Source organism: Podarcis raffonei, chromosome 6, assembly GCF_027172205.1.
Source record: "Podarcis raffonei isolate rPodRaf1 chromosome 6, rPodRaf1.pri, whole genome shotgun sequence".
NCBI classification, from domain to species: Eukaryota; Metazoa; Chordata; class Lepidosauria; order Squamata; family Lacertidae; genus Podarcis; species Podarcis raffonei.
This window is the reverse complement of record NC_070607.1, coordinates 50969264-51110458: the sequence shown is the minus strand read 5'-3', so window position 1 is coordinate 51110458 and position 141195 is coordinate 50969264. Positions and strand designations below refer to the sequence as shown.

At 43.5% G+C, this 141195-nt stretch overlaps 8 protein-coding genes across 18 annotated transcripts; 3 read left to right on the top strand and 5 right to left on the bottom strand.

The window, feature by feature from the left end:
* Positions 1-4170: 4170 nt before the first annotated feature.
* On the bottom strand, positions 4171-8667 carry KCNA2 (potassium voltage-gated channel subfamily A member 2). 2 transcript variants are annotated; one of them, XM_053392791.1, is made up of 2 exons: positions 7929-8667; positions 4171-6671 (listed from the first exon to the last, which is right to left on the bottom strand). In XM_053392791.1, the coding sequence occupies exon 2, from the start codon at positions 6524-6526 to the stop codon at positions 5027-5029; it is 1500 nt and encodes a 499-aa protein (XP_053248766.1). In that variant the 5' UTR covers positions 6527-6671; positions 7929-8667; the 3' UTR covers positions 4171-5026. The 2 variants fall into 2 exon arrangements, with proteins under 2 accessions (XP_053248766.1, XP_053248767.1); XM_053392792.1 differs by having other exon boundaries at positions 8535-8667.
* A 24345-nt stretch (positions 8668-33012) lies between these two features.
* LOC128415924 (potassium voltage-gated channel subfamily A member 3-like) lies at positions 33013-57884 on the bottom strand. 5 transcript variants are annotated; one of them, XM_053392786.1, is made up of 6 exons: positions 55481-57884; positions 50855-50938; positions 50410-50480; positions 49750-49910; positions 37526-37607; positions 33013-35965 (listed from the first exon to the last, which is right to left on the bottom strand). In XM_053392786.1, the coding sequence occupies exon 1, from the start codon at positions 57465-57467 to the stop codon at positions 55629-55631; it is 1839 nt and encodes a 612-aa protein (XP_053248761.1). In that variant the 5' UTR covers positions 57468-57884; the 3' UTR covers positions 33013-35965; positions 37526-37607; positions 49750-49910; positions 50410-50480; positions 50855-50938; positions 55481-55628. The 5 variants fall into 5 exon arrangements, with proteins under 5 accessions (XP_053248761.1, XP_053248760.1, XP_053248762.1 ...); XM_053392785.1 differs by lacking the exon at positions 37526-37607; XM_053392787.1 differs by lacking the exon at positions 37526-37607 and having other exon boundaries at positions 50410-50475.
* Positions 57885-84059: 26175 nt separating this feature from the next.
* Positions 84060-92826, bottom strand: LOC128415914 (zona pellucida-binding protein 2-like). 3 transcript variants are annotated; one of them, XM_053392764.1, is made up of 10 exons: positions 92632-92826; positions 91548-91628; positions 90906-91019; positions 89782-89919; positions 88870-89082; positions 88311-88411; positions 87715-87889; positions 86699-86869; positions 85645-85723; positions 84060-84595 (listed from the first exon to the last, which is right to left on the bottom strand). In XM_053392764.1, exons 1-10 carry the CDS (start codon positions 92723-92725, stop codon positions 84088-84090), a joined length of 1674 nt encoding a protein of 557 aa, XP_053248739.1. In that variant the 5' UTR covers positions 92726-92826; the 3' UTR covers positions 84060-84087. The 3 variants fall into 3 exon arrangements, with proteins under 3 accessions (XP_053248739.1, XP_053248741.1, XP_053248740.1); XM_053392766.1 differs by lacking the exon at positions 85645-85723; XM_053392765.1 differs by lacking the exon at positions 89782-89919.
* A 110-nt stretch (positions 92827-92936) lies between these two features.
* SNAPC2 (small nuclear RNA activating complex polypeptide 2) lies at positions 92937-96968 on the top strand. 2 transcript variants are annotated; one of them, XM_053392772.1, is made up of 6 exons: positions 92939-93059; positions 93163-93343; positions 93725-93838; positions 93927-93995; positions 94221-94491; positions 95361-96968. In XM_053392772.1, exons 2-6 carry the CDS (start codon positions 93167-93169, stop codon positions 95720-95722), a joined length of 993 nt encoding a protein of 330 aa, XP_053248747.1. In that variant the 5' UTR covers positions 92939-93059; positions 93163-93166; the 3' UTR covers positions 95723-96968. The 2 variants fall into 2 exon arrangements, with proteins under 2 accessions (XP_053248748.1, XP_053248747.1); XM_053392773.1 differs by lacking the exon at positions 93927-93995 and having other exon boundaries at positions 92937-93059.
* Positions 96111-105028, bottom strand: PIF1 (PIF1 5'-to-3' DNA helicase). Its single transcript, XM_053392763.1, has 12 exons — positions 104294-105028; positions 103442-103568; positions 102944-103069; positions 102702-102855; positions 101941-102055; positions 101754-101860; positions 101143-101282; positions 100547-100653; positions 99334-99421; positions 98854-98999; positions 98138-98329; positions 96111-97354 (listed from the first exon to the last, which is right to left on the bottom strand). The coding sequence occupies exons 1-12, from the start codon at positions 104858-104860 to the stop codon at positions 97301-97303; spliced, it is 1923 nt and encodes a 640-aa protein (XP_053248738.1). The 5' UTR covers positions 104861-105028; the 3' UTR covers positions 96111-97300.
* A 129-nt stretch (positions 105029-105157) lies between these two features.
* Positions 105158-111659, top strand: CFAP144 (cilia and flagella associated protein 144). The gene is made up of 4 exons (XM_053392784.1): positions 105158-105409; positions 109128-109187; positions 110992-111095; positions 111352-111659. The coding sequence occupies exons 1-4, from the start codon at positions 105274-105276 to the stop codon at positions 111463-111465; spliced, it is 414 nt and encodes a 137-aa protein (XP_053248759.1). The 5' UTR covers positions 105158-105273; the 3' UTR covers positions 111466-111659.
* Positions 111660-112095: 436 nt separating this feature from the next.
* On the bottom strand, positions 112096-118788 carry EBNA1BP2 (EBNA1 binding protein 2). Its single transcript, XM_053392774.1, has 10 exons — positions 118672-118788; positions 118231-118438; positions 117361-117444; positions 116534-116700; positions 116209-116332; positions 115170-115259; positions 114859-114934; positions 113990-114083; positions 112979-113141; positions 112096-112324 (listed from the first exon to the last, which is right to left on the bottom strand). Exons 2-10 carry the CDS (start codon positions 118300-118302, stop codon positions 112274-112276), a joined length of 921 nt encoding a protein of 306 aa, XP_053248749.1. The 5' UTR covers positions 118303-118438; positions 118672-118788; the 3' UTR covers positions 112096-112273.
* Positions 118789-118894: 106 nt separating this feature from the next.
* CFAP57 (cilia and flagella associated protein 57) lies at positions 118895-140130 on the top strand. 3 transcript variants are annotated; one of them, XM_053392750.1, is made up of 22 exons: positions 118895-119267; positions 120767-120873; positions 122185-122471; positions 123471-123678; positions 125223-125375; positions 126147-126286; positions 126958-127123; positions 128115-128228; positions 129820-130032; positions 130610-130783; positions 131607-131768; positions 132456-132611; positions 132742-132835; positions 133636-133826; positions 135514-135687; positions 136391-136549; positions 136850-136993; positions 137106-137222; positions 137675-137809; positions 137886-138029; positions 138511-138643; positions 139772-140130. In XM_053392750.1, exons 1-22 carry the CDS (start codon positions 119111-119113, stop codon positions 139978-139980), a joined length of 3537 nt encoding a protein of 1178 aa, XP_053248725.1. In that variant the 5' UTR covers positions 118895-119110; the 3' UTR covers positions 139981-140130. The 3 variants fall into 3 exon arrangements, with proteins under 3 accessions (XP_053248725.1, XP_053248724.1, XP_053248726.1); XM_053392749.1 differs by having other exon boundaries at positions 120557-120873; XM_053392751.1 differs by lacking the exon at positions 129820-130032 and having other exon boundaries at positions 120557-120873.
* The last annotated feature ends 1065 nt before the right edge of the window (positions 140131-141195 follow it).

Here is a 141195-nt window from a genome sequence, read left to right as displayed (position 1 = left end):
GCAGATCCTGCCATCCTTATTCCAGCATTCATCATGACACTCCCGTTTTACCATCTGCTCCTTCCCACCTGCTGTGGTCTGCAGTTTCTGCTCTGCGCCATAACACTCTGCAAAGGTACGGGGCGTGAGATAGCTCTAGCACAGTGGTTGGGTCAAGCCAATTCATAGATTAGAGGGTTGGCATCCTGCCGCTGAGATACAGTTCAAGTTGCCTACACAGTATCCACGCAGCAGATACAACAGTCAAAACAATCATACATTCCATTTAAACCTGACCTTGGATGCAACAGAGCACTGCAGCTTTTAGTGTTTCTCCTGGTTATTCTTGGCTTCCTCTCTCCCTACCTCCGCAGCACATCTAAGGCTGCAATCCCAAACACACTTACTAATGAGTAAGCCCCACTGAACATACTTCAGAGACAACTGCAGCACATTGAGGCCATCCTTTCCTCGGTCTACGGAATCAATATTCCAGCATCTCACCATTAGGCAATAACTTAAATGAAAAACCAACTGCTTAGATTTCCTACTTCTGCTTTTTCCCCCAACATTCATTGATAGTGGTCAGTCACAGTTAAGGCCCAGAAGGTAGGTTGCTTTGATTTACATCAGCCTCGGGATCTCCTGATAATGGGTTTGAAAAGCTACAGCAAAGGACACACACTAACTGTCCGGGTCCAGATTCAGTGCCATAGATAGATAGATAGATAGATAGATGACAGATAGATAGATAGATGATAGATAGATAGATGATATAGATAGATAGATAGATAGATGATAGATAGATAGATAGATAGATGATATAGACTCCCAAGTGTGCAGCTATTCCCCCTAGAAGCTTGACCAACCATAGTGACTTTTGTAAAGTTCCTAGATTGGCACTCTTAAACTGAGCCACCAGAAAAAATGCCCAGGGTCATAGTCCAGGATAGTGCCAGATAAGGATCTAAAGCTTCAGGTTATTGCCACTGCAGATGGGATGGATCAGGCAGCAAGATGGTGAGCTATAAAGATGTGTCCAACATTTCAAACATGCTCTGCTATAGAGTTTTGTGCAATAAGGAGGTACATTTCAAGATAATGTTTCATGACCTTTTAGTCCCATTTAGAGTTTCATTCCTGGGTTTCCCCTCCCACCTCTTTCTCATAAACAAACTTTTTTTTTTAAGTACTGTACTTCATAAGAGGTGTAAGCTTTTATGCAACTGGCCTCAGATGAAGTCTCAGATTGCTCCTCTATCTGTATCTTAACATATGCATTGAATTTCACTTCTGGTGGCACCTGATCACCTTATCTACTGCCAATTTCTTTTGATGCAGAGACCAGGCAATTTAGGATGCCCCTTCAAGGTTACTTCCCATACAGGGATCACTCCTTTTTGATACGCTGCACCTTTTGGGGCAGGGGGCAGTCAATAGGTGAGCACACAGTTGGGACTGCAAATACAATCAACTTTATATTAGGGTGAGGGCATTAAAAAGTCAAAGTCTGCAATTCCGAGAGGCAGAATGGGAAATGCATGAAAACAAGTGTGGAGTTAGATAATGTGCAAACCCAAGTACAAGAGCAGCAATTGAAAATTCAGTGAAATAGTACTGGTCTGGATCCAACCTAAGATGCTAGGAAATAGCAGCAGTGAGTTCCCTCAGAAGTACTAGGCTTCATCCTCGCAATTCTATCTTGAACATACTCCTAGCATGAATAACCTCAACTACTATTGAAATCAGTAGGCTTAACTTTGCCTCCCTTACTCTCTGATGCCCCATGGATCCTACCCTATAATTACATGAGGACGGTACCCCATGGAAGTCCCTGAAGTAACCCCCTTCCTCATGATTTTTTTGCATAGACTGCAATGATTTACCCCTAATGTACAGAAGTATCCTGCATGGATCTTTAACCAAGAATATTTATGATTCCTTTACAGACAGAGTGGTGGAGAGGACAGAATATTTTTAGCAGTGGCTTAAGGCAATAGGAAGGATTATTCCATCCCTGCTCACTGCAATGGAAGATATTCCAAAATTAGCCTTTTAAATTCATAGCATAGTTGGAGAGCAAGCAATTAGAGATGTGATGCCAAGCTCTTCCTTTGTCAGCATTCTACAAGAATGGTCCAAGGCACTGTGACATAGGTGGCCCTAATCCTGCAATGCAAACTCCAGCACTGCTGATGTGTGAAATAATTAGTAAGCCCCTCAAATCATAAGCCGTTAGAAAACCCTGACAGCTTTCTTTTTTATACATCTTTTCAGCAGTGACTGCCAAGAAGGTTAGAGAAATTGCCTTTCTTTGGCAAGGGCAGTGCAGGGTTGGGGGAAGATCAAGAAATTGACCCACATTTTATCATGTGAATCTAATGTTTGGGGGGGGGTTCATATTCAAAAAGTGAGAGTCAGCTGTCCTGCAACAGGTGTAGAATCAAAACAAGGCCTGCATGTCGCTTATACTCTGTTTAAAGGGAGGGAGGGTGTTGTTGTGATATATTGCCCCTCTTGGCACAAGCATATGGGTTAGGGCCAATACACACAACCCAGGTGGTTCATTAAGAATGCAGGTTAAGTGGATTGTATAGAGTTTGGCACACGATCAATAAATTAGGTGATTGCTTCAGCATGTATCCCATTCAACCTATATCATTTTCAATGCTAAGCTGTTGAAAGTGAGTTGAGTGGGGTGCAATAAGCAACAGTGGATCTGCTTTACCTTGTTGCCAAATTCTGTACAGATCCAATCAGATCACATGCTCAACACGTTCTTTTGGTCTGGTGAATTTTTGGTCCTCACAAGGCATCCATCATCCATATCAATGCAAGATCGGGACCCATAAGCAAGCTGCCTGAGTAATACTTGCAGGATCCACATGATTGATCTGGTTGGGGATTTCAGTTTTGCTCCATTTGCTCCCTATGGCATGGGTGGGTATATATATAGGGGGCTTCTCACATAGTCTCCAAATCCTAAGCTTCTAAATATGATATAAGCACACACACACACACTGTGGATGTATCTGAGTGTGCTATTTCAAATAATCATACCGTGTTTAGCAGCTCAGGAAATAGGACACCCATGGTGGCCTCAGAACCAAATCCTGTTGGCTTAGAAGGGTCATCATCTTTTTTATTACTGATGAGAAGAAGGGGATATTGGCCTCACTCTTTTAAACACTGGTTCCAAAAGCCACTTTCCTAGGATGTTGATAGCAGAATGAGCCTTTACTGAAGGGCTATCCTTTCCCTTGAGAGCTGAAGCAGCCGCATCAATGGGACACTACCAAGCTAAAATGCCAGTCTATGAAGAGCAGTCCAACCAGGAGTCTTATTGCCTCCTTGACTCAAAAGAATGGATCTGATTCTGATGTGTGAGGTTGGCCAAATTCTGCTACCATATTGCCCATGGGCATTTCCCCAACAGATTAGCCCACTGGGAGTAGACTTGGATTGTATTTACTCTAAAGCTGAGGAATATTGACTCCACCACATGACAGCAACATCCCAAAGGAAGCCTTAACTTCCAAGCCATGCATTGCATGTATCCATCCACAGCCATCTCCTCAGCTGGGGCAACTCCGTCAAGACTCATTTCCATGGGCCAACTTTGCCCACACCTGAACAAATGACCTTGGGCTGGCATTATCGTATAAGCCCCATCACCACCAGAAGACGCAAGTCAACAAAGTTCAGACAAAGTCATTGGCACTCTATACTGTTGCATCTTAGCTGTGGATCTCAAACTATCTACACCTCCAAGCACTGTGAGCAATATTTGTTGTGGGTCTGAGGTTACATTTGCCTAACAGTGTCACCCAGCAATGTTTTAGTCACAAATAAGCCTGGCCATCTCTGGTCAGATGTACATCTCTGCATATGATACCACTATGAATAAATTACCAGTTCCTCCCTACATGTGGAAGACAGGTGTGTACTCTTCATATCACCTTTCCTGGGTTGCACCCTCATGCAAGCAAACACCTAGGGCATTTGCCTTGGTTATCAAATTTGCGGTCGGCCCACATCTGTCCCCAACACATTCCCTTTCTCCCCCTTTTATGTCCACAAATCTCCTTCAAGCCACTGGAGAATCTAGAAACACTATAAACAGGTATACTCTATAGTCTACTTAAGAAAATAGATATATTTTCGTGTATTAAATATTAAGATCCATGCAACAAATATCCATGCAGCTTTACTGTAATACTGGGTTAAATTTCACTGCAGTATAAATATATTCTAGGCCACAGCTTAGTTGCTCCAGCATTTGAAACAAGATGCTTTTCAGTCCTGAATATGTCGGTGACCCCCAAACCAGCAAAAAATAATAATACATGTGTTCTTTAAAAAAAGAAATGTCTCCAGGCTCTTGATGTATCTCTACCAAAGCAACAGAAAATGTCCTACTAAACAGTGCCTCCCGCGAGCCTCACACTGGCGTGCTGCAGTGGATGAATCCAATGCAGCATTTTTGGTTCAGAAGCATGACCCTGCATGGTATATTCTCCCTTTGGCATTTCTGATCTGGAAATCTGAACCTTAAAGTAATTTGGATGGATGTTCCATTAATTAAACTATGCATGACCTTTTGTATAATTCCTGAAGCTTGAAAGCTAGATGTATAGTTGCATACTATTTCCTTGGGATATATTTTTGCATGGGCTGAGTTCTATATTAAATTATATTTATGCTAGTTGGCATTTGTTTGTTACTGTTGTTTACATGGGGAGGTGGTTTGTTTTGTTTTTCTCCAATGACTTTCGTTTGATATTGTGACATAATTCTGCTTTAATTGTGCCATACAATTGGAAAACCAGAAGTCTGTGATGGGGAGGAGGGGTTGCATGAAAGCTTATTGAGCATCAAATGTTAAAAAGAGTCACTTACACGACTATTGCTTCCCATGCAGAACCAATACACGTTGTAGAACATTTTGTATTAACTACAATGCAAGGTATTATGCAACATCTGCAATTGTTCCACTCAAGTTTTAAATAAGTTATTAGGGTTGTTTTATTATTATTATTATTATTAGCTAGACATCAGTTAGCATTTTGGTTATATTAACATAGTTTGTGTTAGCTAGGGTGCAGTTGGCTGTTTTCAAGTTCTCCTCTCTAAAGTCCTCATTGCTATTATTCACACCTTCTTGTATCTCCATATAATCAGACTTACTAATAGTGGAGGCACTTCTGCTTTTCTTTAGGTCAGGGGAAGAAGGGATCTTTGGGCAGCTGGTGACTTGCAAGTATTGAGCTTGCTCCTCTCCCTCTGTCTCACGGTGATAGAAGTAGTTGAAATTGGACACTATAACCGGCACTGGTAAGGCAATTGTTAATACACCTGCAATGGCACACAAGGAACCAACTATTTTCCCACCTATGGTCGTGGGGACCATGTCTCCATAGCCAACTGTTGTCATGGAAACCACGGCCCACCAAAAAGCATCAGGGATGCTGGGAAACTGAGAATCGCTCTCGTCGGCCTCTGCAAAGTAGACAGCACTGGAGAAGAGAATGACACCAATGAAGAGGAAAAATATCAAGAGGCCCAGCTCCCTCATGCTGGCCTTCAGGGTCTGTCCGAGGATCTGCAATCCCTTGGAGTGCCTGGAGAGCTTGAAGATCCTGAAGACCCTCACCAGGCGGATCACTCGGAGGATGGCAAGAGACATTGCCTGCTGACCTTGTTGGCCATCTTCTGGTTTCTCAGCCAGTTCCGTTCCAAGTGTGATGAAGTAGGGGATGATGGCTACAATGTCAATGATGTTCATGATGTTGGTAAAAAAGCCAGCTTTGCTGGGGCAGGCGAAGAATCTCACCAAGAACTCAAAGGAGAACCAAATGATGCAGAGCGTCTCCACTATAAAGAAAGGGTCTGTGAAAGATGTTTGCTGCTGAGACCCCATAGTGCTATTGGAGTAAGAGCTTGGGTTGCTACTGCTGCCATGCATCTCATCATTCTCATCCCGGAACACAGGCAAAGTTTCCAGGCAGAAGCTTACAATTGAGATCAAAATGACCATGACAGAGACAATTGCTATAATCCTGGCTGGCCCAGAGCTTTCTGGATATTCAAACAGCAGCCACACTTGTCTCTGAAACTCATTCTCTGGTAAAGGCCGCTCTTCTTCCTTGATGTAACCTTCATCCTCCCGAAACATCTCCATAGCTTCCTCCCCAAGTTCATAAAACCTTATCTCTTCTGAGAAGATGTCTAAGGGGACATTAACAGGCCTCCTCAACCTGCCACCAGACTGGTAGTAGTACAAAATAGCATCAAAGCTGGGTCTGTTTCGGTCAAAGAAATACTCGTTCCGAAGGGGATCAAAATATCTCATTCTCTTTTTAGGGTCTCCTAACAAGGTCTCTGGAAACTGAGCAAGTGTCTTGAGCTGTGTTTCAAAGCGCAGTCCCGAGATGTTGATGACCACCCTCTCGCAACATTCATGGTCAGTTTCTGGGTTGTAGGTGTCCTGAGGATGACCAGGCAAAGCTGCTGCTTCATCTGTGGGATCTCCAGTGGCAACTGTCATATTTAGGCCTTTAAACTAAACTTTTCTGAATGTCTGGTGGTGGGATGAGGTTCAGGGGGACTCTAACACCTGCCAGAAGGGTCTGCGCGTGGGCTTGGAAGTGGCTCATGAAAACGTAGAGAGGATGTAAAGGAAGCCTGTCCAGCTGAAAGAGAGAAACAAATAGCACCATGAGCATTAGCCCCCTCTTTCTTCACAATGTATACAAAACATAAATGGGTTGCTTTTAATTTGCATCCTCAAGCGTAGTCTAAAAATACTCCCATCACCCCATGCTATGCCATTTAAGGAAGGGCTAAAAGAAACAAGAATAAATGAAGGGTGCTTTCTCCCTGGCAAACATATCACACAACATAAGTGGGGGTTCTTTCTCCCCCACAGCCAACAGTTTATTCAAAGAACTTCAAAGGCTGCCTAGAGTTTGCTCCTGCATTGAAGTGTTAAGATTTGCCCATGCGGCACCTGGGACTTGAGCATTCAACTCAAGGAATACCCTGGTGACTCAGAGGTAAACATTAAGCACTCTGTTTCATCAAACAGCATCGTGCACATTTAACATGCTGCATCCCTACCTTAATCTCTTTTGACTTTTGCAGTCCAGTCTCCCTCCCTTTCCTTCCTTCCTCCCACCCCTCCTTCTCCGCTGTTTTCTAGTGTGCAAGTGCTCTTTGCTAGCTTTCCCCTGCTGCATTTCTGTGCTGAGGCTCCTCTCTTAACAATTGCCTAAGGAATAAGAGCAAGCAAAAAACAAGGCACACGTTTACCTTGATGGAGGAGAGCTCAGTGTCTCTCACACTGACTCCCTGACCTTAGAGAGAAACACAGAGGTTTCCAAGATTCCCATAAGTTCCTCAGGCAATATGGTGAGTCAGAAAGAAAGAAAGAAAGAAAGAAAGAAAGAAAGAAAGAAAGAAAGAAAGAAAGAAATTTGCAATGAGGTTTGCAATGAGGTGGTGACTGGAAAGAATTTTTGGTAGTTCTTGTAGCCCTTTGCTCAGGACAGTGCCTGTCTGAATTGAAATCCTTCTGTATGATAGTGGAAAGATGCTATACTCAGCAAAAAACAAACAAACCCTGATGTCCCCAGTGTCCTCAAGAGGTGTGACGTTGCCTGGAAAACCAGCAGTAAGACAGTGCTGGATGGGCTTTAAAACAGCATCTGCAAAGAACACCAGGAGGGGGTTGTTTGTTTTTGTCCAAATGTAGCCCTTCCCTCACAGAGCTGTATTGCAAGCTCTAGCTATCTTGGATGAAACAAGGAGAGCAACTGTGGTGGCATAAAAACAGAGCTATATTTCTCTCACACAGAGACACAAACACACACTCTTTCACACACACAGAGAGAGAGAGAGAGAGAGAGAGAGCTGTATATTGCTGAGGGTAGAAGTGGTAGTCTACACACCATTCGGCACTTGTGTCGGTCTATGCAGCCTGGCTGGCGCAGGGTCCTCTGCAGTGTGGTCTCCCTCTTGATCTTCCTCCTCTCAGCAAGAGAAACAGTGCAACACGCTCTCTGCCACGCAGAGCTCATCCAGCTGCGGCCGGGTCCACATCAAAGAAGCTCTGGACTTCATTCCGCATGCAGGACATGTCCTGGAAAGGCTTGGCCCTCCTAAGCACCTGAAGAAGACCCCATGTGGGCTCGAGGTCTCAGCCAGAAGCCCCCGCTGAGATTTCCATGTCCTTAGCACAATGCAGCATTGCCAGCTGTCCAGCCTCTGGCTTGGTCTAAGTGGATGCCCACCTCACTGATAGCCACAGGAGACTATTCAGTTCTCTTTTCAGGATACTGCAATTTTTTTGTGGGTTTTTTGCCTTCTTGTTGCTAAGCCCAACCAAAGGATTTTTGCTCCCCAAGAGAGACTCCCTGGCATCCCATCCTCAGCAGTAGACAGCCGCCTTCCTTAACCACTCAGAGTCAGGATTCAAGAACTAAGGGAGGGGAGGCAAATGAAATACCACCTTTTAGTCTTAGTCCTTAAGACAGAGATTTTTGCATGCACCTGACCTGTTATCTTTCTTGATGCCCATCACCATCATCATCCCTTCAGGGTGTGCTTCAGATTCTCCATTCCCTGGATTTTCCCCTTGTCTCCTGTCTCCTAGCCTCCCTTCTCCTTGTGCATTAGAAAAATAGTACAACCCTGACAAAGCTTGCAGCCTTCAACTGCTATACTTAACCCCTTGTTTACCAAGGCAAAATCATAGACGGTTATCATATGCTCCATTCTCTTCCCCCCCTCCCTCCCTCCCTCTGCCTCCTCCTTCTCCTTTGAATTGCTAAGAGAATCCACCCCCCTTGGGAACGGAGGGTTTTTAAGGCAATATTTCTGAATGCCAAATGGGAGGCATCGTTTACAATCAACCTCATGTGCACAAAATGGAACAAAAGCAAAATCTAACCTTGGTTTTTATATTGTCTCTCCCTGCCTCCCTCCCTGCCTCCCTCCCTAATATCACACAAAGTCAAGGTGAATCATCAGCAAATAAGAGAGAGAGAGAAAAAATCTTCCAGCAGGTTAATTTTTATTTTGGCATCTTAATAGTGATGGAAATTTTCATTATACAAATGTTATAGTGTCGTCTGTGCTTATCATATTTTAAATTCCTCCTCCAGTCTAGGTGCTGTTCAATATTTCATGCATCTTTGATCCGCAATTCGTAGAAGGACATACATATGTTTGTTTGTTTGTGTGTGCATGTGTATTCTCATGCATATAGATTTGGCTAACGAAGATGTATTGGGGTCTTTGCAGTGCGTGAACCACATCAGGTAAATGCCTGCAGGGGTGCAGCGAATGGATGAAATCAATCACTGGACAGGCATGAGGCAGGCCACACACTACAGCAATGTTCAGCATAATCTCCAGAGGCAGTGAGGTGCACGCACCAAGGGAAAGGCTGTGTTTGATTTACCCTTTTCATTCAAAATATGAAGCATCCATTTTCACAGTTTGTGGTAAACCTCTATTTAACTGGGGTGTGGGGGGAGGTGAGCAGCGGCTTACAATTGGTTCTGCAGTTAGGCATGCAGCGAATACATAACAAGCTTTCTGTGCTGTGGCGCCCCTCCTTACCTGCGAACAGAGGAAGCTAATTTAAAGGAGACAGAGCTTAGGAGACAAAGAGAGAAATGGAGAGAGTGAGCTTTACAATCCCTGATAACAATTCATATTAGTAAAAAAGAAAAGCTTCGGTGACTTTTCTTTTCTTTTCTGAAGCAGTGACTAATTACCATTTTAAAAAAAAACTATGGACATTTGCTGCCACTACAACACATGTAATAGTTTTAGTGACCAATGAGCTTGGTAAAAGCGCAAAAATAATTGTTTCTCAGTCAGGAATTTTCCCTGGTCTGCAGTTTCTTTGCAGCAGGTCTGTATAACCTCCCTAATGGGTCCGTAGTACAATCAACAACTCACACATGTGTGTTTGTCAGACGATGGATGAGGTCGCTCCGAGCCTTACCTTTGAAGGTGTAGATTGCCCCTGTTGGAAAAGATGGCATCTGAGATGGTGGCTGAGAGGTAATATGATGAAAGCTCTGGTTGTAGTGAATGATGCATGATGGTTATACAATTAGAAGTCATCACTTCATCTGGCAGTCATTGAGTGATTAACATGAATGCATGAATGAGTCCTTAGGCCCAACTCCAGAATTCCCAACTCTACCTATTTATTAGGCACCTATTTTCTTGGGCAATAAGTACCAGTTTATTCCTGACAATGGCACACATCCTGAAAATACATCTGTTTGCCTGACAGAAAGCCAACGTTCTGGGTTTTATATCAAGACTAACAACTTGATATCAGGAGGGCTGTGGGACTCACGTCTTGTTTGAGGCCTTCTCAAGAGGCATCTGGTTGGTCAACAGTGTTTGACTAGAGAGGCCTTTGGCCTGACCCCGCAAGGCTCTCCTTATCTTTTATTAATTTTAGCAGTACACAGCAAATGAAAAAAAATCTGAAATAGTCCAAATACATGTTTCAGTTGCAGAAACAATACACCGTTTGAAATAAAGGAAGCAGTCTGGACTTATTTCCACACTTGGAGCATTTAAAGGGCATGAATCCTAGGAACTGTAATTTGCTAAGGGTGCTGGGAATTGTAGCTATGTGAGGGGTGAACTACAGTTCCCATGATTCTTTGGGGGAAGCCATGTGTGGGTGTGACCTTGATCTCAACCCTCTTATGAGGTTGAACAAGGATGCTTAAATTGCCTCCATTGACTGCTGGGAGGCTTGCAACATTTGTGGTCATTTATATTTAGCTATATGAGGTGACTTCACCTCTCAGTTTCATGTTTCAAGTGTCTCCCTATATCAAGGGAATCTTTTCAGCCAGAGGACCACATTCCCTTCTGGGGGTCACATGGGGCAAGAAGCAAATCTGGGCACAGCAACAAAAGTCAATTTTATCTTTGTACATATGGCAAGTGTGGTCTCTTTAAGAGACATCTCTGAACTGCAGTTGAAGCTCTGCTCCATTATCTGGGTGTGCTTCCCTCCATAGCTCAGTGGGAACCAGGTGGAGTCCTAGTCTTCCCTTTGTAGGAAGTCATCTGCTGAGTTGCTGAGCTTCTGCTTGCCAATAAATACAGCTATGGACCTTTTTTCCAATTCCTGCTTAAGATGGATTTCTCATCTGCATTTAGTTCATGAGATGATAAATTTACTATCAAATCCACCTTCTCCTTGAATACAAGGGAGTTGTATCAGCCTCTGCATCATCCTGACCATCTTAACACTGGGCGATGCTCCAAAAAAGTGTTGCTCCTATCTTTATTGCAGTCCTCTCTCTCTCTCTGAGATAGCTGAAGAATCTCCATATTTGTTGCTGCTCCCGGGGTCTGAAGAAAAACTATGAGATTCTTGGAATGTAACTACCTTTTCGGTAGGATCCTTTTGATTCAACCAGGGATATGCTTTCTCTATTTTTATCATCCCATTTATCGCATTTAAAACTTCTTAATCTTGACAGCTTTTAAGTCCTTTATGTATACATTCAATTCCTTTTGCGTACCTTCTCGCCATCGTGCTTTATCTTGTGATATGTTATTAGCCCTGTTTCACAATCCTGAACAGCTTTTATTTACCTTCTGTATTTCCATGTTAGAACGTTCAGATAGTAGTAATATTAAGTCCACAGAGCATTTGTTCAAAATAGATCCCCATTTTAAAAAATAAATCCATGTGCTGGTTAAATAAACCTGGAATTTTTTTTAAATCCTCAATCCTCTAGGGATCCTCAATGATTTACAGAATAGATTTAAAGATTTGGGAGAAATGTAGCATGTTTATATCTTTTAGCATCTGCTCTTTTTTCTTTAACTTTGCCAATCTGTATTATTTCCACAATTTGTTATGTTTTGCCCTGTGAGAATGATATTTGAGTGGAATATTCCATAAACCTGGGTAACTGCATTTATTGTGTCTAATTATTGTGTGTTTGCACAAATTGCACTTACTGCCAATGATCTATCAACAAAAAAGCAGCAACACAGGCAAAGGAATTCTGTTGGCCAGTAATGTACAGAAAGGGATACATTTTCTCGGGAGTGTGGTGTTATCACTCTTCCCAAAGACACTAGATTAAATGGATGAGATTGAAAACGACTAATTAGTTGAAACAGACTATCATCTGGCATTCGGTCTTCTGATAAGACTTCTGTAAGACCTGCTTGGCAGTGGAACAGTCTCCCTCGGGAAGTGGTGGATTCTCCTACCTTGGAGGTTTTTAAGGAGAGGTTGGATAGTAAGGTATGCTGAGATTCCTGCATTGCAGGGGGTTGGACTAGATTGCCTTTGGGGGTACCTTCCCACTCTACAATTCCATGATTGTATGATATATATTACACTCTGTTGCTTAATTGTAACAGTGTGTGTGTGTGTGTATTTATATATTATTAGCTTTCAACGAAGGACTGTTTTCATCTTTTAGATCTGATGTTGTTTATGCACTCTTGAAGATTCAGGCCTGTCCCAAGAACATCTGGAGCCAAGCCAGGTCAGCTGAATTGGTTGCCGGGAAATGGAGCCAGGGTATGATTGGGATGAAAACACTGCCTCTTTCCACATCCATCACTTTAACTAGAATAATAATTATTATTTTATTATTTGTACCTCGCCCATCTGACTGGCTTGCCCCAGCCACTCTGGGTGGCTTCCAGCAAATCTAAAAGCATGATAAAACATCAAACATTAAAAGGCTACCAATGTGGGGACTTTATTTCCTAAACCAAGTTCTTCTTCTTCTGTATCTGTTGTGATCTATATTTTACTCCAGATTTATCTTCTATAGATTTTGTTATCTGTTTTGAGAAGCTCCTTGGAGACAAAGGTGGAATATAAATGCAATAAATAAATAAATACCTCCTGAAACAGCCATCCAGATAGGAAAGGAACAACTAAAACAGAGTGCCAGTGATTCCCACCTCACAGACAGCCTCAGTAGAAAAAGTGTCACAGTTGATGGTCTTGAAAATACTATTTAGTCCAAGTAGATTTCTGGACTCCTCCAGTTCTCCACCCAGCATGGGTCAGGCTGACCAAAGTTGTTGTCAATCCAAGCAAGACCTGAGGACTGCCAAATTTCTGTTTTTATTTGATTGATTGATTGATTGATTGATTGACTGTTTGTACATTATGACATATGAACGCTCTGAATGAATTGTGCCTGGAAGCAAACTAGGAGCCAGTGCAGCTGCTGTGATGTTTTCCTCCTAATCCCTGATCCCAGTTAACAGCCTAACAACTATATTTTCATTCCACTGAAGTTTCTGGACAGTCTTCAAAGATAGTCCCAAGTTTAAGATATTACAGCAGTCTAGCCAGGAGGTTAGCACGGCATGGACCACTGTAGCCAGTCTCTCTGTGTTCAGAAGGGGTTGCAGTTGGCATGCCAGCTTCAGCTGGTAGAAAGAGAAGGGGTTCTGGGGAAAATAGCATCCAAGGTCCCCCTCCCTCCCTCTCCTCCAGGTCACTCATTTTCATCTTTCACTCTTCTCCTTGGCTCCTTCCTACTTGTTGCCTGGTAACTGGGTGGGAGAGAGAATTCCATTCCCTACCTAGCATCTGGTAGGCAGCAGGTAATGCAGCAGGGGGATTAACAGGCCCCTTTTACTTTCTTCTAAGAAAGCAAATAAGAGGAAACTCATCCCCACCCCAGGTTCATGGCTGTAACATGGGAAGAAAGGAGGGCACCCAAAAGTCTCTGTGGGAAAAAAGCTTTGGTGAAATCAACAGGAACCGATTCCTGTCTTACTATTTGCCCACTTCCATGTCAGTCTCCCCCTTTCTCCCCTGATTAAAATGTGTAGCAGAGGCAGGAGGAGCGAGGGGTGGACTAGTTGTACCTTCTCTCCATTTCTTTTTCCCCAAGCATAATAATAATAATTTTATACCCCACCCACCTGGCTGGGTTTCCCAGTTCTCAACATTTCAACATCCATTTGCAATATTTTTTTCAGTCCTCATGAAAATTTATCCACATTTTGGTGAGAATTTATTATAATAGATATATTTTTGCACCCAGTTTTGGCTAAAATTACATTTTTGTAAAGCATCTTTCCCTCGTGTAATGCGCTTTGTCTGAAATTTTCACTAATATATGCATTTAATAAATGCATATGTATTTCTGCAAGTAGATAAGTAGGTACCACTCCAGTGGGAAGGTAAACGGCGTTTCCATGCACTGCTCTTATTCGCCAGAAGCGGCTTAGTCATGCTGGCCACATGACCCGGAAGCTGTACGCTGGCTCCCTCGGCCAATAAAGCAAGATGAGCGCTGCAACCCTAGAGTCGGCCACGACTGGACCTAATGGTCAGGGGTCCCTTTACCTTATTTCTGTACACATTGCGTCACTAGGGAGAAGCATGAACTTTGAAGGGTGGGACTGTATTTCAGTTCACAAATTGTTTCAGAAAGGACAAATTTTGTCAGTTTGACTTTAAATGCAAACAGAATTAAATTTATCCCCTAGGCCTACCAACCACACACTCACCACCTTCATTTCCCAGAGTCCCAAGCAGGCTCAGAGGTATAGTGCTCTGAGAAACAAAGATGGAGGTCTGAGTGACTGGAGCTTCACTCTGTTCCCTACTCACTCTGGTTATTTTTAAAGGAAAGACATTACAGATGACTACTACTAACAAAGGCCAGCCATTTCCACCCCTACACCCTATGCAGGGGCCCAGACCTGTGGCCCATCACCCAGCCCAAGCAGTGCCACTGGATGAAAACAAAACTGTGTGCCAGGGAGACAACTTCTGCATTCAGTGGCAAAGGGATAAATGAGAACCGTCAAGTTGCAAATCTGATCCCTCAAGGAGAGTGGAGACCCATGTAGAAGAGCTTGGATACCTCCTTCCTAGATAGCCAAGCCAGCCACTGAGAAGCACATCCATCTTGCCTGCAACAAACTTCAGTTTATTGGCTCTTGTCCAATAAATTAACAACTCCAGGCATCAATTTAGCACTTCTGCTGCCTCACCAAATCCAATGAAAGGAGAGATTTTCAAGCAGAGAGATTGTTCAAAGGGGGGGTGGCAAGGAAGAACTGACGCTTTTTATTAGAAAAAGAAATTTAGCTTACGTCACTCAAAAATTATTCCATTGTAATTTACTATTTTTAAAATCCTGAACCACAGAAAGTCAAAAAAGGCAACACTTTAACTTGGAACCATACGCTGTAGCAACATTTATGCCCCCCCCCCCATTTATTTTGCCTTCTCAAACAAGGACCTTTAGGAGAGAGTTGTGGTCGAATGGCAAGTTGACTCAAATTTCTTATCCAAAAGGTCTAAGCTGCCGTTTCTGGGTTCAGCCCCTTAACACGTTTCAGCCCTTTAGAAATAACTTGCTTCTCAAACTCAGTTTCTGTGGGGACCAAGCTATGCATTACACAAGGTGTATTCATTTTCTATAGTCAAGCTGCACATGCTGAAATTCCCTCTTCTACACAACTATAACATTGTTTGTAAGAGTGTTGCCTGCCTTTTTTGCCCCCCCCCTACTGTTTCCCACCTTAGTATCTGCATGGTTTCACTTTTCAGCAGCTACAAGGTCATGGGAACACACCTGGATACAGGGCCGTTTCATCCATGAGGCAGACTTAGGCAGCTGCCTCAGGCAGCAGAATTCAAGGGGCATCTCTGTGGGTGTCCTCTCCACACACACACACACACACACACACTCACACACAGCCTCCGGAGAAGAAGCTGTGGCAGCTTCCAGTGAGATCTTGCAGTGGGCTAGAGTCCATTTCATCACATACATGAAGTGTAGGAATGGGGGAGAGAGGGAATTGGATTCAGTTTGCATTTAAATGTGAACCTACCTAATTCACACTTCCTGAACAATACAAGGACCTAAACAGAGCCATCCCTGAAAATTCACATTTTCCAAATTTTGTAATGCAGTTCTCCTGCTGAGTAATGAGCACAAAAATGCATATACTGGGCTAAAGCATCCATAAAAATGCATCTATTAGGGAAAAGAACAGACAATATGCATTTTTATTTTAAATGAAATTGCTTTGAAGAAAAGTGCATATTAGGCAAAATTGCATACAAACTTGTGAATATTCAAAAAGATCCACATTAAAATGCTGGTGAATTTTCATAAGGATTTATTTTAAAAATCACACTGATGTGGAAATGTGGAGAACTAAATTTAAGGTTGGGAATAATGAGAGAGAAACCAAAAGGGATAGATTTGTCCATCTCTAATGAAGTATTAACCCGAGTTTGGCAGATATATCTGTGCACACACAAGACTGTAGAGGGAAAGGGGGGGAATATTATAGGGAGTAAGGTTGAAGGGGGATAAAATGCCAAAAGTACAGACAATGACAATTACTGTAAAGCTTAAACGTATGTAAAAAATGTACAGTGATCTTTCACAAAGCAGTGTTGATAATAACACAAACATCCAGGGATAACCTATTATCTCAATTCGGGCCCCAGGTTAAACTATGGAACTTCTTGTGATTCAGTTGTAATTCAGCAGCTTCATGCTGGAGTCTCCCTTGGAAGTTTGTTCAAGAAAGGCCACGCTAACATCAGTAACAGGACATCCTGGGAAGCTGAAATGTTCTCCCACTGGTTTCTGACTATTGCACTTTCTAAAGTCTGATTTGTGGCTATTTATTCTTTTTGTGCCCAACCTGTTGTCGAACAAGAGCTCTGGATCAAAGTACAGATATTAGACGTGTCAAGAAACTGCCTGAATGAAACCATTCCAATTTCATGCAGCTTATTTTGGTACAATCACTGCCTGTACTCTACTGAAACTTTGCAAGGTGGCTGTTTCATATATACCAGCTCACAGTGCATGTTGGACTCAGCTGTTGGCTTCCTCTCCACCACCAGGATTTGTATGGGAGGGGGCAATCCATAGGGAATACTGATGCTCACAAAGCAACAAGCAACAGAGAATGCCCACATTGCAGAAGCAGCTCCAAGCAGCTTCCTCATGGTGACCTTATTGTGGAGAAGCCACCTTAACGTGCATCATTTTTTGAAGCTCCCAAGGGTCTTTTTCAAAGGGAGTCAATATATAATAACAATTTAAAAAGCAATTTCATGCAGGCCTGAATGAACTAAATAAAGAAGGAAATGTACTGTTGAATCCAAAGCAAGCTGGGCGTTACACATTTGTAGTATCCCTCATTTCTGCTTTATGAATGGTGACCGCCATTGCCACCAATTCACTGACACCTATTACTGTGAAGTCAGCATCACACATGACATTAACATGCCATAGTCACTATATTTCTCAGCCTGGTGCTCACCCCAAGAAAATATTAAAAAGTAATGGGAGGGGGAAATGGACCGGTGAAAAAATTAGCAAGATAAAATTACATATATCTCCTGCTTTATTTAATGTACTTAATAAACATGACTGTATAAATGATACACTCTTTCCATATGCATTCAGGAGCTGTTTTACTATGTAGGGTTGCATTTAAAACATCCACTGCACGGCTGTTTGTGTGACCTGGGTCTCAGATGCATTGTAAGGAGGAACAGGAGGTGCTCAGGACTAGTTATCTGACATACACACTTTTGCATTGTTAACATTCATTTGCCACTTCCAAGAACTGTTTATCCAAGAACTGTTTAAAAGGTCTGTTTATGAGCCACATTGGAGTTATACTTTTTTCTGTTCGTTTGTTTTCCTTTTTCTCAGCTCACATGAGTAGCTTACTGACATGAGAAGTGTCATTTATGATCCTGAAGGTAGCAGAGAAAGGGGCTAGCCTTAAAAAAAAAAATTTAAAAATGCAGTTGCCATGGGCTCAAACAGCTACAAGAACGAGCCTGGAGACATTGTATGCATAATTGGCTTAAAAGACTTTGCAAGGTACTGGCTTGTGTGCAATGCTGCCCTCTTCTGGAATCTGATGGCCTCTTCATATAAATCACTCCTCACCCTCAGTGAATCTCATTGTGCAATTTTCAATACACCGTTTGCATGGTTTGAGTCCCAAACCTTCATCTCTGGGATGGAAGCTCAAAGCTATTCCAAAAGCAACTATTATTAAGGTCTTCATCTCCACCAGATTTTGGGGTGGAAAGATTCTCATGGATACATATACATTGTTGTTCATCCACCAAAATGGGAACTATCCGTAATACAGATGTTTCCTACTGGATTCCACATTGCCAGCTTTTTTCTGACATGGCTTTTGTTCCATTAACTACTGTGTGACCAGCAGAAACCCCATTGGTACTGTATCGGCATGCTGGGGGAAAGCTTTGCCTGCTAATGTTTCCATTTTTTCAGCAGTGGTTTAAATGCACAGGAGCACCTGCACAGAAAATAGTTGGCAGCTGTTAAATCTGATTCCTGCTCATGGGCTTGCTTCAAGTGGCTGGCCATTTCTCATGCAATGTACTCCACATGCTTGCCCTCATAAGTCCAAATGCATAGGCATGGAAACAAACAGTGTAGCAGAGGTCTTGAGCAGTAGCCTGGATAAAACAATTCTGAGGATGTCAGGCAAGCAGGAGACCATACGATAAAGATATCACGAGGAGGCTACAAGTTTGGCCACCTCAGCATTTATTCTGCATTCTAAAAGCACTTATGAGCTCTTGGCACCAAAATATCTGAACAAAGCAATATATACAGTCTTGTATTCACACCCCAAGGTGCTTAGAGGAGACAAAGTGTTCCACTAAATCTCCTTTGTGGCTGAGGAGATAATAAGTGAGAGCATCTGGATAAGTTAACATTCCACTAGGGCCTGTGTCAAGAGAGTCCCAAGCCCTAGTCCAGCATCTTAAACCCAAAACACCACCAACTGAGACAATTGCATTTTTAAAAACAGCCATTTATGGCTCAACATAGTTTGCAGATTTTTGGTTGTACTATTCTATGGCAGGCTTATACTGTTGTTGTTTTACGTTTTATTTAAGTTTTTGTTTGATTTTTTCATGACCATTAACAAAACTAGCAGGTCAACAGTGTTTTGTTTTGCACACGTGCCTTTGCTGTTTATTTCTTTATTTAAATTTATATCCTGCTCGTCCTCCCAAAGCAAAACAATACAATTAAAAATAAAATGAATAGAAACATTTAAAAACACAAAGAACATCAAAAAACATTTTGGTTGTTTTTAAATTCCTCCTGGATGTTAATAATGAGGGAGACACCTGCCCAGACTGTCTCATGTCTGCCTGTCATGTTTTTATTAAAGGAATAGCCTCTATCAGGGCAAGGGGGAGAGATGGCGGTTCAGCTTCCAAAATTATATGTGTACGTGTTGTTTCCTATTCTCTCGCACTGGAATTTTTATTTTTTAAAAAATATTGTTTTAAACTGACCAGATGGTAACCCTACCTGGAGATTTGACATACTTGCTGATAAAGCAGAAGGTGAAACTAAGAGCTACTTAGAGGCATATGATGCTGCATAGCAGCAGGCTAAAGGGCAAAACTGAAATATACAGGTCATCAGACATCACCAGACCAGAGCTACAGGTTTTCTCCCAGTTTTTTCCCATGGGAAATCAACAAATCTTATTCTTCGCCCCCAAACAAACAAACAAAAACCCCAGTTTGTTCTGTTTCTTTATGATTTACCATGAAGCATAAGCACTCAATGATTGTTTTAAGTGAAAAGGTTATTTGTCAGAAATTATCTTCTCATGAGTTTAGATTGTGATGGTTTAGTGTTTTAAATGGCCAGTCCTAAAATATATTCTTGGCTAGCCCTGAGTAAGTACAGATGGAAGGAATACTCAGCAGAATCTAATGTGAAGTACTCTGAACTCATGGAAGCTCTGTATAAATGTTAAGTGCTATTACATTTTACGCTTGCAAATATAACAATCATCCCTCTGAATCCCTCTGAGATCTTATGATGATAGGTGGTATATAAATTATTATTATTATTATTATTATTATTATTATTATTACTGTATCTTTATGTGGAAATACACAAATTGTCTGAATTGAGAAGACCTGACTCCACTGTACTGAAATCCAAATGACTCCAAAATGAAATCTCCGGAGTGGATAGATCTTTTGTTATTTTCGTAACAAACCAGGGTAGGCCTGTTCATCCCGTGCATTGATGAACTATGGGCAATGTGGCTCAATACAGTCTTCTCCGAATAGTCCCACTTGACACTTATTTAGTACTTTCAAGTGTTCAAAGTACTTTGCATATGTTTTCCTTGTAATGCTTGCAACAACCATGTAGGGAATTACTATTATCCATTTCATCATGGATTTGAAGGAGAGAGAGAGAAGATTATCTAATATTAGGGAAGAAGCAAGATCTGAACTGGGGGTCTCGCTGATTCATAGCTCTACCACAATAACAAGAGCAACAGCAACTTATAATGCACCTGAAACTTTCTCAATGCTATTTTCTTAAAGTGAAAAGTCTTGCTTGTAATCAAATAGACATGATACAGAAGGGGGGAAAGAATAATAATCATAATAACAATTTATTATTTCTACCCCACCCATCTGGCTGGGTTTCCCCAGCCACTCTGCACAGCTTCCAACAAAAGATTTAAAATACGGTACATTAAAACATCAGTCATTAAAAACTTCCCTAAACAGGGCTGCCTTCAGATGTCTTCTAAATGTCATATAGTTGCTTATTTCTTTGACATTTGATGGGAGGGCATTCCACAGGGCGTTCACCACTACCGAGAAGGCCCTCTGCCTGGTTCCCTGTAACTTGGCTTCTCGCAGTGAGGGAACCACCAGAAGGCCCTTGACGCTGGACCTCAGTGTCTGGGCAGAACAATGGGGGTGGAGATGCTCCTTCAGGTATACTGAGCCAAGGCCATTTAGGGCTTTAAAGGTCAGCACCAACACTTTGAATTGTGCTCAGAAACGCAGAGGAAAGAGGAAAACAAGCACTAAAGCAGAGCTCTTTCTGGCAGAGAGGAAGACGCAGCTTCTTCTTCTGTGGCTGATGGATGGACTCAGCCTGATCCTCTCCTTGCCACAATCTATTTCCTGGGAGGAAAGGGGTTCATATTCCCACAGTGCAGAAAGTGTGATATTTTCATTCACAGGGGAGATTCAACAGAAGCAATTTTAGCTAACCACTTTTGCACAGCTGGAAAATGGTATATGCCTTATATCTGTTGCCTTATATCCAGTCAGATCAGACGGTTTGTCCATTCAGCCCAGTGCTGATGACTCTGATGGACAGGCAGAAGTCTCCCATAACACCTGCTTCCTGGACCTTTAAATTAGAGAAACCAGGGGTTCGATCTGGGACCTTGTGTGTTCACCACTGAGCTATGACTCTTCCCTGGTGTGGTATGAGGGTTTCTTTTTAAAAATATAACTCCAGGATTCAGATGATTAAGATGTGAAAGCCTGCCTTGCTAAATGCTTCTGTTTTTCACACATCCCTTATAGTTTTTATATATAAAATGTGTGCGGCTCCTGTCTATTTGAGCGTGCTGCAGATGGTCTTCAGCAAAGTGTCTCTTCCAATTTCTTTCCATCAGCCACATAAACAAATGATAAGAATAGCAAAACCCATCTATTTTTAGTCAGAGACAGCGAAGTCTTCTGTTATCAATATGAATACCAAACAGAACTAAGCCAGGAACCTAAGCGAGAATTAAATCAAATTCTCCTTCCAACGCAAGTGCAGTGTTTTATTAGACTATTCAGTTGTGACACTGAGTCCACCCATCCACAGTCAACACCTAGACAGCAGACTGAGCAGGCCCAAAAGCTGCATGGCCCTCCCACGATGGTGAGATGTGTTGTATTTCTATGTAAATTAGAGTGATTTATTTTTAAATTTGCATCTACAGTGGTACCTCGGGTTAAGAACTTAATTTGTTCCGGAGCTCCGTTCTTAACCTGAAACTGCTCCTAACTTGAGGTACCACTTTAGCTAATGGGGCCTCCCGCTGCCACTGGGCTGCCACCATGCGATTTCTGTTCTCATCCTGCAGCAAAGTTCTTAACCTGAGGTACTATTTCTGGGTTAGCGGTGTCTGTAACCTGAAGCGTATGTAACCTGAGGTACCACTGTATATATTAATGCAGACCTTATCCTCTTTTGAGTTTTTTGGGTGATGAGGCAGCAGCCACCCTGCTTGCCTCTATCTATGGATGCAGAGAGAGAGAGAGAGACCAGAGAACTTTGTGGATTGGGCCCAGTGTGAAGAAACAGCAGGGTTCCATCAGATTGAAAAGTAGCCCCAGTGGTATGTAGCAGCGGAGGAAGCCTCTTGGGCACCTGGGGTGGCATGCACCATAGGGGCAGGGTGGGGTGGGGTGGGGCGGGGCAAGCAGCACCCATAGGGATGGGACAGGGTGTGCAGTACCCATAGGGACAGGGGGCAGCATGGGGCCTCGGCCTCCCTACAGCTGGGGGGAGGCAGCGGGCATACAGCATGGAGCCTGCAGCCTCCTGAGGCATGTGGCTCTGGCACGCTGCAGGCCCCATGGTGAGTGCCGTCTGCCATTTTGTCACCCCCCCTCAGTGGGGACACTTGGGGTGGACTGCACCTACTGCACCCCCCCTTGCTACGCCCCTGGTGGAATGGTATGGAGTGCATTCCCTGCTGAAATATGAGAGGCCCCATCCAGATCAATGTTCTGCCAGCTTTTGCAGATCTGCCTGTTTACTCAGGCATTCCTTCAATTTCTCTATCTGAGTCTCCTGTTTTCAATTGCAGTATTGTTTTAATGGCACAGTTTTAGTGTGCCTGTTCAGCAAGGAGGCATTGCCATTGTACTCACTGGTGCAGAGTGCTGCCATTTTGTGCTAGCACCCATGTCATTTTTGCAAAAAGGGAGAGTGTGTGTGTGGGTTTTTTTAATTAGGGATATTTATTTATTTTTTTGGTTTCTGCAACTTATTTTTATACAGTGGAACCTCGGGTTGCGGACATAATCCGTGACGGAGGCACGTCCACAACCCGCAGCGTTAGTAACCTGCAGCGCTGCACATGCACATGCGTGTGATGCAATTTGGCACTTCTGCGCATGTGGTGAAACCCAGAAGTAACCCTTTCCAGTACTTCCGGGTTTCCTGCAGTACGTGACCTGAAAACACATAACTCAAGGTGTCTGTAACCCGAGGTACCACTGTACTTTGTAAACTGCATAGAAGGCTATTTTGGCATTAATTGGTATATAAATTTATAATTAAGTAACTAATTATATTAACAATATTTTAAAAGTTGTGGCAGTCATAGCAGTGAGGCGGCTGCTTTCCTGGGGGCAAAAACAATGGAGCTGGTCTGTAAAACATGAGATGGGGGGTTGCAGCTTTGGACTTCCATGTCCATTTGTTCATCACTGTCTGACTGTAGTCTGCACAACTACCTAAGGTTGGCTTTTTGACCACTGAGCCTGGAATTCCCTTGCTCCAACAGTCCACCCAATTCCTTCCTTTCACATCTTGAGGAAACAACATAAAAGTAACGCCTTTGAGACAGCTGGGTTTGCTAGAGTTTTTCAGGAAGTCTGGCACATAAACTTTTCTTTGATGTTCAGAGTCTACCACTAATTGTAATTAAAAATGGGGGAGAAATTAGATTCAGTTTGCATTCAAAGGCTAAATCACACTTTCTGAAAAAAGTGAAACACAGCCATCCTTCAAAATCTGCATTTCTCTGAATTTTGCAATGCTGTTCTCCAGCCAAGTCATATGTACAAACAAACAAAAAGCATATACTGGGGTAAAAGGTCCATAAAAATGCATTTATTATTGGGAAAAACACGCAAAAGTCTGTTACAATGGGCAAAATTGCTTTGTGAAAGTGTGTGGAAGAGGCAAAAATACAGAATTAATGTGTGTATTAGGAGAATTTTGCACTAAAATGCTGGTGAATTTTCAACAAGTACTTTAAAAATAAATTCACAAACCGGGGTGGAAATGCAGAGAAGTGGACTGAAGAGCAGGCAAATGAGAAACAGAGAGAAGCCAACATTGTCAGGTTTGCTCATCCATAATGGTGATGGGGCCTGAAAGGATTTTCTCCCAGTCTAGCGCTCCTGGGAATGAGACTCTCCTTCTCTGTTATGGTATGGCACCACGTAACTGGTCTCTGGCCTAAGCATTCTGCCCCACCTTCAGGGAAATCCTTGCTTGCCTGCTGTCACCTCTGGCAAAGCTCACCTTTTCTACTGCTTTTTCTAACATGGATGCCATAGCTAATTTATCAGGAGTCCTGTTTGGGCTGTGTGCATGTTCAAATCCTCTCCTGGCCTGCACTTCTGTTATTTTTTTTATATTCCATAGATGGCTTAGAATCCATTATTCCAGGGGTTGCTAAGTGTTCTCTAGAAGACCCTTTGAGGCACACAATGTCAACTGTACTTTCAGTATGATTTCCCATTGCATTTTCTTGTTTTGTTTGTTTACAGTTTCATCTCATCCCTTCCCCCCCCTTTTTTTTTGCTTTCTGTAGGAGATGTTCCAGTTGTCATGGTAACCTCTCTCTTCTCTCCCCCCGCCCAGATGTTTTCATACATTTCTTTGTGGTCTCTCTATATATAGCCATGTAGTTTCCCCCTAACCCTGCTCTGCAATGATAATAAGACCTGACTAGCAAGGAAACTGCCTTTACTTACTCTTAGCCAGCCACTTCCATTAGAAAGTAGAGCATCACAGGCTTTCCTATGTAGTTGATCACATGAATCTTCCCAAATTCTGTCCTTCTCACCAGGAACAGTTGACCTGGTGGGTCTTTAGTTTTTGTTTGATGGATCTGGAGAGCGATTTAGACAGTTTGTTGGCTTTTCATACATTGAAGAATGGGCTTATTGACCAGGTAGCCCATTGAGCTCAGTGATATGGATCATCTCAATGCTATTTGTGGTTGAATTGCTACAATGTTGACATTTCCCTGTGGGCAGGGCTTTTTTGCGGCCAGGACTTGGCAGAACTCAGTTTCGGCACATCCCAGATGGGCACCATTGCCCTTCTAAGAGAATGTGTGCAAGAGAATGTGTGTGGTAGTCACAATCAGCACGCTTAGGGAGTGATGATTGTGCTGATTATGACTACAAAATTGTGGATTCATTCTATCATGCACCAAGTTCCAAGTTCAAGTTTTATTACGGCAAAAGCCAGCGACACTAAACACCACAAGATCAAACAAAAAGAAATCAACAACCTACTATATCAAGCACCTACTATAATCCTTGATGGTGCCATGGCATCAGGAGACACAAGGTATACGAACAATTAAGACAAAAACCAATGCACACAACTGAGGCTGAAGCTGAGGCTGCGTGCAGGCATAACATTGTGGCATTGGCAGGGGTAATTTTTCTGCTCAGTAAAGAAGCACACTTCTTCTGTTCTAAGGAGAGCTCTTTTTAAAAAGGTCCAGCATTCTTGAATTTATGTGCAGCAGCTTCATCAATTGAGACTTCCTTGGGACCATGGGACACAGGTGGCACTGTGAGTTAAACCACAGAGTCTAGGGCTTGCCAATCAGAAGGTCGGCAGTTCGAATCCCTGTGACGGTGTGAGCTCCCGTTGCTTGGCCCCTGCTCCTGCCAACCTAGCAGTTCGAAAACAAGTCAAAGTGCAAGTAGATAAATAGGTGTCGCTCTAGCGGGAAGGTAAATGGCGTTTCCGTGCGCTACTCTGGTTTGCCAGAAGCGGCTTAGTCATGCTGGCCACATGACCCGGAAGCTGTACAGAGGCTCCCTCGGCCAATAAAGCGAGATGAGCGCCGCAACCCCAGAGTCGGTCACGACTGGACCTAATGGTCAGGGGTCCCTTTACCCTTTGCCTTTATGATGTCACTTCCCATTCCTCCCATTTCCAAAACAGTTTAGCAACTGTTTTGTATTAATTTGTTTTATTTGTAAGGTGAGGACGAACATGCTTAAATGTAAATATGCATGTGCTGGTTTTTTATTTTAAAAGTGCCATACAAAGTTATTTCTATCATCAACGTCAGGCACTCTGAGCGTACCTTGCTACGAAGTTCAGCTGGAACTCTGCACATCCTCCAGAACTAAGTATTTATTTTTCCTTTACTCCGAGATATGGATGTGAGGCAGCTGCAAAGGAATCAGAGAAAGCTGCAGGAGTTTAACCAAGCATCCTCCCATCAGGAGAAGCTGCTCTAGTGGTTCCAGTCAAATATCCTCTCCGTGGTAACTGCTATACAGCGAATTTCCCAGCAACAACAGAGGTGCATAATGAATCTCTGGATCATGTAAGAGCAAAAACCAAATTAAGTATCTGGAACCTTTGCCATATCTAATGCAAGTAGATGCCTTTATTCAATTATTAACTAACTAAAGGAAAGTAACAAACAAGCATCTACCAACAATCGTGTTAAGAATTAAGTCTAAATTTGAATTTTCTGGGAAATGTATCTCCTTTTTCCCATACCTCACTTTGAGACCTGATTGGCCAGAGACCTTTGTGACCTCTCTGCCACTCTCTGGTGGGGAAATCATATTATAATGCCTATCAGTAGTTTACTGCCTGTGTTCTTTGTCATTTAATGCCCCTTCCCTCCAGCCCTTCCCTTAATGACATCACCCTTTGTGTACAGTGAACACCAATAAATTCTCTTTCCTATAGCTAAGTATGTCCTCAGTCCCCATGTTGTTCAGTCCTCAAGTATCTCACTCACTGAACTGCTCCACACACCCCTTGCCTTAGCCTGCTCCAAACCAGTGGATACCTGTAGAAGCCAAACTTCCTCAGCTTTGCTAAACCCTTGCCTTTTCTTCCTGATTCTCATTTGGTAGGGGGTCATATTGGCTACACCTGCCTTAGAACATCACAGAGAACAACTGAGGCATATATACATATCAATTTCTGTATTTACACAAGGAATGGGTGCCTGACTGTGAGGCCCTCACTCTGCATACACATTTATACACCAACACCATCATTCTCATCACAGCAGCCCCTCCATCCTGTCTTGGGTCAATCCATTTAATGCATCACCTTTACTCCACTGTTTTTCCATGCTTCATACAACATGCTTTTCAGACCTAATGCAGAATCCACAAGCAGTCTTTGCACCTTGCTACAGCACCCATTACAAACACACCTGTGTCTAATAGCTCCTGGGAAGGTCAAAATTGCACACCTTGAATGATGAGTTCTGCATCTGCTGAGGAAAGAGGCCAGGGTTTGCAAGCATCACAATAGGTGCTTACAAGTCTATTGGCAATGCATTGTTTGCCCCGATTCAGCTCAGCTATGTAGGTGTTTGTGCTGTGATTAGCCTTGATAGTGCTGCAACCCTAAGCAGCTTCCCTGGTCAACAGGTTGCTTACAACATGACCATACAGGCCCACCAAGTGTCCTGGGAATATTCCCTGGTTCCCTATAGCCTTGTGAATCTGGAACATTCAATTATTCATCCAGTATCTCTGTTGTCAGTACATGCCAATTCTACCTGGTAAGGTTGTCACACAAAGCCTGATTTTTCACCGTTGTGGCTTTTCTTCTACACTGTTCCTAACACAGAAAATTTGGCAATAACATGCAAAATATGAAATATTTTTCATTGAGCTTTGTGTATGAAATTATTTGACAATTTGAAATTCTACTGCAAAACATTCAGAAAAAAAGAATTTCAATGTTTGTGTTTGTTTGTTTGTTTGTGTTTGTTTGTTTGTTTGTTTAAAAAACTATCACACAACCCAACATTGACTGAAACTGAAAACAATAACCATATAACTATGGAATCTACTGTAAAACTGTATGTACAATTTGTACAGTAGTACACCAGTTTGTTTTCATGTTACAGCGATGTCAAATACTATTTAATCCACAGTGCCAAAAATGAAGGTTGATGCAATAATGCACACCAGGAAATGGTTTGATTTTACATTGTGATTCACAATTCTGATGTTTCAAGAAGATTCTGCTAGTGTTTTCCCATGACCAATTATCCAATCAGTGACTGCTTTGTGAGCCTTCTTCATTAGCTGCACATCTTCAGAAGGCTATTGTTCAAGAGTAGATCATTTTTTTAAAAAATGTGCCATTAATATTAGATGACGAATGACACTTTGCAGTGTTTAAAAATATCTTACAATCATTTCCATAATAATAAAGAAACACAGTAAAACCTTCTGCATATGAGATATAACTCAAGAGGTAGAAGAACTATTATAAAATACCTTACAATGTGGAAAGCAATTGGTAATTTTCCATTTGGTTTATGTTCTCAGTGATGACTTGCTCTAGAAAAGGCTCCAAGACTTCTCCTTTCCAGGGTGCATTCCTTTTTAATGTAGGTGACATAACGAGGAAGTAAAATGACCCAAATTACAAATGGCTAGTTAGCTGGCGTTTAGAAGACCTGCACTTAAACCCTGAAAGCCCATAGTGCCTAACTACTCATTATGCATGGCTGCTGCTGGGTTCACTTCAAAGTTTAGCATGAACCTACCTAATCTGCAGTTCCTGAAACACTATTCGAAACAAAACACAGCTGTCCTTTGAAATTTGCACTTCTCTGAATGTTGGTATGCAGTCCTGCAAAATGTGCATACCAAGAGAAAAGTAAACTAGGGGATAGGGAAAACCCAAAAATGCATTTTGGTACATTATTTTCATTAACATATGGATTTGTGTGCATATGCTTTGGTTGGCTGGAGCACCGCATTGCAAAATTTGGAGATGTGTGGATTTCAGAGATGCCTTGCATTCCGGTTTGCATATTGATTCAGGAAGTCTGAATTCAGTAGGTTCTAATGAAAATACAAACCAAATGAATTTCTTCCCTCATCACAAATGCACCATACTATGAATCTAAAGCAGAGAGGGGAAGAGACGCAGGGCTGCTGTTTTCTCTGGCAGCAACATCTATTTCCAGACTCAGTTCTCTCTAAAATGGAAAAACCCAGCCTTCCTCATGCTCTCAGTCTATGATAGTTTGGCTAAATGGCTGTAGCATTATATATTTGACCTGAAGGGAGCTGGGATCAAGTATTGTACCTTTTATAGCACCATGGACCCATTGCTAAGTGGGGGCTCAGAGTCTGGTGAGAAGGAAATGCATCTCTTTTAAATGCATCTGGCTTAGTGGATCCAAAATCTTCAAATGTAGAGACAGGTGAGTCAAAGATGACTTTTATTCTGGTTTTGTCAAGGTCATTGCAAGCTGGAACTAATGCCCACAGTTCTAATAATGACTGCAAAAACTATCCTGGGGTTTGCAAGCCAATTATTAATCAATGACCTAAGAGACATCTTACCTTACACGTTAGCCCTGTTGGCTGGGTCTGATGGGAGTTGGAGGCCAACAACATCTGGAGAGCCACAGGCTCCCCATCCCTTGATGCAGAGTGATGCCTGATAAATGATGCTGCAGAAAGCTGAAAAGTAATAGATTGCTTACAGATATTTAGACCTGGTCATCATAAACAGCAAAAGAATTGGTAAATCTGCTTCCAGATTCTAGTACCTCAAAACGCAGATAGAAAACTTGGGAGAAGATGAGATCAGAATACTTTTGCTTGGCATCTAATTTCTTGTGTGCAGGGAATAGTTTTGGATGGAAGAGTTTCCAGTTGTGTGACACACAAACAAGAACACACACAGTCTATATTGATACAGTTTAGACAAAGGTTTGCCATTTCATCTGCTGCTTGTGGGGGAACAGAGCCTTAAATTGCTGGCCTCTTCCATGAAGGTCTCCATCTCTCACTGAATTTCACTGGGATTGGGCACCTGCCCTCCTGCAAATCCTATCCACAATATATGACAACATCCTTTTCAGAAGCAGCATCATTTTAGGATGGAATACTAAAAGAAACACAAAGAGGCATCCTTGCTAATAACTCTTTATGCAGCCAAACAAATAGATAGATTGATAATCTCATATTCAGTCCCCAGCATTTCAAGGTGGGGTTGAAAAAGACCGCTGGAAAGCAGTGATCAGCATAAGCCATCATGACCTAGATGGACCAAAGGTCTGATGTAGGTTAAGGCAGCTTCCTATGTTCCTTGGTTCAAAGGGCAGCATGGAAACTTCTATATGTGTACCTTCCAAGCCCAGCACCCCCTTCTTACTACAGCTTGCTGAAAAGCTGTTCCCGAAAGCTGGGGGGCCCTCAGAAGTGGCCTTGAACATAAGGAGCCTGCAGTTATACCAGAAAATCATGGGGTTTGGCTACTAGGCATGCCCTATGCTGTGGTTGCTTTAGTAGTTGGCTGCAGTGTCTTCTTTCTATGGGCATACGTGTAAACTGCAACGTATTGGTTGCAATGTATTCCTGCCTTGTATACAAGCATGTACTTCACTATCACACCACTTCTTCTCAGCTTTCAGAAACAGGCCTCTGACCCAGCACACAGCTCACACCCACAGATTTTCTCAGCTTCTCGAACGTGCCAGTCCCACCCAAGCAAGTCCACCCACCGACATTGTCACGAGGCCCTGCCTATTTTCAGCTTTTAGGCTCATTCTCTTTAAAAAGCCCCCCGGTCGGTTATGTTCTCTTGGGCAGTCCCTGTCTCCAAATGCCAGCGTTCTCCGAACTACACAGGTGGCATTGGTCTGTAGAGAACAGGACACTTATTTTGCCAGGGAAAACTTAGCAATTCAGGTAGGAGGAGGAAGAGAGAGAGTGAGTGAGACCTGAGAGGCCATTTGGATGAATATATTAAGAAGTCTGAAAAGACTGGCTGTTAAGCAAGTTGTTCAATTGTTATCGGACCCCGCAGTTATATATCTGCATGTTTTTATAAGATTTTTGACAGTGGGATCAAGGACACAAAGGTGCTTCAGCATGCTTAAATAATAGCAACCCCTTGCAATTACAACCCAGACCAGAAGATTAAAAAAAAAAATCCATGTATGTAAAGCAGGGGTGTGATCCTCCAGAATTTATTGGAATACAACTCCCATCAGTCCCAGTTAGCATGGCTAATGGTCAGGAGTGATAGTAGCTGCAGTTCAACATCTTCTGGAGGACACAAAGTTGGAGAAGTCCAGATGTTATTATCACCTTCATGTTCATTAATTACATTTACACCCCACCTTTCTTCCAATAAACTAAAGGCGATGTATATGGCTCTCTCCCTCCCCATTTTATCCTCACAGCATCTTGAGGCAGCTTAGGCTGAGAGACAGTAACAGGCACAAGGTCACCCAGTGAGCTGCATGGCTGAGTGTTCCTCCATAGTTTCTGTTCTTTTCATTGAGGCTGCAAAATACAGTACAACTTCCCAATGGACTGTGTCTTTAGGCCACTGCTCGCAAATCCACCAAGACAGAACACTTTGATTTAAGCAGATTTACTGCCATTAACTCAATGGGATTAGCCTGTAGTTGAATTTCTGAATTGCCTTTCGTGATACTCTTAACATCAGCCCCCATTCCCTGCTTTGTTTACCATCTAGGTTGATGAAGAGTTCTACAGAATTTAAAAACCTGCACACTGTCGTGTGACATTTTAGTTGGCCTCATTAAGATATTGCCCTTATTTTTCTTAAAATATACTGTGTTCTTTGTAGCCCGCTATGCCGTGCTTTGAAATTACCTGATAAAGATGGATGTACAGTCTGTGAAGCCTTAGCTCTAAGCAGAAAAGCTGATTATTTCCTGTTCTCCTGACGTACAATATGTCAAAATAGGGACAAAATAGTTCTTTATTGAAATCAGAATAGCCCCTAACCTGCCCTCCACAAAAACAGTGTGTTGTCTCTACAAAAGAAAAGTTTTCTGCTTGCTGTGCTGCTATAGACACTGCTCAGGTATAACTTTTGCTTCTAGAAGTGGTTGGCAAATGCAATCTACACTGAACCTCTGCAAAAAGAGCTGATATGGCAGGAGTAAAAACTGATGTAAAGCTTTTAAAGTAATGCAATGCGCAACTTCAGGAGACTCAGAATCAGATCCCATCTGTATCCAATGCCAGAGAAGACAAGATGCTTCCTAACAGCATTTCAAGGGCACCTTGGGGAGTGCAATAGTATCTTGGTTAACACAAAAAAGGTTGGATTATACAGCACGATCCTATGCATGTTTACTCAAAATTAGATCCCATTGAGTTCCATTGCAACATGGTGTAAGAGAAGAAAGACTTAACACATGTTGTGATCATGTAAAGCATGAAGTGGGAGAAATAAGATTCCACATGATGACTCTCCCTTCATGTATCTGCTCAACATAAGAACCAGTGTTGTGTCATGGTTAGGGCACTCGACTAGGACTAGGCAGACCTGGGTCAGAAACCTACTCAGCTATGAAGCTCACTGGGTGACCTTGGACTAGTGTCTCCTACCTCCTATTATGATGATCAAATGGAGGTGAGGGAGGGGGAGCATGTAGTTCTTGGAGGAAGGACATGATAAAAAGGAATGCATAAATAATCTGTGCATAGTACACTTCCCCACTGTGGACGGACGTGTGGATCCAGAATTGGCATCCATAGTCACTTATGGACTCACTGTTAAGACCGTGTTCATGGAAGACAATCTTGTTCGGCTATGAGTGAAAGAAGAAAGGAGGAGGAGGAGGAGGAGGAGGAGGAGGAGGAGGAGGAGAATACACATCTAGGCTCTGTAAGCATGATCAATGGATTTGCTCCTGATCACTCATGCTATTTGCATGTGCATAGATATTTTGCTGAACGTGCACAGGGAAGATGGCAGAGCCATGAGCTGTGAACTTGTCCTCCTTCTATTCATTTTTATTTTAAATGGCTTTAATATCCACACAGATCAACTATGCACCTGGAATAACCAACTACAAACTTGAGAAAACACAGCTCGGCAGTTTTCTTCATTGCATATTGACTTTGCATAAGGCCTTTAATAAAAAGGGCAGAGCAAATGTTCAGGTCAATGCAAGAAATGGGAAAAGGCATAGAAAATGAACACCCTCAAGTCATCCCCATGACCAAAAGTAGAATTTCATAGTAGCTGGTATTTCAACAAGCACTGGAAATGTTTTCTGCAAGAACTTATCCGATTAACAATTTTCTGATTTTTATCTGCACAGTGAAACACATCAGACAATCTACAGAGTACACATTTCACATTTCTTGATGCATTGATGTTTATTAACAGTGTTGATTCTCTTATATTTAGGACATGGTTAAAAAGCTTAGTACAGAATCCATCAAGCTCAATGGAAGTTTTGCACTGACTACAAAGATGCCGTCTGTCATTTAACTACCACTTCTTATGCTGCAATTCAAATATTGGTGGTTTAGGAGAACAAATACCAATTTCAAAAGTCAAATACCAATTTCAAATCCTTCAGCTGGCATTAAACTTTGGCAAAGAAATTCAAAGCTACGCATTTTAATTCTGAATATCTAACCTTGGAACTAGCTTTAGCATATTCCAAAAGGAACATTGTTTACCTGAGCCCGTGTAGCATTTCATCCTCTTGTTCCTAGGGGACCCTTCCAGATATTTTGCACGAAGAATACACAATTGGGCTGCCCATCAACTGGAGGAATCTAGATTATTATTTTCAGTGAACACATTTTCCTAGAAAATAACTTTTCCCTGCATTCAGATGGCAGTATTGAGCTGTTGAGAAAATGCAATGCAGGCACAACCATGTGCTGGAGGAGTGGAAACCCTTGCCAGGTCTAAAAACACATGCAAAAGTGCCCCATTATTGAGTCTTTATTTGGGAAAATGATAGAACTAAAGTCTTTTTAGCTCTGGTGTTTATTTAATCACCATATTCATCTTGGCACTTCCAAAACCTGCTGTGCTTTAAATTTCTAGCATATCACTAATGGCAAAATGAATTGTGCTGCAGTTTTAGAAGTCATAACCTTCAAAGAGAGAGCATAGGGCTGAGGATCTTTGAGATCTGTCTACTAAAAAACAAATTTGTTGTGGCAGGAGGGCTAATTCTGAGACTGTTCACTCCTTTGGGAATCATTTCATTTTCTCTAACTAGGCACTGGTTGTCAACAATTTTTTGACAAAGTTCCTCCTTTCTTCTTTCTCTTTCCTTAAATTTGCCATATTCAGGTCAGGGGGCACTGGGTGGGGGGGTCTGTTTGCCTAAGAAATGCTGAACCTGTCATTTGCTACTAATGATGCTTCAGCGATTTGTGTCACTCTCCTGTCAAAACATAATAAAATGTTAATATAAAAACATATGGGCTTAGGTGTCGTGTGTTAATGTTGTGAGCACCTGCCAGGTGCCACCTCTGACGTCCCATTGGAGAGATTTCCCCTCCCACTGCCAAGCACTACTGTGCTCATCTCTCTTAATATGTGCAGATTTTGGCTTTCCTTTCCTGCAGCAAGGCAACTCTAACCCTCCCAGTACAAAAGGGCAAGAACAAACCCAAACTGGAACTAGGTGGGCAACAGCTACGAGATTATCCTTGTGCAAACAAAACATCTTCTGGAAAGGTCCACCGATAGAAGGTTATCACTGGAACAAAGAAATACACTTTGTTTCACTACTGCTGCATGCTAAGGTACCCATTTTGGTCCCTTCAGAGCAGCTGGGGTGTGAAACGCATGCCTGTTGCACTCCCTGTTGCTTCAGTTCATAATTTAACATTGCTGGCTACACATTAATAACTAGCTGTTAGGGCTGGGCGATATCTGGTTTTCTACATCAATACATCACCAGCTAAACATAGCCATATACCGATATACTGATATAATGTCTGAAATAAGGATGGAGTTATGTAGAGGCATTTGCTGGCTTCAAGCTTCTTCCCACGTTGTGATTTTTGCATCGCGCATGCACACACATTGTGATTCATGATATATTGCCAGGTCAAAATTATGAAACCAATATCATGATATGGACTTCAAACCAGTTTTAGACGATCTATCGATATTAACTCCCAGCCCTACTAGCTGTAAAAGACTGGAACCCTATATAAACAATTCTCTATTGCTCCCCTCAGCTGTAATGCACTACGCCCTACTTGTTTTCAAGCGAGCTTGCACTAGAGCAGAGCTCAGCTGACCATAATAATATGTGCTCATTGACAACACTTGGTAATTGCCCATGGAGCTCACTATCATGACCACAACCAGTAAGACTCTGTATGACCCTCAAAGCGGCTCTAGAGACTTGTGCTATGCTTTAACCAGATGCTCTTAATCCTTCCCAACTTGGTGATAAGCCTGTGGTTGTTAAGCAATCTGTCCATATCTCTTTTATTATACCTTTATACATGAATATTAATGAAATACAGGCTGCAGTCCAATACACATTTACTGGAAATCCCAGTGAATTCAATGGGACTAACTTCTGAGTAAACATGCAAAGAATTGCACTTACAATTTAAGAGGAGATATGTATTTCTTTGCTAACAAACACATATGCCTTTCAGTATCCTTCTTTAAATAAATGCTTCAAAACAAGGCACAAAATTTAAACTTAACAGTTCAGAAAATCCTTTGAGGATTCGTTTAAATCAGCATCACTTCTCCTCGTACACAAAGGCTAAAATAAGTAGGAAAGCTTTTTGTAACAAAGGTACCACTTTATAAATAACACTGAACGGGGGGGACGACTCATTTTAAAAAAACACAGAATGATGATTCATTTCTCATCACAGCCCAAAATAAAACTGTACAAAACAGATGAATATTTTACAATCAACACATTTGGAATGTTTATTAGCAGCTCATTTGAAGTTTTGTTCTTAGTCACTGAAGCTTGCATGAGATTTTATAAAGGCAGAAATAACATCCACATAATTGTGCCCCTTTCCCCCAGCTTTGATCTTTCTTTTAATATTGCGTTTGGTTTTATCTTACAACATGAAAGATGTTCATTTCTACATAATGCACTTGTCAGAAAACACAGAGAGATAGAACTTGTTATACAACTACAAGTTAAAATACTGAGACACAAGAGGGCAGACCATCCTTCTGTTCGGTGCACGATGCTATAGTATAATTAGTGACTTCTTCCTGGTGTCTGTGGTTCTTTTTAGTAAGTATTTAAGAGGTTGGTGGCATTCTGTTGCACTTATTGAGACATCTTCTGTTATCTGTTGAGCAGAATAAATGAAAGCATTCAGTGTACATTCAAAAGCACGGAATGGTGTCACATTTTTAAAGGCAAAATCAAATCCTTCTTGTACAGTATTTGCATTCCAGAAAATTTGCAATTTCATGCCCTAAAAATAAAAGTAAGAAGCAGGATATCTAAATTCAGCACTCCACATGACACCTGGCAAATTCTGAGTGTACCTTTGGTTTGTTATTTGGGGGAGAAGGGGAGGAATTTGTCCAAAGACCTCCTATGCCAGCAGAACTTGAGCTACACTGCCACCTTGAAAGGTACAGTGTCAGAACACGCCAGATTTTCAAGCAGAACGCTAGCAGCTGGCTGAGCTGTCCGCTGGTGAAAATATGCCAGTGTAACAGCCAAAATGGGGTACGGTTGTAGGCAATCCACAGCCACGCCCCGCACTGACAGCACAGCTGTATACCAGCCCTAGAGCAACAAAGAATTTCCCTCTGACTGTTTTCTCTGGCTCTTTTCAGAGAAACAGGTGCACTTTGCACAAAGCAGAATGCACAAAGTCGAACTTGAACATACTGAAAGTACTTGTCTGTTTAGAACCCCAACAGGAACCTCATCTTGGGACCCCAGACATGAACACCCAACTCCATTACAAGAAAGCACTCCACACAGGTAAGCTATGGAAGGGGGACACACGCCCTGAAATGGACAACTGTGTTTCCCATGCCTCCTCCTCCCACACCTTTTGCTATATGCGTCATGCCCAACTGTGTTGCTCTAACACTTTCCCCATCCCTAACAGTGGAGAGCAGGGTCTCCCACGCAGATAGGAGGCATGTGAGTTTTGCAGTACGCTTCTCCAAGTTTCTAGTGCTGTAATATGAAACCACCTGGGTGAGGGGGTTTTCTGGACAAGACCCAAGACAACGCTTGAAGGAAGATAGGCAGGTCATTTGGTGATGCTCACTCTGTCTTTAGGCCAGGAGGAAAGAGGATGGAGAGGAGAGGAGCAAAACAGAGCTGCATGAGAAAGCAGCGAGCTATATAGTTCCCATGGGAGGGACCCTTGGGAACCCAACTGCTGATAGAAACTGATTGTTGCTGTATGGATACTTCAGCTTTCATGTTCAGTAAGGGATGGTGCTGCCTAGTCACTCGTTGAGACAAAACAATGTGTTATATGACACAGCATGGTTGCCTGTGGAGTACATATTATTTACTTTTGCCTCACTGTTGTCTCAGGTGAGATGGTTTTCCAAGATTCTAGAATAGTACAAAAACTGGCTGAACTCAGATTAGTATGAGATGGGAAACTCAGTCAATTTCAGTTTCTCATTTTCTCCAATCTTAAGTTCAATCCTACATATTTCCACATCAGTTTCCCATTTTTTAAATTCTTCGTGAAAATTCATGTTTCACAGTGGGAATTTCACCAGACACATTTCTATGCAAATTTTCTTAATACTGTACACACATTTTTTATCAAAGCAACTTTCCCTAATACACATTTATATGTTATTTTCACTGATACATTCATTTTATGCACATTTTACTGCACTGTATGCATTTTCGTGCACATTACCTGTCTGAAAAACGACACTGCAAAAATCAGGAAAGTGCAAAGCAATGGATAGCTGTGTTTCATTTGCGTCTTGTTTCAGAAACTGTGGATTAGGGAGGTTCATCTTGAAATGCAAACTGAATCAGATTTTCACCCCATCCCTAGGTTAGTGAACACACAAGTAGTGATTCTTCTTTCAAACGACCTTCAACACTTGGGTGGTTGCCATTCACTGCATTTGGACCATCACTGTAAGAAGGAAGCTTGGTCCTCTCCTGGCTACTATCCATCCTACTCTAGGGAGGCCCATCTCACACTTTCAGAACTGCTAAAACAATTCATTTAGCGCAGCTGTTCTCAACCTGTGGGTCCCCAAATGTTGTTGGACTACAACTCCCATCATCCCTGAGCTCTGGCCTTGCTAGCTAGGGGTGATGGGTGTTGTAGTTCAACAACATCTGGGGACCCACAGGTTGAGAAAGGCTGATTTAGCCACTTAGGATCAAATCTTCATTTCAGGTACTAATAGACTCTCCTTTCATATAACACTACACCCCCCTCTTTCTGTTGCAACTGTTCTTTTTGAACAAGTTATGCAGTTGGGTGGGGCAGAGCCACAGAACAGTCCTGCCACCACTGGCATCGCTACAGTTTATATGGGTGTGGCCGGGACAGGACGGCAACAAGGCTGGGGCTGTGTGGACACACTGACAGGAATGCCAGATTAGCTCCTCCAGAATGTCTGCAAAGTTCCAACCTGACCACCACCCCTGCCCTGCCCCATCTGCAGCGATGTTGGGGAGGGCAGTTCCACCACACTGCACCATCACACCAGCCACTATCTTTGTTTTTTTTAAAAAAATGTACAAGTGGTAGTGGCAGGGAACTCAAAATGCACTTCTTTCCTTTCTTCCTTTGCAGCTGCCCAGCTTGAGTTCAAGCCAAACTGCAAAGGAAGATCCCTGCTAAAAGCAGGGATTGGCTGCAGGAGAAAGTTCCCAATTAGCAATTCCCTCCTGCAGCCAATCCCTTTGGGCTTGCTGTCAGCACCACTCACTAGCCAAATGGCACATTATTATTCTTGTTCCTTCTTCTTCCTCATAGAATCATAGAATCATAGAGTTGGAAGAGACCACAAGGGCCATCGAGTCCAACCCCCTGCCAAGCAGGAAACACCATCAGAGCACTCCTGACACCATCAGAGCACTCCTGACATCCTCTTCTTCTTTTAATGCACTTGGTTAGATTGTTGGGCTACAATCATATAGAGTAGGGTTCCAATATCTGCTCAACCCAAGGTAACCTTGGGCCAGTCACAATCTCTCTGCCTAACCTACCTCACAAGGTTGTTGTGAGGATAAAATGGGGAGGAATAGAACCATGTACACCACCTTGAGCTACTTGGTGGAAAGGTGAAGTAGAAGTAAATGCAATAAATATAAACAAATATAAACAACTACAGGCCCTGATCCAGAATATGTTTCTGATCTGAATCAGGAGCAAGTTTCAGACTGGGGCCCTGCAGCTGCTTTTCTCCAAAATAAACATGATCAGGTTAAGTACTTTAAGCACATATTGTACACCGGCTGAGACCCTACCTGCCCACAGACCGTCTCACCAGAGTGGTACATGCTCTGGTTATCTCCCGCTTGGATTACTGCAATGCACTTTACGTGGGGCTATCTTTGAAGGTGACTCAGAAACTACAACTAGTACAAAATGCGGCAGCTAGACTGGTGACTGGGAGTGGCCACCAAGACAATATAACACTAGTCCTAAAGGATCTTCACTGTTTCCCAATACAGTGGGACCTTGGTTCTCAAACGCCTTGGTACTCAAAGAACTTGGAACCCAAACACTGCAAACCTGGAAGTAAGTGTTCTGGTTTGCGAACTTTTTTGGAAGCAGAACGTGCTCCGTTTTGAGTGCCACACTTCCATGTTGAGTGTTACGCTGAGGTCTGTCTGTTTTTGCTATTTATTTTGCGTTTTTGTTTTTGTGGCTCTTTTTGTTTTGTTTTTGTGAGTGTTTGGAACCCAGTTCAGCTACTGATTGATTTAATGTGTGACTGCAGTATAATTGTTCATTGCTTTCTTGTTAGATAGTAGAATTCATGTTAAATTGCTGTTTTAGAGGTTGTTTTTAAAAGTCTGGAACGAATTAATCTATTTTGCATTACTTTCTATGGGAAAGTGCACATTGGTTTTGGAACGCTTTAGTTTTGGAACAGACTTCCGGAACGGATTAAGTTTGAGAACCAAGGTACCACTGTACATTTCTGAGCACAATTCAGTGTTGGTTCTGACTTTTAAAGCCCTAAATGGCCTCGGCCCAGTATACCTGAAGGAGCATCTCCACCCCTATTATTTAGTATGGACACTGAGGTCCACTTCCGAGGGCCTTCTGGCGGTTCCGTCACTGCGAGAAGTAAAGTTACAAGGAACCAGGCACAGGGTCTTCTTGGCAGTGGTGCCCTTCCCTGTGGAACCCCCTCCCATCAGATGTCAGTGAGATAAAGAATTACACAAGTTTTAGAAAACATCTGAAGGCAGCCCTGTTCAGTTTTTAATGTCTGACATTTTTTTTTATTATTTTGCTGGAAGCCACCCAGAGTGGCTAGGGAAACCCAGCCAGATGGGCAGGATATGAACAATAAAATTATTATTATTATTATTATTATTATTATTATTATTATTATTATTATTTACATTTTTTAAAAAAGTATGAATAACACCATGTGCACATGTAGACAATACTGAACTAGATGCACCACTGGTCTGACTGGATACAAAGCAGCCTTCTATGCCACATATGTCTAAGAACTAAATACTATTTTCTTCCCTAGAACACTGCACTTGCCACCTCCTCTTCATCTATCAATGTAGGCTATTTAAAACAAAAAAACCCTTAACCTTTTTTTTTACTTTTTTAAAGAAGTGCCAGACTGACAGTTCTAGGAGGTGAGGAAATGCACATGTGAGTACAAGATAAACAAGTCAGAAGGATGTGATGATGTCTCCTTCAACCCTAGTCCGATATTCTGGGATTATGATGAGAACTCCAAAGTTAGACTTCAGGTGCACAGAGATGATGACAGAAAGTGGAACTGATCGGGGGGGGGGGAGCAGAGACTTGTAGCCAACAAAATCATTGCGTAAAGTGAATTACTTCCACTTGCACAGCAGAATTTCCCCTCCCTCTCCAACACCAACACACACACACACCCTGCACACACAAAACCACACTGCTCCACCCTAAGATCTTGCTCTGGAGGGTAAGGAGAATCTCTAGAGCAGATGTGGGGGTGCAAAGTGCCTGAAAAGGGAGGGGAGGGGAGGTTCCATTGCACAAGAGAAAGTTTTTTCCACTCATGCAGTGACTTAGGCTGTGTACACATTACCAGCTAAAAACACAGCTAGGTTGTTCTTTTCCTCAATTTGGATTGAAGCTGGTTTGGAGGGAAGCACAGCTAAACACAGTATTTCATAAGAGACAACAGGACAGATACTGGATAAATATGGATTGTGGCTGAGGTTATGCGTAGACTGTTTCCCAAACCAGCACTGGGAGCAAACGGAATGCAGAGTAAACAGCAGTGCGTACCCAGCTGTCATTTTAAAATATTAAGTGGTTTATAAATGCTTTAAATAAATACTTGGATACAATGCAGAGAGATTCTTTTTGAAATGTGGGGTGGAGAAGCTCTCAAGGGAAGAGCTGTAAGTAAGTAGAATCTAAGTAGAAGAGGGGAAAGGACACAGCAAAGCAGGGGAAGGATCAAATGTGTGGCTGTCCATTTCTCCGCTACTACACACCAGTGTTCCTGGAACTACAGATGTCTGTAGGAGCCAAGAACCTGTCCAAGTGAAATACAGCTGGCCTTAATAAACTCTCAAGGCTCTTCAATTTTATTTTAAGAAGTACATAGGTTCTAAGCTGTAAAGTCAAGATGACAGCATGTTCCACAAGTGCCACAGCTGAAGTCTGCTTCCCTTCAAATTTCTAAGCGTTCTCCCCCAAAAGCTATTATCATACTATACACTGGGAGATTATGGTTCTGAGCTAAGTAGCATGTAAAAATGGTGTCATTACATATTCATAAGCATATTTTAGAGGGGTTAATTGTAAAGCCAGATGTTTCCATTTTTATTTAGAGATGACAGCAGAGGGCTAATAAAGATCAATTACCCATCTGTCCACAATTCCAAAACAGTCAACCATGTATTATTATTTTAAAAAAATAAAAAAGAGCTGAAAGCACCTTCAGGCTCTCCAGTTATCTGAATCAAGTATTTGCTATTAACAGTGAAATCAACAGGTTTTATTAATTCATGTAGAGCAAATTCAAATTTGAGCTTTCAGCCCAGTAATGGAACACTACTATTTTTGACTCTCCATTTTTGAACTTCCTCAGAACCTTACATTAGTTTTTTGGAAAGCAAAGCTGGATGGAGAAGCTGGTTTTGCGATTTCTATTAATTTCATCAATCAGACTGAAAGAGAACCTATTCCACCACTACTTTAAGATTGTGAAACTTGCTTATTTCAACAAAGTCTCTTTAACAAAATCCTTCCTCAAAAAAGATTATGAGATCCAACCAGGCTAGCAACAAACCAAATCTCAGATCAGGCAAGAAATCCTATCCAAAGTAACAGCAGGAATACAGTACAGAGCAACCTGTAACAGAACTCACTGCCACTGTCCCCAACATTCTGGTAGTTTTGGTGTTGAATGTCAAGTTGGTCTTTAATAAAACCATGCTGATTCATGGATGAATGGGCCACCCTGGGGTATATCACTGAGACCATGGTGAGGGAGGTGGGTGGGTCAGAACTGATGCAGCTCTACCTACCCAGGTACTCAGTTTGACATCAGCCCAGACTGGGAGCAGCAGGGAGGTGTTGCTGTACACAGGAGTTCACTTCCCCTGAGGGGAGGGGGATGGAAGGATCTGCAGGTTTGGGATACTGTTGGTGTACCACCCATCCTACTGTTCAGCAGCCTCCCTGACTGAACTTGTCTTGGGTGCAGTGTGGAACCAAGAATGAACTTGTCTTGGGTGTGGAACCCAGAATGGTGATTTTGGTTGACTTCAACATCCAAGCTGAGGAAACCTCAAGTCCAGTTTTTGGTGTTCATGGCCTCCATGGTAACTATGGGCCTGTCTCAGATGAACATCAATGCAACACAGAGAGCAGGGCATATCCTTGATTTTGTATTTGAGCCATGTGGAGAGCAGGGTGGTCTGGAAATAGATAACATGGATATCACCCCATTGTTATGGTCAGGCCACTTCCTGGTGAAGTTTCTGAGTAGCTGTGGTCAATGGTATAGAGATAGACCAGGTGAAGGCTGGAGCGTAAGTGGCGTTAATCTCTTTCCGTAGCCAAGCAAGCACATGTTCAGACTCATAATCAGGCCTACCACATGACTGTGGAGAGAGCGAAGAGATACTACTTCACTGCCTTCATTGCATCCGTTCTTACCTTCAGGAACATGTTCAGAAAGCAGCACTAATAATAGAAATAAAAATCCAAAATCTTCAGTTCTGCACTTCAATAGATCATTAGCATGATAATCAGAAGTTGAACAGAAAGTAGGAAGTACTTTCTGATTTTGCAATGTCAACCATACATTGGCTCAGCATAATGATGAAAAGCACAGCATTATACTTATTATATCTTGAGAAACGCAATTTAACTGCGAAATCAGCCATGTGCGATCATTTGGGGGAGGGGAATCAATGCAGTTCTCTGTACCTGATCCTCTACTATGGCTCTACAAATGTTGGACTCCAACTCTCTCATCAGCCCCAGCCAGCATAGCCAATGAATGAAAGGAGCTGTAATCCAACAACTGCAGAGTCACAGGTTCTCCACCCCAATCTACTGTTTCCTGATAGCATCTTCAGAAAATACATTTTCTATTACAGAGATTAGTCTTCATGTCAGTAAAGCAAGTCAGTGTGATGTGCAATGACCTCACAATAAGAAACCACCACAAGCATCAGCTTCCCGATAAATATATAATAGAAGGTGAAAAAGATACTTACAGCAACACATTTTAGGGTACACACTTTTCCTATCCCACTCTGAAGCAGGATAGCTCAAGTCCAAATCCACATAGCGTAAATAAAGATCATTAAGGGAACCTGGGCTAGCCACCATCTCCCAGTTTAACTTGGTGGGCAGTTATGTGTGATTTCATTTTCAATACAATTGACACCTGCAGAAGTTTTGGGGTGTGACATATTGCTTCATTTCCAATCAGTGCATGTCTCATAACTTCCTGTTGAAATCCTGTAACTGTTTATACCACAAATGGACGGGTGTTCCACTTTTCTTGCACGAGTGCCCCCCCAGACAGCAATAATGCAACAGCATTGGGGAAGTATCACAGAACAACTATTAAAGTGGAATGGTGTCCAGACACTACAGTATAAATGCACCACTAATGCACTATTATTGCATCAGGTCACTTCCAAACAACTTGTCTAATAAGCATTTGTTCTGATTTGTTTGTGGGGATATTACATGAAGTTGCATCAAGCAGGCATTGTTCTACACTTTCTGTGCATTTTCCCATCACTTTCCTTACTGCAAAAAAATCCTATCTTTTGTGGAAGCAGGTTTGTTTCACAAGAGCTCCAAATCTACATTAATTGTGCAGGCTGGGATATGACTGAATCCCACCCAAAAACATTGATAGTCTGGAAATGGTCCTCCCTAGCTACATGGGACAGACATGTTACTGAATGCACCCACAAGTAATCACAAGTTTACAGATGCACCTAGCACAGAAAGTCCACTTTAACAAAGAAACAAACTTTTCAGACTTAGGAAAGTGACTGGAAATACATTGAAAAATGTGGAATGAATGGCCAACAGGAAGACATATAAACACCCCTTAAACAAATCAGGATGAATGCTGATTGTCATATAACTACCATGCAAACAAACAGAATGACCAGATAATCTAACCTTCACACAAGCTTTGTAAAAGTAAATCAGGATGAATGCTCAATAAATAGGTAATATGGAGGAACCCTCAGAGAGATATGTCAATACTGGGTGTGTTTTAATTTCAATATAGTTTAGACATGAGTTTTGCTAGATAGTTAAGAGTCAGGACATGTAAATGTATGTATCTGTATGAAATTCGCATAAGCAAATGTATAGTGCAAATTTAGGTCTCCAAGTCATAGAATCATAGAATCATAGAATCAGTTACATCTTGGATCTTAGCCCCGGGGAGACAGCACACTTCCCGAGACATCTTGTCAGGCCCACAGATCACTGCTTCTGTTCCCCTCAGTAGGGAATCTCCTATCACCACTACACGCCTCCTCTTAGGTTTGGTCAGGGTTGTCCGTTCCAAGGTCGCCTGCACATTCCCTGAGGACTGACTTTGCTGCTCGCCTTCATATACCTGATCGACTGTAATGAGGGAGAGATCCTCAGATGGAGTCTGCTCTTCGTCTTCCATTCTAGGGGAGAGGACCTCAAAGCGATTGTGTATTTCTAAACAATCAGAGCGAACCCTGGGCCTCCTACTTCTTTGCGTCACGTTTCTCCATATATCTGGCTCCTGTGTTGGTGAACTAGCCTCCTTCTCAGGGGAGTCCCCTGTCTCCTCCTTGGTGGAGACGGTGTGCTCTGTTGCTTCCAAGAAGAGCTCCAGCTCTCTAATTCTTTGGAGCGTAGCTACACGTTCCTCCAGTTGCTGGACTTTGTCTTTTAAGAGGGCAATCAACATGCAATTGCTGCAGTGTGAAGTCAGTTCACACTGGTTCTAACATTGTGTTTTGCTGCATCCTCCACTGCCCTGTAAGCAATGTGGTCCTTAATAAATACAAATTGAAAAAGGAGGTCAAGAGATAGGAGATCTGGAGCCTTGTGGGACTCATGGTTAAGTTAGTCTCTGGCCCCTTCAGTGTCCCACAAGGATCCAGATCTCCTATCTCTTGACCTCCTTTTACAGCAGGGTTCAGTCAGGATCCCACCCAGGGCAGGTAGAAACAGGTCAGCAAAGAAGGGGGCAGATCTTGTAGGACTTTATGCATTTTGCTCTTATGGGTGAGAAGCATAGTTATATCGACTGGCAAGCTGAACACAAAAGCTTTCCACAGTTCAGTCTGTTACAAGACAAGTTACATTTACTTGAGCATGTATCTCGATTCATAAAACAAAGATGAAATGACAAAGACTAGAGGGGTATTTTCATGCATGAATGTTTGGCACTGTGTTACTACGGGGCTTACTGGAACCCAAAATCCAAGGATTGTGCATAAATGTCCATCACAGTAGGACTGGTAAAATTAGTGGCAAAGCAGCATTAAGCTCACAGAAGTCTAACCAAATAGTCACATAAGGGGTGTTTTTTTAAAGAGCCACAATCCATTGCACCGTTTCCCCTTTTGCTATCAGTATAACACTTTGTGCAGACCAAGTCTGTGCACATTTACTCAGAAGTAAGACCCACTGAAGTCGCAGGGGCCAACTCCCAAATACATGTGCACAGGATTACAGACAGAGAAAAGCAACAGTATTAGCCAGCTGGGGGTTTATACTTGAAATGGAAATGTTTTAACTTTTGCCTGAGGCAAAATCAGGATGCATATTCATCTCTCAAGACCGCCACTTCATTGCACCATGAAAGAAAAGGTGGAGCACCAGATGGAAATGTTTTAGGGTTGCTGGCAGCACAATGCTTTGGAAGAGGAACTGATTTGCAGTCACTTCTCATCCAATTCTGAAATCTAAACGTATTTTCACCACCGTGTGCAGCCTGCCAAACAGGAGCCATGCTTAAGGTACCTGTTTTAACCTCTTTTTTGCAATTTCAATTTAATAGCACTGGCAACAAGCTGGAGATGTGTGAAGCTGCCAGCAGGATGTATGGCGAAAGGTGAGCAAGATGACTCAAGGGATGAATCTGCACTGACGTTGTCCTCATATGATCCCAATGAAAACAAGCAGGTCACAATTTATTTGATTATCTAGTCATACAGACCTTGCAGATCTACCATTTTTTATTAAATATCTGCAGAGAGAAAAATACCAAAGGTCAAAAGAGCAAGAGGAAGAATCTGCAGATGTCTAAAGAGGGCCTCATGCTGATCCCCAAAGGAGTCATTAGCAGAAATCTTACAACTAGACACAGAGAGAAACGAGTTATGCTACACTTCATTATCTCTTTTCATATGTAATAACCTAGTCACATCTGAGTGCATTGGCTTCCAATCTATGAAGCCTTTACTATGAATATATGTAGATTTAACTACAGAGTCTGAACACTGGCGAGGGTGGGGAGTGACCAACTTGATAGCCTTAATGGTATAGGTAAGCATATTCAGGGTAGGTAATTCTGAATGGAATTTGCATATTATGTATCCAAAGCTCACCCTAGTCCATTGGATTTTGATTGGTATCAGTTGGCTGCACCCAGAGATGTGCAGGGAATTTAAAAGTATGTAGGTTACCACCTGTGACCTGGGTCTATGCCCATCCTGCCTAGTAGAAACTGCCTGGGGATATTAATACACCTTTCAGGGAGGGAAGGACGCCAGGTGGCCTGTAGTTGTCTGGCTCCTACTCAATAAAGGAAACCGAAATGCAAATTTCCCCAGCCACTTACTGCCTCATTTTTAACCTTCCCCTTTTGTAGAATAATGTCAAGTGAAGAATTAGTTTTCAATTTCATCTTTTTCGGGATACTATCAGATTTCTGGATTCTTTAGCTTGGACTAGGGCATTTGCAGCCTTGCTCAGCAAGCAATCTTTATCTACTGTTTGATACAGGTAACAGTAGCACTCTATTCATCCTGTGATATTTTTCTGCTATATTCATATTATTCAACACAGGATACTGGGCAACTACAATATCTGGTGCAGGGGTGGGGAATCTGTGGCCCTCCTGATGTTGTTGGACTCCAGCTCCCATCAGCACCAGCCAGCATAGCCAATATCAGGAATGATGGTTGTAGTAGTCTAACAATATGTGAAGGGACACAGACTTCCCACACCTGATATAGTGAGACCATCCTTGACTGGTTCTACTTGTTCTTCTCAACAAGGTCCCAGCAGGTGATTATGGGGATTTCCCTTATCACTTCCCTCTGGGGACACAAGACTGATCTTGACCCTTCCTGTTCATACACATATGTAAAGCCACTTGGCACCATCATGTGAAGACTTGGGTTGCTTCCAGATGACCCTAAACATTCATTCTGATTTGTTTGTAAGGTTGTTAAGACAGCATTGCATCAATCAAATGCATCAAGCTTTCCAGCAATTTCACCTGGCAAGAAGGTTGTGAACCTTTCTATGAGATGTTGACTTGGCACTCATCAACAATTAGCCATGCTTCTGTAACCTCAAACAAAGGCTCTGTAACGTTATCTATGATGGGCTGCCCCTTATGACTATGAAAAATTCAGCTAGAGCAGGATATACTAGCATAAAATGCAACATTGGGTTGTGTCAATGTCTCAGCACCTACAATGGCTTTCTATTGTTTTTCAGGTACCACTCAAATTGCAAGTTTTCTATAAAAAAATTCTAAACAGGCTAGACCAAACACACCCTAAGAACCACCACCCATTCCTTTTCTTCACCAGTTTCCAATATCAATTGCCTCTTGGTAGCACCATATATGCACTACACCAGACACATACACCAAATCTAGAGACTCCATCCATCTGGGGACTATAACACATGAGCATCTTTTGAAAGTTTTGTCAGAACCCTTAATCTGAGTTAATGGAAAGTTGCATAGTTCCTTGCATTGATAGAAAGCATCAGCAAGGACAACTGTGTAGCCTTCCCCAACATGGTACCTTCCACATATCCTTGATACCTAACAACTTCCATCAGTCCCAGCCAGCATGCCTAATAGTCAGGGGTCACAAGAGTTGTGGAGGTACAACATTTGTAGGGAACAAAGAGAGAGAAGCCTAACTGTCATTATCATCTTCAGAGTCCTTTAAGTGCCTCCTGAAATTAGGCCAGGTTTCGTAAACTGAAGGGCAGCACGTATCTTCAATAAATGAATAAATGAGCAAATGACCTCATTATGTCACCTAAACCAGTATGCACACAGCTTTTGCACTGCTCAGTATCAGACATAAAAAGCAGACCACAGTGACTCCTCCTGCGTAAGCTGTCATGGCACTCTGCATAGGAGACCTGCATGAAGAAGCCAGAGGAGATCTCAGGAGGAAAGTTTCAGTCTCAATGGAGAGGATAAATGCCTCCATTCAAGACAAAGTGTGTTTGCATTGCTGTGAATGTGAGGAGAGACAGCATTTTTCAGGGGAAAGTGGGGAGAGGCACATGCACAAAGGAAAATGAATGCTACAATAGTAGACCCATGGCAGAAAGTATTGTGAGCTGCTTAGCAGCTCATTGGGAAGGAGCAAAACAGAGGGGGAAACAAAATGAGATCTCAAACCAAAATCCAGAGAGATGTGAATATGATCTTTACCAGGCACAGCCTACATTTTATGTGTCTAGCCAGCAGACAGGGGAAAACAAAACCAGAACCCATAGCTACACTTTGACCACCATGCAAAGGTGTGCACAGAATAACTTATGAAGGGTCCTTTGAAGTCTCCTATGACATGCCACTTACTCCTCTCAAGCACCCCAATGTACAGGAAGGCTCCTAGTCATGTGGACCAAAGGAGCACTATGTGCATCCATAACCCAATGGAAAAGCACAGATGCAGCATGCCAAAGCCTTCAGAGTCACTACTAGCTACAGAATCCCAGGAGAAATGGTTGGGAAGAACCATAGACAAACCAAGACAGAGCAATGAGATATCCAGTTAATGTCATTTGCACAGACCAATCATTTTTCTCTCAGTTTCATTCATACTCCAGAACACTTCTCATTTTGCCAGGCCTACTTCATCCCATTCAGAAATATATTCATTTCGACAACTGCTGCATGTGTCAGTTAGTGTCCCATGCGACCTTGTGATCAGTTTGACCCACTGCCACCCCTGCATTCGCTCTCTCCATGCAACCCAGTTGGTAGGTTTTTCATCACAGAGAAAGTCAGGTAGAGGAGGCAACCCATTCGCCATCACTAGTACTTCTATTTCAAAGCTATAAGCAAGATGCTGATCCACAGTCCTACTGTGTTGTTGTAGCAAGGAACTCACTGTTCCCTTGCCTAGTTTGTGTGCCTCTCTTAGGAGACAACTGAGCAGAGCAAAAATTGGAGGGTGATGGTTCCCTACCTGCCAACCGTCATGAGAAAACAGACAAAGCTGAAACACAGCTTCACAACATCCCAGCTTTTATTAAACCATATCAGTGGCAGGTATAAGTTCTGACAGCAACACAGAAGAATCAAGGCTGTTGTCTTTGCGTTCTTGCAGGATTTCTGTATGCTTGAAAACTGCAAGAGAAAGAAGAGTAATAGATGCAGGTTTCCTTATCACTATTCATGCTGGCTACCCCTGTTTATATTATGGGCTATCACACCTGATGGAAAAGCTGTAGGCACCAAGACAGAAGCCCAACAAAGGCATATCTGCCTTCACCTGGTTACTGCTGCTGCTTGCTGCAGGTGCCGTTTGTGGTCTGCATGATACTAGGGATGGGAATCATCCTTGCCTCTCAGAATATGGAATGGCTGCCGTGTTGCCTACAGGGAGACAAGTATGGGACGGTAATGAATAACGGGGATCAGCAGCAACTGATAGGTCCAGTGACTAAGTGCCATTATGGGTAGGTGAGTGAGCAGAAGCAACAAAGGATGCTATCACTAGGTGCTATTTCACCCTGCATGCCTCACCTCAGCTTCCCACTCTCCCACTGGCAGGCCATTCTCCCACTCTATGTTTGGAAGCTTCTCCTGTAGGGGAAGACAATGCAGTCATTGCAAGAACACTCACCTGTCCATTGTAGGGACTGGAATGTTTGTCTGCAGTTTGCAGCTTCTTTTGTTCCATATGCTCTGGCTGTACTGGAGTGGAGAAAATACATCATGAGTGTTTTGCCAGCTGTAGCAATAGACAGAGATAAGTGCCTAGCATTCACTAGCAAAGGTGACTGTTATCCATTGCACTCATTGGCGCTTTGTGGAAGCTCACCAACATCTGGAATAAACAGAAGTTCCCTTTCTACACTGTGCATATTTATCCTGTGTCCCACAGCTGTCTGCTGTGAAGGGAAGCTTGGAAAGTTAGAAGTTTCCCAGGGATTGATGGGAGACACTCTTGAGGCCATGGGTGGCCATCACTTTTATTGGGAGGGTTGGAGAAGAAGGGTAGGCATCATATGATGAGACGTAATGCCCCCCTCCCTGGTGACCCTCAACAATCCCCTGACCTTGCCTACCTCTTGTGGGGTGCTTTTTCCTTGCAGCTGTGGTTTCAGGCTTAGAGTTGAAGTTTGCATCTGGAGTCCCAAGGCAGAGGAATTCTGAGAAGACAAGTGTTGCTCATCAGTCCTTCATATCTTCTTTGTTATCCTTGACTTTGGGGTGTGCGTTGTTTGTGAACAGTGCTCATTTCGTGCCATTCATTTCATTCATTAAGATCACTTATTTACTGCTTTTTGGCCCCAAAAGGAGCCCCTGGATTGACTTACAACAAAAACTATTAAGACACAGTGATATGTCCCCACCTGTTGGTCCCTAGTTTGCTAGACAGTGATGGAGATCCATGCTATAGTTTTGATACATGAGATCTGTGTTCAGTGGCTGGGGCAAAAGGCCAAACTGTGCATTATGTGGGAGGACCATGATTCGATCTGATTTTTGTTCTTACTGAAATGCAGCCATGTGGAGTGGGGAGCTGCAAATCTCTTTGCAGAAGCATAGGGAAGGATGGAATATTAAACTATTTTCCCCATACTCTTTTCCTAATCAAAATTGCCCCCTGGCCCTCTTCCCAGGGAAACAGTAACCTAGGAAAGGGGTTTATGGCTATAAAAATGGGGCACTAGTTTCAGTATCTTTTTGCCTTTGCCACTACTGTGATACCCTCTGTGCTGAGAATGCAGGATATATATTTAATAGTAAAATAAACATTAAACAAACAGGAAAATAACTTGAAAATATTGGTCTTTGTAATACAGTACTTTGCAGATATGCTACTAAAGAGGAAGAAACAGCCATTTAGGTGGCACTATTTTAAAAAGATCCCTCCTTTCATTTGGGAATAGGGCCATCATTGACAGTGATACTCTGTCACCATTGGGCTGACTTTTCGATGTCCACCAGAAACAATAGCTTGGAATTTCTCACCCTGATAATCATGAACAGTTTTTTTTAAAAAAAAAACGCAAACATGAAAAGGATCTCCTTTTGAAGTAAGAGCCTTCTCTATGCTTACAATATGTATGGCTTCTGTGTAATAGATCTTTCCTTTGGAATACATGGATTCATATGTGCTGGGTGCAAGTAAAAAAAAATTGAAGCAATGTCATCTTCTCAAAGTCCTCGTTCTCACCTTGTGGGTGAAGCAAAAACCCTGAACATAAAATGAGAATAATGCACATCATTTATTCCTAGAGCTGGGAGTTCCTATTCATCTTAATGGCCTAGATCCAAAGAACAATGCAATTAGTTCTGCCAATCATATCTCCCCATGCTGTGTGGCCTCTTTTGGAACCAAGGAGAAATTTCCAAAGTAGTTTGGGGCGCATGGGACTTGCAATGATATGTTGCACCATGGAGAGCTCCTGTTCACTGTTCCAGCCCTACCTTCCTCCATGATTTTCCATTTCTCCCTCACCTCATCCCTACTGACCAGGCACAGGCAAACTCGGCCCTCCAGATGATTTGGGACTACAATTCCCATCATCCCTGACTACTGGTCCTGTTAGCTAGGGATAATGGGAGTTGTAGTCCCAAAACATCCGAAGGGCTGAGTTTGCCTATGCCTACGTACTGACAATCAACAATCTATGGACACTGCACACTTTTAGTCCTTGGACAGTTTTGGATATTCTCCCCACCATCACCACCACCTTTGCAGCTTTTTCTCAAAAACAAAATTTGGGTTGTATCCAACATAGGATTCTGCTCGTGCAACAGAACATTCCCCCATCTCCATGCCCAGATGTGTTCTAGAGGTTCCTTCAGCCCTGCCCCAGAGATCTGGGAGGGGTGGGAAGTCTGTTGCACAAGCACAAATCCTTGCACTAATGGAATGATTGGACTGGATATCACCCACTTTACTTTTGTAAACCTTTGGGTTCCCCTAAGTGCCGTAATAGCTCCTGTGTTTTCATGGATGGTGCCATTTTGGCTACATAAAGCAATGGCACTCACGCCTAAACATCTGAAATAGAGGGAACGATATGGGGCGGGGAGAGAGAGAGAGAATGCTGCTCAGAGAAAATCTCACAGTCCCATTAGGCATGCCTAAGCCCTAGGATGCACCCAAAGTGACTCTCTGGATCCTGGCCAAAGAGTTCTTGCTTTGTGATAATATTCCACACACATCAAAATTAGGATTTAACCATTTCAACCAATAAGCAAAAGAAGAAAGCAATATTCCTATAGTGCTCCCCCTTCCCTCTTATCCTTTCTCTCCAGACAAACTTGCAAGCTGAAATTCACACAGACAACACTATTATGACCGATTTCGCTGGCACAGCTCTACACCCGACGCTAATTAGCCCAGTTCTCAGCTGGTGAAAATTACAAGGCTCAATTGCAGCTCCATATAGTGCCACAAATAACTGTGGGCTTGGCCAATAAATTTATCATAGTGTGCTGAATTTAGTGGCTGGAAATAAAAGTACACGGGAATGTTGAATGGGATCAAGTAAGATCGCCACACACAGATCATAGTTTCATACAAAAAGCATAAAATTGTATGCTAGTAGAGCTCTGAATCTCATAAAATGTACACACATACCACAAATAGAAGTATCCCCATTCAATTGCTACTATATTTGCTGAAAACAATTTTAAGAAAATTAAATTGGCTGAATGTCTGGTGTCTTTAGGCATTATCTACCACACATTTTGCTTTACCAAGGTTTAAGGTGGCTTGAAAGTCACTGAATCAGGACCTCACAGCTGGCATGATTAACTAACTTGCAGCTCTATAGATTCATTTTGAGAAGTGGAATCAAGTTACAGAAAGCAATGCACTAGTGGCTAATATTGCAACACATACTGAATTCCAATAGCTATATAGAGATATCCTGATATTTACTCTGGAAGTCACTTGGATTGAAATCAATAGAAATGCTTTGGAGCAGGTAGCTTTACTGCAATTCTAAAAATGCAGGAAACAAAACTCTTTCAGAAATTAAGCATTTTAAAAATAAAATAATAGGAAGTAAAATGAGACTTGATCTTAAAACTAAGGGGTTAGAAATGTCTGATTATTCAAAGATGGTATATTTTATACACCATAAGCAAGAATAACACTTCTTGCAGCAGCAAACAGCTCACCTGTGTCTGTCTGATATTCCACAGCCCCAGTTGTGTGTATACGAGTATACATTCCCCAGATGATTTGAATATTTCTCAGCCCAACACTTTTGGGTTCATCTGCATCTATTTCCCCAGATTTTCATCCTTCTGTAATAAATGCTTTTGGTCTTGTTCTTCAGTGCCATACGTGCTTTGAAAGTGGAGCTGCCATTTGTGTCAGGAGGGGTGTTTTGCATAAAACTAGGTCATGCGCCATGATTTAATGTATCATTTCATCAAAAGAAGCAGAGATGGTGTCATCTTTATAAATCTTCTATGCAGCTTTGTAGGTAGCATATATAGACTTAATTTCCATTTTCAATTATCAGGCACCAAATTGTAAGGGAGGGTTTGAAGCTTGCTTATATATGGAACAGATGTTATGATTCTTTTAGGATGTGCAGAACAACAAAAACTATTCCGTATCATCCTTTTTCCCCTTCTTCTATAGGTTCCAGAACTTTTAGAATTCTGCACATCTAAAAATGGTGCATATAGAATAATGCCTAGTTTCCACACCTAAATCTCTCTGGGATTAATGGTGTGTGTGTGTGTGTGTGTGTGTGTGTGTGTGATCAGAGCAGCGGCTTTTCTGCGGAATCACAGAAGTTCGAACCATCTGGAAGCGTTACTATGGAAACAGCAAAGGACTGGGGGAGGGAGGGAATGGATGCCATGACAACCTTTGGGAGTTTCCCAGGAAACCAAAGTTGCTATGGAAACTGCATCACTCAGGTCCAAATTAGTAACTTCCGCTGCAAGGCGTGTTTGCCACTTTAATCTTCTTGTGATAGATGCAACTGCTTATCTTAAATGCATTGGCAATGGATGGAAATGCCCCCTTTGTTTCTAAGGTTTGGATGGGTTTCAACTGAGGCTACAGTCACTGTGAAAAGCCCATCAGTGACTTACCAGAAGCCTAAAACTTCATGATATGCAGAAAGCCAAACACTCAGGATATGATCCAGTTAGACAATTGTTCAACCTTGTGATGTAGGAAGAAGTATTTTCCACTATACTGTGCAGGTGGAATTTTGAATTCAAGGAAGCAATTCTGTAGTTCTGTGGATCAAAGAAATCCAGACTTACAATGAAGACTTTCCCCTCGCTATATCAAAACAATTATACGTATGCCTAGGGCAGATTCAGACTGCACACAGGGCTTTAACCTGGCATTAACAAAAGCAAAACTGTACCCTCATATGACACACATTAGATGATGTGAGCATCATTTTGCAACGTGATGGCAGAGATGCTTTGTGAAATTTCAGTGCCTATATTTTCTACTCACTGCAACACACTTGCATCCGCGTTTCTTTCACTTTGTAACTTTCATTCCAACAAGTGCACACATTCAAAGAAAGGAAAATCAACAAATGAGCTGCTCTTTGCTAAATTTCCCAGCAAAACCCCAAAGCCCGGCAACAAACAGCGCAGAACAAAAACCTGTTTCTAGAAGAAGCAGCCCAGACTTCTTTGTATCCTCTTATCTGCTTTCTTAACATCTGCTTAGTTGTTTGGTTTTTTACCTTCTAAAAATGCCCATCTTCAGAAAGAAGGATCAGAAAAGTACATGTATTAAACAAGAGCACAAAGAATGACGATGGTGCATGTTCCTCACAATACTGATTACGGAGACCTTCTGTAATATTTTTATATATCCTTGAAAGGTGTCTTTTAAACATCCGTAAAGATCTTTTTAATATTCACACAGTTTGGATTGTTTGTGGCTGTACAGTTGCCTGTTTTGAAGGCAGCCTGTTTGAATGCACTGTTGCTGATGCCTCCCTCTTCTATCACCATGTACTCTGACTTGCTGAGAGTCGAATTGCTCCGAGCTTTCCTCAGCTCCTCAGTGGAGGAGAGATGCTGGCAGCTTCCTACATGCATATACTGGGCTTGTTCTTCACCTTCCGTTTCTCGGTGATAAAAGTAGTTAAAGTTGGAGACTATCACGGGCACAGGCAAGGCAATGGTCAGCACCCCAGCTATGGCACAGAGAGACCCTACTATTTTGCCCCCAATAGTGACTGGGTGCATGTCACCATAACCCACTGTAGTCATGGTCACTACAGCCCACCAAAAGGCATCAGGGATACTGCTGAAGCTGGACGTGGGATCATCAGCCTCTGCAAAGTAGACGGCACTGGAAAAGAGGATAACTCCAATGAAGAGGAAGAAAATGAGCAAGCCCAGCTCCCTCATGCTGGCCTTGAGGGTCTGCCCCAAGATCTGCAACCCCTTGGAGTGCCGAGAGAGCTTGAATATACGGAAGACTCTGACTAACCGGATGACCCTGAGAATGGCCAGAGACATCGCTTGTTGACCATTGCCCTGCCTCTCGGCCAGCTCAGTGCCCAAGGTGATGAAATAAGGAATAATAGCCACAATGTCAATTATGTTCATAATGTTCTTGGAGAAGGTGGGTTTGCTGGGACAAGCAAAGAAACGGACAAGCAGCTCAAAGGAGAACCAGATAATGCACAGAGTCTCCACCACAAAAAAAGGATCAGTGAAAGAGGACACCATGGAGGTTGCTGGAGAAGAGGAATTTGGGAAGATATCTGCCACGAAAGGTCCACCACTGGTCCCAAATGTCCCTGTGGTGCTGTCATAGTCACGGTCATCTCTGAACTCAGGCAAGGTTTCCAGGCAGAAAATGACAATGGAGATGAGGATAACTAAGACTGAGACAATCGCAATGCCCCGAGCTGGTCCAGAGCTCTCCGGGTACTCAAAGAGGAGCCACACCTGGCGCTGGAACTCCTTCTCGGGCAGAGGTCTCTGCTCTTCACGGATGAAACCTTCATCTTCTCGGAATTTCTCCATGGCCTCCTCGCCCAACTGGTAGAAGCGGATTTCTTCTGAGAAGATGTCAATGGGGACGTTGACAGGGCGCCGGATGCGGCCTCCGGACTGGTAGTAGTATAGGATGGCATCAAAGCTGGGTCGGTTGCGGTCAAAGAAATACTCATTGCGGAGGGGGTCAAAGTAGCGCATCCTCTTGCGGGGGTCCCCCAGCAGGGTCTCGGGGAACTGGGCGAGCGTCTTGAGCTGGGTCTCGAAGCGCAGACCAGAGATGTTGATCACCACCCGCTCGCAACACTCGTGCTCCCCGGCGTCCCCCCCACTGCCCACCTGGTGATGGCCAGGGGGAGGCAGGGTGTGGGCCATCGAGGGGTGGTCGTAGCGCTCTCCTCCCAGCAGGGCATGGGGGTGCTGGGTCTCCTCGAGCAGAGGGTCCTCTCCCCCCACCACGGTCATGCCCCCCTCCAGCTCCCCGTCGCCCACGTCCTCCTCGACGGCCTCCTCGTCGTCTTCCTGCCCTTCCCCGGGCCCCGAGAGCGCGCCTTCGGGGAAGAACTGCTCACTGTAGCCCAAGTTGTGGTGGCTGCTGCCCACGGCGACGACGCCCGCGACGACGACGCCAGCGCCGCCGCCGCTGCTGCCGCCCCTCGGGTGCCTGCCGGAGGACAGGGCGGCCGGCGAGCGCAGCAGGCTCAGGTGCTCGTCCATGGAGGTGGCGGCAGAGCCGAGGGGAGGCTGCCTCCCCGGCCGACCAAGCGACACCTCAGGCAGAGCGCCAGAGTGACCCTCCTGGCTGCACCCGCCGCTGCCGCTCTGAGGTGCCCGCCCGACGCGGCTCAAAATATCCGCCCCCAGCCCGGACGCCGCCTCTCGCCCTCCTCAGTCACTCGCTCCGCGCCGTCGCCGCCCACGCCGTCGCCCTCCCGCCAGAGCGCCGAGAAGGAGAGCGAGGGGAGCGGACGCTTCTGGAACGAGGGAGGGGTCTCCCCGCTTCCCCCACCTGTGAGAGCCCAAAGCTGCTGCTGCTACTGCTGCAGCAACAACAACAGCGAGAGAGAGAGAGACAGCGCGCACTCGGCTGCTGGACGCTGCCAGCGAGCAACACGTTACGCGCGGGGGGAAGTTTGCAAGAGCGCCTCGCCCTCCCCGCGGCTGCAAAGCCGCTGCGTCGCGCGCTTAACCTTGGAGTAAGTCTCCGTCAGCGCTACGAGGCTTACTTTCAAGAGGCAAGTTCCCGCGCATCGGCCTCCTCAGGAGCATTTCCCCCAAAAAACACACACGCGCGCACACGCCTGGGCTCTGAAATAACGTCAAGGTTTAGTGCTGGAAGATAGGGAATAATGGCTTTCTCGTAAAGTGAGGAGCAGGGGCTCAGGCGTGCGTTTGGCTGTGTTGTTGACGCCAGCCAGTTTGCTGCCCCGGGGTTGTTGTTGCAGCGGGGAACCCTGTGCTGCTCAGGATCCCGCCGGCCGCTGTGCAAGCTTGGTGAGAGATGCGGCTCCTCCTGGTGTAGGGTGCGTCTTCTGCAGTGATGCGAGGGGCTCACTTCCAGGGCCACGAGGAGCCGCGCTCTCTGGACCCCTTGCTCAAAGCACTCTGGGCTCACATCCACACCATGCATTTAAAGTACATGGCTTCCCCCAAACGAATCTGGGGGTGGCATTCCACCCCTTGCAGAGCTATAATTCCCATCGCCCTTGACAACTACACTTTGGGCGAAGCCATGTGGTGCAGAGGTGACCTGGTTCTCCTTGTACTGCTCGCCTTCACCTGGCAAATGCTTATCCATTCCCTTTGTCATTGTCCCCACAATAAGCAATGTCTGGTGTTGTTTGTGCAGTGGGGCTGGTCCTGTCTGCATGCTGCTATCCCAGATACATTTATTCATTTACATAAGAAGAGACCCTCTAGTTCAGACCAAAGGCCCACGTAGTCTAGCATCCTGTTCTCACAGCAACCAGCCAGATACCTGTTGGAAGCAAACAAGCAGGAGCTTACTGCAATAGCACTCTCCACACTTGGTATTTCTAGCAACTGGGATTCAGAGGCATACTGCTTCCAACAGTGGAAATAGAAGGTAACCAAAGTGACTAGTGGGAATGAGTGCCATGGTTTAACCAGATGTTGTGTGAAGCACCGTATTTTTCACTCTATAAGACGCACCAGATCACAAGACGCACCTAGTTTTTGGAGGAGGAAAACAAGAAAAAAAAATATTCTGAATCTCAGAAGCCAGAACAGCAAGAGGGATCGCTGCGCAGTGAAAGCAGCAATCCCTCTTGCTATTCTGGCTTCTGGGATAGCTGCGCAGCCTGCATTCGCTCCATAAGACGCACACACATTTCCCCTTACTTTTTAGGAGGGAAAAAGTGAGTCTTATAGAGCAAAAAATACGATACTTTATTTTGCCTAGCCTGAATCTTCCAACATTCAGCTTCATTTGATGGTCCCAGGTTCTAGTATGAGAGGGGGAGAAAGATTTCTCCTTTTCCACACGATGCATAACCTTGTACACCTCTGTCATAAGACCTCTTACCTTTTATTTAAACTAAAAAGCCAGAAATGTAACCTTTCCTCATAGACAAGTTGCTCCAGTCCCTGGATCATTTTAGTCGTCCTTTTCTGAAACTTTTCCAGAGCTACAATACCCATTTTGAGATACGGCAACCAAAGCTGTACACAGTATTCAGAGTGTGGTCACACCATAGATTTGTATGATATTGACAGTTCTATTTTAATTCCCTTTCCTAATGATCCCTGCTAACATGGAATCTGCTTTTTTCACAGCTGATCCTAAACCTCCTCTGCCTTGTGGGACATCTTTGAGAGAAGAAAAGGCTAAGGAGTAAACCCTACACAAATCTGGAGTGGAGGCCCTAAGATGGTTGGGTGGTGCCTTCTACATTTCCCTCCAGCAACTCCTTCAGCCAAGCTCGTGCCAAATGTATTGTTCTGCTTTCCTTTGGGCCAGAGAGACGTCTTGTTATCTGGGCAGCCCAGGACCTCCACACACACTGCCCAAGGGAGGTCGCTTGAGGGCTGCAAACACAGCAGTTTGAGTTCACGCCCTGAGGCACGTGTCATTGTCTCTTGAGATGTCAACAACAACAACAACACATGGGTCAGCATCTTCTTTGAGCTATCCACTATGGCCCCATAATTTTATTCCTGAGAATGAGACTCACTAGCATATATGTGAAATTAAGATATAATTAAGATATTCATCACTTTACACTTGCATACATCAAATTACATTTGCCATTTTAATTCCCATTCAGCCAATTTAGAGAGATCATTTTGGATCTCCTCACACTTCCTTTTTGTTCTGAACAATTCGCTATCATCACCAAATCTGGCTATCTCGCCACTCACCCCTAACAGTAAATCATTTATGACTGCTCTGTATTGTTGTTCTAGGTTTTTTTTATTCATATTTCAAAACTGAAATAAAAGGGTTTTTTAATTTTAAAAATCTAGAGCATTTATAAACTAATTAAAAAGCACAACCTCCAGTACCAATCCCCCAATACCACTTTCAACATCTCGGGTTATTAACCGGGTACATTCATGCCTTTCCTCTGTTCGTAGGGATGTAAATGTTGGCACTCCCTATGTAAATGGCCAGTACAGAACTTAAAATTAAGGTTTTAACCACTTGCTGCTGAACATTAGCTGTGCAGTCGAGCTGTCTGTGCTATTTAATATATAGATTCAAAGTGTATGCATTAATTCAGTTGTGTACACTATTATATTTTTCTTCTGAGAACTGCCCTGAGACCACCAGGTATAGGGCAGTATATAAATTCAATAAATAATAATAATAATTGGCTTGGAACATGTGAGGGAAGGGCAATAGCTCAGTGATAGGCTGCATGCTTTGCGTGCAAAAAGTCCAAGGTTCAATCTCTGGCAGATTACTTTCTGAAACCCTGGAGAGTTGAAGCCAGTGAGGGTAGACTGCACTGAGCATGTGGACTAATAGTCTGCATTGGTATACTGCAGCTTCTTATATTCCGCCTCATGCATACATGGAGCAGTAAGGTGCAGTTGGTCATGCAACCTGATGCAATACACATACATGTCATCATGTAACATGCACATTTAGTCATTTCAGTTGTACCAATGTACTCTTACACAAATAAATTGCTGCTACTACTACTGTTAACTGCTACTGTTACTAATACTACTACACCATAGGAACCAGCCCTTAGAACTAAGTGACTTTGGTGTTGTCCCGGCTTCTGCCAACCTAGCAGTTCAAAAGCACACCAGTGCAAGTAGATAAATAGGTACTGCTGCGGCGGGAAGGTAAACGGTGTTTCCGTGCGCTCTGGTTTCTGTCACAGTGTTGCATTGCGCCAGAAGCAGTTTAGTCATGCTGGCCACATGATCTGGAAAGCTGTCTGTGGACAAACGGCCGCTTCCTCAGCCTGAAGTGAGATGAGCGCTGCAACCCCATACAGTGGTACCTCGGGTTACAAATGCTTTGGCTTACAAACTCCACTAACCAGGAAGTGGCTGCTCCAGGTTAAGAACTTTGCCCCAGGATAAGAACGGAAATTGCGTGCCAGCGGCAGTGAGAGGCCCCATTAGCGAAAGCACGCCTCAGGTTAAGAACAGCTTCAGGTTAAGAATGGACCTCCAAAACAATTAAGTTCTTAACCCAAAATACCACTGTAGTCAGATTTGACTGGACTTAACCGTCCAGGGCTCCTTTAGCTTTACCTTTTTCTTCACTAGCTAATGTTATACAGTATAATTCATTTTTCCCATTTTTTGTGTGGTGAATTATTTCCCCAAGCAGTCATTCTACACCTTGTACCTTTTTCTCTCTCAATGTGCTTCACACATTTTTTTTTCCTGCATACAAAGATGCCAGGGGTGGCCACAGGAAGCTCAGTGGGTAACAAGGGAGGGGGCAAAGTTCATTTCTGTAAGTGCAAGTTTTGTCCCATGTATTAGACTTTTAAATGAAAAGGGAAAGAATCTAGTGGAGGCTGGTGAGGGCGTAAGACCAGAACAGCATGTGGATATTTATACATATTTATATAGCCAACAAATTTGTTTTCTGGGTATAGAAAAAATCAAGGGGACTCAAAATTATGGGAACGTGGAATCATGAGGCTTTATCACGGGATTCATTGCTACAAGCAGCAGAATAAGCAAGCGCTTAGCACACAGAGAATGCTTGGGCAAGATTTTTAAATAGAAAGTTGATGAACATGAACAAATGTCTAGCAATGAAGAACCCAGGGTCAAGACAGGTAATAATTTTAGGGAACCAAATTTGCTTAGCTATCTGGAACAGCAAGGTAAAGAATGGAATGAGGTTATTACCAAGGGGAAGACTAAAATATTTAGGAAACCAGTCAGAAGGAGACACCCCAATTTGAATGGTGACAGAAAAAGGAAATAAAAGACTATGGTTGGGTGGAGACAGACAGGAGGTACTAGAGGAAGAAGGAATTGCATAAGTGCAGGGGTGGGGAGGGGAGAAGACCTGGGATGAAGGAACTAATGAGAGAGAACCTAAGCAGGCACAGGAGAAAGGATAGATGAGAAGGACAAAACTTAGCAAGATGGGATGAGTAAGCTGGCAAAAATGGCCTTTATATGTGTTCATAATTGTGTATTTTTATGTTTCCTTTGTACAGTATTTCTGATTCTTTGGTCTGTTGTAGCTCTAGATTAATGAAACTTTCAACTATTTTGAACTTGTCTGATCTATCACTGCATGGGTCAGATGATCAGAAAACCACAATGGACTCCAGGTTCACAGTAGGATCTCTGCTGCAAAGTGTTGGGGTCACAATGTAAAATATCTCACAAAAAGTCCTACAGGGGGCAGGCAGTTAGTTGCCTGGGGGTTGCTTGTCCCCCCACCTCTTCTGATGCCACATATGAAGAAACTCCCAGGTGGACATGCCCTCAGTTGATAATCATCCCTTGGAGAGATGGTCCATCCATCTTAACAACAGTAGAAATCAGGTCCCAGTCAAGTCAGACCGGAAGGTAGAAGGCCCCATTTTTCTCGCCCCCCCCCATTAAGATGGAAGGCAATATGTGCTCACACAGTGGTTTCCTGGCTAATGCAAAGACGCAGCTTCATGCACTTAGTCACTGAATAAGAGGCTTAATCTCTTCCTTAATTTGTGTGTCCTAGTTTCTTATACTGAATATGAATATTGCATTATTGCGTTTTTTCAGTCTTGTTCCTGTTTCTCTCTATGCAGGAGTAGTCATTTTCTGGGCTAGTCAAATGGAAACTCTTTAAACTACAATCCTATAAACACTTACTTGGAAGTAAGTCCAGTTGAGCAAAGTCAGACATACACTCAAGTGTGGATGTATAGCAGGGATGCCCAACATGTCGATCGTGATCTACTGGTCGATCCCTGCAAGGTTTTGGTAGATTGCGGTCGATCGCTGACCCCCTTCCGGCCCCAGCCCCTCTCCCTGCGCCGGTGTGTTGAGCACACAAAAGCAACTATATACATTGTGTAGCAAAGCAGAATGAGCAAAATATAACTGTCAGTGTATTGTTGCTGGAGGCATAAATTACAAAATAAATAATTCCAAAGCACTATGAAAAATAGCTTTTCTGTATGCTCAATAATATAGACAATTTTAAAAACTAGATGTTTCCAACCTTTTATCTAGTCTAAGAGGGAGATCATCCTAAGGCTATAACAGTAACCATAATACTTTACCCCTGAACAATGAGATTTGTTGACTGAACAATATCAGCTTCTCCCCCCTCTCAAATTACACAGTGTTATTTAGCTAGATGACTCCATTGACATTGATGGGAGCAGCCTAGCTAAATCCCATTCATCTCTTTAGATATATAGAAAGTTACAACTCAGAGTACAAGGAGATCCATTTTAATATTCTAAAAGTATGATTACAGTATGGGATTATGCTGGGCAAACAATGTTAATTCATATTTCCACATAATGGAGATCATATTATAGGACTATTACAATAGCAACAAAGGATATGCAGTAAGTCTGCAGAGCTCCTGTTACATGTCATTATTTTATCATAAGATACAAGATCATGTTTGCAAAGCAAAGGGAATCTCTAATCCGCAGCTTTGCACTAGTTGAAAGGTTCGTACAGATGTGGAACACCTCACATAAAGCTGAAATACATTATGCTGAACTTGAAGCAATGGTCACACAAATCTTTTGAAATATTATTACAGTGCTGCTTGGACCACAATATCAGTGCACATTCAAAAAGGACATTGTTTGGGAATCATTCTTTTATGCCCAGATGAAAAGGTGACAGAATTCTTTTGTAAATGACAGGTAAGATGGGCAACAAATTCAGTAGATAAATTGTGTCATTATTTTCACTTTTTTTTTCCTGTGTAGTGGGTGTGAATCTACTCAGTTCTGGAGAAAGCTACAGCCACAAAGTAAGGGTCTAATTTTAAACAGACTGTGGGGAATCTCTCACAGGGGCAGGATAATTCTCCAGTGAAGCTTGCTTTAAACACTTTTGGAAATGCATTATTGCATGTATAGTTAAGGAAAGTATGTTATGAGTGGTACTCATATGTAAGGATGGCATATAAAAGGAAAGGAAAGGGAAAGGGGGAATTTTGCTTGTTCTTCTCATAGACTTTCCTATTGGGCATCGATTCCAGAGATGGGCTACCAGGAACTCATGAAATCTGAAACAGCAGCTGCAGGATTGCACATCAAGTTTCCTCTTTTGCTGCTGCTGCTTTGCAAGAGCAGTTGTATGCTTCAATTTCTTGTATAAAGCACCAACCTGCTATCATCGTTAGACAGGCATGCCTAACAGCAGATGATTCAGTGTGCCTTCAACATCTTTCATGTCATTATCAAGGACATTCAGATGGCACATGAGAATAGACTGTGGCTTTGAAATAAAATTATTCTCTTCTTAGTGAAAGGCAAGGAGAATACAGGCTTTGTCTCTTAGAACAATTTTATCCATTATTCAAAAATCTTTGCAACCTTTAATTTATTAGATCAATGAGCATCATAATAGAGATGTGTATCATCCAGTCTTGGTTTGCAGAAGCATGATGACAAAGCTCTAGAGAGCAACTGATTAAAAAGAATGTACTGGGGGGGTGTTTAAGACATTTTTAGTGATAATAAGAAGCAGAATTGCAGCCAAGAAATAATGCAATTCTGTCCTCAGTTTACACTAATTGAACAAGACAGAATTGTGATTGTCACTAAATCCCCTATGCCAGTGCAACTCCTAAGTTACATGGCATAGTAGTGACTGAGGATGGATTCAGTTTACATTTATGTTGATGTGCTAAGATTCAAACTAGAAATTGGAGAGATCAATTATGTTCTATGGAAGTGATGTTCTGGAACATCCCTTGAAAACTGAGAGGTTTCAGTCGTATATAAGATTTCACTATGAACAACTATCTGGTCATAGCAGGCTTTACATATTAGGGTATTATAGGTTTTGGGGATAGCCAGGGAAACCGATGATAGAAATAAATGTGTCCTGTCTCATACATTAAAAAAACTGAGTCTCATGGAATCAACAAGTTTTCTTAAAATATGGACAGAAACCATAAGAAGTGGTTTTAAAAGATTTGCCTCTGCAAAGAGAAACATAAACTCTAATTAGGCACAAGTAACAAAACAAAAAAAGAAAGCCAAAAACTTTATTGCCCAAATGACTCAAAAAGAATGAAAACGATCAAAATCAAGTCTACAGAGGTATCTCGGGTTAAGTACTTAATTCGTTCCAGAGGTCCGTACTTAACCTGAAACTGTTCTTAACCTGAAGCACCACTTTAGCTAATGGGGCCTCCTGCTGCTGCCGCGCCGCCAGAGCACGATTTCTGTTCTCATCCTGAAGCAAAGTTCTTAACCTGAAGCACTATTTCTGGGTTAGTGGAGTCTGTAACCTGAAGCATTTGTAACCTGAAGCGTATGTAACCCGAGGTACCACTGTATATCCATATATTAAAGGTAAAGGGTAAAGGGACCCCTGACCGTTAGGTCCAGCCACGGACGACACTGGGGTTGCAGCGCTCATCGCGCTTTATTGGCCAAGGGAGCATACATTAAAGAGCAGTAAATCCTAAGCAGGCCAAAGTGGGTTAATTTGTTGGCTAAATCTTTGTCGTTAATGAATCAATTGATCTAGTTGACAGTCTGCCCTAGCTTTTTATAACCTTCAGGGCTGCAAACAGTCAATTAATTCAGTGGATCACATTATTATTTGCAGATTTGGAATGTGAATTTTAATTGAATCTTAATCAGTGCTGCTTCATAAACGTGTTCCATGCAGCTGGTGTTGTAAACAATGTGGATAGTTTGTTTCAGGCTACACGTTGAAGATGATTTTCCAAATTGTAATTGATTTGCCTGTGTTATTTAGGAAAATTAAACTTATCATCTGTAACAAGACAGTATAGAGATTTTAACCCATTAACAAACCAATTGAAAGCATCACAACTAACAGGAAAGGTAATCCTATGGTCCTGCCACAATGGGAGAGGGTAGTATGTGAGGATAAATCGTCAGGTCTTGTATCACATCCATGGCTGAAGGTGATATGTGCTGGGGCCCATCACCAAGGATGACACCTCCCAGGGCTGCTGCTCTGCCTCAGGTTCTAAAGTAATTGGACCAGCCTTAGGCACTGTGCATTTTGGCTGGAGTGGGTGGAACAAGGGAGTCACATTTGCTGCTCCACCTCAGGCTGAAAAGTATATTGGACTGGTCCTGCCTTTCATTACCTCCTCACCTCCACAAAATTTCTAGCCTCTAGGGAGGCTATCCTGAACTTATACAATGGGTTGGGGGGGTGGGATGTAAACAATATAGGGTGGGGCACTGGGGATGCTGAAACAGAGGATCACTCAAAATCTGGTGGGATTCCACACAAGATTTGACAATTTTCCCTTCCCCATTCAAGCTTCCTGCCTGCCCCCATCCCAGAGTTGTATCCTCAGGGTAGCTGAAGCTAGATCATACTAGGGGGTAGGCAAAGATCTGTTGGTACATCTTAGGCATTCAGTTGACATACCTGCCTTGGTGAGCAGATGGTTTTTCAGTTTCAACAGGGGCTCACGGTTCTCTTCACCACATATCCAGACCATAATTCAACCCATTTTTATTGTGCCATACTGCCAGCTCACTTCTGGAAGCTTTGTAGCATGTGAAATACAGATGCATGTGATCTTCCCTCATGCTGGCCCTCAGTGCAGAAACCGAGTTTTCTCCCAGCACAGATAAAGCCATCGGTCAGTTGGGCCAAACAATCACTGATCCAAATTTCAAACCTTTGTACCCCGTACTATTCATTTTCCCATAGTCTTTTCAACAACCTCAGAGGGTATGATGATTGATGTCATTACTAAGAAGTGCCAGAAACATTCCCTCTCATCGCATTATCAGAAACTTATCACTTTCAAAGAAACCATCAGACTGAGGAAAATGTAATGGGGAAGGTCATAAATATTTATTTTGCCTAGGCAGGAAAGAGTTACACCTAGATTGTCAACCACAAATGTGGCCTTAATTGTAGAACTTAATTTCCAAGAGTCATGCATGCATTAACCAATTAAGGAAGGAAGAAGCAGGGAAACAGATCAAACTTCAGTAATGAATTTGGAACAATGACACAAACATTTTTATTTAACCATTTTCTCTGGGAATTAAAGCCATATTAGGAGGTCATACACAATCCAGACTATTCTTCCTTCCCCAGATCTTGCATTAGACCTCCTGTGCTGCTTTCCACAATCATTTGTTCAGTGTTTAATGTTTTGAGGCCACTCATTTCCTTCCTATGCCTGAGTTGTTATCAAAGACAGACATCCCCTATTTTATGTTTCTTCTTCTGGAAATCCTATTAGTCATATATCACCAAACATTGGATTGATTTGACACAGTGGTATATCTGAAAATAATGATGCTGTCTGTTTTAGTCCTCTTGTTCCCATTCTGCTTTCTGAAAACTGCATTGTTTCAAATTTTTACACTCATGATCTAAATATATCCTCTCTTTGTGCAGATGTGATGTGGCCCTGTCCCAGTATTGTATGCAGAGCAGAGTGTGAGATGCAGGCTGTGGCCATTCCTAAGCCTAGGAGACAAGCTGAGATGTTCATGTAATTGCATATCTGCTTTGGTTAAAAGCAGGTGCAGTAGGGAGAATTTGGTTTGGTACCATGGTATTGGGGGAAGAAGAGGTAACCCTGCCTGGTCTTTCTCCATACTGTTTTTTATTATTTAGATCATTCCTCTCTCCAAGAGACAGCTATCATACAAGTCCCTGTCTTTCTCCGCCACCATGGTTAATAGCAGCTTTGAGTGTGATTTAAACTGGGGACAAGACACTGGAGGCAGAGTGTTAAAATTTATATCCAAGCACCGCAGGCCCAGTTTAAATTGCCCATCCTCACACAAAAATGTTGGGAGATCTGATCATGGGTCAGAGGATCTCCCATATTAATTGTGTTGTGGTAAAGAATCCTTACTCCCACTTAAGTGTCTTCCACAGGAAGAAGAAAACTTCCTGGAGCTCGAGAGAGAGAAAACACATCAAATCCTCCCAGTTGACTTCACTCTTGTTTTCTTCTTGTAGCCATTGCCCCTGGGAATTGGCAGAGAAAAAGGAAATTCAGATTTATGTAGCTGGTATGGTGAAATATGTATGCAGATCAAAGACTATAAAGACTGAAATAATACAAAAACAGCACTCACAGCATATGGGAGAGGAAGTTGAGTGAAGAGATTAGCTGTTAGTCCTCTCCCCTCAAGTCTGGTGGCCTGTCCTCCTTTCAAAAAGCTAATAATAACAAAGGTAGTGACTGCCTACAAAATCCTGATGAGCATGATGCTTTCTCATTCCTTCATGTTGCATTTACCCAGGTCGCAGTTAGGTTTGCATCTGCATGGGAAGAGCATGACTTCTGCACTGAGATGAGATCCCTGTCTAGGGCAGTGTGCCTCTTTAAATGCCACACATTATTAAGACAGACAGATCCAGCCCCTAGCAGAGGCTCCACTGCCCAGCCAAATGCCAATATGTTCCAACCATACATCAGTTCTAAGTACTTTCTCTCTAACTGGGCATCAGCTTGTATGTATGAAAGAGCCTGAGCTGGATGTGTCAATTTTGAATATGGACAAGGTGCTTAATCAGCCGAGGAACCCAAATCTCCTTTGCCACAGCCAGGGGCACTGGGGCTTGGACTGGGCAGAGGTAACCTCCACACAGCCCTGCCAGCACCCAGCAGGCTTCTGCCAACCACTGCCTGCAGAGGGATGCCACCATCACTCTGCTGCTGCTGCTGACCTCCTGCTTTGAGTGGAAGTGCAGTGTGGGGGTTTGCATTGTTAACGGCCTGTAAAAAACAATGGGGGCATGACATAGCACAAAATGGCTGCCTCATCCAAAACAGCTGAAAAGGAGATTACACACACACACCACATCGGCCACACAACCAATGGGGGAAAGACCTGCTTCAGCCACTGCCATGCTACCTCTTTGCACCTCTCCTCTGTTCAGAATCAATGGGAGAGTGGTTATCCAATGAAACATGGGTCTAATGGAGAGACTGAGCCAGTGCAAACAGGAACTGAGTGAGGTGAGTAAACAGTCTCTTGTGGAATGTGGATAAAGATGGAGGTGGAATTCAGTTTAGTTTGCCTTTGAGCCTATGCAATTCACACTTTGGAAACAATGCACAAACCAAAACACAGCAGTCCTTCAAAATTCATAGTTCTCTGAATTTTTCAATGCCGTTCTCCTGTCAAGTAATCCATACAAAAAAAGGCATATTATATGGTAATGTGTGCACAGAAATGCATATATTAGTGAACATAACATTCCAAACTATATTGTGTAGGGCAAAACTGCATGCAAAAATATGTACATTAGAATAAATTCGTAACGCTGATTAAAAGAAAACAATTGCTGTCAAATATGGAAATATGGGGAATGAGTTTAAGTCTAGAAAAATGAGGGGGGAAGTTAAGTTTGTTGCTTTGTGTCCTTCTCTCACTGGATTTATTTAGCCTTCTCCCCTGATCCAACCTTCAAATTTGTCTTATTAATCGCCTTAACCTAACTGAACACATATAGGTCAATTGCATAGACAGGTAGTCACAACCATTCACCTGCAGCTATCACACCTGTCAAGTGTTCAGTTGCTTCAGCGGCTGCAGTTTCCATCTCTTTTGTTCTTGTCTCTTCTTTCAATTCCACCTGATGTTTTCAGCTTCAGGACTGAAAGAGAGGTGGAATGTTTTCTGGTCTATCAATGATGAGACATCATGAATAAACCAAGTATAGAACTCAGTGAAGAACTGTCTAAGAATGAAAGCATCACAAAGGGAAGACCAGTAACTTGCCAACTTTAAATTGAGGATAACACCTCCTTGGAGTATGTGTGTCCTACATATTTCTTAAAACAGCCGGAGAGTCATGTGACAACCTATAAACTTGCTCTTGTTCTGTTTTCTGTATGCCTTGCAGCAACTGAAATGTCAAAGGAGTCACTTACAGATATCTGCTGTTCAAAACAAAGAGGGCCATATCCCAAGATGGTATCTATTTGTGCCACTTCACTGAAATCAGCTGAGCGATGCTGATTCACACCAGCTCAAGAAATCATTCAGAAGACTCTCTGCCATGTTAAGTGACAAAAAAGAGATCCTTCCATAGCCACACAGAAGCACTGTGCCAAAAATTACTTACATCCCCTGCTTCATCCATTGTGCCAATCCATGTGCTCCAGTTCTACGGTGAGATAGAGAAGGCATACCAAGCCATAGCTTTCTGTATGAAGTCGTCATACCACTGTACACATTGTTGTGAGTCTCTGGAGTGGTATAGGACATGGTTCATGGGCCAGATCTGGCAGGGCACATCCTTTTGTTAGATTAACTACAATCAATATGTTGCCATGGAAATGAAATGTTTCACCAGCTACTTCTTGAAGTAGGATCATTTTAGGAATGTTCTGAGTAGGAAAAACTGAGAAGAGAAGGGGGCAGGTCTTCCTCTTTGTCATGCCTGACTCAGGTCTGAGCCAGGACAACTTCTCCTCCAATGAAGACCCCATGACACAAAATCTGAAGAGCCTATGGAGGCTCCTGACTCTAGCACTACACCAGCCACTTCTAGCATCTCCAGAGAAACAATGCCAGGCCCTTGACGAATCAAGGCAGGGCACTCCTTCCCAGCAAAGGGCACAGTAATCCAGATGCCTGTCTATACAGGACAGACAGATGTTTGAGTTGAAAATAAGTGAAGGGACAGAGAGCTGAGTTTAATATCTGTATGGATCACAGGTTTCTGGCAGTCTCCATAGAGATCTTGTGTAGGACCAGTGGACTTCAAGCCTATCTGTTCTGAATGTTTAAGCTGCATCTCTCCAACTCTGCTCAACTTGTACATTTGTAAACATTGTAAATGTAAATATTTTATCTCCGGTGACTTCCAAAAGAAAACCAAACCTGGGTTAGCAGCACCCCTAAAACTTCACACTACTCATTAAGTGGAGTTTTCCCAGGGTGAGGCTCATCCGTTGCACTCTGGGTGCACTGACCCCTGCAAGTTCCCCAAATACGGGAAACTTGACTGAGTAATTTATGATTAGAATAGTTTGCTGGCTCGACATTTCTACTGCACATCTTCAGCATCCCCTTTCAACTTGTCTAAAAGTTGTTTGGAGCCAATAATGGCCTCCTGTGAGTATTATGTTCTGTGATAGCAGATGCTGACATAAAAGCAAATCAGATTAGAAGAGATTTGTTCCTCAGAACCACACATTTGTAAGATGAATTAAAAATAATTCAGTTTATAGAGGAATCTTCTAGAGAAGGATTCTATCTTAAGCAGAAGTCCCATGATAGAAAGTGCTAGAACAACTCATAAAAACATTTGATGTTCATGGTATATAGTGAAGGAACTGGGTTCAGAAGTTTGCTCACTGCTGAAGTTTAATGGCACTTTAGCCCACAAGTATTTCACATCATTACAGTTAGTACAGAAACGCTGGCTGATTAGGAATAAGAATAACCTTTCTTTATTATTCCTAATCATCAAAGGACAGAAAGAACAATTAGGTTAATGCCATATTCATATGCAAGATTAAGTGGTTTTATTAAAAATGGATAGGCAGCTTATTCCTCTTTTGATCCCTCTGAATAGCAGACTGGGGGTCTGTCCAATAATTGTTTGGCTACAGAAATGGTCATAGTAACAAATAATTTCCCATGGAGCCTGGGAAAGTTCCTATAGGCTGGTGCTAAAGCCGGAGCACTTGAACTCAAAATTAGAATAATATGGATTCACATATTACTGTAGTGTAGCAAGTATTAAGAGAGAATGGTTTTTGAAGGAAAATTATAATGTATGTGTGTGTTGTGTGATGGGCTTGCTTTTATGTTTGTGTGTATGCTCGGAGCAGTTATTTCATTGTTTGCTATACTAATATAGCAGGTTTGGGGTACTAATAAAAATATTTAAAATACAACTATAAGACATAAAAAAGCAAAAAATATATATAACAGCATAAAAATTCCAGCAGCAGAGAGTAAAAGCAGTATAATGTTTTGGGTTCTCTTATTTTTTAGAAGTGGTAATGGTGCCTGAAATCTGCCAACCTAGCAGTTTGAAAGCACACCAAAAAGTGCAAGTAGATAAATAGGTACCGCTCCAGCAGGAAGGTAAACGACGTTTCCGTGCACTGCTCTGGTTTCGGTGTTCTGTTGCGCCAGAAGCGGCTTAGTCATGCTGGCCACATGACCCGGAAAAACTGTCTGCGGACAAACGCCGGCTCTCTCGGCCAGTAAAGCAAGATGAGCGCGCAAACCCCAGAGTCATCTGCAACTGGACTTAACTCTCAGGGGTCCTTTACCTTTACCTTTTTAAGAATATAAGAATAACTTGTTGGACCAATCCAGTGGTCCGTCCAGTCCAGCATTCTGTTTTCACAGTGGCCAACCAGATGCCAATCAGAAGCCCACAAGCAGGATCTGAGGATCTGAGGTACTCTCTCCTGCTGCAGTTTCCAGCAAGTTGTATTCAGAAGAATACTGCCCACAACAGTGGAATTAGAACATAGCAAGTGGGTTATCAGCATACTCATCCACTATCAGCAGCCTTGGATCAGAAAAGGTTAAGTTGAGAATGGAAAATGACTCCTCCATCGCTTGAGCATTCATATTGGTGTAAAAGCAGGTTTCTGAGCTCAACTTCCAATCTTGATATATGCCATTTAATTGTCTGATAGCTGGATAGGGACTTAGTGTACTCAGAACCATCCCTGTATTGATGTACCTTCAAACCATCACTAACCTCAGTTTCTTTGCTGATAGGTCTTATCTGTGGGGCTACAGTCAGAATTTCTGTCTCCACTATCCTGACCAGTGTATCAGTTATGGCATTCAAATCCAAAACTTCCTTTTCCAGTGTGTTAATTCTGCTAAAGATTCCCTTTGCTGTTTGTCTAGACAGGAGACATTGGTCGCGTAAAAGTTCCCATAGTGAATAAGTTTCAGTCTGTGTTGTGGCTGAGTCTATCACACCAAGATTGCTATTACACCTAGCTGAGGTTTCATTATATGGAAGAAGATGAGATTGCCTTGGAGCATATCTATCAGTGCCTAACATGTCCAGTTAGCTAAGCTTTCATTAGAGGAATATATAGCAAAACCTCTCACTTTGGTTAAGGCTTTTCCAGGCCCATTACTTGCACTCTCACAATGTAAAGGACCAGGCTTGTCCATGTTGTTGTTGTTGTTTAGTCGTTTAGTCGTGTCTGACTCTTCGTGACCCCGTGTACCAGAGTACGCCAGGCACTCCTGTCTTCCACTGCCTTCCGCAGTTTGGTCAAACTCATGCTGGTAGCTTCGAGAACTCTGTCCAACCATCTCGTCCTCTGTTGTCCCCTTCTTCTTGTGCCCTCCAACATCAGGGTCTTTTCCAGGGTGTCTTCTCTTCTCATGAGGTGGCCAAAGTATTGGAGCCTCAGCTTCAGGATCTGTCCTTTCAGTGAGCACTCAGGGCTGATTTCCTTAAGAATGGATAGGTTTGATCTTCTTGCAGTCCTCTTGAGTCTCCTCCAGCACCATAATTCAAAAGCATCAATTCTTCGGCGATCAGCCTTCTTGATGGTCCAGCTCTCACTTCCATACATCACTACTGGGAAAACCATGGCTTTAACTATATGGACCTTTGTTGGCAAGGTGATGTCTCTGCTTTTTAAGATGCTGTCTAGGTTTGTCATTGCTTTTACCTCTGCCTCCCTTGCCGAGTCACAATAGTCCAGCATAGATTTTTGGACTAAATTTGGAAATGGAGTTCTGAAGTACTGCTGGTCTGTGCTCTTGTAATAACCATGTTAAGAACTGTTAAATGTGCTGAGTATCCTTTGGTCGATATGGTCTTCTAAGTGTTTCTTATCAGTTAAAAACACTGAGCCAAAACAGCTGCTCTTCCAGCTCCTGTCCTCCAGTGAAAATATATGGCTTTTAAGCCCACATAGAAGTAAAACAGATAAAACAGATACGGTGGTACCTCTGGTTATGAACTTAATTCGTTCCAGAGGTCCGTTCTTAACCTGAAACCATTCTTAACCTGAGGTACCACTTTAGCTAAAGGGGCCTCCTGCCGCCACACAATTTCTGTTCTCATCCTGAGGTAAAGTTCTTAACCCGAGGTACTATTTCCGGGTTAGCAGAGTCTGTAACCCGAAGTGTTTGTAACCCAAGGTGTTTGTAACCCAAGGTACCACTGTATGTGCCTTGCCTACATGAAACAATTAGCATTAATTGCTGATCCAACTGACTTTAAACATTTAAAACTGTTCAAGAGAAAAACAAATTAAACTACAACAGACCACAGCACTCAAGGGCAAGCAGTCTTATTTGTCACCATCTTCACTCAGAAGTCAAAGTGTGAAATCACTTCTTTTGTTCAAAGCACACGAGCTGTCACCTGACTGGGGGGGGCAGGGAACCCAAGACAGACTAGCCTGCTCTGCTTTCTTTAAAAGCATCTTGCTCTGCGGAAACCAACAGAAGAAAGATAAGCTGGCTCTCATTTTCAGTGTGGCTAAGCCAGGATTTCACATTGTGAAAAGTATTGTATTTGACACTTGGTTTTGTGTGTGTGCATACAGTGGTATCTCAGGTTAAGTACTTAATTCGTTCCGGAGGTCCATACTTAACCTGAAACTGTTCTTAACCTGAAGCACCACTTTAGCTAATGGGGCCTCCTGCTGCTGCCACGCCGCCGGAGCACGATTTCTGTTCTCATCCTGAAGCGAAGTTCTTAACCTGAAGCACTATTTCTGGGTTAGTGGAGTCTGTAACCTGAAGTGTATGTAACCTGAAGCGTATGTAACCAGAGGTACCACTGTATTTTGTCAAACCCTGTTTACTGTTACCAGTGACACCCATGACACATCAACCCCTCAACATTTGAGAGGTAGCTTAGACTTGTGTACATATGAGGTGCCTGTCAAAATGAAATAGAATGGAAAGATAGCAGCGTGGCAGCAGAAACCATTACCTAAAGACCCCACTACCTTTTCCTGATGGACTTACCTCTGGGGCAGGCAAATTGTAGTGATCTGTAGGCACATTTAGAGATTTGTTGCTACTTCCCAGCTATCTGGGTTAGGCTTTTCTAAATGAGAATGAAATTCCTTTCCCATTGATGCTGTCCGTATTCCTGATGAAATTTATCAGCCATAGACTAAAAAAGATAGCAACATATTAGAAGGCTCAAACAGAAAAATAGTTGGTATATCCCGACTGAGAGTAGAACACCACCTGGTGGATAGATAATGTCATATCTAAGATCATTGCAATTACCTCCTATCTCATTTAATCCTTCCATTTGCTGTACAGTTTCTCTTTAAGGTACTGTTAATATCATTTGACAATAAACTAGCAGGATAAAAACTCCTGTGCAGGAGTAAGGAATGCTGGCATTTCTTGGCAAGAGCTTATTATCAACTAACTCTGCTCTAGCTCTTCTCTAGAATGTGGTTGCCAACTCTTTCTGGCAGGGCTCCTATGCCATTAATATATGCATAAAAAGCAGGAATTCAACAGGTAAAGCTTTTTTTAGCATGCAGGTGCAGTGATAGAGAGAGTGAAAAGTTGCCACATCCTTGCCCAAAGGTTGTGCTCATATTTTATTGTGTGTACTCTGAGGAAGGGGGTGGAAGGCAATAGCACCCCTCTTCTGTACACAGCAGATGGCACAGTGGTCTAAACCACTGAGCCTCTTGGGTTCACCAATCGGAAGGTCGGCGGTTCGAATCCCCACGACAGGGGGGATTGCTCTGTCCCATTGCTCTGTCCCAGCTTCTACCAACCTAGCAGTTCAAAAGCATACTAGTGCAAGTAAATAAATGGGTACCACTGTGGCAGGAAGGTAAACGGTGTTTCTGTGCACTCTGGTCACAGTGTCCAGTTGCGCCAAAAGTGGTTTAGCCATGCTGGCCACATGACCCGGGAAGCTGTCTGTGGACAAACGCTGGCTCCCTCAGCCTGAAAAGCGAGATGAGCACCGCACCCCATAGTCACCTTTGCCTGGTCTTAATTGTCCACGGGTCCTTGACCTTGACCTTATACACATAATCTGCACAAACCCCCTGGGTGGTATGCTGCTATTCCACTCATGTAGCAGACATCCATTTGCACAACAGAACAACCCTCTCTTCTTCTCTGCACCCCCTATTCACCCTTCCAAATCTACTCCAGAACACTGAGGGACCCTGCAGAGCAGATTTGAGCCCCACTACAGAAACATAACTCTGCTCACAGTGGCAGATAAAAACTTGTCTATGTACAAACTGTCCATATATAGGCTTGTCCACATCATGATCTGAAAAGCGCACTCTGCTGAGCTTACTTCTGTATGGGAGCTCTCCAGCTATGAGAAAAGTAAATGGGATGATGGACTGTAGGGAGTCAAGACATGGGCGAGGGAGGATGGTGGCCATGTGCTCTACTTCTTTTTTGAAAGACTTTTACTCCTTCAATTCTGTTTTAAAGAGCCACAAGAAGGACTCCTGAGAAGTCCTTGAAACTGCCCATCAACATTAGCACCTGAACAAGAGACTGAGCAGGCACACAGGTCACTTGGTCGCAGTCTTCCCCTCCATGTTGAGATTTCTGTTTCAATTACTGTAACTATCTAAGCTTGCATCTAAAGCTATACATAAACCTATGCAAATTTCACAGAAAAATCTGTCCTCTTTTTTGCATTTCCTCTTTTCCACTGATGCATACATGGCCACTCTATTCTTCATATATATATAAGCCTATTTTGCTTTTTAAAACCACACCCTTTGCCACCCTTATTTCTATATTGTGAAGGTCAGGTGGTGGTTCCTGATTAAACACACAGAACTGCAGCCACTACAGCCAGACCAGTCCAGACTGTCAGCTGCTGATTGAATGTGAACCTTCATCACTGCAGGTACGTTTAATAAAAAGTCCAGCTGACTGACTTGTTTCGCAGCTGATAAAGACATAGGAATTACCACAAAAAGAGTTGTTGACCCTGCTTGGAGCTGGTTGATTTTGAATGCCAAAGTTTGACCCACATTTGAGGATGACGCTACATGTTAACACAGGCTAGATCTCCCAAAGTTTTTATTTTCACTTAAAAGTAGTTGCAGGAGGAAAATACTGAGTGGACCAAAGCTCAGTGGCAGAGCACCTGTTTTGTCTTCAAAAAGTCTGAGATTTAATCTCTGGCATTTTCAGCCCTGGTAGGATTGGGAAAGATCCCTGTCTGAAACTCTGGAGAGCTTTTGCCCATCAGTATAAATACTACTGATCTAGATGAGCCAATGGTCTGCCATGGTGTAGGGCAGCTTCCTATGATGAGAGCAGGAGGGACTTAACCCTTTCCAGCAACACCATTTCCCATTATCTGAACGTCTCCCCTCACTCCTTAGGCTGCTATTTGCCTTGCAGGGAATCTACATAGGTTCAAAAGTGGCAAATAGCAACTGGGGGTGGGATTTAGATCAGGAAAATGGCACTGGGGGGAATGTTCACCTCTCTTCCCCCATTCCACTGCTCTCATGCAGTTCAGACCACCACCACCCCATACCCTGCAGCTGTTTTTTTAGCACTGCAAAACACTGAGAGAGCTTATCTCCTCCTACATAATGTGTGCAGTTTGACCCTAAGCAGGAAATGTGGATTGGACAACTGCTGATAAGTCAGGATTCTTTATCGCGTGGGTCATGTTAATAATAATAAATCTGGCCTCTAGCACGGTTTGCACTGATAGATCCTGAAGCTTAGAGACGTGAGATTCTAAAAATAACAAGTCTACTTCCAAGCCCTCCACCCCCTTCTTTCTGAGCCTTCCTTAACCTTGCACACCCTTGGTTAAGACAGAAATCTATTCTTGCCTCACCTCGGGCCTTGTGAAAAATAGCATTACTGTCATATGCATATAAATGGCTTTCTTTGCTGCTGTGTTTCATGCTGTAAAGTATTTGTTTTCACAACTGGCATCACTTTTAGCAACAAAAATGAGGCTATGAGCTTGCAACCATTGCATCACCCAGCAGCTACATTTTAAAGTCCCGCTGATTTCAGTGGAAGAGATTTGTAATGGAAGATATTTTAAGCACACGCTTACCATTCCTGTTGAATTAATGAGACTTTAAATGAGCATCCTATACACCATTTTGGGGGGCAGGGAAATGCTGCTGCTACACCTACACAAACAGTTGTGAAAGCCCACTCTCGCCCAGTTCAGGAGCAGCTGAGACAACACAAAGTCCTATCATAACCGACACTTCAACACGGTGATATAAGCTGGGTGGCTGGCAGGCTGGAGAGGGTTTCATGGTTTTCTGGTGTTTTTCCTGCCTTGCATAAGCAGAAGTGTTTTCTATTACCGCAAAACTGCCATTGAATTCAACCTAATATTAGACATGCATGGTCCAGCTCAATCTGATCCAGACTGTATTTTAACATAGTCATTACCAGAGGCCTTGGTCACTTCACATGCATATTTTTCCAGTGAGCTACTGTAACAATCCCAGCAACTCAGGTTTCTTTTGTGCCAACCTCGGTGCAACATGGGATCTGTCTTGCTGTGCTGAAATCAACAGCAACTTCTCCATGGAGCTTTCCTTTGGGGGACATCACTGATGATTCCACTCAGGCCCTCAATGAGCCACTCTCCAATACTGAGGATGCTGACCAGGTTGCCAGCTGGCCAGATAAAACAGCTTTGCTTGCTCATGTGCTTTCGACAGCCACTTGATCTGCAGAAATCAGCAGGGAAGGCTTTCATTGGGAGAAAGAAATCAATAGTACCTGCTGCTGTCTGCACATCAAACTGCTCTCAAAGGAGGGATGGGGAACCTGTGGCCCTGTGGATGTTGTTGGACTCCAACTTCCTTCAGCCCCAGCCATCATAGTTAACAGAAATGCCGAGGGCTGGTGGGAGTTGGGCCATAGGTGGCCCATCCCTGTTTTAGGGAGACAGCAGCCCATCAAAGAAGCTGGCAAACTTAAAAGATGACTCTTGGGGATCTGTGATTCCAATTATGAAATTGTCCTCTACTGAGACCTCTGCATCCCTGTTGTTGGCCAATGCCTGGGTCATCATCTATTACCAAAACTGAGAATTTTGTTTAACATCTAAGCACCGGCTTTGATCAGAACAACAAACAGTGGTGCAAAACACTACTGCTGCTTGATTGTCTGCCAGCAATGCACTCAGTTAACCTGCCTCCCTTCTTATCCTTGTTGACAAGATTAATATCAGGCATTTTGTCTGAAATGGAGCCTCAGTTCAGGCCCATTTATCCTCTTTCCCATTAGCAAGACATTCTGTGAGCTCTTTATCAGGAGCTGGCAGATGGGGGCTGTATTTATCATGGCTGCCCAGAAACTCAGTCAGCTTTGGGGGAAATAGCAGAGCCTGTCAGATTCAGCCTAACTACAGGTGTGCTCGGTTTCTTCTCCTAGAAAAGTAAAATGCACACACATGCAAAAAAAGAAAAGAAAATCCCATAGTGGTACTTGAGCCAACCAAGCACCCAAAGTCAAACATTTGGTGAGTAGGCTGAACAAATGATCAGTGGGAGCAAGCAACTGGCACTGAGCCTGACTTGGGGTGGGGTGTTAGGCTCTTCCCAATGCAGCAAGCATAGGGCTGGCAACGCCCCTTGCGCAGTGGTTCCCAAGCACCCAACATCCCACCCATCAACCATGTGATGTCATAATGACACCATGCAACTGACAGGTGAGTTGTCTCAAATTCCGTTCACCTGTCAAAGTTAACCTGTCCTGCTCGAATCCAAACAGTTCCCCCACCTCTTTGTAAGAGGGTAGGACAGTGGGCCTGAACCCCAGTTCTGCATATATATAACTTTGCTTACACTAAAGCACAGTACTCATCATCTTAATTTGCCCGGTAGTGTCTATACATATAAATTAACATGTGAATGTTATTTTTTAAAAATGTGTCTTGGTGCTGTGCCCCAAGTCCTTTAAGTAGCTACTAGCAATGCCCCTGGAGCCAGGCTCCCATCCCTGGAATGAAGAGGAGCCCAAGGTTGTGCATGCAGCAGAGTGAGATGGCAGAGTAGACTGTGTCGCATGAGTGCAGAATGTCCTCCAATTGCCCCTCTTCTGTCGGGGTAGCTGCCTTTTTCTGATCCCTTCTTTGGTGGAAATCCCATGGCCCTATCATCTCAATTTTTAGGAAGCAACTAACTGCATTCCCTCCCCACTTCTTACTTATTTAGGAATACAGCAGCTGATACCCAACATAGGCATCACATATCAAGCACCTACACAAGTTAGATAAATATATATATGCATACACCCCTGCGTTGTTATTATTTTTACACCCAATAACTTAACGATGATGCCAAAAATGATACCTTTTGAGACAAAGAAACTGGCATGAAATGTATTCTTTTAAAGGTACTTGCTGATTTCCCCACCCGCACCCCAAACTTTCCTCCCCTAAGCATGCATCTCTCTGTGTGTACATATAATTTATGGAGCTGAACGTGCAGCTGGCTTTTTTTCTGACTCACCAAGAGAGAGGTGGGGCAGGGAGCTGTATGCTATTCGGAATAGGATACAGCACAGCTCCTGCTTTGTCTCTGCCTGTGTCTACATGTGAAGAGCAGTAAGGAAACTGATAGGAATGAAACATGTTGTTGGAGGGGTAGACTACTCCTGCAAAGGGAGGCTCTGTTGATAAGCTTATGCTGCAAGGAAAGAGATGTGAGCTCCCTCCCTCTCTCTCTCTGTGTGTGTGTGTGTGTGTGTGTTATGCCAGTTATGCACACACACATGCACAGGAAACAGCTGTAAATAAATAAATGAATGGGTAAGAGTCTTGCATGGAGTCCAGAGTCTTCTCATGAAAAGGATTTAAGTCCTATTGTTGAAGCAATGTCTCCAGGGAGACAAACCTCCATTAATACTGCCTATGTACAACACATATGCACTGCTATCTCTGCAATGTCAATCTGCATTTTGCAGCGGAGAACAGGCACGGTCAGCCCCAACACTGTGGTTGTCCTGCGTATGAAGAGACAACAGAATTAACTTCATCCATTCCGTTCACAAAGGGCAATCTTCTGCAGTGAACTATGTACCAAACCAAGGTCAGACTTGAATGGTCACAGCCACAAGATGTCACTGTTGCCTTACCTGTGTGCATCCACTTGGGCTTGAAGCACAACTACCTGCTTGGTGGGCTTCATCCTATGCCACTCCAGGGCCATTTTGAAGTAGAATTTGGAACCAGATGGGCAGGCCCATTGGGACACCTTAGCACTCAAAAACAGCCGTCTTCCCAAGCTATAGTAAGCCTGAATTGGGCTTTATTCAAGCCACACAAAAGGAAAGAGCAGTTTACATTTGTCATGGATGTAACATTGAAAACAGCCTCTCTGAAGTGATTGCTCCCCAGCCAAGCCAACCATATCTTTCAGATGTACAGCTTATAAGTATTGAGACTGTCACATTGTGAGTTTCCCACACTGTCCATTGTGGCCACAAGACAAATCTTTTGCATCAGCCTTTAGAAAACAGAACTGACTTGTGTTAGCTTGATATTGATGGCATGGATTATTATTTTTAAACTTACTCCCTAATGGAAAGCACTAATGAGTCCTTGCTTTGAAACATTAATATGTTTTAAATTAATAATCTCTTACCGCAATGGATTGCACAATTGCTTTCATTTCATTTTCAAATGATCTAAGGCAGGGGTGGCAACCTGTGGGCCATTTATTACCGCCCCTCCCCCAGTAGTTTTTTTGCCTCCAAGATTCCCAACCCCAAATGACTTCCTCCAAGGAATTCTAGAAACTGTAGTTTACGCCTCACAGAGCTACAATTTGCAGCACCCTTGAACTACAGTTCCTAGGATTCTTTGGGGGGAGGGGAGAAATGTGCTTCAGATGATTGCTGCCATAAAAAATAAAAATTATTGTTGCCAACAAAAGGTCAAAGGGGCAGGAGACCTCCAAGGTGCCCTGAAGATAATTTCTGGGTTAAGACAGTGAGCCCCACAAAAAACTCTGGGGCACACTTTGGAGCAATCTGGTTATCAATGATACAAGTGTAAAAAGAGTACTCCTAAAACTCCAGTTCACGTGTACGTGTCTACCTTCAACGTGACTTTTCTCATTTGTAAGCACCCAATGGGGCTGTGTTGGGTAACGCCTTAACTGCCTGGAGTATGTGCACCATTAATGCCAAGTACCATTCAGTCGAGTAGCATTTCAGGTTGCTTGATGCATTCACCTGAAGATGTGTTCATGTCACTTGATGAGGAGTACACTATCTCTCCATCTTGAGGTTTGGCATTTTCTCTTGATTTGCTTTGCCGGTGCCTGAAATTGATTACCTCAGCTAAACCCACATACGCCGCAGTACATAATGTGCAAGGTTTTGAACTCCTTTGATCTGAGGTTATGTTTTACATCAACCAATATAAGACGGAACTGCTTTGTTTATGCTGAACAAATACAAAAACATAGGGATGAGCCCAGAGAGCATACCCAGATCATAGTGAAAACTACTAACAGGGGAGCTAGAATGATAACAGGTATTTGCTAAGGAATACAAGTGGGGAGGAGATACCTAGAGTTGGGGTTACAAGGCTCTGGAAATCAGGGCCCTCACAAAACATTGGAAAAACAGCAGCAATTTTCAGGCTTTGCTTTTGTTTTGTATTTTGCATTGCAACAGATTTCTTCTGCGTGTGACCTACAGAAAATGAATTGACTTGACATCTGCTTAATCAGATTGCATTAAGTAGATGTATTTGACTTTAAGCCAATTTACCCATTCCATGGGAGCTCTAAATATCTGAAAACTTATGGGCGCTCTGAGATGTTCTTATAAGAGGTAGAAACCCCACCACACAGTTGAACAGTTGTAAAAGTTAGAACCAAGAGTCGGTGTTTTGGAGCCTGAGGGATGCTGTTAAGGTAGCCCTGGAGCCTGCATGGCTGCTGTCCCTGTAGCCAGGCAATCCCCGATCCTAAATCTGTTATTTAACTATAGGAGGGAATGACAACGGAAAGGCTCTACAATATTTCAAAGAGCGCTCTTCCACATAGGAGCTCCCTCACCTATTAAGATGATCAGGAAAGCCCCCCTGCGCCCCGTGTATCCTATGCTCAACAGGACTGCCGTGGAATGGAGCAGGGCCTTCTTAGTAGTGGCCCTGAGGTTTTTGAATTGAATTGAATTCACCTCCATAAATAATAAAGGAGTCGTGCATCTATTCAGGCCTTTGGTAGCTAGGAGGAGAGGGGTTTGAGTCTGCTGTTTTTGATGTTTCAGTCAAAATGAACTGGCTTGGTTTTTCAACTTCCATTCGTAAAGGTCAGCCCACAGTGCTGCCACCACATATTGACATCTTCTCGGTTGGGTGATAGCCAGAAGCACAAAACAATCACTGCAGCATTTGCTGCTTCATTTGTGGTACTGTTAGGTTAGAGCCTTCAGCCGCTTCACTGCAATTGCTTGCCTAGTCTGAGCATAACCCTCCATGCCCTCTGGAAATTAAAGATTAGCTCAGTTTCCTTTCAGGCCGCTCACTTCCAACACTGGTTTTGTTAGGAGACTGAGGTGCAGTGAGCTATGGCTAGCGATGAAGAAGTTTTCAGTTCTTCTCTGATCTTCTAGATGCAGAACCCAACTCAAGAAAATAGGAGGCCTTGCAGGGCCCAGACCTTGAGCAAGGGAACGAGTGGTTAGTATTATTAGCAACCTTTAACAACATGTGAAGCAGGTCTGTTTGTTGGACATGAATTTACTGGGAGTCATGTACTTTCAAAATCTGAGACAGGTGAGGATGATGGGAACACAACATTTTCAATAACAGGCTGCTCTTCTAGCTCAAAAAGGGGTGGCAAAATAGCCCCACCTGGCTCTTCCTCTGGATTGGGAGGAGTTGGAAACATGACACCTTCTTGGTCAGGATTCTCCAAAGTGATAGAAGGCAACAGAGGAGAGGCATATTTTTCAGCATTCTCCAAAGTGGGAGAAGGCAACAGGGGAGAGTCATCTTTGTCAGGATTCTCCAAAGTGATAGAAGGCAACAGGGGAGAGTCATCTTTTTCAGCATTCTCCAAAGTGGGAGAAGGCAACAGGGGAGAGTCATCTTTGTCAGGATTCTCCAAAGTGATAGAAGGCAACAGGGGAGAGTCATCTTTTGGGGAGTCTGGAACAGCAAGGACTGTGACATCTTTTTCCTGCTTGGTCTCACCATCACCTTTAGGAAAAGAATCCTGTTTCTTCTTCCTTCTACGACGGAAGTACCAGCAGCAGCTGCACAGAGACAGGGAATCTTTATTACCATAAGGCAAGTGGATCTTAGTAGGCACTCCTCCCATACAGCTCTGGTTGCCCAGAACCCCACGAGCAAAATACAGGGAGGGACACATATAAGGAATATGGAAGCCAGATGCATAGGAAAGTGGTAACATCCCCCCTGCCCAAGAACTCTGTTGGGTTAGGGCAGGGGTAGGCAACCTAAGGCCCATGGGCCGGATGCGGCCCAATCGCCTTCTCATGGACGGTCTGGGAATCAGCGTGTTTTTACATGAGTAGAATGTGTCCTTTTATTTTAAATGCATATCTGGGTTATTAGTGGGGCCTGCCTGGTGTTTTTATATGAGTGGAATGTGTGCTTTTATTTAAAATGCATCTCTGGGTTATTTGTGGGGCATAGGAATTCATTCATTATTATTTTTTTCAAAATATAGTCTGGCCAACCACGTGGTCTGAGGGACGGTGGACCGGCCCATGGCTGGAAAAGGTTGCTGACCCCTGGGTTAGGGTATGCTGGTTGGGGTATCCTGGCCAGGATCAGGTGGTGGTTACTGAAAAGTGATAATAATCAAATTGTAGAAGGCATGTGGGGAAACTATGCAAGGGGGCTGTATTCAGAGGAAGGGCAAAGGTGGAATGAAAGCAATACCTGTTTGGTGCACTCTAGTCCCAGAAGCCAGGAAAATAATAATAATAATTATTATTATTATTATTTATACCCCGCCCATCTGGCTGGGTTTCCCCAGCCACTCTGGGCGGCTTCCAACAAAACACTAAAATACAATAACCTATTAAATATTAAAAGCTTCCCTAAACAGGGCTTCAGATGTCTTCTAAAAGTTTGGTAGTTGCACTGCACTGGTGGTGCAGATATATGATCCCGTAGTGGAGGCATTCCCTGGGCACCCCCACCCCCAATTATCTGTGATAACTGGTTGCACAGCCACTGTCATTTCTCAGGATCTCTTGGGACACTGCCCTCACTTTGGCCCACCAAATTTTACAGAAGTGGGCTTAGACAGGAAAGAAGAAAACCCAGAACTCACAGCACAATGATACAGAGGCAAGTAAGCAGCAGGACGAGAAAGATCACCAAGAGAGCAGGAAATCCATGTGTTGGTGGGACTGTGTGGAAAGAGACATAGATCACTCAAGAGTGCCAGTTCTCCTCAGCACCCAGAGCCAAGCTGCCTATCCAGCAGTAGCACCTGCCTCTATTAAGTTAAACAGGATCACAGCTTAAGTATCACAGTGGAAAGAAAGGCCAAAGGGAAATAGGCAGCCAGTATAAACAAACACTGTTTGGACCAAATTCACACATGCACAGAACTGTTCCCTCACTAGATGCTCATATATATGGTTGCAGTCAAGGAGCTCTGTTTCTTAGGTACCTAAGAACACAAGAAAAGCCTTGCTAGATCAGGCCAAAGGGCCACCTCCTTCAGCATCCTGTTCTCACTGAGGTCTGCAGGAAGCCTGCAAGTAGGACATGAGTGCAACAGCCAATAGTGGACATGGAACATAGCCATCTGAAGATAAATCTGTCTTTGGATTTAACATACAGGTTTGAGGGGACATTAAGTATACAGAGCATCACCTTAGGGAAGATGGATAATTAACACGATCACAGGAGGTGAAATTTAACTCTCCTGTTGTGAATCTTGTGGTAAGAATTTACTTCTACATCACTCTGTCTATTACCCAGATGAGGGGCCACCTTTTAAATAAAATACAGAACCAAGGAAACTAATTCAAGTCCAGCATCCAGGACTGAAGTAAATCCTCCTCTGGAGCTAGTATTTCTATTGGGAAGAAATTCCCCATTGCAGCAAATCTTCCCAACTTCAGAGGAAGGATTTTTCTCAGGACTGTGGCAAGGAAAGAGTTAAAATCCCCTCCCCCCCCTTCACCCCCTACAATCATGATACTTATCAGCCCCAGCCACACAGTTGATGCTATGTGCATTTTTTAAAAAACCTTGAACATATTTTATGTTGTGTCTAGCTTGACTCTCAGTATGCCAAGTCCTAGAACCAGTGCTGGAAAATCCAGAGAGGTCTCTCAGGAAGCGCTTCCTCATGTCTCCCACCTGATACATACCTTCTGGGCTCATGCATTCCGCAGCTGTTCTGGCAGCAGGGTGCAAGGTTGACCCGTTGTGGTAGCACTGAATGCACACAGTTGCCCCATAGCGCAGGCTGTATGATCCGTTTGGGCAGGGAACACAATTTCCAGCTGCAGCCACACTATATGTTCCAGGAGGGCACGCGGCTGTCAAGCAAAATGGCAGATAAAGGCATGGAGGGGGGAGTGAAAGGAGCAGAGCCTGAAATATAGACAGCACACAGGTTTCATTCCTCCATCAGCTAAGCTGGAGGGTGGGGGCTTAGGGAGAGAGGGATTTCAAAGCTGGCCACATACCATGTGAGCCCTACCCAAGGGGCATCCTTTTTCAATCATGCTCCTCAAAGGAGTTGTGGAGAGGGTGCCTCTTCCTGGAGTCGAGGGAGTCATGCTTAGCGCAATGTGCTAAACAGGTGGACAAAATAGCAGATTGGATCCAAGGGCTGTGTACACACCATGCATTTAAAGCACGTGACTCCCCCCCCCCAAAAAAATTGGGAACTGTAGTTTGTTAAGGGTGCTGAGAAATATAGCTCCATAAGGGGTGAAAACTAAAGTGTACACAGCTCAATGGCACCTGGCAGAGCTACAGTGAAACTCTAGAACAGTGGTTCCCAACCTTGGGTCTCCAGCTGTTTTCAGACAACAGTTCCCATCATCCCTGACCACTGGTCTTGCTAGCTAGGGATGATGGGAGTTGTAGTCCAAAAACAGCTGGAGACCCAAGGTTGCGAAACACTGCTCTAGAGAAAGGGAAGGTAGAGAGAAGAGAGCCATTACAAACCCAGTGCTCTCCAGATGTTTGGGGCTGGTGGGAGTTGTGTTCCAAAACATCTGGAAGGCACTGGGTTTGCAAAGGCTGGGGTGACAGCTAAGAACAAATGTGGCGAGAGGCTTCCCAGTGGCGTGAACAAACACTGCAGCCTATGGGACCGGAGGCAGTGTTTGAGGAGGGATGAGGCAGCTGCTCATGGATCACCTGCTCCACTCACTACAGCAGTCGGGACAGCGTGCCTGTAGCTCCGGGGTCTGTCCATAACCTTCCAGGCATGTTCCACCCTCCAGGAAGTTGACAAAGGTGTTGACAAAGGAGGTGCGGGAGGTGGGCGCCTCTCCCAAGGGGAAACGTTTGTTGTTCTCCATGAATATGGTTATTGCTTCCTCGGCCTGTAGGGAGATGAATAGGGTGGTTCAAGAGTGGGGGAAAGAAGACTGGGAGGTCTGCTTTTTGTTATTGATCTGTTTTTCTGAAAAAGGAAGGAAAACAGGAGTGCAGGGAAAACAGAGAAGGATAAGAATCTGATGGCAGGGTCATCACAAGAGTGAGTGAACAAAATGTGGCAATTCCATAGTAAATGCCTAGAATGCAAGCACCCATCCTTTCTTCAAAATATGCATAACTATGGGATTCTTGCTTTTATTGCCTCAAAGTAAATAACCCCAGCCATTCTATGTGCAGCAATGCACATTAGCCTTGTTCCAGAAGATAAAAGATATGGTTGCCCTTTGCAGCTCAACAACATATGTAGGTACAAAACCCCAGCAAACTTATTTCCTGGTAGGGGAGAGATGAAGTTTGGTGACGTACCTGCTGCAGATTGCTCAAGACAGCTCCATTATAACAATCAAATTCCAGTGCATCAGCCTTGGGGGAGCAGAATTTATCCCAGCCCTTCCCAAAAGGAGATACTAGAAAACAATGACAAATATGTTACGGTCCCTTTGCCAATAGGCTTGCTCTTCCATCAGTGCACACAGAGTCCAAAGCCTCATTCCAGGATATGGCAAAATAGATCCACTATATGATGCTTGCGTGAATGCAGTTAATTATGTTAATTCAACTTAGCGCAACCCTCCAGATCATGATACATATCCATTGCCACCCTTGCTGCTTAAGAAATGTTCCTCCAGCCAATCCAAGGGAATGTACCTTTACCCAAAATCTGCCTGTTCTCAGCAAAGACACATACTGAGGCTACACTTACTTCTGGTGTTTTCAGTAGGCAGTCCTAGCTGGTGAAATCCTGCCTTTCTGCACGAGCCTCTCCTGCTCCAAACTTCACTTCCTCCCCAAACTGTGACTGAACCCAGCCAACCTGACTTCCTCTGCCATCCTCTAGAAACACCCTGAATTTCTTGGCTCTGACCTTCAAGCTCTACCTGGAAGTTGAACTCATCCAAGGGTTTCTCCATGGTGGGGAAGCAGCTGATGGCGCCAAGCAGAAGTTCACAGTGGAGGTGGTGCACCACCTCGCTCAGATGCTCTCGCAGGGTCTTCAGGAATCCGTGCGTCAATTCCTCATCGCAAGAGTTGCACTGAAAAAGCAGTAGGACATGCAGCTCTGCACGTATGTGGTAGCCTGGGGAAAGAGGCAGAGGAAGGGGAATCTGGAAGGCAGCTTCTCCTACAAAAACAGGAGCTCAAAAGACGGCAAAACTCACATTTTCCACATCATGTCCACTATGAAGAAGTTCAAGAGGACAGAAAGAAATTGTAAACACGCGGGTGGCGCTGTGGGTTAAACCACAGAGCCTAGGACTTGCCAATCAGAAGGTCGGCAGTTCGAATCCCCGTGACGGGGTGAGCTCCTGTTGCTGGGTCCCTGCTCCTGCCAACCTGGCAGTTTGAAAGCACGTCAAAGTGCAAGTAGATAAATAGGTACCGCTCTGGCGGGAAGGTAAACGGCGTTTCTGTGCGCTGCTCTGGTTTGCCAGAAGCGGCTTAGTCATTCTGGCCACATGACCCGGAAGCTATACGCCAGCTCCCTTGCCCAATAAAGTGAGATGAGCGCCGCAACCCCAGAGTCAGCCACAACTGGACCTAATGGTCAGGGGTCCCTTTACCTAAGAAAGACAGTGGATCCTCAGGAGAACAGAGAGAAACCACCTATGTTTGGCCACAGCGTCTGGCCACAGGCCAAAACTTCTCCCACATTTCTCCCAATATATGTCGTCGTCCCCCCACTAGCTTCCTCCTGGTTCCAGCCAATCACCCATCTAGTCAAATAGTTCGGTCCCCTTTGTTTCACTATCCTTCAAGACATCTGGAATCCACTCACCCACCACTGTGTGATAGAAAGTTTTAGTATGGAGCTGGCCATCCGTGGTGTAGGAGACTGTGCAGACATACAGTCCACTGTCATCAGTATGAAAATCATGCAGAGTCAGGGAAGCATCACCACTGAGGGGATGGGTTCCTGAAAGTAGAGGGCAGAATCAGCCTAAGAACAATGTTCTGCTTCAACCAGCTTAGGCACCAATACTGAGGTCAAGAGAAACCCCGTCCTTTAATACTTCTATAGCTTCATGTGGCTCTAGGCTCATTGGTACATGGATGCATCGAGAGAGTCTAATTATTTTCTGCTGCCCTTATGCCATGAATGCCCATACAAAATACCTTTCTTGAATCCCGACGTATTTTCTTATTATAGTAATATGGATAGCTTAGATTGGCAGGTACAGTTAGTCAATATTTTGTGACATGCTGATACTACGGTATTTTACAACCAAGTTTTGGATTTGGAAAAGCAAGTTGTCTCACAGCTTGCTTCAGTCATAACTTTTAAGTAACAGGAACCTTAAAAAGCTGAGCTCTGGGTCTATTTCACTTCCAGTAGTTCTGATGTTTTTGCCAATATGCCTATTGTGAAGAATAATCTGTTGAACTCTCCAGACTTTAATTTGGGCAGGCAGTTTCAGGTCAACTTGGTTTCACATCTGGGAAGCTTAACAGATGCATCAATGTGTTTGCAAGTTACCTTTTCATGCATCTTCAGTGATTGAACTGGTATAAGAGGTAAACATGGGCTCCTTAATGAAATCCACAGGGCCCAGTCCCCACTCACTCCAATTTTAGCCACATAATGGCCTCTCTGTAGCAGTCATTAGGAGGAAGAGTGACACAACATGGGCTCTTGCTCAAGGCACAAGGATACAGAGGGCACAGGCAAGACTAAACTAATTCTCAACACAAAATGCTTGGGAAATATTATCTTGGGTGCTAAAGTTCAAATCAGTCTGAGGTGCAAAAAAATATCTGTTGCTGATCATTCTAGAAAAAACATTGGCAGCTCTGGGACACCAACAGGTCCTTTTCCCAAGTAACCCATCCTCTTCTTTCCCTCACACATCTGTCCCTGACATCTACTGAGAGATCCTAGAGTCCCAAGGAATAAGGCCTAACCTTCATTTTCCAGGCTCCAGTTGTAGGTGGGATTCATACCAATCACAACATCCATCTCTGAAGACTTGCAGGGGATAGTAATTTCCTTGGCACCAATGTGGACAAAGATGGTGTCTGAAAAAATAGGCAGGTATAGTGGTTAGCATGTCTGACTAGAACCAAGAAGACCCGGGTTCAAATCCTCCCTTGGCCATGAAGCTCCCTAGATGACCTTGAGCCAGCCACTACCTCTCAGCCTAATCTACCTCATAGGGTTGCCGTGAAGATTAATGGAAGGTGGAAGAGCTGTATACTCTGGCTTGGGCTTTTTGGAGGAAAGACAGGGTTTAAATTTAGTAAATAATGAATAAATCAGAAGAATCAATTTGGCACTGGTGACAGGGCAATGGGAAAACAAGGTTCTTGGTTGGGCTTTGTGTTAATGGGCACAAATCATGAATGATCATCTATCGCTTGGCTAGCTCAGGTGGCCAGAGTGCAGTGCCAAGGCCATGGATTCAAGGCACAGATCAGATGGCCACTGAAGATGGATGAAACAAGGCCACAGTGGATCGAGCTGATCAGATGATGTCCCCATTTATTGCTTGTTTATGTTACTTAGTGCAGTGTCAGCTAAATGGAACTGATCTTTATTATTCTCACCCATCTCTCCAGCTGTCTTTCTAACACGTGCCAGTCCTGCAGCAGTTCCATTGTCAGACAAGTCAAGGTGAAGTCCACAGCCTGAAAAGGAGCAAAGACTTCAGCATGATGCCTCCTTTGGAAAGTATCATTACAGACTTGTCTGCTGTATCTGTGTGTTCATAAAGCGGTAATTCCCAGCTTTATGGTACATTGTGCAGTCTGAAACCCACCTCAGAGCTCCTGTGTTTTGACCAGGGAGAGTTGAAGTTAAATTGGGATATACTGGCAAATCCCTGGATGACACAGAGTATTTCCACAACAGCAAATAAAACTGATATATATCTGCCATTACTGACTTTGTAGAAATCACTTATCTCTCAGCCTCAGTGTTCCTCACCTGGCAGGTAGGCAGCAATCTTAACACCATACCCAAGAGGAAGCCCTAGTAAATTCAACAGGACTTCCTTCTGAGTACACATAGGATTGCATTATTGGCTGCTGCTGGCCGGTTTTAGAGCTCTGTGTTAAAATCCCTAAACTGCAGTAACTTAGATGTTTAATTATTAATATTATTTTTTGATGTAGTTATTGTTACAATACATTTTTATTTGTGTATGTAGTTTATTCCAATGTATGGTTTGTGGGGTGGAACAAGTAATTCAGCCTGCTGAACTACCCTTTACAATGGGGTGCCAATCCTGTTCCCACCGCCACCTTTCTACAATGTGGCTCTGTACTGTCCACCCACCCCAGCCAGGATCTTGCTCCTAAAACCATTTGGTAGACCTCAGGATGATAGCAATATACAAAATCGGTTTCAGGAGTCTCAAATTGAACTTCACTCCAGCTCTCTAGCTCCATGCAAGGAGCCATTTCGGTCCAGAATATTGTGGTTTTGAGCTGCCTGCGAGGCGATTCCATCCGTTTTTGTGGACAGATTCGAATGTTAATTGAATTAATAAACTCGTATAACAGGCAGGCGTTTAGGAGACCGTGCCCTTGGCTCTTTTCACAAGCGACTGCAGCTCTGATGTGCTACCACCACATCCTCGAGGAGACACCCGGCTGCAGCCGAGCCCCTCAATAGCACCCTTCTCCGTACCGGGCCCATCGCACAGCAATAGGACTAGGATCCCCAAAGCGACGCCGGCCGACCAGCAAGACATGTAGCCAGACTCAAGGGCGATCTGTCCCATTCTAGAGCCCCCCGTGAGAACGGAGGGGTCTCCGGAATCTCTGCAAGAGCCATGCGGTTGCTACGCAGCCTAGAGCTCCTTCGTGACGTCGAGGCATTCTAGAACCCACCTCCGCCACTGTCCCAGCGGAAGACGCGGCTAAGGTTACTTACGCCTCTGATTGTTTCTGGTCCTCGGCGGCCCCCGTCCGCGCGTTTTTATACGTCATCCGATTGCGACAACCAGGAAGCAACGGTTTTTCGCGAACTAGGCGGCGTTGTGTTTGAGGTGAGAACTACCGGAAGGTAACGAGCAGCGTTGTGTCGCCTTAGAAGCCAGGAACGGGTGGCTAGAGGTGAGGGGCTAAAGAGAATAGGTGCTGGGCGGGTGGCAATTGACACCCCTGGGCGTTTTTTATCCTCGTAGGTTCTTAGCTTTTTATTGTTTTCTCTTCTCAGCACCATGAAGCCTCCTTCAAGGCAGCGTTCAGCCCCAGCTCGCTACAGGACGGCCCCCACGAGCCAGGCTTGGACGGACCCAGAAAAGCGACGCCTCCTTCGGGCCTTGAGAGCTCACGGCCAGGGTCCGCTGCGGCCCGAGCTGTTGAAGAAGTACCTGCCTTCGAGGGATGAAGAAGAGGTGGGTTGAGGCGTGGCCACGTGGTGGAGGGCAGGATTCGAACTTGGTCGGGCTGTGAGCTTCCCAACAACCCCACGAGTTGGCGGACTGATGGCCAGCATGCAGGGTTTGGAGACGAGGACTCCATCTCTGGTCAGCCACGAGAGCTAGGTGGCCTTGGCAAATAAATCGTAAGGGACGACTTGGGAGGATGAATTCGGAGAGACCTATGCTCTTTTTTTAATCCTTCTACACATTCATCCTGGCAAGTCCTAGTTAAAGGGGAGTAATTGCAAACTTTCTGCCTTGAAGAAATACTCAGTTTTTATTTCTTCAGAAAGTAGGATACTGTCTTTCCCAAAACATTCCATGTACGTCCCCTAAGTTGTGCTGCTCTTGCAGATCATGGCATTTGTGGAGCACCTGAAAGAGCGTGTGGCAAAGGAAGCAGTCAAGGAACAATATCAGTATCGCCAGCGTAAACAGAAGGATGCTCCTATTCCAGCACCTATTGAGGTATGAGAGTTTTAAAAGTGTAGGTAATGTGATATGGCACAACATAAGCTAAGGGTTAGTCACACAACTGACACTTCCTTTTTTTTAGATATGGACAGAGTTAGCAGAGAAATTGACAGGACCCCTTGAGGATGCTGTGGCAACTGCTTTTTCCCAGGTAACCTTTTCCACGATCTTAATAAGATAGATATTCTTGGTGTAGTAATTTAAGATATCTGACAAAATGTCTCTGAAATACATGGCTCTGTCCTGGTTCTCTTGGTTCTTTTATAACTTTTCAGATAGATTTAATGCTGGGAAATTTATTTGGTTTACTAGCGAATCCCTGACTGCTTGGCATACAAAGTCCATACTTGATTGTGACTTTTTCTCTACTCATTAGGTTTGGACAATTGCATCTACTGAGCCACTCACCTTGCTCCATTCCGTGCCTCCAAAGTCAGTGGAGATAAAGAATTCTCAATGTTCATCCCAAAATCTTCATAGTGAGAGTAGGAAATCCAACGAAGAATCTCATGAACCAACTGTATCATCAGATGTAGAGGAAATAGCCCCTGCAGAAAACAGTGGGTTCCATGTGGACTTTGAAAAGATCTACAAGTACCTTTCTGTGATCTCACGTGGCTGTAAGGCACCTGAACTCCCACCAGGTGGTAAGTCGGCGTTTGTGTTGGACCAAGATGAATTTAAATAACAGGCAGCTACTGGAAGAAATGTTTCTCCAGGTAACCAAAACATCTATTACAGCATGCCTACTGTATTCTTGGTGCCAGGCAAAAACATTTCTCCTTATGGAAGCTGCCTTATTGAGTTTTATTTGCAATCATTCCATCCCTTCCTTTTTATTCTGTTGCTTTTTATTGTGCCATTTTTCTCATCTGCTGTGGAGTTCTTTTTCAGCTGAAGGGCTGGACACTAAATCTTAAAAATGCTTCCCAGAAATGGAGCATCCCCTAGGACTGGAAACACTATGTGTCCTGCCGAAAACTGTACTCCTTCTGCCAAAACTTCCAACATATTTAGTGCTACTAAAAGCAACCACCACCTTGCTGGGCATAGTTGGGTAACCTCTGAGGTTACTGTTGTGGATGATGGGTGGGATTTGGGGGACTAAGGAAAACATTTCAGAAGGGAATTGTTTGTTATGTTTCTCCCCACCCCCCAGTGAAAATATGAGTGGCCCGTGAGCGTGGAGACAGGGAGAGTTTTCCTAGGTGAGAGGAAGCAGCAACTTGTCATATAATGTAAAACAGATAAAATGTTCTCATCAGATTTCCAGTTTTTAAAATAAAACTTCTTATATAGAAAGTTATCCTTAACCTCTAAGATGTAATTTTTAAAAATCTAAAATAGCTTAGCTGTTAATTTGAGAAAATTTACTACTTCATTTGTTACACATGTTGGAGGCAGGGTGAAGTTTCAGAATCTGTAACTGGAGAGCAGGAGATAAAAAAATCCTACCTATGTTTCTGCCAAAGTGAGTGTAGCCAGTCTCCTCATACATTTTGCTTGCTTTCTGCAGAGTCAGCTGTGGTCCTAGATTTGCTACTGTCACTGCCAGAAGAGCTGGGCTTTCTGGACTTTAAGAAGCTGAAGAGTCACATGCACAAATGTTACACAGAGTTGAACACCCACTACACAGGTGAAAGAAGCAGAATGAAAGAGGGCAACCAGCCTGTAAACAATAATGGGGAGCTATTTCCACATGTGCAGCCAGGTACTAGTGGCTTACCACAACAGGAGAGTAGTAGTTCTCCTACCACTTCCAAAGATGATGCAACTTCTGCCTCTGCCATGGACTGGAAGACTCTGGGTATCTGCCCTTTGAATCCATTTTTGTTTCCTTTAGCTATCCTTGCACGTAAAGAAGAAAGTTTTGACTGAGGGAACTGGATTCTGTGCTGCCCAGTAATGAACTATGTCCTCTCATAACATGTGAGGAAAGACTAAACAAGCTTGCTGAGCTTTCCTTAGCCATGATCCCCCTCATCGTAGCATGGGGGTTAGGCAGCCTGACCTGCTCTTTTACATCTTGGCTCATGAGTATGATACTTGTTTTGTATTAGTACACTGAAGTCTGGTCTTACTACTCCATGACAGCTGCTAGATCTTATTTGGCCAGTTGCTATGTAGCAGCTCAGAAATGGCCTTGAGTGTTAATCTTGACCTTGGTCTACAGATCATTGTGGTTAGTAAAATAAGTGATGATGAATATCATTCCTGAGTCACAAAATAGTCAAATTATTTTGTAATAACCGTTTTTTTTAAAAAAAAATGGACTACAAAAATATCAGTTGCAAAGCTGTAATAATCTCTTATTACGTGCCAAGTGCCTTTTGCCTTCTACCTGTAATGTGCTCACCAGGAGTTACCTTGAATACGGTTTGAGGAGCTATAGAAACCATGAAGTCTTTAACTGAAATAAACTAGGCAAAGTTAACTTATAACATGCTTAGGAATGTTACTGTTAAGCAATGCTTGATGATGCAGTATATCTTCTTGGAAGAAATGCCCCCCATCTACCACTAACACAATACTGAACTGTTATAGAACTATTATAGTTGTAGGCACTGAAGAATGCAAAGATGAAGTTACTATATTATGGCATAGAAGCATAAATGCTACAGCAGCCTGTGTCAAAACGTAAACCCTCCATGTAGCATTAGTACTTCTTTTATTAAGGAGATATCAGTATGGATATACTTGGGCTCATAACAGCTCATAGCAGTACTTGCCATAAACTGGTGGGACTGGGGAAAGAAAGCATACTTTGTAATATAACATAACTAGCACCTTAAGTAATTATTACTTCAAACATAGATTCAATGCACTTCTCAAAATCTGAATCTTAACTGAACCATGTTAACTTGAGAAGGAGTTTCTAGCTCCTAAATTGGCAACATGCATATATAGTTTAACAAATTATTACAATTTAGCATCTTTGCTTTTATTTATTTTATTTGAAGAGGCCTCTGTAGAGAAGGTAAGTAACAGGCAGGTCCTAGAAGACTAGTGTGCCATCTTTGTAAACTCAGACTCTTGGCATGTCGTACACCCATTATGTGCTGCACTGAGAGCAGCAGTTTCATTCACTTTTATGTCCTTTAAAAATAAAGTGCATTCTTTATTATTCAGTGTCTCAAACTCTTGCCATAGGTACAATACTGTCAATGCAGATGTTTGAATTAAAAGACTTATTGAAGGTATGATAGCAGAACATCTTACTGCCATCCTAATAACAGATTTTGGTAAAAAAATGACTTTTAGGTTCATCTCTTGAACTATGATAGTCTGTGGAAAATGTTTCCAGGATGTTGTTCTACTGCTAGAAAACAGAATGATCCTGGAAGTATCAGGAGCTGCAGTGCAGAAAATCCACGAGCTGATTCTCCGTGGAAGAAGTTTCCCACTTAGTGGTGTAGATTCAATAAAAGTACAAGGAGCAATAAAAATATGTCAAGTTCAGGCAGCTTCTTCATTTTCTTTATTAGCTTGAATAGAGGAGTGCAGCAAAGCCTAAAGAACAAAAGTAACAAATTATACACAGCAACTCACACTTTGTATGATTCCCCCAGGGATGGAGGAAAGGGGGTGTGGTGGGGGTGGGCCGCCCCGGGTGTCGCCACTGAGGGGGGTGACAAAATGCCGGGCGGCACTCACCGCAGGGCCTCCAGCGCGCCTTAGCCACGAGTCTCTCCTGGGAGTGACACGATGGCTTGGGCACCCGCAGGCTCCACACTGCCCCAAATGGTCCGCCCGACGCCTCTCCCTCAGCTGTAGGGCAGCTGAGTGGGAGGAGGCAGGCAGACCCCTCAGAGGCCCCACAGAGCGTCCTGCCCCGGCTTGGGTGGCCCCGCCCCTGGGCACAGGGCATGTGTGTGTCCGCAGGTGCCCAATCAGCTTGCTCCGCCACTCTGATCCCCGGGGGGGGGGGGGCATTTCTGCCATATGGAAGGAAGGGGCAAGGATTCACTATGACCTTCCACTACTTTTTTCTTTAATAAAGTATGGGCTTGTAACAGTATATTCTTCTTTGGAGAGGGAAATGTAGGGAAGATAGATTTTGCAATTAGGGCTGCAGACAGATAATCGCTCAAGAGCATTGTGTCTATTTCAGGGTTACAGAGGAATGGTGGCCAGATATCCCTAATTCACAGTGCCATGTCACCTGTGGCCCTTGTTCCAGGCTCCTATATTGCCCTTCCTTTCTCCCACCCTCCTCCCTTTGCAGTTTATACAACACAAAATCAGAATGTCTAAGTTGCAGATGGTTAGCCTAGTGGCAGATTATCACTTTACCTGGGTTAGAAATTTTTCTCTCTTCAAGTGCTTGTAGAACTGCAACACGTATGGATTGGCTCTCACTACCTTGGGATCAAAATCCAGAACACGAAGACCTGCAAGGCTACGTGCTCGAGAAAGTGCTACATAAGCCTGGCCAAATTCAAAAACACGAGCCAAGGAAATCTCAACGCAGTCCAGAGACATACCCTAGTATAAGAGAAAAAGTCAGGAAGCAGATACTCCCTAGTTATTCTGATAAGTATGTGCACCCCATAGTACAGTAAAGTACCTATATATTTTATGTACGATGCTTGATTCCACAAAATGGGTACCAGGCAAATAGGAAGAATTAACACTGCTGAACAACATTTCCACAGTTTCCTCACCCTTTATATTTTTGTTTGCAGGGTGGTGTGATTTTCCAGTGTTTCTAGAATAGCAACATGTTGCAAGGAAAACAGCTTGTGCTTGATTGGTGTACAAGATTGGTCTGCCTAGATTCCACTGACTTTTAATTAATCGGGGGTGGGGGCACGAGACACATGAGCAGATTCTTACAGATCCCCCATAGATGTGGGGCCCAACTGGTAACATCCCAGAACCATAGTAACTTTGATGGGAGCTTTAGTACAGATAAACCTAGATAAACAAGTTCCTTACAGACATCCCATTATGAACCATTTTTACAGTCTTGAGTTCTTGTACAGAATATCACACAATGTATCACTAACCTGGCTCTTGTGGATGGAAATGGCCCAGGCAAGTTTCAGCGGCAGCTGCTGGCGACTCAGATAAATTCCTGCTGGTCCCTTAAAAACCCATCGTTCCAACCCAACAACATTAGTGACGCCACACAGAAATCTCACTTTTGGTAGCCCTGTAGAAAGAGAGCCAAGTCAGAACTTTGATCTCCTATGCCCAGGAGTCAGGGGCAGGTAACCTCCCAAATATCTATTGTTTTTAAGGAGATGCTGCAAGGCAGCCTAGAATTCATCCACTTGAGTTACTGTAAATGGGACACCAATAGAATAGCAGCTCATGTACAAAAAACTGGATGGCAAAGAACAGAAACTATGTCTCAAAATATCCTCCACCTCTGGCACAGTGCAGAGGCACCTACCAAAGTTTCATTGTGAATCTAGAAGAGCAGTTCAGACACAGTCTAAAGAACACCCAGTCATGGGTGATAAGTGCATCTGTCAGAAACTAACCTTTTCCCTCTGTTTCAAATCCAATCACAACTCCACGAGCCCCATTCACAAGACCTTGGGACACATCAAGATTCTTAGTAAGCATCACCTAGTGAAAGAATGTAAAAATTACTAATGAAGAAAAATGTCATAGCTTTCTCCTGTCCAGTCAGTCGACTTTATTGTACATAGTCAGCATTAACAGTAGAGTCTCAAGAACTGCCACTGAAAACAAACAAGAATGTCCCCAACCCTGTTCCTCAGGTAGGGAAAGCCTCATACTTGTTTGGAAGTTATTCATTGTATACACTTTTATCCTGCTTTTCAAGAAGGCAGCACACAAGGTAGATAACCAAATGAACAGTCAAATATTAAATACATACATATGAGACCAGGAGGGGGCAGTAATCAGTCTAATAAAGTGAATAAATGGTAACTGGCCTCAGTCAAACTTTAATGTTACAATACAATCTCAGTTAAACAGCATCACAGATTTGCCACCCATATTTAACAGCTGGGTGCAGCTCTTAAAAGTCAAGGACTCTGTGGCATTTGGCATGGCCTGACTTCCCAGTTTTAAGGTTTAAAAGTTATCGAAAGCAGTGCACAACCAGCTCAAAGAAAGCAGATGGGAGCCACTAGGGTCCATAAGAATATCATTTCACTCAGCTGATACTCTAGGTTCTGTGAAGTGACGATCTGTCCAACCTAGCCATGGCAGTGCAGGTAACAATTCCTGAGAAGCTATAATCAGTGCTAGCCAGCCACGCATTTGTAGGAGAGAAATCAATGTTAATAGAATGCAAGGAGTAACTGAATTGCTCAGCAGGCAAAATACTGAGCACATATAAATAGCTTGCAGATGTGTCCAAGCCTATAGCTCTGGCATTCCAAGCAACAGTCAACAATTACCTGTAAGTGCCACCATGACTCCCTCAGACAAACTATATAATAGATATTTGTTATAGAAACCATTCATTTTACAATCACTCTGCTTGCCTGTAAGATCCAGCCAGCATTTGCCTGTAACACTTTATGCTGTCATATTCTGCATCAAGAGAACTCCAGTATCCTAGGGTTGGGGACCTCTTGTGAGACCCCATGAGAAAGGTGGAGAATACAGGACTGTGGCACTAGTGTGAGAAGTAGATAACATAAAAACCTTTCCCCCCACAAAAAAAAGCAAAATTCCATTGCCTACTAAAGAACTGCCTCTCGCTTGGGCAATACTCACCTGGGCACCTTGCTTAAGTTCAATGTTGCTGCTTACTGGACACTGTGCATCAAGGGTTTTCACCAGTACAGGGTCACTATCCACTGCCTTAAAGGATCTTCGTTCTCCTAGAAGACAAACAAGATGTAAAAAACTTGCATCCCTCCTACCTGATGTGTTCTGAAAGGGTTACTTCCCAATAGCTGAGCTGCATGTAGGGGGCTCGGTTTCATCCTTCCACAGCCCCAGCTGTTGTGAGCTCCAAGTATTAGGCTCTGCACACTATTCTGAAAGCATAATTCTGTAAAATTCCAGACAATACATATCATAATATGTTTCCCATTTCTGCAGCAACAGAAGAAAATATTACAAAATAAATAAATGTGTCCTTGTATTCACCTATCAAAAAGTGGTGGCAAGAATATCAGGACTGGAAAACCTAACTATTGGTGTCAGTAGGATGTATGGCCTAATTTTATAATGGTCTCATGTTGTTTTATTCAGAAAGAAGAGGGGCAGGGCAAGTTCCCAAGTGCTGGTTCCCAGCTCTTAGCTGAAAGTCTGTCTCTAAAAGGAAAGGGCTACTTGTCACAGTTGGAGTCATTGCAGCATCTCACCAGGCAACTCATCCAGCCTTCTAGCATTTGTGAGCTCCACGTCATCCTTGTGGGTGCACAACCGGGTAGCCAAGATTCCATCTTTCTCCACCCGATGGGTAGCTGTTAGAGTTAGCTGCCTGGTAACCTCCTCTGTGCATCTGAATGGGGACAATTAAAATTAAGAAGACATTTGTATCTGATGAGAAACATCGAAGACCAAGAAGAACTATCAAGCTTGCTACTGTACCCATTCAAATTACTTTCCATGAGAACATGAGGCCGTAACCAGCACCAAAACATGGAGATCAACTCTGTGCATCGCTAGTATGTGAGCGAGGATGCTTGCAGGTGAAGGAATACCCCAGAAAACACAGTACCTCTAAATTCCCCATTCCTCCAAACCCAGTGTCTCCCAGCATTTCTCCATGGTTCCTCAAAGAGTACTTGACCCAAATTTCAAACAGTGCAATGAGTTTAAAGGAAGTATTGGAGCAGGCCAGCCAACTTGACAGAAGCAGCTATATCAGCATTCAAATGTTTAGTGATGTCTCTCTAGACATAGGACTTCCACCCCAAGAGATTAGAATCTCCCCAGCCAGATATTCTGCTGGGGGAAGATGGCATCTCACCTGCCCAGGCGGACAGTATGCAGAAGAGAAATGAAGTCCTTGTCAGTCTGCCTCCGCACCTCTGTCAGCTCCATGTTCAGGTGGATACACTTGCGCCAGCTCTTTGCCTGTGAAGGAAACCCTTTGATCAAACTATAGCTCGGCCTGTGACAAGAGCATGCAGTGACAAAGAGCAACAGCAGCACACCTGGAAACAGAACCTGGGCTGCTCGGAGGATTTGCTGACAGGAGGCAGCTGCAAGAAGTCTCCACATATGATGAGTTGGATTCCTCCAAATGGATCCTCACATTTCCTGACCGCTCTACCGAAAGAGAATCGAGACACCTTCAGGGAGCAGATTTTATTCTGGTCCAAGAGAAAAGAAATGCAATACCCTAGACCAAGGATGGGAAGCCTGTGGCCCTCCAGATGCAGTTCCCATGATGCCTGGCTGTTGGTCATGCTGCTTGGGACTGATGGGAATTGTAATCCAATTGCATCTGGAAGATCCCCTGTTCCTGTTTCCCTTGCAACACTTACACATGCTCTGCTTACGCTAAGACAGAGTTACAAATATAATTCAGTTCTGCTGCTCTCTGTGGCTGCAAACCCCCCTTCTAGGACCACATTATACTTAAGGAGTCATATTAGAACTATGGTGCATGGACAGGAGCATGGGAAACAGACAGGACTGAAGCACAGAGATGGCAATGCTGTCTGGAGGCTCTGGGTGGGCACTGGCCACAGCATTAGCCAAAACTAGATGTGAGACTGAAGAGAATACATGGGCAAAGCTGTGAGTGTGAGACTGTTTGCTGCAGAATTGCACCAAGTGCCTGCTTAGGCAGAACTTTAAAACAACTATGCAATATTTTGTCTTCTGCCCTATTAATACCCTCCCCAAAGCCATGTACACACAGGATTAATGCAAGTGCAGCAATATCCCCAAAAAGGAAGGCTCCACCCACCTAGCTACTGCCTCCAGTTTATCAAAGAAATCCCCTTCCACCATAGAGATTTCATCTATGATCAGATGGCGGGTGTTCAGCCATTGCTGCCGAATTCCGGGTCTCTGAGCCAGCTCAATGCACTGATGTAGGGAGGCCTTTCCTGACCCAATACCTATCAAAGGAGAGGGGAAAGAGTATGTCAGCAGTAACCCACCACTAGGCCCTTTTCCGCTTCCCTCCTTTCCCAGGATCCCAGTTACCTGCAAAGGAATGGAGAGTAGTGCCACCAATCTGACATGCTGCCACCCCTGTGCTGGCTGTGGCGTAAGTGCTGTTTGGAGGCAGCGAGGCCATGATCTTTTTCAGGAGGTAGGATTTCCCAGTCCCTACAGAGAGAGCCCTTGTATTTAGAGGCACACAATCTAAATTTCAGTTTTACAATTACTCCAGCACCATTCATACTTCCCTTCAAAGTGGAACCATTTAAATGGCAAGAGGCAGATGCAAAACTCGATCAGTTTTAGAAGTGACACCTAGATTGTAAATCAAAGTCGACTCAATGGTATCTGCCTCTCATAAATCTCCACCTGCCCCATTCACTACCCCAAAAAAGAGAGACATCAGAATCGCCAACTTTACATACCTTAAATCCCAGGTTTGTTCAGTGGAAGGAATGCAAGATTCCCACCATAGTAGATGAAGCCACTACAACCTCTAACCTGCAAACGCATAGACCCTCCTTGACCCTCTTCTCTCACCAGCATTGCCTGTGAAGAAAACATTCTTCCCACTCAGCACTGCATTCAACACCATTGACTGTTCCTGGGAGAGTTTTGCTCTGGAGCACATGGACCAAGTCTTCTTCACCTGCTGCTTTTCAGCCACCTGAAAAGAGCACAGAAACCTGCCTTATGCTGAGTCAGACCAGTGGCTCATCTTGTTCAATACCATATCCACTGACAGGGAGCAGCTTCAGACAGGGGTGTTTTTTAGCCCCACCTGGAGATTATGTGGGTTGAGCCTATGACATTCTGCCTGCATAACAGAACTTAATACATTCCCCAAAAGGCAAACTCCTCTGAATCCAAAGTGCTCATGAGAATTTTCCATCCCATCTCTCTTGATTACAGCAGCCAGAGAGGAGAATGCCTCTCTTATCCAGAAATTGGACTAAAGAAGCCTTACGTTCAAATAAAATAATAATTTGACCTTGCCCATACTACTATGGATGTTCTGCTCAGGTATCCGCCAGTAAGACCAGCATGCATTGGAGAAAGGGCCTACTCTGTGGTGGCCTCAGTTATGGAACTTGCTAAGTGAGTTTCTGAAGTGCTTAAGGAGTGCATGAACCTGTCACTTTGCATAATCACAACTTCAGCATCTGGGATTAGCAGGTGAGCAGGTCCACTTCTCAGAAACTAGCCACCACTCTTATGCCAAGGATGGGGAACCTCCGGGTATCCTTGGACTCCAACTCCCAGCAGTCCCAGCCAGCACTGCCAGACCATGGGTGATGGGGGTTGGAGTCCAACAATACTTGGACGGCCAGAGATCCTTTTGTTATGGGCAGCTCCCAGCTAGATCATGCTTTCCGGCAGAAGCCGACTCACCTGTTTCCCATCGATGGACTCACTCCGGATCCGCTTCCGAGACGCGCAGCGTAAGGGCTGACCTTTCCGCGGGGTGCTTGTCACGTCAGTCAGAGCCTGCCGGGCGCTCGCCTGCTGCAAGTCGCGAGTCTGCACCGGGCTCACCGTGTCGAACGTCCGCGGTAGGCTAGCGAGAAGGCGCGTTCGCTCGGCCACAGGCTTGGTCCCCCTCTGGGCGGCTGCGTGCTTGATGCGCAGCGTGTGGACGAAGCGGCGCAGCCGATCCGGAGGACAATTAGAAAGCAGCAGCTGCACGTGATTGTGGTTTGCACCCAGCTGCACCGAGCTCTTCCCCTCCTTCACGAAGCGTGTGAACAGCCGCACTTCACCCCGCCGCAAGGGGAAATTCTGGGGGCGCCCCGGACCGGCGGCGCTGGCCACTTGCAGAACCAGCTCCTGGAACTCGTCCCGGCCCAGCGTGACCCAAGCATCGCGGAGAAGCACACGATTTGGGGCTGCTGCAGCACCCAGGTGCTCGATCGCTACGGTGCAGCGAACCCGACCGTCCGCTTCGCAGCCTGGTTGCATTCCGTCCAACTGAAAACGAGGAGGCAACGCAGAAGTCGAGACCTGCTAAAATGTCTGTACTGAAAAGACGCCGACTTCTTGCTGCCTTTCCCTTTCGCGTTGATTTCGACAGCCACTTATTTCTCCCATGTGCCTAAGTAACTCTTCCAGCCGTGCCTTAGCTTCTGCTGCAAGCGGATTCAAATCTTTAACAGGGGTCGCAGCAGCCAATCAGCGCTGCGGGACATTTAACTCCTCGGCCAATGAAAAAGAGAAGGGGCGCGGTCAGAATCCCGGCGCAACTTTCGGCTGCGACGTTCCGCTCGGTTGCTAGGATACGAAAAGGTGGGGAAACGCCGCCCGCAACATACACGAAGGGCATTTCGGGGCGCCCCGGGCACGTTCTAAATAGCCTCCCACCCAGATAGCGGCAGATGGCAGGAGCCGTGCGGGTCCCAAAGGAACCATTGGACCCAGTAAGCCAGAACAAGATCTTCTGCGAGACGGTCCGGAAGGAGCTACGATGCCAGCGCCTGCAGACGGAATACGCGATGAACCCCCTGATGACGGGTACGGGGGTATCGGGGGGAGGGGAGAGACTTCTCCCCTTCTCATGGGCAGACGGAGCTTCCCAGTCCCCTGGCTCTTGACTCCAGCTCTAGTTTTCCCCCTTTCCACGAATGCACCGTGCTTGGGTGCTGGTTGTCATACGTTTCTAGAAGATCAAGTCACTTGCTGCAAACTGAAACAAAAAACCCCAACCACCACCAGAGGGGGTTTTGGCACTTTAAAGAGTGTGATCCACAGGTTTGTGGCGCACATACACATATCTGTGTAACGGAGGGAAAGTTGAAGGTTAGAAACAAGTAGGAAAGGAATGCAAAAGCAGCATTGGTAGTTGAATTAGAGCTTAAAGGTATGCAGACTGACCCTCACAGCAGCAGCAATTTGTGAGTGATATCACATAAACTGCACTTTAAATGCCCAAGCAGAAATATGAGCTGCAATATGAGCGGTTAGATCTCCATAGGATCAGGGGCGTTTAGAGGTGCAATAACTAAAGGGGAGGGGCTGCAGTTCAGTGCCAGCAGGTCTCAGGTTCAATACCCAGCATCTCTAGGTGAGGCTGGGAGAAAATCCTGCCTAAAATCCTGGGGAGCTGTTGTTAGCTGGTGTGGACCATACTGTGTTACATGGACTTGGTATAAGACATCTTCCTATATTCCTAAACCACATTCTCAGTGTCAAGGAGGGAATCATAGAATAGCCATTTGTTGATAACATCTTTTTTTAAAAAATGATATTTATTAGAAGTTTAAAAATTACAGAGAAAAGAAGAAAAGAAAACAACAACAAAATTAACAAAACATACATTACAATACATAAAAAACAAAAGGAAAGAAAAAAACAAACATAAAAACCAATACAACAATAACAATAAAAAACACACATCCAATATTCCATATCTTTATCTTTCATTTACTTGTTTCATCGACCTCCTCACACCTCCCTTTTTGTATTCTAGTTTAGTTATTTGTTTCCGCAAATTCTTTCTATCTTTCTCAATTTTTATTGGGTAATTTATCTTAACAGTCTAACCTATTAATTAACTCAGCAAATCCTTTCCATCTTTCACTATATTCTGTCGTTCAATTTACCTTAATTTATTTTAACCTTATCTTACCATAAAATACCTTAAAGCTTAAAACTTAATACTTATTTGTACATAACTCCTTATATCATTTCTACTAAAGCCAAATAGTTTCATTCCAACATTTTTCCTAATACTCATTAATTTTACACTAATTCCCAAAATAAATTTTTTAAAAAACTTTCTTCCAATCTTCCTCCAACATCTCTTCTTCCTGGTCTCGGGTTATGTCAGTCCTTACTGTCCATTCCATCTAGTCCATCAACCTGGTAATCTTATGTCCTAGGCTCTTAAGTCTTTTCCATGTCCCTTCTGCAGATCTTCTTGTTTATACCTGCACTTTACCTTGTCTTTTGTTGATCTCTTTCTTAGTTTCTTTCCTTTCTCATTGAGGAGTAGGTCTCGGGGAGACTCCAACCCAGAAATATCTCCATCTCCCCTCAGCAGATCAGCCCATTCCCCACAGTCAGCAGTGTAGTCCAAAAAGTATTTAAAAGTGTGTTTCAAAGTCCCTCCAAAATTAAGAGCCCCCACAACTCCAGACTCCCCCTGGCCCACTCCAGATTCAATCTTCAAGAACAGCGGCTTATGCTCCTGCAGGGCCTCGGGTCTCCCCATTTGTGTTACTTGAGGTTCAGCAGCAACCTCCTCCATTTTCTTCTGCATTTGTACTTGCCCTGTCAAAACAGGTTCCTGGATTGGTTCCTGAATGGTTTCTATATAAGTATTCGCTGTTTGTCCAAAGTTTTTGACTGCAACAGTCAACAAATCCATCTTCTCATGCATCTGGTCCAACAAAGCGCTTGTCTTGCAAAAAGCAAGCACCAGAACTTCTTCTAAACACATTTTTATTCAAGGTCAGAGTCTGGTCCCACGATCCTAATTTCCACAGCTGTGAAATCCCCAGATCGACTCCAGCAACAATTTAACAAGCTCCCTCTAGAGGAGACAATTTCTATTTGTATCCATCTTTTTAAAGCAGGTCCAACAAAAGAAAATTACTTTCATTTTTCAAATTTTTGTTTCTTTTAAATGCAAAAGGCAACATTGGAATCAATTTGTTTCTCTTCTTTAACTGTCAAAAAACGTTCCATTCACAGTCAATTAACTTCCCCCAAAATTTCTGTCTCTGAAACCCCGTTCCCAGGTTTGAGACGGTGGAAATTTATCTTTCTTTACTCTCTCTCCTGCAGGCTTGAACAATCAAAATTCCCCCTCTTTTCTCCTGCTTCCAAGAGGGGTTTTTGTGGTTAAAACTGAAGGAAATTTAGACCTTTATATACGACTTTCCAGACTTTAGCTTGCACAATTTTTGCTTCAGTCTATTTACAAAAGCGGAAGGCGGACTTCCTGTTTAGAACCTTCCCGCTTCAGTGCCAAATTAAAATGCTTCTTAATCCAATTTTCCGTTCTACTCACGGGTACTTGTTTAGAGTCCAATTGTCCACAGGAAAAAGTCAGCGCTCTCCAGCAACGGCTGTGCGGCTTCACTCCGTAAAAGTAGCGGTAGATTCAAAACACCGCGCCGCTCACCCCACGTCGCTTCGGATCCCCGAAAAAGGGTTTCCCTGCGAGTAGGAGAGGCGCTCCTGGTGTCAGCCGAATCCCATGTTCCCAGGCTTCCTCCGCCTGGGATTTTTGAAGGGTCTCCGCCTTCGCGGCGGCAAGACCCGATTTTCGCGGAGCGGGTTCCTCTCGGTCAGAGGAACTCCGCCATTGCCAATGGCGCTAACCCGAAAGTCCTTGTTGATAACATCTTTGCAGTTTTCTGTGTGCGTGGATTTGCAGTCCTAAAACTCAATCAACAAGACTTATGAAGAGCCGTTTCATAAACACGTCAAAAAAGCTTGTTACACTATCCTCTTGCCTCCACATACTAAGGATATGTTCACATTACTGCTTTCTCCCCATCCAGGGCACCCACTGCTTTTTGAAGCCGCGTTGACACTACGTTAGCCACAATCCATACTGATCTTGACAAATACTATCGTTTGATGCATTTCCCACCCCATCCCCCCAAATTAGCTTTAATCTAGCTGGAAAACTGGATGGGGAATAAACAGCAATGTGAACATTTGAGACAGCTATCTCACATGCTCAGATGAGCACACTTATATAGATGACAGCTTCATGAATAGGAGTTGGAAGGTGGGGATTGCAGGGGTCAGAAATCAAAAAGATGTCAAATGTGGGAAGACAACCCTTCCCTATCTCTGATGCGAACACCACTGTGCAAATGCAGCTTGAAACACAGAAGCAGGGGCAATGGCCTTGCTGCATTCTAAGCCACTAACGTAAACATATCCTAACAGGCCTACCCCTCTGGAGACTGACGTATTACACAAATCTCTCTAATAGTTTTGATCCCAAGTGCCAGTCTTTTCCTCTAAAATGATGCGCTGGCTTTGTCGTGTCTCCCATGCCTATTTGTGGGACCCCCAAAAGTTATGCAACAGTTGTCCCCCAAATATCCTTGTGGTTCTTTGAAAACCTGCATTTAAGAAAAAGGCCTAAATTCCTGCCAAAGACAGAAGGTGTGGGGAAAAAATGATAAATTTCTAAGCTTTGTTAGTTTTCCTCTGCCCTTGCTTAAGGTTATCTAGTGATTAATTTGCCTTATCTTGCTTTTACCTTTAGTTTACACCATAACTCGAAAGCCTACTTCTTGGCATGATAACTTAGAGGAACCTGCAGATGGTAAGCACATGTTTTTAAACAGTTACATTTAAGTTGGTGAAACAGAGAGGAGTCATTTATGAAATGTTTTCCAGCAGGAATCAAAGAAGACAAAGTATGTAGCACCATACTGAAGTCTAAACGTCAAACTTCACTCTCTTTCTCCCTCTGTAAACCAAAAAGCATTATACTATACAATGTGAAGTGGAATGTGGCAAGAGACAGCTGATAGCTCCAATTTTTGTATTTCTTGTTTTTGGTATCAATCTTTTATTGGATCAATTCCTTTCCATGTATGTTGGAGTGTTGAAACTTTCAAGTTAAGAAAAAAGTCACTGCCATTATGTTTTTTTCTTAATAATGATATATTTTTGCAAATAAATATTTAAAAGCACAAGCTTCAATATTCAAAGCAACAAACCCCAACTTACCTAGCCACACAGAGGTACTATCAAATTTGACTTCCAACTTAATCTTATTTCATTAAAAGTAACAACTAGATTAGTTCCCATTTCATCTTTTTAATTCTTTACCTTTCTAAGGTTTCTGAGAGACCTAGATGGTGCTTGTTATGTTGAAATGCCTTTATCCAGGATATTGGTTCAGGATGGACACTGGTTTGTGGCCTTTTTGTAACTTGAATTATTGCCAGCAAATACTGTTGTAATATAGTTTAGCCTTTTGGGACAACAATGAAGTTAGCTTAAGACCAGTGACAGCTAACCTTTTTGGAAGGGTAAAATGTAGAGCAGCCAAGAGGACATGTCTTTGGGAATTGGGGTTTTCTGCAACCTCTATTAAATTATACAAAATACTGTAGTCATCCCATTTTACCAGAACAATGCAGGCCTCCTGTCTGCCTTAGAGAAGATGTGAACTTCACTGAAAATCTTTTCCAAGCTTCATTCTCCTGTCATGCATCTACAGAGCGAGAGCATGGCAGCATAGGCATCAGCATGCAGTTGCTATACTCTGTGCAGAAGAGCAGTGCCTGGAAATCTAGAATTAGGGCCAGGGTACAAGACTTACTGGAAATATTAGGAAACAAGATGGTAAGCAAATGCCACTTTTGTTACGTAATTTAGGACCGAGTGAAAATAAGAGAAACAAGACAAAGCCATAACACAAGCTAAGAGTGTGTTCTTCAGAAGGATTTAGTACCTGCTATTCCAGCCTTCACAAAGTTCATGCCCTCCAGCTGTTTTGAATGACAACTCTTCATCAGCTCCAACCAGGACAATTGTACTGGCTGGGGCTGATGGAAGTGGTGGTCCCAAGCATCTAGAGGGCACCAGGTTGCCAAAGGGTGGGCTATCCTATTCTATGACCTTGTCATTAAATACACAGAAAATTCAATTGCATTTTTGCTAGGTTTGCCGGTGTTTCTAGATATTTGACACACACAGAACGAAAGATACAAACTTTTTGCAATGCTGCTCACAGAACAGGCAAAGCAGCTGTCCTTCCTCATTCACAGCAGGAACCAACAGCATGTTCAACTCCTCTAACATTTTTTGAGGGGGTAGGTGGTGGGTATTATTGGTATATGATTAATTTTGTTGTATCGTTTTGTTGTTGTTTGATGCAAGCCAACTTGAGAGAATTGACCATGAAAGGCAGCACATGCATTGTGAAATTAATGAAGTATGTAAAAACTTAAGGTGCAAGCTAATAAGTTATGCAAGCAGAACATTGAAATTGATAGTGTATAAGCATTTAACAGAGCACTGTAGCATCATCACATCTAAAAATTTCAGTGCAATTTAAGTGCCTTGCACCCAGTCTACACTAAGCAAGTCTCACTGCCAATGCTTTAACCCTATAGCTAAGTTCCTGAAACTAATTCATCATGCTGCACTTGAACCAAACAAGAAATACACAGAACCACAAACAGAAAGCCAAGAAATCGGCTGGTTTTCCACACCTTTGGTAAGTGGGTTTTTAAGGAGCTTCTGGGGAAGTGTGTGTAGTTGTCTGGCATTTTAAGAATCCAGACTTTACAGGAAAATAATTTTAAGCTGTTATAGCTATGGAGAAAGCTTTGAAAGTTTGTAGGGAGTACCTGGTTGGCTATCAGAATCTAGACATTTCACCAAATGGGGAGATAGTTTGGGGAAAATATTCAAATCCTAGCTCCTCCCTTATGCCAAATGTTCTTATGCTATGGTAATATTCTCCTTCACAGATCAGTGTAAACCGGAATGACAACAGGCTATACTTCCCAAGTCGGAGCACTGAAATCACCAGATATATGGCTGCTATGTGGCGCCTGAAGGGGATGACAAAAGATAAGCGATAAAGGAACACAGCATTGCAGGACTTTAAGGGAAGGACTGTAGACATAAATTTAGGCTTCCAGACTTCCATGGTCTCCATCTTTTAATTATTGCAAAGCATAAGACAGAGGCCTGACACAGGGTGCAAGGCAGTGGGTATAGGAAAGTCCTGTGTTATGTGAACATTTAGTATTACAATAAACCTGACCTGAAACTGCCTGCTACTCTTTCTGCCACCATATTCATTTTGTCATCAGTTTTTATAGTGGGTGGATAGGACAATCTGTTTCTCAACCAGAAGTTGTGGTATGAGCAGCAACAGTAGTTCATGTGATTATTTGCTGGTAGACCACCAGCTTCTGCTGTTGAATGGAAGAGGAGGACCCAATGCCCTTAGTAAAGAAAGTCATAAAGTGGCAGAAATACAAAAGCTGTTGCTTAGTACTCTGCATGCACCACTGCTGGGTGACAAGGGAGGAGAACACAGGCTGGTGTTATGTATGAGGTACCCAAAAAATTGAAGGATTTAGTGAGACCCAGTGCAAACCAGAAAGGATCTCTCCCAATCTGACACAGATGATCAAGCTATCAAGACTTTTTAATTCACAATCTTGCACAAGGAGGATCAAGAAAGACTAAATCGGTATGAAATATAGGCATCTGCTTGTTATTTATGTATGAGAAGTGCGTACATCCGGTGTCAGGCAATACCACTTTCTGACTCTGAATGGCAATCTGAACGGCTATGTTGTCCAGGTCAGCATCACTTCACGCCAACGTTCCGTAGGGAGTCACACTTCATGAAGAAGGAAAGGTCACCCATTTTTCTCGTTATCGGGAACGGTTCTTCATTTTCTGCCTCACCTTCTTGCCAGGCCTCTTCTAAAATGAGATACAAATTGAATGTTATCATTTTACTACCTTAGCTATACTGTACAAGGGAAAGGGTGATGGCAGGGAGGGAGAGGGGGAGCTGTGTACCACAATGGGCTGGTTCACATGTAATGGCAAGCCAAGCCTTGTGGGTTGCTTTTCTGGGTCCAGGCAGGGCAGAGTGACTGAACAGTCCTGCTTGTTGCTCATTCACAGAACGCCATGGTTTACTTGTTACTGTGGCTTAATGTGAGGTGTGAACCAGCTCAGCGAATGCTCCACTAGCAGCCAGATTACAGCAAGATTTTCCCAGTTGGCAGCTGTTAGCTAATTTTTATTTATGCCAGCAGAAGACACCCTGATAAATTTTAATCATTTAATTTATGCACTTACAAATTTAATGAATTTATACCCTGCCTTACAAAGTTCACTAAAAAAGAAGATAGCAATATATAAAGCAATGTAAGTAAAACTCAAACACACACCCTCAATATAATAAACAGCAGCCATAAATAAATACCAAGAGCCCACTCTAAACCATAAGAAGCATAGCCTGATTAAAATCCCTCGAAATGATATGAATGCATTGGTAATTTATTATAAGCCACTTCTGTTCATTAACATTAAATGTCTAAATAAAAACAATTCATGGCAGATACTCACATTGGCACCCTTTTTCCCTGCTTTCCCAGGACCCTTGTGGTGGGCCACACTAGCACGGAAGTTGGACGTATCATTGTGACTTTCTCGAGTGTTCCATTTTGACCCTTTCTTCTTGCCACCAAAACCAAACTTCTGATTCTTGTAGCGTCGTTTGGCACTTGGTCTGAAAGAAAAACAACCAGCTAATTATGGCTGGGTACTTAACCATCTCTCTCCCCAAAAACTGTCCGGCTCCTCAGCACACATTATCTTTCTCTCCCTGCCCTCAAAAGGAATTATTCCAACTTCAGTAAACCATTATTTTAAGCAGCACCCCACAGCCCATCCTGACACTTCACAACCCGCTTCCCACTTTGCCAGACACCTAACGGCAAAGACTACTCATTCAGCATCAAACAGAAACACTGGAAGCCAGTAGTCAGTTTGCTTTTTCTGTGCACCCGAACAACAACAGGCTGTAGGTCTCAGACCATTCGGTCTTACTAGGCTAGTTTTGCTGTAGCAATCAAGCGCTCTGAGAGCATTAGTCTTAGGTGTTAGGAATGAAAGAAGTTAACTTTTTATCTTGGGCTCCAATGGTGTCGGTGTGATGGCAGTGAGATCAACTTGGGATCCAACTGGCCAGCTCAGCCCCTCCCCACCTCCAAAACACCGTTTTGGAGAATTTCAGTGACTGTCACCAGCAGGCACCTCACTGACAACACTTGTGCACATGCATTTGCAAATGAAAGGGGCAGTGCCACATCAATGGAATGACATGCCACTCAGCTGCCATCAGGAGGCTGCTTTAGCTGAGAGAGCTGGGCAGAGGAACACCTTTGGCCAATCCAACCCCATCGCTGCCGCCTCGCTCCCCCTCCAGTGCTCTGCTAATGGATCAACTTTTGTTATTAGAAGGACTTTGAACTTAAACACGAAACAAAACAAAACTGATCCAATAAAAGACTTATTCATGGTAAAGCAAAAGAAATGCAAGTTTTAGTAGACATCCCGGCACTTCACAGGCCTTACCCTTTATTTTTATGCTGGCCGCCAGCCCCCGCCTTCTTTCCCTGAGTTGCTGGTGCTTTTTCACCTTCCAAGAAGTCCAGCTTGTCCGAAAGACCTAAATAAAAGACAGAATAAATGAGCTGCATGCCAAGCCAGAAAAGAAACTCCAGGACAAACACTGCAGGAAGGCTTGCTTTATCACCCAAAGGGGTATATCTATGCACAGGAATATTGTGCAGCATTTAGACCATGGGTAGGCAAACTAAGGTCCAGGGGCCGGATCCAGCCCAATCGCCTTCTAAATCTGGCCCGCAGATGGTCTGGGAATCAGCATGTTTTTACAGGAGTAGAATGTGTCCTTTTATTTAAAATGCATCTCTGGGTTATTTGTGGGGCATAGGAATTTGTTCATTTTTTCCCCCAAAATATAGTCTGGCCCCCCACAAGTTCTGAGGGACAGTGGACCAGCCCCCTGCCAAAAAAGTTTGCTGACCCCTGATTTAGACTCTCAAGTACTAGATTATAATTTCTATATTTTCTATGCAGCAGTGGCTGGAGGTATCAACAAGCTTTCCCACAAACCAAGTTCTTGCAACATGGACTACACATAAGCCTTCCTTTAGGTATTCTACTTGCATGCAAAAGCAACACAGGGACAGCAGGGCTCTGAATCATGCAGGGAGCTTCCACAACCCAGGAAGCAATCTGCTTCAGAAGTGTGCCCTCCCAAGTTGTGGAGGGACTGTGATGGAGCTGAGCATATTTATCCCCTCTCTCATGTTGCTTTTACATGCAAGTGGAATGCCTGAAGAGGGATACAATTTTCTACTGCTGTAGTAAGGGTTGGGGGAGGGAGTAGTGAAGGATAATGTGGGAGTGGAGTGCCTCACCTTTCTGGTATTTCTTGATTGCATTCAGCATTGTGGATTTCTCCTTCTGCCTCTTCTGCAGCACCTCAGTTTGGACCTACCAACAAGAAATAAAAAGTGAGGCTTTCCTTCCACAGTACCCCAGTCCTTTCCAAAATGCTCCCTTTTTTGCACACACATGTATCCTTCCCACACCCTAGGAGTCCTGTTCATGATATTTCTAGATACTTATGCCAAAGGATTCCAATGCTGAGACTGCCAATCAAAACAATGGGTGTGTCTTTCCCGCTTCCTCCATTCCAAGGGGGTGTTTTTGTCACCATTTTTCTCACCTTTTTGCCGTATTTTCTCAGGGCACGGAGCTGTTTGGCTCTTTCAGACTTTTCCATTGCTTCTTGTTTACTCTTCAGCTTATGCCGAATCTAATTGAGAGAGAGCAACCGAAGTGCTTTTTATGCAGATGAAGGCAGGTTCCCTGAATTTGTGACTATGGAAATCTGCTTGTTTGTGGCAATGATGCTCCTTTTAATTTCAGAAATGAAAAGCAAAGCAGCTTAGTGTGCTGCACTCCTAAACGTGAATTTTGACAACTGCTTCAACTGTTTAGGACTACTCAGACTCTATAACTGTTGGGCAAAAGTTGCTGTCTTTCTCCAGCAAGGTCACACAAGACAAGAAAAAGCATCATGCCAGAAACTCATAGCCCACCATTATTTGTTGGATACATAATGACCAAAGAGAGAGGCGAGAGCAGATGCACAAGTTCACTATTAATGCCTCAAAATGCATCCATAGCCTTAGATGCATCATTCTGTTAATATAGAAAAAAATGACAGTTCTCTAAAGAGCTTGATAAGGATGTATTGCTGCCAAAGAATTGCTACAGAATCCAAGGCTAATTCTTTATTCTGAAGGCCCAAGACAATATGCAGCAGGGATGGGAACCTCTGACCCAAAGGCTTAACTAGGCCTGACACAGTTCCCAACTGAGTCTGCAAGACCTGTTTCCCTAAACTACACACATTTGCCCCATACCCAATGTTGTATGTGATAGCAGCATTATGTTCCACACAAAATCAATCTTCATTATAGTCCCTCTTTCTTAAGAGTTCAGTACAAACTGAAAATGCTCACAAGCAAGCTTTTTATGGCCTTTTATTAACAAATTTTTAATTAACAATTCATGATCTGTAGCATTATGCACTGAGAAGAACTTTGCTAGAGCTCTTTTTCTCTATTTGCTGATGCATTACAATCAGGCACCATCAAAATACCTGACCCAATGAGCCACAATTTTGTATATGACCAGCAACTGTTAACATATCCATTATAGCAGCCAGATGAGAAAAGAAGAGGAACCATGCACCTTACCTTCTGCATCTGCTGATCAGATTTTGCCATCTCTGCAAAATAGTCATCAGGCCGCCTAGTAGGGATTTTGAACTTATGCAGCCGAGGCAAAGCTTCTAAAACAGATGCTTGGGCTTGACGATAGCTGGAAACACAGGATAATGTATTAAGATGTTATATGCAAGCAGCCATTGGACCATCAGTAAATTGTTACTTTTTCCATTGGACAATAAAAAACTCTTGAACTACTAACATATTGTTCCATTGTGCATATGGCTGAAAAAAGCTAAAAGCTCAACACATCAGGCTGATAAGAAGCGGCTCTACTTCCTATGCACAGACTTACAAGCTCATCTCTCTCTTGAAGTCATCCTCAGGGTCAACATCATCTTTGTCAAGTGTTTGACTAGAAGCTGCATTTGTGGCACTTGTTTCCAAATGAGAGGTAACATCAAGCCTTTCAATCCAGGCCAGGTGTTTCTGGAATTCAGACAAGCACTGCTTCAATCCATCCTAGAAAAGAGCATATTAATTGTGTATTAAATGCAACACAAAATCTACACGATAACTAACATGCCAACCATGTTAGAATCTCTCCTCCCCAAACAGACCATGTCCTGATACTCCCACCCCAAAAAGATGCATTGTCTTCTGCTCACTATCAAAACAGATGCCAGAGGTTTTTGAGCCTCAAACTCCTCCTAGTGCTTCAGTCTTAACAATGACAACACAAACAGAGGCCAATACAGAATTTCACCTATAAATTTGAAAGAAACTGAATAGCTTAAGGGATTTTATCAGCCTGCAGAACATGGTACCACTCTTATTTTGATAGAGTGTAGTCAAATAAGTGTCAACTTTTTTTCTTGCCCCACCTCCAACATGTCTTGATGGTCCAAATGAGTAAAGCATCAAGCTACCATGTAAGTGGTGGATGATGCCCAATCTAAAAGGTGAGACTCATCAAGCATGCAGATAAATAAGCCCAAGCCATTCCAAAAATTGAAAAGGACTGTAGATGCCAGGAATTCAGTTTAAAGCTTTAGTTCAGCAGATAGACTGAACTGAGCGGCTGAACAATTTTATTCTGGCTAAATGGTATACCCATCCAAATGAAGCTCAATCTGCCCACACAAATTAATCCCACAAAGGTCATGTTCGTACAGCACTCACCACGTTGTTGAAAGCTTTCGGCTGTCCCTCTAGCACAACGTTTAGGCCTGGCTTGATTGAACCTTTAGAAAATGCGTCTTGGAGCTATATGGAAGAAAAGTTATAAAATCAGCAGCATCCCAGATTGCTGAAACAGAAGGATGTTAGCTCACCCACCCCAAACCCTTAATAATAGAAACCTTGGAAAAAGTAAGAAACAAAGCACACAGGAGCACAAGTGAGAGGAAACCTAAAATTAAGCGCTCAAATTGCAAGTGATTAGACAAAGCAGCTCTCTATCTGCCCTATGTAAGCATGCTTTGCTTTTGATGCTGAATTGACACTGTACTGTGACGTGCTACTGTGAACAGGCATTGGTGGCTAGGAGTGTGAGTCGGTAAGCTACTAACTCAAATTTCACTCTAGTCATAAACCAACTAGGCAAGCTACTATTCTTTCCATCTCAGCTGCTTACTTACAATATGAACAATAATATAGGGCTATTACTTAAAACACCAAAAAATGTATGTGATGTATGATGAACCCATGAAATGGGTTGTGGAAGCTCCCTACACAATTCACTATGGAGAGACGTTCAGTGTTGCCTGGTGTTACACCATCACATGAGCAGCTCTAGCTAACATGGATTAGCCCTGCTGTCCCTGTGTTGCTTCTACATGCAAGTAAAGATATTTATATAGGGAAATGCCCTATATAAATTTTATTTTTTAAGGTATTGCTATTATATAAATATAGTCCTGTCTACAACCTTTGTAAGAAATGAAGTGTAGCCCTCCACGGCAGGCTACAGAGAAATGAGCTAAACATCACCAGACATAACACACATTCTGCCCACACTCCAGCGCAGCATGATCACAGCACTAAACTTACCTCTCGGTCAGTGACAAGAGACTCTTCCGAATCCGATGACGAGAAGCCTTCCTCCATCTCTACGTGAGGCATTGCACACTGTGCTTTGGGGCGCCTCGAATCCACCGAGCTACACGAAGAACGGGAGGGGGGACACAGAAAGTGCGCTCCACCTTCAATTTCTCCACTGGAGAGATTGGTATTGCTTCCCCGCCTCCCCGCGGCCAGGCTGGTAAAAGACGGAGAAACGGCATACATTTAAATTCCGGGAATGTTTCACCTGTTGAACTTCCACCTGCCGCCCCAACACATTCCTAACGTTGCATTAAGCCGAACCTGGGGCTTCTTCCCTGCCTAGAAACCGCCTCGCGTTTTATAATCCTGCTCGGAAGGAGCCCCCGCTGTATTCAATAGCGCTTACTCCCACGTAAACCGTACATACTACTATAGACTTGGTCTTACCACGACTCCTCTTCTGGCGGCCCCTTCCACGACTCCAGCCAGACGCTGGTTCAGAAACCACGCGGAACGGCACAAAGCTACTTCCGGTTTCCGTGTATTTCCCTTTCCGGTTAGAGTTCCCCACCTCCCCCGCCCGCTCGCCGTGCGACCAGGACGCCGTCTCCATAGCAACCAGCCTCGACTTCCTTTTTTCTTCTGCTCTTTTTACCTTAAGGCCAGAGAGAGAGAGAAGCAGTTGAGCTGAGCGGGACCCCACAGGGGAGAGAGGTCTGGGTAGTTAGGGAAGAGCAAGACCCGAGACGAGCAAGCAAAACGACTTGGCGGGTCGGGGCCCCATCCCTGGGCGCCTGCTGGGGAAGGAGCACGACAACCCCACCTGGGAAATCTTCCTGACGCTTCTTTCTCCTTTTCCAGTAAAGTTTGCTGAATCTCAGGCGCCATGTCGGTGATTGTGGCGCAAGCCCTCCACATCTTTGGCTTCCAGTCCCGGGTAGCAAATAATATTTGCTTCTTCGATGAACAGATCATAGTGTACCCTGCGGGGAATAGCTGTGTGAAATATCACATTGAGCAGAAATGGCAGAAGTTCATCCCAGGTAAATCAGCTTTCTCCTCTTCCTCCCCCCACCCCGTTCTCCCATGTCTCCTCACTGCCAAGGCTGAAATTTAGGAAAGGAAGCGGGAAGGTGTAGCTACCCACCTAAAATATCAGTCTTCTAAATAGGCAAGGCCTCGTCTGCATTCCTAGCTGCTGACCCTTCCCTTTCATATTTTAGACATGATACTTGTGCTATTTCTTACTAATAAAGTAGCCACCTGGGTTTAAATAGTTGCAGTGTTAGAGATTCAGGCTCGGAACCCACATATCACATTAAAGTTGGAAAGCATGGTTGAAGCTGGTAGAAAACTCAGTTTACACTGCCTCATGGCTTCCAAAAAATAATTACAGTATTTGTTTTTATATGCTTTCACAAGAATGTCGTTTACAGATCTGACACTTGGTTGCAAAGTGGCTTCTGCCCATTGTTATGTTCTGTCTAGATTTAGGTGAAAGATAAACATTTTCGCTTCTTGCTTATGCTGTTTTAAAATGCAGCTTCGCATTAGGTGTATATTTTAGAGATGGTTACATTCAAACATTGCTGAACAATTCAACTAAGTATCTTTGGACTGTTTTTGTATAAACTGCTTAGATATTTATTCTATTAAGTGGTATTAAAATGTCATAAATAAACACAACAGATGTTCAGGAAACTATGGTTTAGCATCATGTGAATGAACCTGAGTGAGATTGCTAAGCAGAGGTTGAATGGCCACCTGTCATGTGATTCCTGCATTGCAGGGGGTTGGACTAGATGACCCTTGAGGTTCCTTCCAACTCTATGATTCTATGATTCCATGGGCCTTGCTCTTGCATACTTCTCTCTTCTTTAAGGTGGCTGTGTTGAGGAGATTGGAAGCACTAGCCTATTTTACCAGTTACCTGACATTTAATTATTGTTTATTGAAACAAGCCAAGTTTGTAAACCAATGTTTGAAGCTTGGCTTGTTTTAGTAAAGGAGCAAAGTGACTACAATCCCATCTCTGAGAACCTGCATGGTCACACATTCATGCTAATACATAGATTCAACTATGCTAATACATAGTTTGGCTTAATGTTATGTGTGAACTGAGCCAATGTCTCTACAACAAGGAAATTATTGGGATTTCAGTTTCCTGGATTATCATCTCTATAACTGTTTAATCTCAGTAATATGTAGTTATTTCCTGAAGTCTTTGAAAAAAGTTAAAGCCCACATGGGCAACCTTGATATTGGACTTGGCTCCTGAAAATGTAATGTTCCTACATGAAGCTCACATAAGCTTTTTCTCTGTGCTTTATAGGCTCAGAAAAGAGCCAAGGGATGCTAGCACTGGCAATTAGTCCAAATCGACGCTATCTGGCTATTTCAGAGATACTGCAGGATAAACCTACCATCACAATCTATGAACTGTCATCTGTCCCATGCAAGAAGCGGAAGATCTTGAACAGTTTTGATTTTGCGGTCCAAGAATTTATTAGTGTAGCTTTTTCCCCTGATTCCAAATATCTAGTGGCACAGACAGGACCTCCAGAATCAAACCTTGCCTACTGGATGTGGGAAAAGCAAAGAACAATGGCAATTATCAAGGTTGATGTCCAGAACAATCCTCTTTATCAGGTAACATAGAAGAGAAGCACCACATGCATCAGTCTAGTACTTGGGTACATGAGGTAATTATCGCCACTTTGCCTCAAAAAGAAAGGCTCTGCCTCCACCATTGGAGACCTCAGTGAGAAAAGTTGCCATATGGAGATAAACTCAGTGTGAAATCTCAGATCTTCTGTTCACATTCACACATTTACATATACGACTGAGACACAGAACTTGCATGATTGAATGGGTATATAAGCATTGCAGCTCCGCAATTATACTTTTGTCTTTTTCTTGACCCTGGTGGTTAGGGTGTATGGAGTGTTAGGGGAGGGGTAGTACTTCTGGTGGGGAACATATTGTACTCCTTCTGAGGTAGTTTGTCTACCTTTGGTCCCCACCCTGTCACCTCTGGCTCCTAGAAGCTGTCAGCATGTGATAGCAGCCATGCCCTGGGAAATGTCTTCAACTGGCTGGCTAAACCAGGTGATGGGTCTCAAAAGCTTGGTCAGGTAGGAGCTTCCTCTGTATGTGAAGACAGGTTAGAGCAGATGAGACCAATAGTGGGTCCTACAGTCAAGAAGGTGTTTTCTGCACATGCTGTAGAGGGAAATGAGGGGCAGATGGGGTTTGTCAACCTGGGAAAGTAGCCCATCTAGGAGATCTTAAACCTCTGCTGCCTTTTGGGTGGTATCTTTGGGTGAAGAAAAGGCTAAGGAGTAAACCCTACACAAATCCAGGGTGGAGTCCCTAAGATGGTTGTGCTTCTCATTCTGGCAACTTCTTCAGCCAGGCTGGTGCCAAACGTATTGCTCTGCTTTTCTTTGAACCACATCAGTAAGACCAGGAAGGGGATCTTGTTTGGGCAGCCCAGGACCTCCATACACACTGTCCAGGCTTGTGCCCTGGGGAGGTCACTTCGGTGCTGTTAACACAGCAGTTTGACTTCACCCCTGAAGGCGCACTCCATTTTCTCTTGTCTCAACAAGTGGTTGAGAATTGTACTGCAGTGTAACATCCTTATTTATTTCACAAACTGTGTGTCCTAAACATGGCTCCTAGCTAGAGTCAGGTTTCTTATTTAGGTTGCTTAGGCAGAACTGTGCAGTTACAAAGAAGGACAGGACAAATTCCCTACTCTACTCCTTGTTTTATCATGGAGGCCTTTTTTCTGAAGTATTATGTTTAAATATTTATGATTTTTGTTCCTGTTTGTTTCCTTTATTTTTACATATTTTATATTGTAACACTCTGGTGACCTTTGCTCTTAATTTTTTTAATCAATTGTTCATGTTGCTCATCAAGTAATCATTTATTTTATGTTGTTTTCCTTTCCAGGTGAGCTTCAATCCACAGGATAACACCCAAGTCTGTGTTACAGGATATGGCATTTTTAAGCTATTTAGATACACAGAAGGAACCTTAAAACAGACCAACTTCTTGCGAGGGGAACCTCAAAACTACCTGTCTCATGCCTGGCTTTCTGAAGAGAAGGTGGTTGTGGGCACTGACACAGGCAAGATCTACCTATTTGACTCTGGTGATCTTCGCTGGGAGACAAGTATTGAGCGCAAAGAGATAGTCTCTGAAGTAGATAAGGAGGAACCACAACAGGATTCAGAGAGGTGAGACTGTCTTCAAACTATTGACACTGGAGTGGTCAATGTGCTCCAGCAGATAATGAGTTTTACAATGATCTACAAATGGTATCATGGTCATGACTGTATTGCCTCTCTGAGAAAAGTTATTGCCTCTGAGGCAGCCCTCAGGCTTGAAAAGCCCATTTTGTAGTCCACGCATTTTATACACACTTTCCAGAATGTGAGTCCCATTGAACGCAGTGGGACTTAACTTCTGCATAGACATGCACAGGATTGTACCGTTTGTCCCACTGTCATATGGGACTAATCATGATCTGCCACACTTGTTGGAGGATGAATAACTGAAATTTATAAGATATCGTTTAAAAGCTTGTGTAAAGTGCTAATTAAATTCAAGAAGCATGCTTAGGATTGGAGTGTTAGGCTTTGTATACATTACTGGCTTAAAATGCAGCAAGGTCAGTGCTCCTCTGCTGCATGTTGAATTGCATAGGCATGCCCTTGTACACCTCAGTACAGTTGGATATGTTTCCAAGTCACATGCCATCTGCCCACATCAGTGGGCAGAGGGGGGCATGGTGCATTCATGGGTGCATTCAATCCATATTGACACTGGATTGAGGCAAGAAACATGAAAACACAGTATTTCACAAACAACTACAGGACAGATGTGGATTGTGGCTAACATTGCTTGGACATGGCTTCAGAAACCAGTAGTGAGAGTGCACTGAATGCAGAGTAAGTGTGAGTGTGTGCACAGCTTTAGTATCTTCCCTAAATCCTTCAGTACGTTGACTTTGAAATGTTATACCAAGGTCAATGAGACTTATGTCCTAATATATGTGTACAAAATTTCAAATAGGGGAAACTTTGTTGATACTAGGACTATGTGGCATCTCCGAAATGAAAAAAACAAGTTTAAAATGAGCAACAATCATTTTTTTACGCCTCATGCAACTGACATTTGGAACTTGTTAGACTTCTCTGTTTGCTGCTGATTGATTGATGAATTTCTTTTTAAAGCCTTATTGAGTTTCCTGCTCACAATTCCCCTGAGATTTCCACTGAGGTGGTTTGTGAAACTGAAGCACAGCAGCAAGCATTTTTACCTCGGGTCTCTGCTATTGCTGCATATTCAAAGGGATTTGCTTGTTCAGCTGGTCCCGGGATTGTTCTACTGTTTGAGAAGTCAGATGAGAAGGAAGGTTACAGAGAAAGCCGAGAGATACGGGTAGGTAAGATGTCTGAGACATGGAATGCTTGATTTATTGCATAGCTCACCAACAATATAAATGTTGGAGGCAAAAGGAGGAGATTCAGCAGAAGTAGAACCCACACTGCGCCAGACACCACTCAACCCCAGCCGCAGGTAGGAGACAAACACATGATGAGGCATTTGCTGATCCCCAACCAACAGACCCAGCCATCTCAATGAGATCCAAGGTGGCTAAATGACAAACCCTACCCTGTGGTGCATCACAAGTCTTGCATACAGGAGGTCTCAGGTTCAGGCTTTGGATATGATATTGTGAGGACTGCTGGAGAAAGTCCTCACACACCTACAGGTGCCAGAGCCAATCAGGGGAAGCATTCACATTCCAGTTGGCTGCTCTCACACACCCAGGTTGCTGTTTGCATCTTGCAGCCACTATCATCCCACCTTTCTGTACTTGTTCCCTGCTCTGCTTGTTTAATTGATTGCCAGTCCTGCAGGTTATTGCTGCAGCAGACCTTGTTATTTGCCCACCCTATGCCGTCTGAATTATCATTGTAGCAGTAGTGAGCTTGTGAGCTGCATGGAGCCTGCCTCCACCCTTCACTGGAGCTCATAGATGGAAGAGAATGTTGCTGAGTCATAGTAGCAAAAATGGAGTACATGGTTCCAGCTAAACAGCCCATTCTCCATCCCCAGCTCCAGCCCCCTCCACCCTACAGAGGGTTCTGACGAGCTAAGAAAGAGCCTTGAATAAGAGATTGTGTTGACTGTAATCTTCATTAGCCCTTATGAATCATGGGGTGGGGACATCCTTGCAGCAGCTGCAGTGATGAGATCATCAGGATGAGGCTAGGTGGCAGCAGTGAGGTTGGGAGAGCTCCATGGTGGAAATACCCTTGTAGGTGTATACCTATCTGCAGGGCCAGTGGCACCAACCCAATGCTTCCCCAACCTCACCACCACCACTTCATCCTGCTGCTGCTGGAAGGACATCGCTGCCCCACTATTTCTTCTGCTCCACTGCCCAGACTGATGGTGAGAGCTGTTCAGCAGTGGAACAGACCCCCACAAGAGGTCTCCTTCCTTGGACGTTTTTAAGCAGGGGTTGGATGGCCATGTGTCATGGATGCTTTAGCAGAGATTCTTGCATTGCAGGGGGTTGGACTAGATGACCCTTTGGTCTCTTCCAACTCTTAAGATTCTATGATCCCTCAAAACACAAGGGCTGAAGAATTTTTGACAATGTAAGGTAGGGGTGGATATTACGTTCAGTTCAAAATTTTCTTTTATATCCCCTATTTTACCAGCATAACATTGTGAACATAGGGGTCAGAATTGGGGTTAAGGCAATTTAGGTTATGGACTAAACCCTCTCTGCCCTGGAACTGCCCATTTTTGGTCCATGTGCCATTTTGGCTCTGTGCTTTTAAAGGTGAAAATCTTTATTAAGGTAATCTTGCTGCCATTGTTTATGGAATATTATCTATTACTCTGCTGCAAAACCGAACTAGAAAGTATGTATCTAGGAAAGTGGTTAACTAAGCTGCTTTATTTCATAGATTCCACAAGACCAGTGCAGCAATGATCCAAACCAGTCGGACAAACAGGATGTTGTGTGTATTGCCTTCAGTCCTGCAGAGGAAACACTTCTAATCAGCACAACTAAGAATCAGCTCTATCTCCTCTCCATATCAGCAGCTGAGATAAGCAAGGTGAGTTCATTAAGAGCACGACTCGGAAATGTGGTGTTCAAAGTAATTTTATATTCTTGTGCTGCAAAGAACAGAATGAAAACAAGAAACTAAGATATTCTGGTAATATGATTGCATCAAATCAATTACTCAGCAACCCTAAAAAAATGTGTTGAAAGGAGAACCAGCAACATAAAGAATACTCTCAATTGCACAGTTCCTTCACCAGTCATGATATCACCACTGAATAACTCCTATAGCAACTTCACATTGAAAGCACCAATAACCATTCAGCAATATCATGACCACACAACTCACGGCACTTAGGCCTTTCATTGGTATTTCCATCTGGACCATAGCCAGTATCAATTTATGGATATAGAGAGTGGCAGCCTTTCTTGTTGCAACCTCCTCTGCCCTGCTGCATAGACATGTTGGTGTAATCGTCATCAAAACAATTCAAAATGTCATGTTCTCCTGCGAGACAGCAAGGACACATTTCAGCTATCTTAAATACCTCTTGCGGAAAATCTCCCCAAGATTTGTAAGGTCTGTTCTCCAGTCAAATTTCCAGTAGTGGCTGTTTCTGTTTGGACCTCTTCAGAGTACTTTTCTATAGTCACTGGTGTACTTCTCTACAAATGCCCTATTTGTCACTAGACTTTCCAGTGCTTTGATAAATTTAGTACATATCAAATGCCTCCTTTTTGCTATGGAGAGAAGTTCAGTGTTGCCTGGTGTTACACCATCACATGAGCAGCTCTAGCTAACATGTTTGTGATATTTCACTAGGGGGAGACAGCTCACTTTGAATACCTGAACCACCCAATACATTCTGCTTCCATTACTGGCTTGGATACCTGCATTCGCAAGCCCCTCGTTGCTACCTGTTCACTGGACAAATCTGTCCGCATCTGGAATTATGAAAACAAGTAAGGGGACATGATCTGTTGCACAGCCTTTTGATTTGTACTCGGACTATGAATTGTACTCAGACCATGAGTGAGTGGCAATTCACTACAGAGCCCCAGGCAATCATCAGGGCAAGTGTCAGTCCTATTATGATAAAAAGAAACTGCTTATACTGTATTTACTCAGAGAAAAAAATATTAAGAGATGGTGGTTGCTCTAGAAATCAGTTGATAGGCAAGGTTCAGATACATAATTGTACTTCTTCATGGGACTCCTGTGTATGTAACAGAAACATAACCCTAGTTCTAAATCCAGAAAAATCCATTAAAAATCTGGAGCTATCAAAATTAGAAAGCTTATTTCTTTTATCAACTTTAGGTTTACAAAAAATGGCAATTTTATTGTTAGTTCTGGTTATACAAATTGATTCTCATGTGATGCTGAATTAATTTGGTTGCCTGACAGTATGAACTGCCTGTCATGTGAAAAATTATTTTTGCTGCCCTGATGTATGCATTGAAAGGGACTGGTATATGTATGACGCTGTCAAGTTGTCTTTGTTCCCCTTTGTTCACTGTTCCCCAGCATTTGACCTTCTTGGGGGAACTGTGACCAAAAATAGCACTAGGTACAACTTAGTTGCACAGAAACGTGGTCTGTGCTTTGATTGCCATGGTTGCTCTTGCTGCAGCACACTGGACCTGTACAAGGAATACCAAGAAGAGGCATATGCACTTTCCCTTCACCCTAGTGGACTGTATGTGTTGGTTGGTTTTGCTGACAAACTCCGACTTATGAATCTGCTTATTGATGACATCCGAACTTTCAAGGACTTCACTGTACGAGGGTGCAGAGAGGTGAGCAGCGCAGGGGAAGGAACTGGTGGAGGAGCTTGAATGGGGAACACCAGATTGGGAGGTGGCACAGGCATTTTATGACTAGTAAGTTGCGCTACCACGTTTGCTTGGAACAGGTCTCTCCCGACACATCGACAGACTATTTTTCTGTGTTCAGGAAATAACCCATACCAGAACACAAATTCTGAGGGAGATTTTGCTCAAATATGCTAGAGGAATTTCCCCACATTCTGCTGGAATACAGAGTAGGGTGTGATTCCAGAAGGGTGATTTCCAGGTACATACAAAAAGACTATTGCCTTCTTCCTATGGAATAAGGAGAGTCTTCGAGTTAGGTAGAGTTTAGGATACTTCTTGTACAGACGCCTGAAGTCTCAGGGTTCTCTGTTGCGAATCAATTAGGCTAGGATTTGAAGGAAGATTCAACATTTAAGCATTTCAGTTCTTATGCCAGTATAGAGTGGTACCTCCAGTTACGAATGGGATCCGTTCCGGAGGCCCGGCTGTATCCTGAAATCTTTGTAGCCAGAGGCTACCTTCTGCACACGCGGCGCGATTGAGCGCTTCTGCACACACATGGCGTGCAGAGCACTTCTGCGCATGCACGCGCAGCGAAACCTGGAAGTATACATTTCCGGGTTTGCCGTGTTCGCAACCCTAAAGTTACGTTACCCAAAGGTATACGTCCACTGTATAGTGTGCGGACACCCCTTTTTCCATTTCAATAGAGTTCAGTGGGACCCTCAAGTAACTTTGTCCTAGTTTGGTACGTCCTTAATAGCTCACTTTCCCAGACAAAATCTGGAGCCAAAGGAGGAGCACAAAATAGCAGAATACCACCCTCTGACAACAGATGCATCTGGTTGTGATGAAGGATGATTAGAGGCTGTTTTCTGCATGGCCTCCAAATTATGGATATCTGGTACCTTCACAAAGAGGTTACCTATGTGAAGTCTCATTGCTTCATGCTGTCTCCTGCTTCTGTCTACAGTGTGCCTTCAGTACAGGAGGTCATCTGTTTGCAGCAGTAAATGGAAATGTGATTCACATTTATTCTGCCATAAGTTTTGAAAACATCATTAACTTGAAAGGACACAATGGGAAGGTCAGTAAGTGATGCCTACAATACAAGTAAAATAGTACATTAAACTGAATATATTTGAAATGCCAAAAGAACAGGATTTCTCAAGAAGCTTGTTTTGAGGCTCTGCCTATGATTGAATTATTTTTTTATTACAAAGGCACTAGAAACTAAAGAATAGGAGTGAAGGATTAAAAATACTCCAAGGTGCTCCTGAGTATAGTTCTCTGGCAGTGCAGATATAATTTGGATCACTTTTTACGAACAGTGGAATCAGCTTTCTCCTCTGTTATGTGCGATAGCTTAGGTTAAAAGAAAGCCAGCATTTTTACAGTACTTTGTAATCCTATACACACGTAGCTGGGAGTAAGTCCAACTGAACTCAGTGGGACTTAACTACTGATTTTAATAGGAATGTGCTTAAATTTCTCTTGCTGAAACAGTAGGGCTTAAAAGTACTTTTGTTTGTCTGGGCTCGGCTTATCAAGAAAACAGATATATTATTTAATGTTTGTTTACTGAATTGCCAACAACCTGTTAGATGACTGTGGAGACGACATTCCCTCCAACCTCCCTTGGTGTAATTGGCCTCCCAAATATCAGTGCAAAAAAGACTTGAAATACCCTGAATTTAAGAACTTTGACCCAATGAATTTTAAGGAGCAAGTGGATTCCTCTGGAACTGTTATCAGCCCTGCTTTGATGCCCTAGTGATCACAAATAGGTAAATTCCAAGCTTATTAAATGTTTTGAGATAGCTCCATAAGTTCCACCCATGATTACCTACAGCAGTTCAGTGCCCTCTTATCTCACCATTTTGTGCTCATGAGTCCAATTTATAGTGAAAGAAGCTGAAGCTTTGCTAAGGAAAGCAAGGGAACTATCTGGGAACTATATGAGATAAGACTTATTAGCGATAAGGGAAAAGGTTAAACAGAATAAAGCAAGTTTGTAAACAGCCACTCTTATGTGACGAGAATTGCCTCCAGGCAACTAGGCAGATAATTTATTATAATTTGGGAGAGTTTCATAAATAATTTTATAATTGACTCCAGTATTTATAAACATTTTTAAGTTACTACAATATACACGAGAGCAAGGTGAATGTGAAAATGAAGCGAATACCTTTTTAACTGAGTTATTAGAAATATGTATGGGTTCAAAAACTACAGAGCATGTTTTTTGTTATTCACTTTTTATTGATTTGTCAAAAAAGGCATAGAACTTTGAGCAGGGGAGGACAAAACCTGAGGAGCTACAAGGACAGATGGTAATCTGCAGGCCTTTCCTTGCCACTGGCTATTAGCTATGATGTGTTTGGAGACCAAATGTGTGAGCTGTTATAACTCGGAATTCAGTTCATGAACATAATTCCTGACCCTCTTAGCCTGACCTGCTGGATTATAATGGGAATCTTTATCTTAACTGCTTACAGGTAAACTGTGAGCACAAAGGACACAGGGTAAAAAGGGGCTGTGTTCTGTGAGTCTCTTATGTAAAAGGTTTGATGCAATGACACCAGGTAAACAGGCAGAGTACCAAGCAGCAACCTGTCGCTTGTGCCTAAGTAAGGATTGCCTGAGCATTCTATATATATTCTCACTCGCCCCTCCAGGTACGCGCAGTGGCGTGGAGCATGGATGACTATAAACTGGTCTCCTGTGGCACAGATGGGGCAGTATATGAATGGAACCTCCAGAATGGCAAGAGAGAATCCGAGTGTGTGCTCAAGTCCTGCAGCTACAATGGAGTGGCAATATCACCCGATGCAAAAGTCATATTTGCTGTCGGATCTGATCATAGCATCAAGGAGATCTGTGATTCTGCGGTGAGCTCATGTGCAGACACTTATGGAGCTGATCAAAGTGCAGCAAACAATGCAGAAGAAAGTGAAGCTCAGTGAACCCAGTGCTGTAGCCAGTGGCAGAGCTTCATACTCCAGCAACAGGGGGCGGAGAGCAGGCGGGGTGCCCAGCGGGGGCGGGGGGCAGCCGCAATGGCACCCTACTGAGATTGCACTGCCGGGGGCGGTACACTCCCCCCGCACTCCTCTTCCTCCGCCAGTAGCTGTGGCTTGCAGTCCCACCCACCCCTCCAGCTTTTAATACCAGTGGTTGCCTATCCCATGTAGTGACAGTTGTGTTCATAGTTTCCTTCTTTTTCTCTATAAGAGTATAGCTATCTATGGAATCTATACCTTGCCTTGGTTGCCAAAAATTGTGGGTTTCTTCCCAGTTATGAAGTTGAGAGGGGAATTCATGACTCTTGAGGCGTTGAGAGGATAACAGGACATTCACAGTGGAGAGAACGAATGATGGATTTGTGTACCCTCTGCCACTTTCCAGTGCAAATTTAATCCTTGCTGAGTGACTTGCTAAAAGCATGGTGGGTGTCCTTTCTTTCAGATACTGCGAGAAGTGCCCACTTTTGAAGTTGCCTACACTTTCATAGTGGTATCTCATTCTGGACGCATGGTGTTCGCCGGAACCTCTGCAGGGACCATTCGGTCCATGAAATACCCACTACCTGTGCACAAGGAATACAATGAATACCAAGCCCATGCTGGTCCAGTCACCAAGGTAAAGGCCAAGTCAGTCTCCAGGTCAACTTAATTGCCACAGCCTTTATTTATCCCTTCTTTTTCTGAGTCTGCAGCAACAAATAATGAAAGGAGGCACACCTTATATCACACAATGAGCCACAAATGGGCATATCTAAATATGATATATTTATTGTGTATCAAGTAGCTTAATAAGAATGACAATAGACAACAGAGTCTCTAATCACAGTAATGGGGAAAATAATGAGAATGAGTTCTACCTAAACAGCACACCCATCGGCCTCATTCTCTTCCAAGCTGAGTGTATGTAGCTGGGAGAGTGTAGGGGAAATCTCTCAGACGCTGGAGTGCAACATTTACAACATTGTTGCTGTACAGTACTATTTTTAAAATGTTATTTCATCCAGAAGGCTTGTTTATCACATACTTTCACCATAGGTTCCAGTAATGTTGAGAGCAAGGGTGTGAGGGTGACTGTGCTTCTTGGTGTCATGTTTAAAATCAGTCTACTACTGTGCCTCATTAAAAAGATAAGACTGAGATTGATAATGAGAGCGAATGGAAAAGCCACTGAAAACAAGGACAAGTTGTTAATTAAATGGATTCTGAGGAATGGACAGCAGCCTGACAAATGGCAACGGGAATGCTTGGAGCATAATGGGGAAAGTGGAGAAGAAGAGAAGAGATATCACTAGAGGCAAAGAGATGGATATATTTTAAAAATAATTGATCCTTATTAATCCAACTGGAGCATCTTCTTCTGATTCTGCCAACTGCCCTTTCTTTTCTCTGACTCTCCAGTTGTGTTTTATTGGAGTTCAGTATGCCTTTTTTCTCCACAGATGTCCATAACAGCTGATGATCAGTTCCTACTAACATCTGCAGAGGATGGCTGTATATTTATCTGGAAAGTTTATGACAAAGAAGGGCGGGGGTTGAAAAGGGAGAGAGATGTGCCATACTCTGATGAAGTATTGATCACTAGAACAGACATGGAAGAGAAGGTCAGTACGGATGAGTTTTGAAGTGGGAAGAGAACACAACAGAAGACTTTGTATCAACTAACCCAAATGTGCTTTATCTCCATGGGGGCAGCACTTAACCCAGTACATATCATGGCCCTAGTAGAGAGGTGACAGCAAGTTTGAATTAGCCTTATAATACAAGAATCAAACATTGTACACTTAAAATAGAGCTCATGAGCTACATTGCTCCCTGTCCTGAAACCTACTTCACATGTTATAGAAAATGCATATATATGCCCAGATACAATATATGCTGTCTTTATATATGATAGTTTTTCAGATAGACGTGAAGGGCAGGATTCACCTGGCACCCATCAGTGGAAGCCCTGTGCAAGGACTTCTGCTTGCGCAGTAGGGCTTCTTCCCCCACCTGCTTGAAATGGGCTCGGTGGGGGTTGGGAGAACCCCCAGAATAGCATTCAGGGGGAAGAGAGGGGGCATTATTCTGCCTGGCATGCTAGAATGCTTGCACTAATGGAACGATTTGAAGGCCACCATTTTAAATTCCACCTGAAATGCCTTGTGTGTATCCATGGCAAATTTAACATATGAAACAGCCCTAAAATATAGATCTGGCAAGATACTGTGTACAGTAGATTTTTATTTAATTTGCATATCTAAATGTTTTGCCACCAATTTCTTTTCTTATGATTCCTTACCCTGCAGACTCAGATCATGTTAGAACTAAAAACACGTGTAGAGGAACTGAAGATGGAAAATGAGTACCAGCTGCGCCTCAAGGACATGAATTATAATGAAAAGATTAAAGAACTAACTGAGAAATTCATCCAGGAAATGGAATCACTGAAAACCAAAAACCAGGTGAGGGTCAAGCAATAACTACAACTCTCAGCATTATTGTATCTTCTTTTTCCCATCATGCAGTCACCTGAGGAATTCAAAGGTTGAGATGCCTAGTTTCAGGTGTAATTCTCATCTCTATGTATTTCAGGTTTTGAAAGCAGATAAAGAAAAGCAGGAAGCACAGCACCAGGAACAAGTTGCAGAACTAACAGAGAAGCAGGCAAGAGAGGTGCAAGACCTAGGTTAGGAGGACTTTAAGTCACACTTTCCTGCAGACTGTAAGAAAGGGCTTCAGTCCCTATGGTGAAAGATGAAGAAAGAAAACCTTTCCCATGCTGAGTGTTTGTCGGTCATGGCAAAGGGGCAACTTAGAGGACTGAGTACATAGGCATATTGACAATAATTTGCTTGAATGTAACTGGAATTAACTCATCTTTTTAATTATAATTATATCTCCCTGCCAATAAAGGCAGGAAGAAATGAGCAAACCTAATAAAGAAGAACATAAAGGGGCAATAGATAAGCAGGGCATAGTAAGGTAGGTAACTTTCTGAAAACTGGGGATACCTTTTTAAAGCATCTTATCTCTGCAAGCCACCAAGAAACAAGGTTTTACTGCACACTTCTTCCATGGCCATCAGTATATTACTGTCATTGCAAATCCACCACGAGTGGAGTAGTCTGTATCATCTTAGCATCTGCACAGCATTATGCACGTCACATCATTCCCACTTTTGGGGGGATGGCATACAGAAGTTAATCCCCCAGTATTTTCTTTTGTGCCTAAGGAGCCAGAACTAATGAGTATGGAGTTCTGATGTAAATGCACCTGTAAAGAGTGTGCAAATGGGGCTTCAAAGCTAGTGGTTGAGGAATAGTATGAGCTAGAGGAGAGAGATGTGAGCAGGCACCAAGATGTGGGTCTAAAACGGCTCCCTAAGACTAAGGATATCTGGAAGAGAACAAGACATACCTTACTCTGTAATACATCCTCCCACCCCACACATACATTAATTTGTTTTTTACTCTCTCTTTGGGTCAGAATCTGGCAATAACCAGAAGCTTCTGCTGGAGTTTGAGAAGTACCAGGAGCTTCAGATGAAATCCCAACGCATGCAGGAGGACTATGAGAAGCAGCTTCATGAAATGGAAGAGCACAAAAACCAGGCGCTGGAGGAGCTGACAGAATATTATGAGGCAAAGCTGCTTGAGAAAACCACTCAGCTGGAAGAGGTATGAGCAGTGATGGTTTCATTTTTATTTATTTTTAAGGATGGGCACAGTTCTACTATGCTTGAAGTTACTACTGATTCAGTCCTTCATCGCTCTTCTGACTTCCACTAGCTGTGCTCTGAAGTTGAGCTCTGATCTGTGTACACTCTTGTACTTGCCCCTCCTGATTAGGCAACCATCTCCCATCCCAAACACAGATCTTTCCAGTCTTCTTCTTCCCTGAGTGCCACATGTTAGTGCGTTTAACTTACAGTTCGCTCAGATAAAACCCCTAGGCAGGCTGACCTGTTTCTGGCTTAGATAGGATTGCCATATTTCAAAAAGTAAAAGTAAACCATGCCAACAAAAAGTCTCTGTATGACAACATTCATACTGTATTTTTCGCTCTATAAGACACACTTTTCCCCTCCTAAAAAGTAAGGGGAAATGTGTGTGCGTCTTATGGAGCGAATGCAGGCGGGAGGCTCTGCTCAGCACTCCCTTTAAAGAGCCGCATGGAGCGTGTCTTGGGGGCTTTTCCCCGAGGAGGGAGAAGGGTTGCCCTTCTCCCTCCTTGGAGAAAAGCCCCTAAGAGCTGCACACACACTCCGTGCGCTCTTTAAAGGGAGTGCAACTCTTGGGGGGAGCCGGAGCCGTGCGCAGCCTCTCCCGGACAGGGGCTGAAGGCTCCCTTTGCACGGGAGAGGCTGCGCGCGGACAAGCAAAAAGCCAGGACAGCCAGCGGGATCGCTGCACTGCGATCCCGCTGGCTGTCCTGGCTTCTTGTTTAGCCGTGCATAGCCACCCCAGCCGGGAGAGGCTACGCACGGCTATCCCAGAAGCCAGGACAGTAAGTGGGATCGCTGCGCAGCGATCCCGCTTACCGTCCTGGCTTCTGGGATTCAGAAATTTTTTTTTTCTTGTTTTCTTCTTCCAAAAACTAGGTGCGTCTTATGGTCTGGTGCGTCTTATAGAGCGAAAAATATGGTACCTGAAACAAAAGGAACAGTATTCTTTAATCATTGTCCAGAAGCTTGTATATTGAAGCTTGTATATGGCAGGTTATTTATTGGATTTATATACCGCCCTTTACCCGGAGGTCTCAAGCTGGTTCACAGAAAAGATCAACATAAAAACCACAAAATATATAATCAAAATAAAAACAACATTCCAATAACACCCCCCCCCCCAAAAAAGAGCCACTCTACTGGATCCTACTAAGTAAGTTTCACAGCTACAGAGATTCTAATTTAAAGTACTCTTCAAGTAGATTATGCTCAACCCTACACACCTGTCCTTTCTGGCTGAAGTCAATGACAGCTCCAAACTCTCATTTTTCCATCCTTACTGTACTCAGAGTGACATAAGTAGCTGGATGTTTCTGTCATTCACCTCTCCATACATATACTTTTTTATATCCAGACTCGCCCACCTGTCAGAGTTCACCTGCAAGGTTGGTGGAGGTAAAAATCTGATGCACTGGTCAGATCCACTTACCCACCACTAATTTATGAACTGGGTCATTCAGTGCTTTTGTAACATGTAATTAAGCCTCCAGCACTGTAACATCATGTTGCTGCATTGTCATCTCCGGAGAGCTTGTATCAATCTGCCTCATCTCCAAACTAGCCCAGGGTCTTGCCTCTCCCAGGCAATCATTTCAGTCTGGTCCCTTCTCTTTTTTACTTTTCTCCTTCCTAACTTTCAGGCTCAAGATGAATCAAGAACTCAGCTCCGAGAATTTGAGGAAACTAAGAAACAAATTGAAGAAGATGAGGATCGAGAAATCCAGGACATAAAAATTAAGTATGAGAGGCGACTTCGTGAGGAAAGAGAATCAAATTTGCGGCTAAAAGGGGAGACAGGAATCATGAGGAAGAAGGTATGCTCGCCTGTTTCAGACTATCAGATTTCTGGTTTGTGATCATTTATTTCAAGATGTATATACCACTTTCTCTGTCAACAAAATGACAATAAAATAGGTAATAAGAGTAGATTAAAATTATAAAAAGCAACACAAATTTTAATACCGAATTGTCTATTGAAACAGTGCCACAGAAATGTCAACCAAAATCTGTTTTACATCTAATATAAAATTATTTCCTAAAATGCAAAGTTTTCTCTAAAGGTTGGAATGCTAGCAAAGGGCTGAATTAAATGTTATGTTAATTGTACAAATGGCCCTTGCATGCTTGTTTTCTTTAATTGTCAGATGATTGAGAGGTGGGTCATCCCACCCACCTGTCCAACTCCCTTATGCAGCGCTTCCCAATATCCAGCTGCCTATTAGGTGTTTGGGAAGTTCTGTGTAAAGTGCTTGGCATGCTCAGCATTTTCCAAGCACCCAGTATAGGGTTGGCAAAGCTCCTTTCTGCAAGAATCAGCTGTTTGACCGAGTTTCCCATTAGAGATTTGGTTGCACAGCCAATCCTGCAGGTTTGAACTCACTGTCCATCAGTTGATGGGCCATGATCAACTCTGCTTCCTGGTAGCTTTCACCGATTCCTGTCAGCAGTTCTCATGGAACTGTTGCTGGGTGAGACATTGGCTTCAGACTGAAAGATACCTTGTGCTTTTTTCTCTAGTTCAACAGTCTGCAGAAAGAGATTGAAGAGCGCTGCAGTGACATTGAGGCAATGAAGGTGGAGCAGCAAAAGTTGCAAGGAATCATTAAAGCCTTAGAGAAGGACATCCAAGGGCTGAAGAGAGAGATTCAAGAAAGAGATGAAACCATTCAAGACAAGGTGAGGTGCTTGGATCTATGCTCCTTTCCCATCCCTCTACCCCCAGCTGGATTTTGTTGTCCACATCTACAAAGGCTCTGAGCCACTAAGCAATGCCTCTCTGTGTCTCCCAGTCTGAAGGATGAACTTAGAATTCATTATCCCTTCTCTGATATTTCTGACACTTTCCCTTTTTCTTCCTCATATGCCACTGTCCCACACATTGTCTCTTGACTCCACTGATGTAGGGCTGAAGTTGTAAGAGATCCCTCTGTCTCTTTAGACACCGCTCACCTCATGTCTCTATTTTATTTGTCCCAGGAGAAGCGAATTTACGATCTAAAGAAAAAAAACCAGGAACTGGAGAAGTTCAAATTTGTACTAGATTATAAAATAAAGGAGTTGAAGAAGCAAATAGAGCCGCGTGAGAATGATATCAAAGCTATGAAGGAGCAGATCCAGGAGGTGAGAGCAGATTAGGCAGCCCACTTCCAGCCCTGAAGCTGGGCCAGCTAGAAGACCATAGCAGGCCACAGGCCTCCTTTAAAACTTCTCCTCTTCTCATGCATCTGTGCAGATGGAAGGAGAGCTGGAACGTTTCCACAAGCAGAACACACAACTGGAACTGAACATATCAGAGCTACGGCTAAAACTGAAAGCCACAGACCGGGAGATGCACAAAGAGATGCAAAAGGTGTGTCAAATGGCAGCTGAAAAAAGTGGTACACCAAATTATAACTGGTCCTTCTTTAGGGTGTCATATACAGACTAAGATGAGCTCTAAAGTTTCCTTCCATCTTTATGATTCTGTAATGGTAATTGAAATTTTCTTCCACTGAATCTAGTTTTAAATTTCACATTAAAGCAAGGTAATGACAAATGTGTTGGGGCTGCTCTAATGTAATAATTTAATAGGTGACTCCGCACATGCCTGCCCATGACTTGATGACTTGCATATGTAAAACAACAATTTCATTTCAGGCTTTCACATTATTTCACTACCACTGTCCCAATAGGTTGGGTAACCTCTGGCCAGTATTTGTCCCACAGACAATTTGTGAGATGTAATTTGAGCCAGAGCAAGGAAGCCTCACCAACAGGCAATGTATTCTGCTGCATCAAGCTTTGGTGTTCCTCTGACTGCAGGAACGAGACATGGAAGCACTTGTCAAGCGATTTAAAACAGATCTTCACAACTGTGTAGGCCTCATCCAGGAACCCAAGAAACTGAAGGAGAGCATCCGGGATATCTATGAAAAGTATGTGCAGAAGGCAGATATGGTAAGTGAAAGTTCTTCTCTCTCAGCAGCAGATACCTACCATCTTTCCTTTGAGCTCACTTCATTTGCTCCATCAGGTGGAAATTGTTGGCGTTGACACAGACTTGCATCAAGAGTACACACGGCAGCGAGAGCATCTTGAGCGCAACCTGGCAACACTGAAAAAGAAGGTGATAAAAGAAGGCGAGGTACATCGTGCAGACTATGTGCGCATCATGCAGGTACTAGCACTGTGAGGGAAAGTGGGCAGGTCCACTCTTCTAAACCGCTATAAGAAAAAAGTTCTATTTGCTCCATTCCCAGGTCCAGAAGGTCCAGAAATTTTAGTTTAAATAATGAATTTCAAATGTGGATTTGAAAAGTACTGTGGGTGGGATTCACCTAACGAGTCCCATCAGCAGAAGCCCTACACAAGAACTTCTGCTGGCACAACTGGGCTTTCCCATGTGCCCCCCTAAATTGGCTCTGCAGAGCTCAGGAGAACCACTGTTTTATTTTAATATATAGGCAGTGCATACCTGGCAAATATGGAGAACACAAGAGGCATCCTCCATTCTTTTATACCCCAAAGCATCTGCTTTGTTTAGCTCTTGGTCTTGTTCTGCATATCAGTATGCTTTTCCACAATGTCAGCAATATCTTTTTGGTGCATAGACAGTAAATTTCCTATCACCTTAGCTATGCTACATCTTGTTTCTGTAGGAAAATGTGAGCCTCATCAAGGAAATAAATGAGCTGCGGAGAGAACTGAAGGTCACCCGTACTCAAGTTCTTGACCTCCAGTCAACCTTGGGGCTCCTTATGAAACGCAAGAAGCAACCAGCACAATCCCTAGGTGACCAAGTTGTTATTCAGCTCACTTTCCCCTTCTGTTCTTTCCCAGAAAATGTTTCCATTTCTTTCCTTTTGGCCCCTTTTCCCTAGAACAGGTGTGGGCAACTGTTTTGTTCCCAAGGGCAACATGCAGCTGTTGGTGGTGCTGTATTGCCAGTGGGAGGGGTTGATCAAAAGGTGGCTGGCATGTGTAAGTCCCTCATGTTCTAGACTCACTTTGGTATTTTGTATTATCTAAAAGATTATGTTCTGCTGCTGTTGTGGATGCTGATTCAATTAAAAAAGGCACCTTACGTACTTTATAGTCATATTGCTCTGGGATTAACACAGTAACAGTTGTCTTTGCAAAACAACTGGTTGTGAGCAAAGCAGAAACCTAAGTTTCAGTTCTACTTTTCTGCAAGGAGGATTGAACAAGATGCTCTTAGTGAGCCCCTGCTCCCTAAGTTAGCCAAACACCTCCTAGAGAGAGGTAAAAAGGTAAAGTTACCCCTGCCAGTACGGGCCAGTCGTGTCCGACTCTAGGGTTGTGCGCCCATCTCACTTAAGAGGCCGGGGGCCAGCGCTGTCCAGAGACACTTCCGGGTCACGTGGCCAGCGTGAGGAAGCTGCTCTGGCGAGCCGGCACCAGCGCAGCACACGGAAACTCCGTTTACCTTCCCGCTATAAAGCGGTACCTATTTATCTACTTGCACTTAGGGGTGCTTTCGAACTGCTAGGTGGGCAGGAGCTGGGACCGAAAGACAGGAGCTCACCCCGCCGCGGGGATTCGAACCGCCGACCATGCGATCGGCAAGTCCTAGGCGCTGAGGTTTTACTCACAGCGCCACCCATGTCCCTTAGAGAGAGGTAGAGAGGATAAAAACATGCAGAGGTTCTTTAGCTCATCTCAGTGCTTCCTTACTGCTTAGAGAGGGGGCAGGTAGTGTCCAGGAGTGTCGTGAAGTGTCCAGGAACTGTCAGTGGGCCTTGTTCTTTGCTGTAGACCTTGGAAATTGCCCAATAATTCCAACCCCTGTTTTCCTTTTGTCCTTTCTGTTGTGTTCATGGCTAACCCTCATCCTGGCTCATCTCTTGGGGTATTTTCTACAGTTACAACCAAGCAATGTGATTTTTCCATTTCCTCCAGCTCCCTCCCCTGAACGGCACACTCCAACCATCCTACGGTTGAATCCTGAGGAGGAAACGGAGAGGATCATTGAAATGCAGCGGTTGGAAATCAAGTACCTCCAAGACCAAATGCAAGGGCAGGAAAAAGCTCTTGCAGTTCGGCCTACATCAGGTTCGAAACTTCCCTTGCTAGAACTGGACAGAAGCAGTGGTGGACAATCACATTGACATGTGCAGAAGACACCCAAACTTAGCTAATCTTCTCTGCATCTCTAGAGCAAGGACCCACTCCTACCCTGACCCTTTGGGTTTTTTGTTTTTGTTTTAGCACCTCTGATTCTGGATAGGGAAAGGAAACAATAAACAAGTCTGACCAGATTTGTCTGCCTCTTGCTAATACGTTGCAAGTCTCCAAACAGGAGAAACAAGTGAAAAAACATGCAGAGCACCAGGGAAGAAGCTGGCTGCTCATAGGTGAGGCCATATCTCTACCGCACAGCATAGCTCTGTTTCAACTCAAAGCAAAAATCCTGTTGGAGACAGGACCCTTGTGCCTAGCACTGATGCAAGAAAGTCTCAACTCTACACATTCTCTGTCCCCTGGGCTAGTCTGGGAAATAAAGGATTGCCTGCATCTTTTCCCATTGGCAGCAAAACTTTGATTGATGAACCTGAGACCCTGTTGGTACACTCTGTGGCAGATCCATCGCTCTGTTCTGAGTTGCTTTTCCAGCTATTTGCAGAACAGTAAGTCTGTGCATGGCTGACTGCAGGTGTGAACCTACTTACTTGAGCAATATCTCTCTCACTCACACACCCAACCTAGGAGTCCTCAATCCTTCCCCCTCACCCCTATATCTCTCTTCTCAAATATATCTCGCTAACTATTAACACGAATGTGACAAACCTTTTGACAGTGTGTGAATAATGCTAAATGGGAGATACTAAGGGAAAGAAGGACCCACTATCCCCATGAGTGTTAGATAGTAAGATAAATATATTTATTTAAATCATTTGTACAAAGATCTGTGTGTGTTAAAAAAAATAGATACACCAGTTACACAAAATCTGCAAAGCACAAAATAAACATATCTAATTAAACAAACAAACCTGTCGGCTGAACTGAGGGCTAAACAGAAATCTATTTGCATATGTAGGCACATGTGCATGTGCACACCAAATGCCAATAGAGAGGGAGAATAATGGACCTTGGGGAATTCCACCTTGGGGCAACTGATGTTTGCCATGATATGCTTGAGTTGGTACTTGGAGCAGGGCCTGAGAAGCAGGTTGCTATTGACATAGGGGACAATACAAAAAAAGGCACTCCCTAAGATATGTGGGGTCCAGGCTGCAAATGACTTGATAGGTAAGCATCAGGGTCTTGAATAGAAGTTGGAAGCATATTGACAGCCAGTGAAAATGCAATAAAACTGGCTGACT

Bases quoted from the DNA above. Each gene is read 5' to 3' on its own strand.
- LOC128415924 (XM_053392786.1), bottom strand. From the start codon at position 57,467: ATGGACGAGCACCTGAGCCTGCTGCGCTCGCCGGCCGCCCTGTCCTCC.
- KCNA2 (XM_053392791.1), bottom strand. From the start codon at position 6,526: ATGACAGTTGCCACTGGAGATCCCACAGATGAAGCAGCAGCTTTGCCT.
- EBNA1BP2 (XM_053392774.1), bottom strand. From the start codon at position 118,302: ATGCCTCACGTAGAGATGGAGGAAGGCTTCTCGTCATCGGATTCGGAA. The intron at 116,701-117,360 runs GTGAGTGCTGTA...GCTCTTTTCTAG, and splicing joins CGAAAGCTTTCAACAACGTG to GATGGATTGAAGCAGTGCTT. The intron at 114,935-115,169 runs GTGAGAAAAATG...TCTTGTTGGTAG, and splicing joins TGAGAAAATACGGCAAAAAG to GTCCAAACTGAGGTGCTGCA.
- PIF1 (XM_053392763.1), bottom strand. From the start codon at position 104,860: ATGCAACCAGGCTGCGAAGCGGACGGTCGGGTTCGCTGCACCGTAGCG. The intron at 103,569-104,293 runs GTGAGTCGGCTT...TGCTCTTTTCAG, and splicing joins AGTCCATCGATGGGAAACAG to GTGGCTGAAAAGCAGCAGGT. The intron at 101,283-101,753 runs GTGAGATGCCAT...GTCCCCATTCAG, and splicing joins CATACTGTCCGCCTGGGCAG to ATGCACAGAGGAGGTTACCA.
- CFAP57 (XM_053392749.1), top strand. From the start codon at position 119,111: ATGTCGGTGATTGTGGCGCAAGCCCTCCACATCTTTGGCTTCCAGTCC. The intron at 130,784-131,606 runs GTAAAGGCCAAG...TTTTCTCCACAG, and splicing joins ATGCTGGTCCAGTCACCAAG to ATGTCCATAACAGCTGATGA. The intron at 135,688-136,390 runs GTATGCTCGCCT...TTTTTTCTCTAG, and splicing joins CAGGAATCATGAGGAAGAAG to TTCAACAGTCTGCAGAAAGA.
- LOC128415914 (XM_053392764.1), bottom strand. From the start codon at position 92,725: ATGGGACAGATCGCCCTTGAGTCTGGCTACATGTCTTGCTGGTCGGCC. The intron at 89,920-90,905 runs GTTAGGCCTTAT...CTCTACTTTCAG, and splicing joins CTGGAGCCTGGAAAATGAAG to GAACCCATCCCCTCAGTGGT. The intron at 87,890-88,310 runs GTACGTCACCAA...ATCTCCCTACAG, and splicing joins TCTTGAGCAATCTGCAGCAG to GCCGAGGAAGCAATAACCAT.
- CFAP144 (XM_053392784.1), top strand. From the start codon at position 105,274: ATGGCAGGAGCCGTGCGGGTCCCAAAGGAACCATTGGACCCAGTAAGC. The intron at 105,410-109,127 runs GTACGGGGGTAT...TTTTACCTTTAG, and splicing joins GATGAACCCCCTGATGACGG to TTTACACCATAACTCGAAAG. The intron at 111,096-111,351 runs GTAAGTGGGTTT...TCTCCTTCACAG, and splicing joins GCTGGTTTTCCACACCTTTG to ATCAGTGTAAACCGGAATGA.
- SNAPC2 (XM_053392772.1), top strand. From the start codon at position 93,167: ATGAAGCCTCCTTCAAGGCAGCGTTCAGCCCCAGCTCGCTACAGGACG. The intron at 93,996-94,220 runs GTAACCTTTTCC...TCTACTCATTAG, and splicing joins TGGCAACTGCTTTTTCCCAG to GTTTGGACAATTGCATCTAC. The intron at 94,492-95,360 runs GTAAGTCGGCGT...TGCTTTCTGCAG, and splicing joins ACCTGAACTCCCACCAGGTG to AGTCAGCTGTGGTCCTAGAT.